Consider the following 126,345-nt stretch of genomic DNA (forward strand, 5'->3'; position numbering starts at 1 on the left):
CTGTGGTTCTATTTCAGAACTGAGTTTTGTTGCTGCCCCTGAGAGGAAGACCCGTTCCCAGCTGGAGGGAGGTCCTCTCGAAGATCCCATCACCAGCAAGTGTGAGAGTCATAGCATCAGCCCCAGCGATGTCCCAAGTACCCCAAAAGAAAATGTTATCAAAGGAAAATGGAAGCCCAGGAAATGCAAACTGGCCTGCAGGTTCCCTGGCCTGGAGATGAAGGGAAAACCACAGCCCACAGAGAGGAAGATTGTGTGCCGATTCCCAGGCCAGGAGATGAAGGGAAAACCACAGACCAACATGTGGGCACTGACCTTCAGATTCCTGGGCCTTCACGCCTAGACAGAGGTAATCCTATGTGTGTGTCTGAGATGTACTTGTTCCTTCTTACACTGGGCACAGATTATAGCTCATTTCTGTTTGTTCAATAGGGTAGAACTGTAACCTCTCTGTTTGGATCAATAATTTGAAATAGAAGATACAGTAAGAAATCCTTGTCATGTAGAAACCTGACCCACAAAATAGGATACCTCCCCTCATAATCAAGTTAAAATGTTTACAGTTGAACTTCTCTCCCTAAAACATGCTGTTCACCATCCACTCACTTGATTGCAAGTCCTCTATTGGGTTGAGAAATATACATGGAACAATCACATTTTATCTGATTTTATTCCCAGGCCAATTTCCAATGCGGATTCCTAGGTCTCATTCTCCAATGTTTGTCCTTCCCTCTGACCGGTATACAAACAGGATATTTTCAAAAAGAAAATTTCTTAGGGGAACTGAAAAAAAAATGGGGAAACTCTAGGATGACTGAAGAGTGCCTGTTTTAAAGTTAATGTTCCCTTCAGAGTTGAGTGAGTAAGCTATTAGGCACACAGCAGAATGGTCCTAGGTGTAACTAGATGTGGAATCATCTTCAGAGAAACTTGGTGTCTGTTCTATTGACATGAGTTGTGCTGTGGTTACACTCCCAGTTCTGTTTGCTTACTGCAGAAAACTAATCCATTTCTAATGCACCAGAGAGCAGGAGGAATTGGGGTGACATCACTCACTCCTGGTTGGGAGAGGTCAAGGGCCCTGGTTCCCCAGCACTGCAGAGCTGGGCTGGAGTTCAGGGCAGGACTCTGCTCATTTGGCTGCCACTTCCCTCTCAGCAGCCCAGGGCTCCCCTTCAGCCAGTCTCCCCACTAGAACTGAGTTTGCCTGGCCTCTGCCCCACTCAGGCCCAGATGCAGGCTCAGCTCTCACCTGGACCTGACCCAGCTCTCCTTTGATTTTTCTTCTCTCCCTCTTTCAGATCCCAAGTACAGTTGGAAGGACAGAACAGTATTGCTGATTGTAACATCCCCACCTCTTCAAAACATCTACCACAAGAGCTCCACTTCAACAGCAACCAGAACACCAAGAACGCAATTTCAACACCATGACCTGCCTTCGGCTGTTTTTATCCACTAGGCTGCTTCCCTGAGAGCTGGCACAGTCTTCCACCTCCAATCTGAGTAAACACCAAAGGAGACCCAGGCCTGACTCCACAGCTGCTCTAGAGAGAACACCACCTGGCTCCTCTCCAACTACCTCCTGTAGAGATCTGAGGTCAGGAGGAGCTGGAAGCAAACAGCACAGGACTCTGGGCACACACTGCCTTTGGATGGGGCGAGCTCGGTGTGGGCAGTGTCAGAGACACAGCGCCCTGTGCACAAGGCTGCATGTGAGCAGAGGAGAGGATCGAACTCTGCAGGACGTGGACCCTGACCCAGACAGCTGGCCCTCTCCTTCACACTGCCAGCATTCCGCATAGAAGACAGCAGGAGGAGGAGACTTTGGGGCTCAAAAGGACAGGAAGGGTCTCTTTCCTCCTTTTGAACCCCAACCATCTCCCCCTTCTGCTGTCTTCCATGATGGGAACGCTGACTGTGTGAAGGCGCAGGCCAGGTGTCTGGCTCGGGGTCTGCATCCTGAGGATCTCTGATGCTTTCCTCAATTTTACACTCAGCCTCACTCTTTGGCCAAGCACCCGATGCAGGGAGTGCTGTGTGCTCCCTCCCACATCCCCCCAGGAGGCAGAAAACATCTTGTGTGCCCATCAGGTCCCCTGACCCTGGCATCGGTCAGTTGGTGAAAGCTGTCTGTTGAGCTGTACATCCTAAAGATACGCTCCTTCCTCTGTATCCTAACAACTGTGGAGAGGGTGACCCCTCAGAGCCTGAGCAAAAAGGGAGTGAGCAGCGGCCCTGGCGGAGGTCCGGTCATCAACCCAGGAGGTGGCCATTGATGGGCGTGATAACAGCAAGTTCATGGTGATGAATGCAGCAGTGTGGCCGGGAGGGGCCAGGTGGGCAAGGTGGACTGAGCCTGCATCAAGGAACCAGACACCTCTCTGAACACTCCTCTCTCCACGTCCAGAGTCAGGCAGCGCAGATGCAGGCAGGACCTCATCACGAGGACGCTCATCTCTTACAGCTGCTGGTCCTGCCAACTCCACTCAGTGTTGCAGGAGAACTGGGGGCTCCTGATGCAGGACATGGGCCAAGGCACCCAGAGCCCCAGCAAACAGCAAGGCCGTGTTCCTGCCGGCCTGAGGCAGCTGCAGGACGAGGAGGGGCCATATGCCTGCCCCCACGCCGACCTGGAAATCTGAGTCCTCGAAGATTCTGGACGCCCGCTGCTTAGTAGGTGCTCCTGGTCAATGAACAAACCAAGCCAATGGCACCGCTGCCCTGTGGTGGACCTGTTTCTCACAGCTACCATTCTTACTTCCACTGTCTGTCATGCCTGTGATGACACAATTGTTTTCCTTTCATGAAAATTGGGATCCTAGGGAGGGAATTATGTTTCCACCTGAGTGTGCCTCCTCTCAGTGTAACAGCTGCCTTAGACACCCTGTCAGCACATCTTGGGCTCCTAAAATCTACAACTTCTCATTAAGATATCGCTGTCCAGGCCCAGAAGTGTCTCCTGTGTCCTGGAGTGTAACTGGAATCTCAAAAATTTTGATTCAGATCCCAATATGTATTCCCTGTTTTAGTTAAGTGTTTTTAAAAAGAAAAATTCCAAAAAAAAATTAAAAATTTAATAAGAAAAAAATTTTTAAAGTAAAAATAGAAAATAAAAATGGTACTGCATTGTTTTTTTAAAAAGGAAAAAGATTTAAAAAATTAAAATTTTGAAAACTGTTAAAAAATTTAAAAAGAAAAAATTAGAAAAAATGTCATTTAAGTGTTTTTGAAAATAAAATACTGAAAAAATTATAATTAAAAACTTTAAAAACAATAAAAAACAAAAAATAGGAAAGTACTAATAGGAAAATTAAAATGCTACTTCATTTTAGTAACTTTTTAAATAGGAAAAATTTAGAAATATATATAAATTAAAAATTTTTTCAAAAATTTAAACTCAGCAAAAAAAGTAAAACTCCATTTCAGTTCAGTGTTTTTGTAAATACAAAAATGCTAAAAAATTTTAAATTTAATAATGATTATACTTTGCAAATGACAAAAGAGAAAATCAATTATTCAGAACAAGTGTAAAATGTCATTCCTATTCACTGTTTCATTTAATGGAGAAAATGCCAATTAATTAAAATTTAACAACTTTGCAAAAATTTAAAACTTAAAACAAAAAAAGCAATACTAAGGAAACAACGTACAACGCCATTTCAGTTAGTTATCTTTCTAAATAAGAAAATGCTAAAAAGAAAGGAAAAAATTTCAAAACAAAAAGAAATTACTAAGAAGGAAAAAAAAATGCCACTTCAGTAAAATGCCACAATGCAACCAAAAAAAATGTAAAAATTCTTTTTGCTTTGTTTGACAACTCGAATTGGTTCTCAACAGCTGACCAGTGATGATGACAAGTTATTCAGAACCTCCAGAACAAACCACCTGGTAATTTATGCCAAGAGACAAATCAGCAGTCCTCTAGGTTTTTCCTTGGATACCACTTTCACCAGCCCTAACTTAGGTGAAACTCTCTGCAGAAATTTTACAAACTCTTTGCTGATTTTGATACCTGCTTTTACTTTTGTTCTGTAAAAATCATACACTTTGGATAATAAAATTTCAGAGTTGAAATAAAACACTTTGGAGAGTGCTGCTTGGAAGATGGACAAATATCCTGTTTGAAAATGGCCTTCCTTTAACAATTTTACCATGCATTAACCATTCATGCCTGTGTCAGTTATTATATTCAAGTCTAATACTAGATTTCTAATAGAATTCTTCCTGAAGACTGGATCCTGGCATTCTGTAGTTCAAAAGCATTCTCACCCCAACGTGGAATGTTATTGCAAATATCCTGTTAGCCCATACCATTGAATTTTTTTCTCTATCTCTTGGATTTTTTAATTGCAGTGTTATAATATATTACATCTCATATTGGGTGTGTCAATTTTTTACCCTTGTATCTCTCTCTCTCTCTCTCTCTCTCTCTCTCTATTTATTTATATATGAAGTAGACTGCTTTTCTCAAGCTATAGCAGAGAGCCAGATCAGAAGAGGAACAGTCGAGTCTTGAACCAGAGTCCAAATGGGATGCAGGCACTGCAGCCGGAGGATTAGCCCACTATACCACAGTGCTACAACCGGGTTTTCCAATATTTAAAGAGATTTATTTATTTTTCTTCAAGGCAAACATAAGAGAGAGGGAGAGCTAGATAGAATGAAACACACACACACACAGAGATGTTCCATCTGATTCACGTCTCAAATGCCTGCGGCAGCCACAGCTAAACTGGGCTGAAATAAGGAATCCAACAACTTAAGCCATCTGCTGCCTCCCATTACTACAGGAAATATGGCTTAGAAGCAGCTGGGTCTTGAACCAGGCACTCTGACATGGAAGCCGCTGTCATACTGATGACTTTACCCAGGGTCCCACGATGTCAGCACCTGCCTTCCTTAAAAAATAAAAAAAGTGTATTGAAAAGCAGCATTACAGTGAAGAGGCAGAGGATGAACAGTGGGAGAAAAGGGAGAGGGAGGTGGTGGTGCTGGGGTGGAGAGAGAGAGAGAAATACCTTCCATCTACTGGTTCACTCCCCAAACGCCTGCAAATTCAGGGAAAACCTCCTGGCTGCCTTGAATGTTTCCATTCCTGCACTTGGGACTCCAGGCCAGAATCCAAGTGTCTCTCCTGGAAGGCCAGCCATCTGCCAGCAGGTCTTAGGACTTCCTAGCCTACATGACCACATGACACAGTGCCTTATCCCATGATGCCCTTGGGATCCAGGGACCACAAGTGCAGGTTCCATTCGCAGTGATTTTGAGAATTGAAAAAGAATGCATCTGTACTGTCCATATACCATCTTTTTCCCCTTGAATTCTTCTACACACACTATACCATTTACATCATAGTCTCTTTAGGTATAATAAGATATTTAGGGACAACTGAAAACATATGGGAGAATATTTGGTCCAATGCAAATGCTACCCATTTATGTACAGGACTTTAGCAATGGTGACTTTAGTGCCTGCAAGTGATCCCAGACCCCATCTGACACAGAGCTTCATGGACAACTGTCCATATTCCATAAGTCCTCGCAGGGTCTCACCAGACACAAATTATCGTCCTGAGACTTGAGGTGCAGGTCTAATGAATCCTGCAAGTACAGAAGTAGCTTTGCCCCTGGGGAACAGGTCCCCACTGGAGGCGTTTTCAGATGCACACTGAGCTATGGATGGGAATGGGGATTCTGGTGAGGTCTGCAGTGGAAATGAGGAATAGATGTGATTGAAGACCAGGAACAAGGTGAACCTTGTTTGTAAGAGGCAGGGAACTTGGTTTCTGGCATTTTTCTAGAAGGTATAACTTGCCAGGAATGAAACTGGACATTAAATGGAGGTAAATTCTCAGTAGTGCATTAAAGGTGAAGTTGGCTTTCTGGCATTTTTTAAAAAGAATTATTTATTTGAATGGCATAGATACAAAATAGGAGAGAGAGACTTTCATTTTGTTACTCCCCAATGGCTAGGGTAGGGTCAGGCCAAAGCCAGGAGCCAGGAGCTTCTTCCAGGTGGGTGCGGATGCCCAAGCATGTGGGCCAACTTCTACTGATTTCCCAAGATGTTAGCAGGGAGATGGATCAGAAGTGGAGCAGCTGGGACCTGAACTGGTGCCCATATGGGATGCCGACTCTGCAGGTGAGGACTTAGGCTTCCACGTTACAGCACCAGCCACTGGCTTTCTGACTATTTATACTAATGTCAAAAAAGAGAAATTAATTTCTGGGAATTCTTAACAAAAAGGAACTAGAATTTGAAGATTTGGAAAACTGCGTCTATCCACATTACAACAGGTGAAATGCGCACCACATGAATGCAAGACACCAATACTGGTGGGAATTTGTTCTGGGGATACAGAGCATGGGGGAACTCTCTCTAAATCCTGCTGCTCAGTTTATCCTCTAATAGATTGCTGTTCTATGAATAAGTGTTACATTTTACAAAGAACGTGACAGGCTCAAATAAATGGTGGCATTCTGTGATGTTGTGGTTAATACAAATTATTGAAGTGACCGACACGAGTCACAACCATTGGTGAACTCTATGCCTGTGCATTCAGAGATCATCTTAGAATCAAGACAGCAGAGCAGTTAGGTCAAGGTCAAGGTCAAGGTCTAGGTCTCTGTCCCTGATGGAAGCTGTGAAAGTTATGTGGCTGTGCCCCTTTGGACCTAGCAGCTCTCCACACCCGCACACTTCAGTCAGCCGAGGGATTTTTTTTTTTTTTTTTTTTTTTTTTGGACAGGCAGAGTGGACAGTGAGAGAGAAAGAGAGAAAGGTCTTCCTTTGCCGTTGGTTCACCCTCCAATGGCCGCCGCGGCTGGCGCGCTGCGGCCGGCGCACTGCGCCGATCCGATGGCAGGAGCCAGGAGCCAGGTGCTTTTCCTGGTCTCCCATGGGGTGCAGGGCCCAAGCACCTGGGCCATCCTCCACTGCACTCCCGGGCCACAGCAGAGAGCTGGCCTGGAAGAGGGGCAACCGGGAGAGAATCCGGCGCCCCAACCGGGACTAGAACCCGGTGTGCCGGCGTCGCTAGGCGGAGGATTAGCCTAGTGAGCCGCGGCGCCGGCCCTTCTTTATGCAGGGCATGAGGAGAAATCAGCACTGAGAGGCAGAGACTCCACCAGATGACCTTGAACACAGGAGTGAGCAGTGTCCCTGGGATGGAGAGCAAGAGCCTGAGGCGCTGAGGCTTTCCAAGCTTCCAGGAAGACAGGAAAGGGCCACTCCTCCTGGGCACTTAGGTCCTGGTGCACCTGAGTCTGAAAGTGATGCTTCCTTGGTTTTCTTTGTTCCTGCGCAGCCAGGAGGCCTGGGTGCCTGCATCCCCCTAGGTGGTATCCCTCCAGTCACCACAAGGAGGGGCTGTGATCCTTCCACATGGCACTGGCTGGCAAAGCCAAGTGTTCCCTTTGGTTTGGCTGTTGCCAGGCATTTTCGTTTCTTTTCTTTCTTTCTTTCTTTCTTTCTTTCTTTCTTTCTTTCTTTTTTTTTTTTTTTTACAGGCAGAGTGGATAGTGAGAGAGAGAGAGACAGAGAGAAAGGTCTTCCTTTTGCCATTGATTCACCCTCCAATGGCCGCCATGGCTGGCGCGCTGCGGCCGGGGCACCACGCTGATCCGAAGGCAGGAGCCAGGTGCTTCTCCTGGTCTCCCGTGGGGTGCAGGGCCCAAGCGCTTGGGCCATCCTCCACTGCCTTCCCTGGCCACAGCAGAGAGCTGGCCTGGAAGAGGGGCAACCGGGAAAGAATCTGGCACCCCGACCGGGACTAGAATCTGGTGTGCCGGCACCGCAAGGTGGAGGATTAGCCTAGTGAGCCCGGGCGCTGGCTTTTTTTTTTTTTTTTTTTTTTTTTTTTTTTTTTTTTTTTGACAGGCAGAGTGGATAGTGAGAGAGAGAGACAGAGAGAAAGCATTTTCACTTTCTGGAACTGGAACTTGCCTATTTTGGTGAGCCCAGGTATGGAGCTGTCTTGGATTAGCCAGTCCAGCCCAGGCCTGAGGTCTGTCTGAGGAACCTCAGCCACTCAGCCTGGAAACCCAGCACCTGTGGATTCTGTCATCTCCCTCAGCCTCCCCAGCAAAGACCCAAGGCACTCCTCCTCTTCCTGTCAGAAGGCAGCAGCCCCTTCCTGTCAAGGGGGTGGGGGTGGGGGGTAGGAGGAGACTGAGGGGAGGGTGGAGGAGCTGCATCCAAGGAGAGACAGGAGGAGGTGGTGGAGGTGACACGCTGGGGAGCTGAGCAGAGTGGAATGAGTGAGGCGAGGGCCCTGTGGTGGCAGAGTGGTTCATGCAGCACCTGGGAGGCAGGCATCCCATATGGGGCCTCATAAGAGCAAGAGTTCAAGTTCAGTTGGGGACACTTCCATTCCAGCTGCCTGGGAAAGCAGTGGAGAGCGACCCAAGGGGTTGGACCCCTGTCACTGACACGGGCCATCTGGGTGGAGCTCCAGGCTCCTGGTCAATCTCTCCCTTTCTCTAACTCTGCCTCTCAAATAGATAAATGTTTTTTCTTTTGTCTTTTTAATGACTGGAGGAAGAAATCCGGGAAGACCTGGGGCATTGAGGGGGGAGGCGTTGGAGGAGGGGGAATTCCTGAATCACAAACGTTTCACAGCTCTCAGAGCCCCCTGGGCAGAGGGAAGGGAGCACTATGCAGGGTGGGGCAGGAACTTTACCTGTGGGTGGGAACCTGGCAACCCAGGCCAGAGACTGAAAGCTCTTCTCTGTCCCTGAGCCCAAGCTCCTTCTCCTGGGCAGAAGACTGAGGGGGCGGAGCAACAGGGACTCCGGGGTGCCTCCTCCGGATATGGATTAAGGGTCCTGGGCGACCTGCCTGTCACTGGAAGGGCCTGATAGGAGTCCCCAGGGAGAGCAGGGCCCACGGAGGCGCGGTGTCCTCTGCTGAGCCGACGTGCCCGAGCTGGTGTCCAGGGGTCCGGGGAGCACCTGCGGCGTGTACGCTCTCAGGAGCCCCAGTCTACGGAGTCTGAACCCAGCCACCTGCAGAGCGGTTCCTCCCGCGGCTGAGCCCTGCGTATTTCCAAGGAGCCCACCGCAGACAGAGGGAACCTCAGGCGTGCCTCTCCTGGAGCACATGGCGCAAGGGACTCGGTGTCCCCTCTCCTGTCCCACATCCCGGTGTAGGGACAGGAAGGCTCTGGGCCCGGAAGGAAGCTCTGCGGGCCACTGCAGTCCCCTTGTCACTCCTGCCCCCGCTGCAGCTGGGACCTCACAGCACTGACCCCTGTCGATTTCCACCACCCCCCGCCCCCATCCAGGAGTCCGGATCCACAAAGCTGGTACTGAGAGCAACAAAATCTCCCTTACATGTAACCTGGTGACAGAGCTGTGGTTCGCGGTCCACTGCGAGTCCTCCTGGCTGGCTCACTGGTGCCCCCAGGTGTCCTCTGAGATCCAGTCCCCACTGCCCGCGGGCCCCGAGACCAACGAGTCCGGGAGTGGGTCCGCAGGATGACCCCCAGGGGGAAGGGCTTCTCTGCTAGAAGAGCCACCGCTTCCAGATCCCAGGTCCCAGCATTCCTCTCCTGGAACCCGTGTCCCCTGGGGATGCCAGGAGCCCATGGACAGCTGCCCGCCCAGGGAGCACCGGGCTGCTCTGCCCCTCCGTTCCCTTCTGTTTCCTGCCCAGTCTCACTGGGGACTGCCCATTCCAGGAATTCCAACGCCCTAAACACAATGGGTTTCACCTGGGGGCGGGGGGGGGGGCTTTGGACATCCCAAGGAAGACAGCTGAGAGCAGAAAGACTGCGGAACAGTGAAGCAGGGCAGAGTAGACACGGAGTAGGGAGGCGGCTGGGAGGGAGGAGGAGCCTGTATCCTGGGGACAGTTCAGTGATTGTTCCTTGTGCACAGTGTCCAAGGAGACTGAAGCTCTCACTGCTGTCCTGAGAGCTTAGTTCTATATGTATAATGATCTGTCCAGATCATAAAAATGGTTTCAGAGAAAAAGGCAAATGAGGTAGCTACAGGTGGTGATGAACCGATGAGAACCAATGTGTATGAGCAGTGAGTGTGCCAGGCACAAAGCTCCCTGCATTTGGGCCGGTGCCGTGGCTCAATAGGCTAATCCTCCACCTTGCGGCGCCGGCACACCGGGTTCTAGTCCCGGTCGGGGCGCCGGATTCAGTCCCGGTTGCCCCTCTTCCAGGCCAGCTCTCTGCTATGGCCAGGGAGTGCAGTGGAGGATGGCCCAGGTGCTTTGGGCCCTGCACCCCATGGGAGACCAGGAAAAGCACCTGGCTCCTGGCTCCTGCCATCGGATCAGCGCGGTGCACCGGCCGCAGTGCGCCAGCCGCGGCGGCCATTGGAGGGTGAACCAACGGCAAAGGAAGACCTTTCTCTCTCTGTCTCTCTCTCTCACTGTCCACTCTGCCTGTCAAAAAAAAAAAAAAAAAAAAAAAAAAAAAAAAAAAAAAAAAAAAAAAAAAAAACTCCCTGCATTTAACACTTCAGACAACCCATGTAGGAGGCCCTCCTGTTTGGCCTCCTTTGTCATGAGCAATGGAGCCACAGAGCATTCAAGCCTCCTGGACAGGGTCACGTCGCTGCCCAATCTTCTTGTTTTTTATTTGAAGGACTTCCCATGAGGAAGAAAAAAAAAAACCCACCCCAGATATTCTAAACTGACTGAACACTCACAGGCAACTTTTCCTTCTCGTGCTGGAAATAAACCTTCTCAGATGCAGAGTGCGAACTTCACACAAAAGGGCTCTGAGTCTGTGATAAGACGAGGTAAAACAAGCCCGACTCATCATGTTGTTTGAACGCCTACAAAAAAATAAAAACAAGCAGCTCATTGTACAACCTTGGTAGATGAATGACTGTCACTTCTTGATCCCAAATCATAGAACTGCCCGTGTTGTCAAAAGCATCCAATAGGTAATAAATACCCCTTCTTTAAGCACTCTCTCTAATCCCCCCAAACAAAGCCCACATGCTCTAACAGATTCTTTGTATCACCCTCACTGAGGGCAAGAGATGCTGCAGTTATCTCTCTCCATGCTAGGAATGAAGAGCCCAGTTGTTACTAAGTGTATTTCTCCTAGCTTTGGCTTAAGGGCATTAACACCAGCTCTCCAGGAATAAGCAGCTGTGTAAACGCAGCCTCAACAGTAAAGGTTTATATTGTCCATGTCAGGCTTAGGCTCTAGATCTCCACAACTTGTTTTAACCCTTGAAAGAAAACAAAAGATTGTTTCTGTCAAACCCTTTAATATTTCAGTAACATGAAATATATTCAGAAAGGATTTTTGCACATGTGAGGTAGGGGGGTTGAGGGTCAGGTTAGAGTAGATAGTTAAGACAGAAGGCACCTCACAAGCTCATCTTCAAAGGCCTGGGAACACTCTTGCTCTCTGCTTTGCTTAAAACTGGTGGCATTTTAGTTACCTGGAATGTGAGTCAAAGAAGCCACTCAAATAGGACAAGCATGGTGGCACTTCCTTCAAGGTGGTACCCTTTCACTCTAGAGGGGATATCCCTACATACCCTACCACTAGAAGTCCTTCCAGAAACCTCTATTGGTCTTCTGGCAGGCGTATGTTTATTTTACTAAGATGTCCTTGGCGATTGCCAATTCCTTCTAAGTACATGCAGTCCACATCATGTTATTCTATATATGGCCAGGTGGTGTCCTTTGGGAAGGCAAGACCTTCAAGACTGCATAATGCAGAGAGCAGGACAATTGACAAACCCTGAAATAGAAAAATGAGGGTGAGTTGGTGACCATGCCAGGTCAAAGTGAATTATTTCTCATGTTGTTCATCAACAACACAGCATTTACTAGATCAGGCAACAGGGTCTATGCTAACTTACTCCACTAAAAATACAACACCTGGGTCCCCAGCAGTAATAATAGAATCTACATTCAGTATCCAAGACCCACTCATTTATCTTTTTGTATCAGCAAAATCAGTGATTTGAATAGTGAATCAACATTTTGCATTTTAATCTCTGCAGCCCCCTGGGATGTGGACAGAGATATGGGGCCAGAGTCACAGACTCTCTGGCCCTTATTTCTCACACTTGTATTTGTCATAGGGCTCAGGGAGCTAATGTAGTTATTCTGCAATGCATTAAAGCATACCAATTCTAACTAGGCATTCAGAAATTGGAGGAATAACCACCATGTGTGTGCTCACTGGACCCCTGAGCTAAGATTTTATCTTGACCTTCATAATCCTTTTCTGACTGGTGGATTGTGGTGGTGAACATCTACATCAATGTAAATAGTTTCTTATTTGAGATGTCCTATCCCCAAACATGAAACAGGGCACTTGAGTACAAGTAATTTACTCAGAAAGCAGGAGCAGGGGAGCAGAGAGTGAGGTTGGAAGGGGGAAAGGGCCAATAAACAGTGCATTATAGGGCTGGTGCTGTGAGATGGCCCAAATCCTTGGGCCTGTTGGTCTCTCCTTTGTGGGAAACCTGGAAGAAGCTCCTAGCTCCTGGCTTCAGATCAGCACAGCTCCAGCCGTTGTGGTTATCTGGGGAGTGAACCAGCAGATGAAGACCTCTCTCTCTCTCTCTCCCCCTCTCTGCCTCTGCCTCTCTGTAACTCTGCCTTCCAAATAAATAAATCTTTAAAAAAATAGTGCATTGTAGAGCTGGCTAACAGTATGAACAAACAGAGCCATATCCACCTAAAAACCCCAACAGAGCATACTGTAAAATTGTCACAATGAAGGACAGCAAACAAAAATATTTGCCCCATGACTCTTACATCCCATTGGGCGATGTTTACCTCCAAGGATGTCAATTTCACCCCAAGTCCCACTTCTTGGCTGGCATCTGCATGCAGGGTATGAAGTCCTGTGAATCTGAAGAAAGCCCAGAGGTAGAGTGGACAGTGTGTCATACTGTTGGATTCATGGAGCTGTCCAGCACAGCGGCAGCTGAAATGCTAACTGAATCCAAGTGTGGCAGTACAGGACAAGTGCTTCTAGACAGCCAGTATATACATGCTTTCCTTGCATGCTTTCCTTGCATTCTCATAAAGAACTCTCTGGGCGCCGGCACTGTGATGTATCAGGTAAAGCCGCCGCCTGCATGCTGGCATCCCATATGGGTGCTGGTTTGAGTCTCTGCTGCTCCACATCCAATCCAGCTCTCTGCTATGGCCTGGGAAAGCTGTAGCAGATGGCCGAAGTCTAGGGCTCCTGGCTTCGGATCGGCAAAGCTCTGGCTGTTGCAGCCAAATGGGGAGTGAACCAGTGGTTGGAGGACCTCTCTCTCCCTCTCTCTGCCTCTCCTTCTCTCTCTGCGTAACTCTAACTTTCAAATAAATAAATACATCTTTAAAAAAAAACTTCCTGATGGGGCCAGCACTATGGCATAGTGGGTTAACACCCTGGCCTGAAGTGCCAGCATCTCATATGGGCACCTGTTCAAGACCCGGCTGCTCCACTTCTGATCCAGCTCTCTGCTGTGGCCTGGGAAAGCAGTAGAAGATGGCCCAGGTCCTTGGGCTCCTGCACCTGAGTGGGAGACCCAGAAGAAGCTCCTAGCTCCTGGCTTTGGGTCAGTGCATCTCCAGCCATGGCAGCCAATTGGGGAGTGAACATTGGATGGAAGACTCTCTCTCTCTCTCTCTCTACCTCTCCTCTCTCTGTGTAACTCTGACTTTCAAATAAATAAATAAATCTTAAAAAAAAAAAAAAACTCTCTGGGACCAGTGCTGTGGCATAGCCAGTAAGGCCACCACTTGCAGTGCCAGCATCCCATATGGCCACTGGTTCAAGCTGGTTCGTGTCCTGGCTGCTCCACATCCAATCCAGCTCTCTGCTATGGCCTGGGAAAGCAGTAGAAGATGGCCCAAGGCTTTGGGCCCCTTGGTCTCCCCTTCGTGGGAGACTGAGAAGAAGCTCCTGACTCCTGACTTTGGATTGGCACAGCTCCAGCCATTGTGGCCAATTGGGGAGTGAACCAGTGGATGGAGGACTGTCTCTCTCTCTCTCTCTCTCTCTCTCTCTCTCTCTGCCTCTCCTCTCTGTGTGTAACTCTGATTTCAAATTAATAAATACATCTTTAAAAAAATGAAAGAAAGAGGCTCAGATAGCTAAAACAATAGATAGAAATCCATTAGGGTATTGTCAACATGTAACCAATCCCTTTATCTGATTACAATTTACTGAAAGTCCCATGTCCATTTCCATTTCCATTTCCAGTCCTCATTCTTAATATGAGCACCATTGCCCCTTCATTATTAAATGCGTGAGTTCTGACTCATAGGCCAAGGAAACATGCTGGGTGATTGTCTTAATGAGCCCCTTATTTTTTCACCTAGAAATGCTCCCTTCTTTTCTAGTTCCATTTTTTAAAATGGCCACAGTGGCTGGGGCTGGGCCAGGATAAAGCCAGGAGTCTGGAACTCCGTGCAGGTCTCCCATGTAAGTAGTAGGGCCATCTTCCACTGCTCTCCCAGGTGCATTAGCAGGGAGCGGGATCAGAAGTGAAAGAGCTGGGATTTGAACCAGTGCTCATATGGCATGAAAATATTGAATAAATAGGGGCTGGCATCGTGGCACAGAGAGGCCGCTGCCTGCAATGCCAGCACTGAGCTCCCTGCTAGTGTGCCAGCCATTGTAGCCGTTTCAGGGGTGAACCAGTGGATGGAGGATCTCTCTCTCTCTCTCTAACTCTTCCTTTCAAATAAATAAAATAAATCTTTTTAAAAAATATGCTGAATAAATAAGTACATTTTAAAAATAAAATATATAATAGCTATTTCTTATATGACATATAGTTTATACATGAAAATATCTCAATGTCATAAATTAAGGAAATGCATTGGGACTTCAAAGAATCCCACTGTTCACCTCCCAGAATGAAATGAAAAACACTGATGATATAATTCTGGTGGCACTGTAAAAATCAAATAATCACTTTGGAAAACTGTTTGGAAGCATCTATCAAACTGAATATATGTGTACCTTACAACCCAGCAATTCCCTTGCCATATAAATTCATATTTCTCCTTGCTCAGTTCATTGGCTGCATAACTTCACAGGACACACATATGGCCCAGTCATTAAGATGCCCAGATCCTGCATGCCTAAGCTTGAGTTGTGGCTTGGCTCTCAGTTCTAACATCCTGCTAACAGGTACCCTGAGAGGTGGTGATGACTCAAGTACTTGAGTCCCTGCCACCCATGTGGGAGACCTGGATTGAATTCAAGCTCCCAATTTCAGCCTGGCCCAGCTCTAGTTGTTGAGGGCATCTGGAGAGTGAATTAGCAAATGGAAAGTCTCTCTCTGTCTCTATATCTCTGTCTCTCTGCCTTTCAAGTAAAAATAAATAAGCATTTAATTAAAAATATAAAATAGGGGCTGGTGCTGTGGTGCAGTGGGTTAACACCCTGGCCTGAAGTGCTGGCATCCCATATGGGCGCCCGTTTGAGACCTGGTTCCTCCACTTCCAATCCAGCTCTCTACTATGGCCTGGGAAAGCAGTAGAAGATGGCCCAAGTCCTTAGGCCCCTGCACCTGAATGGGAGACACGATAGAAGCTCCTGGCTACTGACTTTGGATCAGTGCAGCTCCAGCCATTGCGACCAACTGGGGAGTGAACCAACAAATGGAAGACCTCTCTCTCTCTCTCTCTCTCTCTCTCTGACTCTCCTCTCTCCATGTAACTCTGACTTTCAAATAAATAAATCTTTTAAAAATAAAAATAAAATATAAAATAAATTAATGTTGTTAAATTGTAGTTTTGCTGTTTGACACATTGCAGATTTTTTTTTTCCAGTGTTGCTTGAGGTGGCAAGAAATATTCCTGTTTATGGGCATTCAGGTTATAGTTCAATTAACTATCACAGAGCAATGATATGAAATAAATAAAAGGATTGGCTTAAATTAGATACATCCTTCATGGCTGGCACTGTGGTGCAGTGGGTGAGGTTGCTACCTGCAGTGCCAGCATCCCATGTGGGCGCCAATTCGAGTCCCAGATGCTCCTATTCTGGTCCAGCTCTCTGCTATGGCCAGGTAAAATAGTAGAAGGTGGCCCAAGTCCTTGGGCCCCTGCCCCCTTGTGGGAGATCCAGAAGAAGCTCTTGTCTCCTGGCTTCGGATCGGCCCAGCTCCAGCCATTACAGCCATCTGAGGAGTGGACTGGTAGATGGAAGACCTCTCTCTCTCATTCTCTGCCTCTGCCTCTCTGTAACTCTGCCTTTTAAATAAATAAATAAATCTTTTTAAAAAATGTTAGATACATACATACTATCTTGGTGGTATGTCATAACATTGTAAAAGAGCAAAAACATTTTCTCCTCCACTCATTGTGGCTTCTTGGCTGGAACCCTATAACCTAAGGCAAATTAATGAGAGAAAAGCCAAAGTTTAATAACATGTATCCCTTTTCTATAGATGGAAAAACCCACTGAAATAAGTAAATCTTTAGGGTCTATGCCCAAAAAATGACTTTGATTTTATGCTTAAAGTCAATCATTCTTGGAAACAAAGTAAGAAGGATATGGAAAAAGACCCAGTTAAAATAGGATGGCTAGGAAGCGCAACAGAAAAAGTGTTTTATGTAGATTTCATCTGGTACCTTCTCCATTGATAAAAGTCTCTAGCGATTCTTTTTCTCAGATTTATTTATTCATTGGAAGGCAGAGTTGCAGAGAGAGAGGGAGGTACAAAGTTTTTCCATTTGCTGGTTCATGCTTCAAATGACCGCAATGGTGGGGGCTGGACCAGGCCAAAGCCAAGAGCCTGGAAGCCCATCCCACTGTGCCATATGCCATGGGCGCCTCTAGTGATTCAGAATCATGCCTCTCTGCAGCAGGCAGAGAGGCAGCAGCTTTATGAATGGAGACTTCTTTATAGATGTAAATTTCTCTTATAAAAGAGTAACTTCTCGGCCGGCGCTGCGGCTCACTAGGCTAATCCTCCGCCTAGCGACGCCGGCACACCGGGTTCTAGTCCCGGTTGGGGCGCCGGATTCTGTCCCGGTTGCCCCTCTTCCAGGCCAGCCCTCTGCTGTGGCCAGGGAGTGCAGTGGAGGATGGCCCAGGTGCTTGGGCCCTGCACCCCATGGGAGACCAGGAAAAGCACCTGGCTCCTGGCTCCTGCCATCGGATCGGCGTGGTGCGCCGGCCGCAGCGCGCCAGCCGCGGCGGCCATTGGAGGGTGAACCAACGGCAAAGGAAGACCTTTCTCTCTGTCTCTCTCTCTCACTGTCCACTCTGCCTGTCAAAAAAAAAAAAAAAGAGTAACTTCTATTTTCAAAGCTTTTCTTGGCTGGCATTGTGGCATAGTGGGTAAAGCCACTGCCTTCAACACTGGCATTTCATATGGCCTGGGAAAAGCAGTGGAAGATGACCCGGGTGCTTGGGCCCCTGCCACCCACATGGGAGACCCGGATTAAGCTCCTGGTTCCAGGATTCAGCCTGGCCCAGGACTGGCTGTTGTGGCCAGCTGGGGAGTGAACCAGCAGATAGAAGACCTATGTTTCTTTGTGTGTCTCTCCATCTCTCTCTGTAACTCAAGTAAATAAATCTAAAAAAAAAAAAAAAAAAAAAAAAACTCATTTGTCTATAATTTCCCAAAATAATCAATTCAAAATAATCCTTACACCAGAAAGGTACTTGAGGGATGGCACATTCAAGTCTCTGAGAGTCATATTCTGGGAAGGAGTGTCCTGAACCCCATCATTATATTAAGTGGAAACCAGTTATATAATTACATTTTCAAATAAAGGAGGAGGTGGGCATTTGGCCTAGCAGTCAAGATGCCTGCATCCCATACCAGAGCCCTTGTTCTATACCAGCTCTGCCTCCTAAGTCCAGCTTCCTGTAGCAGTGACAGCTCAAGTGATTGGGCCCCAGCCACCCACATGTTGAGACCTAGACTGAGTTCCAAGCTCTTGGCATTGGCCTTGGCTGGGGGCCATTATGGACATTTAAGCAGTGACTCAGCAGATGGGAGTTTTCTCTTTTTTCTAATAAATGAATAAAAATTAAAAAACAAATAAGGGGGGCAGAAATCTTTTGTATTTATGCTTTGCATGTCTATAAAAGCAGAGAGAATGGTATAGGAGACACAATATTTCTTGCTATTTTTTGCACAAAAATCCATTTCCTCCTCCTAAGAGAAAATCCCGATTACTCGGGAGTGACTGCCCATCTCTACTTTAGGTTTTCGGAGGAGAAGTAAATGGGGATGCCTGTCTGCAGCAGAGATATGAAAGGCTCGGAGCCCTCTCTTACCCCTGCGGTGCAGTGGGAGCACAGGTAGGTGACCTAGGTTTGACCAAATTAGATGTTCTCTCCAGTGACTTTGAATCTTGAGAGAATGGTGTGACCATGGAGGAAACGGTTGTCTTTTATTTAGTTCGGTTGCCTCTGGCACTGCTTGGGTGCTAGCAGGAGCTGTCCCAGGTTAATTTTCCTCACCACCGAGAGCTGGCATTTCCCCTACCCATGTTCACGCTTGCATCGACAGTCTTGCACTTTATGGTTAGATTACACTGCAGCAACAGCTTGAAGTCTCCACGGTTTATCACTGTTTCTGACACCATCCATTCCAATATGAGCTGCTCCTTGCAGTCACCCAGGGATCCATTTCAACCTGCACTTGCATAGCCAATCCCAGCGGCAGGGAAAGAGAATGGCAGCCTATGCACTGGCTCTTAAAGGGGCTCCAGCAAGGACAAAAATGTCAATTTCTCCTCTTTTCCATCTGCCAGAGAAGGTCAGGGAGCTGGATCTACAGTGAATAGGGTGGGAATGTGTAGTCAGTCACTCTACAGGAGAGGACACTGGGTCCAGACTAGAAACACAGCCCATCACAGCAGGCACTCCATTGGGTCTTATGTGAGCTGTATAGTTGTCACCAGCAGTGTCCAGCCTGCCTCCATTCTTTTTTGTGGTTGGAATAATGAATTATAAGGGCTGGTGCTGTGGCGTAGCGGGTAAAGCTGCTGCCTGCAGCACTGGCATCCCCTAAGGGCACTGGTTCGAGCCCCAGCTGTCCATTTCCAATCCAGCTCTCTGCTGTGGCCTGGGAAAGCAGTAGAAGATGGCCCAAGTCCTTGGGCCCCTGACCCACATGGGAGACCTGGAAGAAGCTCCTGGCTCCTGGCTCCGGATCAGCTCAGCTCCGGCTGTTGTGATCATTTGGGGAGTGAACCAGCAGATGGAAGACCTCTCTCTCTCTATCTCTATCTCTATCTCTTTCAAATAAATAAAATTTTAAAAAATTTAATGCGGAAAATGCACCTGACTGACCAGGCAGGCATCTCATCAGAGAACTGAGCACCCAGTCTGCATTCAGACTGACATTTCTGCAGATTCGTTTCTCCTCTCCCGACCCTTCTAAAATACTGCTGGATGGAGGGCTCTCTGGGCTGGGGTTTGTGGAATTCCTCCCAGGACTTTATCAGCACTGTGTTATAGGACCCAACAGTTCCCTGGACCCAGGGCAGGGAGGATTCCCTTAAGCTGCGCTGAGGAGATGGCCGAGACCCACTTAACAAGGTCATGGACCAAGGGCAAGGCTTTGGTGTGCAATACCTTTATTTGGAGGCTCTGTCAAAACATACTGCCTCAGAAGTCCTGTGAGGGAGGGGAGATCCTGGGAGGACGCCCAGGGCCTGCCCTGCACCACGCTGCAGCCGGGCCCTGCTCTGCACTGGCTCGATGCTGTACTTGAAGCTGAACGTGCTGTCACAGGATAGGCGTTTGCCTTTACATCTTGACGATGGGGCCGTTTAGGGACCACAAGGCTAAGTTTCACCGGGCAGGAACATCTAGGTCCTTTACAACTTTGGCAGGTGATGTTCTCCACGCGGCAAGGGTTGGAAGACTTGCGACATGTTCTGCATAACTGAAGTCAACCTTGTGAGTGCCCTGCACACCCCGCAGTAGGCGCTGTCCCAGCGGATGTTACAGTCCTTGCAGCGATAACAGCCGTATTTCTGCTCTAGGAACTGGAGGCGCGGGCGCTCCTTGCCCGGCCCCACGCTCCCCGGCGACGACCCCTCGGGAGCCGTCGTCGTCTGGCCTCGGTCACCGCCGTCCGCCCGGGGCCCTCCCGTCGCCAGCGGCTGCTCGGGGCCGTCGGGGGCTTTCGGGGGCCGCCTCGCCTCCCTGGGCCTCCCGCGGCCACAGCCCCGGCTGGTCGGCGGTCTGCTCCCAGCTCGCCCGCACCGCGGCCTGGGCCTCGTCCCCCTCCTGAGACCCAGGCGGCTGGGACGTCTCCGTGGCCGTCGCTTCTCCGTCCTCGGGACCTTGGGGCCCGGCGGGCAGCGCCCCGGGCCTCTGCCTCGCCGCCGCCGCCACCTCGGTCCCCTCCAGCGAGGCGGCGGGAGACCACCGCCCAGTACATGGCGAAGGCGACGGTGCGCGGGGCTGCGGGGAAGCGGGGGGCTCGGGGCCGCGGCCCCTGCGCGGGACAGCGTGCGCCGCCCCAGCGAGCGCTGCACCGAGGCGTCGCGGCGCGGGTTCACCTGCACGGCCACGTCGCGGCTGCTGGGCTTGCGGGGCCGCGGGCCGAGGCCAGTCCTCACTTGCGACAGCAGGGCCCGAGCTGCGCCCGCTGGGAGCCGTCAGCTGCCCGTAGCCCGGGGCGGAGGACGAGGCGGCGGCGGCGGCGGCGGCAGGGTAGCCCCCGTCTCGGGGCCGCAGCGCCCTTGCCCTTGGGGGCGGCGGGTAGGGGTACGGGCACGAGTAGGGGCGCACAGCGGGTACGGGTAAGCGTCCAGCGCCTCGTCCCCCAGCGCAGCCTCCTTCCACACTAATGTATTCAACTGCAGACTTCCACTTGTGTTCTATAGCACCTCTCGCACAATAGTGTCTACCTGCTACCTGAGTTTCTCCCTTGGGGAAGGTTTGTGGCCTTCTCCAGCCGCTCATGTCTAATTAACAACCACATTTTTTTCCTAGTGAATGGACTTGATTTGAGCTATTTCCGGAGCCAAGGCCCCTCACCTAGGGCTCAGAAGCTACTGACCTTGCCAAGGAGCCCTTAAGCAAAGAGCAATCAGGTACATTTGGCGAGAACTCTGGGACCCTTTCCCTTAACTTTCCCTGAAGGAAAAGGGAAGAACTGACCACAGCTGTGGGATGCTACTGGCAAGCCAATGGAATTCCTGGGGACCTGACGATTCACTATTCGGAGCTGAGGTAAGACGGGGGATCCCGCGGGAAGTGGATTATATATATTATATAAATTAGCTCCAGCAGGACCTCTGGAGTCATCATTGGTTATTCTTCCAATGACCATTGTTGGGGGCAGCTGCAGAATCCCCACAGGGAGAGATAACTGATTACCTGGAGAAAGTCTCTAACATCTAAGAGATAAACACAAACAGGAAAATAAAGGGGCAAACAGAGATAATGGAGGGAAAGGAAAAGTTAACAAAACCCCTTTGGATGTTTTCAAGTAAGAGGAAATTTTTTTTTTTTTTTTTTTTTTTTTTTTTTTTTGATAGGCAGAGTGGACAGTGAGAGAGAGAGACAGAGAGAGAAAGGTCTTCCTTTGCCGTTGGTTCACCCTCCAATGGCCGCCGCTGCAGCCGGCGCACCGCGCTGATCCGATGGCAGGAGCCAGGAGCCAGGTGCTTTTCCTGGTCTCCCATGGGGTGCAGGGCCCAAGCACCTGGGCCATCCTCCACTGCACTCCCTGGCCATAGCAGAGAGCTGGCCTGGAAGAGGGGCAACCGGGACAGAATCCGGCGCCCCGACCGGGACTAGAACCCGGTGTGCCGGCGCCGCAAGGTGGAGGATTAGCCTATTGAGCCACGGCGCCGGCCTTGAGGAAATATTGTATCCATGCAAATAAGAATAGAACGCTATTTATGAAAGAAAAACACACAAGAGAGAAACCCGGAATTCTTTAATTCTTTTTTTTTTTTTTTAATAGTGAGAAGTTAAAGTGTGGTAGAATAGCAATTATTGGGGCAGGTATTTGGTGCAGTGGTTAAGAGGCCACTTGGGGTAGCCTCATCCCATGTCAGAGCTCCTGGGTCCAACTTCCCAGCTCCACGGCTGATGCCAGCCTCCTGCTGCCAACACTCGGAGGCAGCCAGTGACGGCTCAGGTGCTTGTGTGCTTGCATCCACCTGCATCGAGTTCCTGCTTCCCAGCTACAACTTGGCTCAACTTCAGCTGCTGCAGGCGTTTGGGGAGTAAATCAGTGATTAGGAGCTCCTTCTTTGTGTATCTGCCTCCCATATAAATAAATAAATAAATAGATTAACCAGAAGTATGGAGGATATAAGATGTATATATTTTTTAAAAAGTCACAGGAAAGAAACAGAAGGTATGCTTTGATGGAGATATGCCCATCTCAACCAATGACTTAAAATACCCACCCAGCTAGTAATATTCTTACTCAATTTTGTGTTTCTGAATAAATTAACTGAAGAAAATGAAATGTTATACAACAGAAGAGAATTTCTTGTGAACCCTACTGTTGAAATGTAGTACAGTATTAGAACTTCCATGTAGTTGGGTTTTTAATATCTTTAAAAATGTGTCTTGAGTATTAACTGGGAATAAAATGTTCATAAATAAGGAATGACTCATCAACATCGTTTTAAATTCATAGTTCCTAAATTTGGGCTAAGCATAAAGCTCAAATACTTTTGTTCATGTCAAAAGACTAAAAAATAATTCTACTTATTTTATAAATATGTAAATACACATGCATTTCATGAATCACATACCTAGCTTTTTACCCTCTTCTCTGTGTGAATGTTTTCATAAAAACTGTTATCACATGTTGAAATGTCTTATTTTTGATAATGAAAATGACCACAGAAGTCTTTCTCTCTATTTTTATCTTGATGAACACTGAATTAACTGTTTAGAGTGGTTTAGCTGTTGTTTTCTCTATGAGCTTTACTAAACAATAGGCATGCATATTTGATACACTAGGAACAAATATCACTGTGCAAGACTTACTCATTTTCACCTGTGCTGTGCTAATAAATTTCAAATTAAACAGCTCCAGCAAGCCTCAGCAGCTGGCATTGTACCCCACTGAGTATCACAAACTGGAAAATCATTATTTGGGGAACCTTCATAATTATACTAAGATGAAAATCTTGGCAGCCAGGAGATACATATTTTTCGAGATTTGAGAGAAAATTTAATGAAAGTGCCACAAATATATTACTTAGGATGATAGTTTGCACTTAATATGAGGCCCTTTTCTCTATGGATTTCAAAGTCTTGACTAATTAATTAGCCCTAATTCCCATGTTTTCTTGATGGTCAAGCATTCAGACAGACCTCTGGAGACGGCAAAGTTATCACAGTGAAGTAGAAAGCAAGCTGTACTAGCGGTCAGGAGGCGGGATAGTTTGTGAACACCTGTTGGCTGTTTCTCTTCATTTCTTCTGCTTGCTAGTTCATGACCATGAAAGCTACAACCCAGAGTTGGTAAACCAGTGCCCACAGGCTCAGTCTGGCCCGCTGCATGTTTTTGTACATAAAGTTTTATTATAATGCAGCCTTACTCATTTGTACACATAGTATCTATGGCTGTTTTCATATTGCAGTGGAAGATGGCCCCAGTACTTAGGCCCCTACCACCCACATGAGAGACACAGATGGCATTTCCTGGCTCTTGGCTTTGGCCTGGCCCAGCCCCTGCCATTGCAGCCATTTGGGGAGGTAAATCAGCAGATGGAAGATATCTCCTTCTCTGTATTTCTCTCTCTCTCTTTCTGAAACTCTTTCAAATAAAGAAACCTTTAAAAAAAATCTGTATAATGACTTAAAACTAAAGTGAAAAAAATCCCTAACAATGAGGTCAATTCATTCAAAATGCACTATCCATCCCTTAAATATTTATCCATCATCCTCTTCACAAAAAGCATCATCCTAAGCATGTAGGGCAATATGTAGGGGGTAATAAGGCCTACTTGTACTCCTGACTCTGAAACTAAAGCACCATTTATAGAAGCATCATACCAGCTGTCACATTGGTTGACATGAACTCATACTTGGTTGAGTGAATCATCTTTGGTCCATGCCAAAGAGCTTCTAGTTACAGAATTTATTTCTATTTACGAATAACCACAATTAGAAGGGATCAAAGAAATTCTCTGCCAAGACGTGAAAGATGTTTTATGGAATGGGCTGTTTGAGTATTCCACAGGGAGTAGATACGTGTGGCAGATATGTGTAGAGGTCCATTTCCAGTGGAATGAAGCCAAGGCTGCAGAGGGAAGGTTTGGAGTGCGTTTGGAGAAAGTCACATAGCCCAGAGTCTGGTGGGAAGACAGCTTAAACAAGGAGAGCGGCAGGAGGTGAGTCTGGTATGGGAAGGTGATCCAGTAGGAAGGTGGCTGTATGGAGAAAAGCAGGAGATGATGGAGGTCTCTGGCACAGAACTAAAGCTAAGTGGATTGAACTTCACTCTATAAGCAGTGGGAAGCTGTGGGAAGTTAGGGAACCAGAGCAGTGAGTAAGCATAGCATTTGGGCAATACTTCTTTGGCTATCATGGAACTTGTAGTACCATTTGGCCTGACAAAAAATGGAACAGGGGAAGATATTTTCTAAATGGAACCAAACCAAAGACCAGTTTCTATGGTCTCAATTTCAGCTTGTAAGTTTTTTTTTTGCTAAGAGTTTAAAATAGATGCATTCTGATTAGAAATGGACCATTATTGTTTCTTTGGAGCATTTTTTTCTGAAGGTCTTCCATCTACTTCTTTGTGTGTGTCTCTTCCACAACACCCCACATCTTCCTCTAGTCAATTCACACCAAATTCATTCCCTGGTCCAAGCCTCTGCTCAGGCTGCTCCTCCATACAAGATTGGCATCTCTCTCTTTTTCCCTCTTCTTCCTCCTTCTCCTCCTCTTCCTTCTCCTTTTTTCTTTGGAGCTCTCCCGAGACTGACTTCCTCAAAGACAACCTCTCTAAACCTTCCAATCCCTATGGCATCCTCTCACTTTAAAGTCCATTACGCTAAGTCACTCATGTAGGCATTTAAAATTTTTATTTATTTTTTAATTTTACTTGAAAGGTAGACCCACAGCCACACCCACAGAGAGGTTGAGAGAGAAAATTTTCCATCTGAGTGCTCACTCCCCAAATATGGCAAGAATAAGGACTGGGCCAAGCCAAAGTCAGGAGCCTGGAACTCCATTCAAGCCTCCCACATGGGAGGCAGGGAACCAACAACTGGAGCCATCATCTGATGCTTCCCAAGAGTACACATTAGTGGGAAGCATGATCAGAAGCAAAAGAGCCAGCACTCAAGCCCAGGCATCCAGTATTGGATGTGGGTGTCCCAAGCAGAATCTGAACTGCTTTGCCAAACTATACCCCTCACATTGGAATTCAGTATGCTCTTATTGGTTGGAACTGAGTCAGTTCTACAGTTGTATCTTGATTCGTAGGCAGACCCATTTGCAATGTACCTAAGCACTCCATAAATATTTGTTCAGCTGAAATGGATTTCCTTTAATTTACTAAATATGTTGGACTTGTTTAAAGTTGTACCACTGCCCCAGCTTTCCTCATGTAACCTCTTAGTAGACCTAGGTGGTACAGCTATGGACAAGGGGCAACAAAGAGACACAGATAAGTGGGAAACTGCCTGCAGAGGACTGGCTATTCAAAACTATATTCCAAGGCACTTCAAAAGAGGGAAGAGAAAACAAATTTAGTGTTTTTTGTAGATGCAGCTTCATTTTTGTTCTGTAAGAACATATCACTACATTGAAACATAGTTGTACATAAATTATTTGTATTTTTACATTCATAAACTTGAAGTAACAAAGCCAGTTCGATTTCCACAAGCCAAATAGATACTAGGCTTATTATTTTATTAGATCTTCCCCAAATGTCATCCATTCAATCTATTGACAAGTCTAAGAAAGAAACTAAATATTTTGTCATTTATACCAGATTGTAATTGCAGAAACATCCCTCTCTTTTTGTATTATTCAATGCTTTATTATTTGTCTGTAACTAAGATCATAGGTTATGGTTCTTTTTTATAATATGAAATCCTATGTTCTAGGGTATCTTATCCTTAAGTAAAGGATATATTCATTGAGTTCTAATTTGATAGAAATGATTGCATGCATTGTGTTTCAAAACAAGAGGGAACTAACCTTTGCATGTATTTGATATCTCACCTAAAGTCCCTTTGATCTGTGCTGCCACTGATCATAAAACAATAAATGTAAAACTTGGCAGTATTCCCTCTTGTCATAAGCTTTCCAATTATTGAAAATTAAGTAACTCCCTATAGAGAAGAAATCATTAAATATATAGTAAATAATGAGGTTAATTAATTTAACCCCTTCTAATTAGGAAACTAATTAAATCAGAAAATTAAAATTGACATGACATTAAAATTGAGAAGTTCTGAATTTAGACCCAACAATTGTGTCTTCTGCTTCAACCAATTCCAAAAGAGGAATTTATGAGGGTACTTTCAATAGTTCATGGAAAATGGAATTAAAACATTATTTTGGTGCAAAATGTTTGGAATTCATGCATATGAGGGATCTTTAAGAAAGTCATTGAGGGGCTGGCGCTGTGGTGCAGCGGGTTAAAGCCCTGGCCTGAAGTACCGGCATCCCATATAGGCACCAGTTCTAGTCCTGGCTGCTCCTCTTTCAATCCAGCTCTAAAATGTGCAACTTCTTACTCAGCAAAACTGATATTCTGACTAACCTCTCTTGTCTGGGATTTTCTCTCCTCCCTTCAAGAACCATTTCCTTCACATCCACACTCTTCATGAAGCTTCCCCCAGGCGTTGGCACTGTGGCATAGAAGGTGAAGCCTTCAGCTGCAGTGCCCACACCCAATATGGGCACTGGTTCAAGTTCAGGCGGCTCCACTTCCAATCCAGCTCCCTGCTAACGCAACTGGGGAAAGCAGTACAAGATGGCCCAAGTACTTGGGCACCTGCACTCACGTGGGGGCACTTGGAAGAAGCTCCTGGCTCTGGTCTGACTCCAGCCTTGGCCATTATGGCCATTAAGGGAATGAACTAGCGGATGGAAAATCTCTCTTTCTCCTTCCTTCTCTGTACTTCTGCCTTGCAAATAAATACGTAAATAAAAAGACAAAACAAAACAAAACAGAAGTTTCCCCAAGCTATCCTGGTACACAAAGACCTCTTCTCCAAATCTCTGTTCCAATTGTGACTAATTCCACTAGTGTTAGCTTTGCATATAAAGTGTCTGTTAGTGTTTTGAGGGTAGACACAGACGTAAATAAAATGCATTGTCATGGTCAGCTTTTCATGTCCATTATAACAGAGTCACAGCTGGAAGCTTCCATTTGCTGGTTCACTCCAGAGAGTGCTGCAACATCTAGGACTGGGCCAGGGCAAAGGCAGGAGCCAGGAGATTCTTCCCATCTCCCATGTGGGTGGCAGGGGCCCAAACATTTGGGCCATCTTCTCCTGCTTTTTTCTAGGCCATTAGCAGGGAGCTGGATCAGAAAGGGAGCAGCTGGGACACAAACTGGCCCCCATATAGGATGCTGGTGGTGTAGGCAGTGGTTTTTCTTGCTTTGCCACAGTGCTGGCCCCAAGAGTTTGTTTTTTTGTTTGTTTGTTTTTTTTTTTTTTTTTTGACAGGCAGAGTGGACAGTGAGAGAGAGAGAGACAGAGAGAAAGGTCTTCCTTTTGCCGTTGGTTCACCCACCAACAGCTGCTGCAGCCGCTGCACCGCGCTGATCCGAAGCCAGGAGCCACGTGCTTCTCCTGGTCTCCCATGGGGTGCAGGGCCCAAGGACTTTGGGCCATCCTCCACTGCACTCCCGGGCCACAGCAGAGAGCTGGCCTGGAAGAGGGGCAACTGGGACAGAATCCTGTGCTCCGACCGGGACTAGAACCCGGTGTGCCGGCGCCGCAAGGCAGAGGATTATTAGCCTAGTGAGCCATGGCGCAGGCCAAAAACACCATTCTTTTCATATGAAGTTAATAATCCAAAATTCAACAGGTATCTATTGAGTAAAGATTTTTCTGGAATTTTTGTTTGATCCCTCATATGCATGAAAATATCCTGTAAAATTTGTAGAATTTTTTTTTTTTTAGCAACAAATGGCAGAAACTGGCAAAATGCCATCAGTGCCATTTCTTATTCCTGGACAGGTAGGAAGACTACATTACCCAGCCTCCCTTGTGGTTAGTCATGAGACAGGATTCTGGCCAATAGAAGTGGCTGGAAATGGAAACATGCTAGTCTCCAGAGACCTACAGAAGTGAGAATCCCTGACCTAAGTCCTCTTAACTCCTTGTGTGCTAATACAGTGTGCTAAATGAGATATGGGACAGGTTCTAACTTAAAGAATAGGACAGAACAATACATTATATGCAGTTTTAAAACTACCTCTCTTCATTGTAGCATTGTACACAACTGTTAAAACTGGAAACAAATGTGCAACAATACCAAACTAAATTTTGGTACAAAGAATGGGGTACTAAGCATAGAGCCTATTAATTACTGACCCTGAAGAACTAAAATATATGACAATGTCTGGAAGGATTTCAGTAGTGGTTGCTTATGGGTACAGGACTGGGGGGGGAGTAATTTACACTTTCCTTTCTTGTGCTTTCTAGATTTTTTTACATGAAATAGCTAAATCACTACTGGCCAATCCTGCCCACTGACAATGTCCTTTGGGTTCTCAGTTGCTTTTGCCATAGATCTTGAGCCTGCCTGTGCCTCTGACATAAGTATTCTATCCTTTTCATGTGCTTTGAATCTCCTCGGGAGAAGTGTTATATTTGGGGGTGGCACATGCATGAGCTATAGAAAAGAAATGCAAAGCTTCTGTTTAATGAACTGGTATTATTACCCTGATGGGGGTCATCTTGAGTCATAAGAGTACGAATTACCTATTTATCTGTGCAGACATATGGACATTTTATCTTCTGCTAAAAGCTATTTTCACTGTTTACCTTTACAAGTTGGTCACCTTTAAGTCCTCTGGTACACTTTTTTCTCCCCATAACTTCAGAATGTCAACTTTTTAGACTTAATGGGAATATCTATTATCCAAGTGAAAATAACTTTGATTTTTCCATTATTGGCCAAGAAGCCGTAGTTGTTGAGACTCTGAGGAGTGTTCTGTGTGACTCTGCCTCCAAGTCTTGCTGACACTAGTGCTGTAAGACTCACTGTATATACCACACTGACATTGCCCCGCTTATGACATTTAACAAATTCTGACAGGCTGATGGGATTTTTTTTAATATTTAATATTAATATTTATTTGACAGGTAGAGTTATAGACAGTGAGAGAGACAGAAAGGTCTTCCTTCCGTTGGTTCACTCCCCAAATGTCTGCTACGGCCAGACCTACGCCGATCCGAAGCCAGGAGCCAGGTGCTTCTTCCTGGTCTCCCATGCTGGTGCAGGGGCCCAAGCACCTGGGCCATCCTCCACTGCCTTCCCAGGCCACAGCAGAGAGCTGGACTGGAAGAGCAACTGGGATTAGAACCCAGTGCCCATATGGGATGCCGGCGCCGCAGGTGGAGGCTAAACCAAGTGAGCCACAGCACTGACCCCAGGTTGATGGGATTTTAAATAGCAGTAAATCCACAATGTGCCCACTAGCACTCGAAGGTAAAACTGTCATGCTTAATATTACAAACTGCTTTTTTTCTTTTCTATTTTAACTGAAAGGCTGATAGACCTGAGATAGGTATCTTCCATCTCCTGGCACATTTCCCAAATGCCTGCAACAGCCATGGCTGGGCTGAGCTGCAGTCAAGAGCTGGGAACTGGTTCTGGGCCTTTCACGTGGGTGGCAGGGACTTGAGTGGTGTTCAAGCCAGCATGTGCTGACTCCCAGGGTACACACTATCAGGGAGCAGGATTAGAACTGGTGCCAGGAATGGAAGCAGACACGTCAGATTAGGATGCAGGCGTCCCGGGCAAGGTTTTAACCACTGTGCTAAATGCCTGCCCCTACAAACTGCTTTATTAAAAAAAAAATTTTTTTAAACAAATTGCCTTTTTTTTTTTTTTTTGGACAGGCAGAGTGGACAGTAAGAGAGAGACAGAGAGAAAGGTCTTCCTTTGCCGTTGGTTCACCCACCAACGGCTGCCGCGGCCGGCGCACCACGCCTATCCAAAGGCAGGAGCCAGGTGCTTCTCCTGGTCTCCCATGGGGTGCAGGGCCCAAGCAGTTGGGCCATCCTCCACTGCACTCCCGGGCCATAGCAGAGAGCTGGCCTGGAAGAGGGGCAACTGGGACAGAATCCGGCGCCCCGACCGGGACTAGAACCTGGCGCTGCAAGGCGGAGGATTAGCCTAGTGAGCCAAGGCATCGGCCACAAATTGCTTTCTTAACTCACACAATACCTGTGTGAGGTCTGCTTCAAGTGTTTTAACATAAAATGTCATGCTCAGTTTTGTGTTTAACTTGGAAAACCAAAAGGCTGAATGCGTTCTCTTACACGTGCCAATAAAAAGGCATATGTTCTATATTTGGAAGTACAGTTTATTGCACTGACATTTTCTTAACACGGAACATAAAATGGTATAATGGTCAATATCAAGTATACTCTTGGGAATTCAAAGATTTTTCTGATTATAGAGGGATGTCATAAAGATCTTAAAATGCATGATAACTTCTTAGTTAATTCCTGTAGGCCAGCACTCCATGATTTTACTATTTGTAAGGGAAATTTCTTAGCCATAGAGTAGGGCTGTTTCCGACTGTTCGTGAGAGAAATGCAAAGGTTAAAGAAACAGAAAACATTGGGGCCGGCGCTGCGGCATAGAGGGTAAAGCCCTGGCCTGCAGGGCAGGCATCCCATATGGGCGCCTGTTCGAGTCCAGGCTGCTCCACTTCCAATCCAGCTCTCTGCTATGGCCTGGGACAGCAGTAGAGGATGGCCCAAGTCCTTGGGCCCCTGCACCCGTAAGGGAGACCTGAAAGAAGCTCCTGGCTTCGGATCGGCACAGCTCCGGCCGTTGTGGCCAACTGGAGAGTGAACCAGTGGATGGAAGACCTCTCTCTCTCTCTCTCTGTAACTCTTTTGGATAAATAAATAAATCTTCAAAAAAAAAAAAAAAAAGACCAGAAAACATTAGGGATAAAATATTATGTGTATTTTAATGTGTGCTGCTTTCTTTCTGTCTACCCCAAATCATTTATTATACGCAAATGTAAGGAAAACGACAACCGTAATCATCTGATTAACAAAGCCAGTATACACTGCATGCTCATCAATGAACCACACCAACTTTTAGTGGGGGACCTTACGTTTGAAAGACATTTAAAAAAAAACAATTTTCTGGTTTGTTGGGACAGCGGAAAGCCTGCACCCACCATCATGGCCTTTTAGCATAAAGCTGTCTCGGGGAGATGAACACGAAGCCACTCGGTACGGTGCGGTTATGGCTGGGAAAGGAAGGGATTAGCTGTAACACACAGAGGATCACTAAAATCATCACATCCAGTCTTCCCCGTCTCGCGCTGCGCTTTCGGGGGCTCGCGGCCGTCTCCCCCTGGGGTGACTGGCGCCCCACACCCGGGGGTCTGAGTTCTAGAATTTCTCTCCAGCATCGACCGACGCCATCAGCACCGGAGCCTGCGTCGGGGCACAGCGGAGCTGACGGACTGCCAGCGCGCTCTGACAGAGCCCGCGCGAGACGCCACCCGGCCGCCCTCGCCCTGCAGGCCCAAGCCCTCTTTACCCGCAGCTGGGATGCGCCTCCCGGGAGCGCCCGGCCTCCGGAACCCCGTGCCTGAGGGAACTCGGGCCCGCACAGCCTAGCCCTGGCCGCGAGCGGTTGAGGAATCACCCTAGGTCCAGACGAGCTCCCGGCACCACAGGGAACCGGGCAGGCCACAGACCGCCGCGCGACTCCGCTCCTGCCCCCAACCCAGCCACTAGCCCCGTGGCCCCGCCCCTCTGGGTGCACGCATGCGCCGCCCGGAGCGGCCGCGTGTGGTGACGGGAGGGGCCGCCCCATTCCCTTCTTTCCCCGGACTGGCTCACTCCAGCTCATCCCGGGGGGGGGAGGGAAGGCGGGCATCCCCAAGTCCCCGGGACCCCTTATTGGAGAGTGGCGGTCACGGACCTCCCGTCTGTAGAACGGGCTCTAGGATGCCATCACCCCCAGAGCTGCGAACTGCGGCGGAGGCCCTGGGCGGCGCGGCTGCCAGGCAGCTTCTCGCAGCTTCCCCTCGGCGGCCAGGGCGAGGTGGTGCGTCCCGCAGGGCGCGCGCGGCTCCCGCGCTTCGGGCGCTCGGCGCGGGCGGGGGCGCGGAGGGCGGGGGAGCGGGCCCCGATTCGCTGGACCGGGCCGGGGCCGCGCGGGCCGGGCCGTTGGTGGAGCGAGTGGGGGTACCGGCTGCTGCGGGCCGCGCGGGGGCCGGGGGTGGGTGGGTGGGCGGGGCCGGGCGCCGCTGCGGAGCCTTTCCGGGCTGCCGCGATCATGTCGGACCAGGCTCCCAAAGTTCCTGAGGAGATGTTCAGGGAGGTCAAGTATTACGCGGTGGGCGACATCGACCCGCAGGTACCGCGCCCGCGCCGCCGTGGCCTCCTTCTGCGTCCGCGTCCCCGTCCCGTCCCCGCTCCGCCGCGGGCGCGCGCGCCCGGGCGCTGAACGTCGGGCCCGCCGAGGTCCCGCCGAGGGCCGCCGGCCTTGGCTGCGCCGGGGGCAGGGGGCAGCGAGGCGCCGGCTTGGGCCCTGTGCGGCCGAGGGGGAGGGGACGGGGGCCTGCGGCGGGGGTGTGGGGGGAGGGGACGGGGCGACGGAGGGGCTTTGGCCTCGGCCCCTCGTGCGGCCGCCGGCCCCGGCGGGGGTTGCCCCCGCTCCAATCCCAGAACCCCTAGCCCGGGCTTGGCGCCGCGGTGCTGACCGTCCCAGTCTCCCACCTGCCTGGAGCAGTGTCCTTTTGGGGCGGGGGGAGCCCCGTGCTCGGCCGCCGCCTCGGCCCTGGGTGTCCTGTGCCTCTCTGGGGAGCGTAGTCCACTTTGCAGTGCATCCTCACCCTGGCCGCCTCTGTGGTCTTAGCTTGAGGCGAGCTGGTTTGAGGGTGCACTAGGAGACAGGTGAGGACAGGGGCTCCTGGGCGGTGTAGCTTTCTGCCAGGCAGCTCCAGTCCTGTGCGGTGCTGAGAGCGCTCACGGCACGCAGCAGCCTGCGTCCTCACATGTGGGGGCCGGCGTTGCTAGTCCTTGATTTTCCTAATCTGGTGAATTATACCAGAAGTGTGGAAGATACCCTGGTAATGCGATCGCTTTGAGCATTTTCATTTTCTCACACGCCGGAGGGTAGTGTGGGTTCTCCTAAGTAATATTATCTGTTTAATCATCGGGCTGTTGCTCGTCCATGGTAGGAATGGCTCCTAGTTGAGTATTACCTCCAGGTCAGTCTTCAGACCACTTCCTTTCGGAAGTTTCAGGGGGCAGTTATGTTGCTTTGGGTGTCCCATCAGCAGGGCTAACCCTGCAGGGATGCCGAATGATCAGAATTTAGGCATTGGGTGGGGGACACAACTATTGAGCGATAAACTTGGCTCCTACCGGAAGACTTGTGGAAGGCTGATTGGCCTTGGCCTGCTAAAGGCTTATACTGGGCTTCTTAGAAACTAAACTCCCTTGGATGCTTTTTCCTCTGTAACTAGGGTCAAGACACTGATGGCTTCGAATCTGAAGAGTTAGACAAGTGCTGAACCCAGTGTGATCCAAATGAGTACTTGTAAGATAGAAGTGTCTTCCTGTAGTCACTGCCCACCGCTCTCTCCCTTCCCCTTCCTGTTTGATTTTAGGACTTTGGGTCTTTGGGGGTTCTTGAGCCAAATGTTACTTAAAACCTGGAACAAACTGAACCAGAACTCTGGTTTCTCAGATCTAGGGGCTTAAAATTGTCCTTGGCAAACCCCTTTGCCAGAAACAGTATATATGTTTTAAGATTTATTTATTTGAAAGGCAGTTTCCAAGAAAGACAGAGAGATCTTCCCATCCACTGCTTCACTCCTCAAATGGCTGCAACAGCCTTGGGATGGATTGGCTGAAGCTAAGAATCTGGAACTCCATCCGGGTCTCCCATGTGGGTGGCAAGGGCACAAGTTCTGGGACTCAAACCTACTCTCATTTGGGTTGCCAGCATCACAGGCAGTGGCTTGGGCCGCTCTGCCACGATACTGGCTTCTGAAATAGTATATATATATTTTGAAGATTTGTTTATTATTTGAAAGGTAGAGTTACAGGGAGGCAGAGCAGAGAGAGAGAGAGGTCTTCCATCCGATGGTTCGCTCCCCAGATGGCCGCAATGACTGGAGCTGCACCTATGCAAAGGCAGGAGCCTGGAACTTCTTCTGGGTCTCCCACGTGGGTGCAGGGGGCTCAAGGACTTGGGCCATCTTCCACTGCTTTCTCAGGCCATAGCAGAGAGCTGGATCGGAAGAGGAACAGCCAGGACTCGAACTGGCACCCATATGGGATGACAGCACTGCAAGTGGTGGCTTTACCGGCTACGCCACAGTGCTGGCCGACAAATAGTATATTTTTAAAAATTTTTAGAGCCAGAATTTCTGGTTTTCTGAATGTTGTAAACATGGATTTGAAAGTTCACATGTATTAAACATCTAGTACGTGTCAGGCTTTGGACTAGGTACCAGGTGTAATAAAATGACGACATGGTAGCTGTTTTTGAGGACTCCTCATATTGCTGGAGGAGGGAGCACACCTGAGCACATTGGTGGATGCTGCAAGACCAGGTTTCTCTGCTGGGATGTGGATAAGACCACTGAAATGTCATTAGATAGGTGCCATTTCGGTTAGGTCTTAAGGTAAACAGAAGTTAAAAAGTTGAAAGACTTTTCTTTGTATGTGCTGAAGAATGAAAAAAGCAATGTATTTTTAATACATTTTTAGTACAATTTTAATACATCAGGGTGATCACATGAGCCACATGAGATCAATTGGTAATCTAGAGATTCAGTAGTATGGAGGTTGAAAAGAAGCTATTACTTTTGGCATCCTCAAAGTTCATGAAAATTGAGTCAGTTTCTAGTAGTTGGTGGTGCTGATGTTCAGTGTTGAGGGAAGTGGCACAACTGCAGAGAGTTGAAGAGTAATTGGGAAATGAAGGCAAAAAGGTTAGGCTGGTTTCAGGGAATTTGTTGTGAGAAGCGGAGAAGGGAATAGAGGAAGATAAAGGGCCAGGGGAGGATCTGGGTTGCATGCATCTGCAGTAAGGGTGTGGGGCGGCATAGCTGTGGAGGCGGAGAGGGTGGAATCTCAGGACTCATAAAAAGGCAATAGGGTCAGACTGGAAGGTAATAAAAAGAGGGGTAGGTAGGTCTGTCGCATGGACGTGTAAAGCTGACGAGGCTTGGGGGTCAAGGGAAGAAAGAAAAGTGAGGGGGCTAAAACAAAGATCTGGCCTCTCTTGTACGTATCTGCTGATCAATAAGATACTAAAGGTCACTCATTTTAGCTCTCTGGGCACCCTGTCGCATTCATGTTTGTGTACTTTCAGTTGCATATTACTCTGCTGTTGCGCATCCCTCCGCTTCCTTGGCTCTGCTGGCAGGTTGAGTACTCTTCCTGTGCCTGAAGAATTGCTAGTATGTAACCTTCAGTTCACCTGCGCACTACACACCGGGAGGGATCTCATTCCCTCAGAGCCTTGGCTATGTTCTGTTATGCTGAGGATACCCAATCAGGAAAGCACCAATCCTTTGCTACATAAAAGGATGCTTCTTGCCAGATGTTCGGCATGGTGGCAAAGAGCAGTGTAGCCCACACTACAGCTTGTGCTGGCTGTCCCCTCCTTGTACTTTTCCTTTGGCATCCCTCAGTGTGTGGTACCCTAATTCCCAGCATTTCCATCTTGGCCTGTACCCCCTCCAGTCACCACGTCTTGCTAATTTTCTTACATCTTCCTTCTTCCTAGTGACATTGTTTAGTGCAGTTAGTTGCCTCCTTATTGATCTCCTGCCACCCCAGTGCTTTCTTTTGTGGTCGTCCATCTATATAATCTCTCTGTATAATCTTCCTATATAATCTGCCACTTCCGTGCTATCCCCTGGCTCATGTGGATAGCTGGAAATGAACTGCACTTTCTTTTTTTTTTATAACACATAAGAAATATTGATGGTCTGATCGTATGTATCAAAGACTTGTCCCAGAACTTGGATGTTGTTCCCTGCTCACATGAATATATTTTGCTTGACTGACAGTTACTACATTTCTAAGGACTCTACTCAAATATGACTATCTCCTCATCTGGAAAGTTTCCCCAGTTACAGTGAAACTACCCGCCCCCTACCTTTCAGCTGGAGATTCAGGAGTGTCTGTGCAGCTCTGTCTCAAGGATGGGCTTACCTAGCTACTGGCCTGCAAGAGCCTCTACTTGTTGATGAATTAGGATTTGCTGGTTTTGTAGTTGTTGTTGTTGTCGTCCCTAAATTATTCAGAGTAAAATGCTGTTAATTCTATGCAGGGAATATGGTGTATTTTCCAATAATTACTTTTATAAATTAAAGTAGCCTGATATTTTCCATTTTAACTTGGATATTTTTGCTTTTTAGGTTATTCAGCTTCTGAAAGCTGGAAAAGCCAAGGAAGTCTCCTACAATGCATTAGCCTCACACATAATTTCAGAGGATGGGGACAATCCAGAGGTTGGAGAAGCTCGGGAAGTCTTTGACTTACCTGTGGTTAAGGTCAGTAGTAAATTAATTAATTCTGCATTTCTTTATCATGTACATTTTTTTTTTTTTAATAAGATTTTACTGGGCTGGCGCCGCGGCTCACTAGGCTAATCCTCCGCCTTGCGGCGCCGGCACACCGGGTTCTAGTCCCGGTCGGGGCACCGGATTCTGTCCCGGTTGCCCCTCTTCCAGGCCAGCTCTCTGCTGTGGCCCGGGAGTGCAGTGGAGGATGGCCCAGGTCCTTGGGCCCGCACCCGCATGGGAGACCAGGAGAAGCACCTGGCTCCTGGCTTCGGATCAGCGCGATGGGCTGGCCGTAGCGCGCCGGCCACGGTGGCCATCTGTCTCTCTCTCTCACTGTCCACTCTGCCTGTCAAAAAAAAAAAAAAAAAAAAAAAGAATATTTACTGGCCGGCGCTGCTGCTCACTTGGCTAATCCTCCGCCTACGTCGCCAGCACCCCGGGTTCTAGTCCTGGCTGGGGCACTGAATTCTGTCCCGGTTGCTCCTCTTCCAGTCCAGCTCTCTGCTGTGGCCCGGGAGTGCAGTGGAGGATGGCCCAAGTGCTTGGGCCCTGTACCCGCATGGGAGACCAGAAGGAAGCACCTGGCTCCTGGTTTTAGATCGGTGCAGCGCGCCAGAAGTAGCGGACATTTGAGGGGTGAACCAACGGAAAAAGGAAGACCTTTCTCTCTGTCTCTCACTGTCTTACTCTGCCTGTCAAAAAAAAAAAAAAAAAAGATTTACTTATTTTCATTTGGGAAGCAGAGTTACAGACAGAAAGGGAGAGTCAGGGAGAGAGAGACAGACTGAGAGAGATCTTCCATCCACTGGTTCACTCCCCAGATTGCTGCAACAGCCAGAGCTGTGCCAGTCTGAAGCCAGGAACCAGGAGCTTCTTCTGGGTCTCCCACATGGGTGCCGGGGCCCAAGCACTTGGGCCATCATCCAGTGCTTTCCCAGGCCATTAACAGAGAGCTGGATTAGAAGTAGAGCAGCTGAGACTCAAACTGACGCCTTTATGGTATGCCAGTGACGTGGGTGGAGGCTTAACCTGCCATGTACATATCTTGAAAGTAATATATTGGAGTTTCAGTGTAGCTCCTCGCAGAATCTGCAAAAGCTGTGCTTTAGGTGCAAAGTTGCCAGATGAATAAGGTCCCTTGACATTTCAGTTCCTTCCTCTTCCTACAAGCTTTCTTTCAGACCATAGCCTGGAACTATTGTCTCATTAAAGTGACTTTGCATATCCCATGCAGATTTCATAGTGATAGGGTAACTTAATGCATTTTCAGGCTTTGGTCATTATTGCCAGACCACCACAGCAGTGGTCTTAAACCTTTCTGGCTCCAAACCCCCTTTGACAATAAATATTTTGATCACACCATTTGTTTTCTTAAAAGTTATATGCAAGTTAATTTATATGATTTAAAATATATATGTGTGTGTATATGTATATATATATTTGTGTGCATGTATGAGTATATATGTATCTACACACACAAACACACACACACCTGTATATGTAAAAATATATAATATATAAAAATTGGCCAAACTGAAATGTAAAGGAATAATAAAAGGAAATACCAGTAAATATGTGGATACTTTAAAGCATAGAACGAAATTGTCAGGTGTTGCTATATAGAATCACTGAATATGACTGCTACAAATGCAGATTGAGGCTCATATCCCACAAGAGGAGTTGCCAGCTGTGAGGTGACAATTCAGAATGGTGATCAATCCTTGGTAAAGTTCTGAGCTAACCAAAGCAGTCTTCTTTCATTTTACACATTAATTGTATTCCTGGCAAAGTCAGTATATAAAAGGTTGCATAAAAATACCCGTAACTTCTACAGTTATCAGTCTCTATAGTTATCACTACTTTGTCACTCTACTAAATCTCCATCTCATTGTTCTTGCCTTTGGTTATAGTATTTCAAAATGAAGGCCAGACATATTTCATCTGTACCTATTTCAGCATTCCAGCCTGCCTGTAATTTGTGGCAGCACCTGTATTGTCCAGGGACCATCCTGTGACAGTATAGGGTGATGGGATTTTTCAGAGCTGATCCAGCAGTTTGTATTTACTCTTGAGATATGGGCGACCCTAATATCTTAGTCTGAACCTCACAGGCCTGTGTTATTTTGGATACTGCTGCTAGTAGTTGAGTCTGAGTCAAGCTGAAGCATGATTCCCTAGGGGCATATCCCTTGGCCTTTATGTTGATATTAAACTTGACAGTGTATTTTAAAAAGAAGGCATCCTTGTGCACGGTGACAGTTTACCAATCATTTACATATTTGGATATTGTAGATATTTAAATTTGCTTCTTTAGGCACTAAAACTTTCAAAATAATTTTTTTAATGGGAGTATTTTTCTCAGTGGCCTTAGGGCATCATTGGAAATGTTAATTATGCTGACTTGTGGGTTTATTTTTATATATTCTTTGCCTGTGGGAAAAACAAATCCTTATTGCTTGGCTTTTATAGTTCTCTATTTCTACTTCATTAGTGTGTCCTACTTCTTAACTGCATTATTTTACCTAGACTTACTGAATGAGAGCTTTAGGGTGATTCTGCTATGTTTGGACTGGACGTTATGATAGTTACCCTAGCAATCTTTAAACTGAAATCTGCTGCCAAACTCCAGAGGTGTATACCCAGGGTATATACTGCCTGGGTGTTTGTAAGGGGTTGCCTGTCCAGCTCGGTCCTTCCTGACGCTCTGCCTGAGAACCCAGCTGTGGTCGTGAGAGTCCTCTCCCAGTTACATCAGCAGTCGTGCCTTCACTCAGTCTGGTTTCTCTGTGCATTACCCCTGCTCTGGGGCCGTCTTCCTGGACATGGGACAAAAGCACAACTGGAAATCTGCTTCTAGGGAATCCTCCCTAAGTGCTCAGAGAACCTGGGGCTCTGAGGGCTGCTGGGTATCGCTGTAGAGAATAAAACTTGGCCCATATGAAGAAGTTCAGAATTATTAGAGACAAAACTAATGCAGATTACATCCTTTAACCAAGACTATCAAAAAAATGTGTTGATGTACATGACAGAAGCATTAAGTGCTTTCTTGAAGGTTTGGTACACTTTATCCAATAAGTTAGTTAAAACCTTTGGTAAAAATATAAAATCATCATGAAATAATTATCCCAGATAAAGCTACTGTATTTTATCTTATAGTGTTCTTTTGTAGAAAATATGCTTATTTAAACTATGCTGAGATAAACAAATGATAAGGGGAGCACTTGGTTGTCCAGTATGGTATACGTGACAAAATAGTTTGAAACTCATTAGGTTGGACTGTAAGTTGTGTGAGAACAAAAACTGTGTATCTTTTGTTCATTGTTATATCCCCAAACCCTCATACCATCTTGGTGCAAAGTAGATTATTTTTCTTTTAAGGATTTATTTATTTTTTTGAAAGGCAGAGTTACAAAGAGAGAGAGGCAAAGAGAGAGAGAGAGAGAGAGACTCTTCCATCCATTGGTTCACTCCCAAAATGGTGCATTGGCCAGGGCTGGGCCAGGCTGAAACCAGGAGCCATGAGCTTCTTTTGGGTCTCCCATGTGGGTGCAAGGGCCCAAGCACTTGAACCATCTTCCACTGCTTTCGCAGGAGCATTAGCAGGGGGCTGGATGGGAAGTGGAGCAGCCGGGACTCAAACCTGCTCTCATATGGGATGCTGGTGCTGCAGGCAGCAGCTTTACTGACTATGCCACTGTGCTGGCCCCCACAAAAAAGATTCTTAATAGATATTTGATGAATGAGTTGATTTTGAATAATATTTCAGGTAACTAAAATTTCTGGAAGTCAGTGGGCTAAATGGGAGCATTACTGTATTTTTAGAGTCATTTTGTGAACTAGAACTATCAGGATAGAGGTTAGTGTTGTGAAAATAAAGTATGGAAATATAAGATGAGATAATTTTTCAAAAATAAACGTTACCCAGATAGGTAGTAATTAATCAATCTGAGTTTTGGAATTCATAAAAAAGCTACCAGGCCGGCGCTGCGGCTCACTAGGCTAATCCTCCACCTAGCGGCGCCGGCACACCGGGTTCTAGTCCCGGTCGGGGCGCCGGATTCTGTCCCGGTTGCCCCTCTTCCAGGCCGGCTCTCTGCTGTGGCCCGGGAGTGCAGTGGAGGATGGCCCAGGTGCTTGGGCCCTGCACCCCATGGGAGACCAGGAAAAGCACCTGGCTCCTGCCATCGGATCAGCGCGGTGCGCTGGCCGCAGCGCACCGGCCGCGGCAGCCATTGGAGGGTGAACCAACGGCAAAGGAAGACCTTTCTCTCTGTCTCTCTCTCTCACTGTCCACTCTGCCTGTCAAAAAAAAAAAAACAAAAACAAAAAAAAAACTACCAGTTAGAAGTAATTGTTAAGGTTCACAGACATTATTTCTTTATATATATATATATATATATATATATATATATTTGGTTTCACTAAAGAATAAACTCATGAATTTAGACTTGAAGTAGAGTTCAAGAAGAGAACAGGTGAGGGGCTAATTACACTCTGATGGGGTGGTAGTGGGTGGCAGAATGGATATCAGTCCTCTGCCCCTCTAGTTGGGAAGTAACCAGTTATTCAGTGTGTAAACCTGGATTTTAAATGTCTCTATATAATTTTAAAAACATACAGTAGCGGCCGGCACCACGGCTCAATAGACTAATCCTCCGCATGCAGCGCAGGCACCCCGGGTTCTAGTCCCAGTCAGGGTGCCGGATTCTGTCCAGGTTGCTCTTCTTCCATTCCAGCTCTCTGCTATGGCCCAGGAGTGCAGTGGAGGATGGCCCAAGTCCTTGGGCCCTGCACCAGCATGGGAAACCAGGAGAAGCTCCTGGCTCTTTGCTTTGGATCAGCGTGGTGCACCTGCCACAGCGCGCTGACCGCAGCGGACATTGGGGGGTGAACCAATGGAAAAAGGAAGACATTTCTCTCCCTGTCTCTCTCTCTCTCTCACTGTCTACTCTGCCTGTCAAAAAAAAAAAAAAAAAAAATACAGTAGCATTTCATTTGGTTTTTCAGTTTGAACATTAATAACTAAAGTTTGATTATGATATCTTGAATACTCATACTTGTAACCTGATGTTCTGTAATCATTTATAACAGTCTTTTCATTTATGGAAGCAACTCTAGTAAAATAATGTCATTTTGATTATAAATGGATCATGGTTTTTAATTTGAGTTAATCTTTTCTTTTTCAGCCTTCTTGGGTGATTTTGTCCGTTCAGTGTGGAGCTCTTCTGCCGTATCCTTTTGTTGGGGTGGACAGGTGGGGAAGGGTAACTGGGTTTTGGATTAAAATAGTTTTGAGTGAAAAGTGGATTCATTTATTAAAGCAAATTGTTTTGTCTACACTGTCAACCCCTACTACTTTCCATCCTGTTTCAGGTGTTACACAGTGATCCTTGTCATTACCTGTGTGAAAAGGGGGACGAGCTGGAGGCCCGAGTTCTGGTTCTTTTCAGTTTACGTGGTGTGTAGCTAGATGAAGAATATTTCTAAAATTCTGGGTCTGTGTGAACCAGATTGCGAATTATTTGAAGAATAGAAGAGATTATGAGGAGAATGTTTTCATTTTCTAGCATGCATTGTGAATGTTTTTAAATTACACTGGATAGGGAGTTTATTCAGAGCACATTTCAGCACTGGCTGTGGGTTGGGAACTGGAAGTTGAGCAGTGAGGAAGACATTCGGCCCTTAGGAAACTTCCTTGCATGCCTGCATTTGTCATGCAGCATTGCTTGTGTGTGAAGCACTCTGTCAGGTGTCAGAAAAGAGGTGTTGCATCTGGTCCAGGGAGGCTGTTTGCTCTTCCAGCCCTGATGGCGCTGCTTCACCCTTACAGGATGAAATGTCACTGGAGATCGATCCAAGCAACGACCTGCTTGTGTACTTTCAACAGTACCTAATGTCATGCAGTTATAATAAAGTTTGAGGCATCGGCAAGAGATTATGTCATTCACCCCATTTTATTTCATAGTGATGCCAGGCAGTTCCTTTGAATGCACTTCCTATTAAGCCAATACAGATGGAAGGACTCTTGATGTAATGAAGTATTTATAGAGGACTTCACATAAACAGAGAAAGCATCCTTTTCTGCAGGATGTGCAGCACTTTAGCAACTCCCTTAGATGCTCATTCACTGTCTAAAAAAATGAAAGCTATTCCTACTTTTTTTTTTCAATTTGGTTTTGGTTTTCTTTATAAACATATTACTGGAGAGGGGGAGAGGAGATTGGGATTTTTGAAGCTAAGAAGCCCGTTATTCCATCTGGGTTGATTTACTCGTTGCAGACTTCCTTAAGCTGTCATCTCCTTTGAGCTCTTACTTGCCTATCCAAAAAAGCCTAAAGGACCAGAAAAGAGAACCCCAAAACTCTCTGGTAGACAGTACATGCTGAGCTTGGCCTTTGCTAATGTTTCCCCAAGTTTTTGGAAGCAGAAATTCTCTGAGCTAAGGTAGGAAGATGACAACAGATCTTGAGGGCTTCATATTGGGGTCTATAGAGTTTATTACAGCCAAGGAAGGATCCAGTATTTCTGAGTTAAGTCTGTATAGATGTACAGAAGACTTCAGAATTATGATAGTTTCAATCTGGTATGTTTCTTAAAATTCTAAGTAATTATACTATTATCCTATAGGGAAAGAGAATTAATATTTGAACCCATTTTGAAGTCTTGACACTTTCAAATTTTTTTTTTTTTAAGTCCATTGTGGTTGCTTTGGATAGATTATAAAATAAGGACACATCAAAATCATGTCTGCCTCATGATTAGCCACATGCTTGGTGCTGGGCACATAGGAAGTTCTCAGTATTACTTTGAATTTTAGAAATCAGAGCTTTAGAACTAGGAAGGATGATCTTGGAAATCATATATTCTAGCCCTTGTTTTAAAAAAGGAAGCAGGCTCAGAATTATCTTGCCTGAGTTCACAAAGTTAATGGTGATAATAAAACTAGTGTTTCAGCTCTTCTATGAAGAATTTTTAGAAGTTAATTACATTAATTTTCATTCTAAAGCAGACAAGACATTTTAAATTTGATTTTAAAATAATTGCTGTACTCTGTATATATGTGTATATGCATGTATGTGTTTATATAAGTGTATATGATTAACTGGCCATCAGAGGTCAAATATTTTCCCCCATGAGTAATTATTCCCATTTAATGATATAAATGGAGACATTGAATTTTAAATGTACTTTACAAAAAATTACGCAGTTCTTTCTGTATTTTCCATGTCTCTCTAGTCCAGTCTGCCCTGCCCTCTTCTTTGGTCGTCTTAAGTCTGTCTCTCTCCTGAAGGGGTTGGGGTGGTATCTAAGCAGGCAAATAGAGTGTGTCTGTAGTGAAGTACAGGTTGCACTAATCTTATTTCATTGTAATCTTAATAACTATGAAACAGAGTAAATGGTTTTTCTCCAGAGTCATGTCAGATTTTTTTTGGAATCACTGCCTGCCTTTCTCAGGTAAGCATGGTTATAGTTAATCTTGTATTGTTTACATTCAGATTGGATTTATAATGTATTAACCAGTTTTAGAGAAGCTAGTTACTAAAGTGACTATATTCAGTATGACTCATGACACACAATAATTTAAATATCCATGCTTTTAAGATTTACATTTTTTTAAGCATGCCAATGGTCTTTATAAAGAAATTATAGAGATTTAAATGTTGAATATGAAAAAATATTAAAAATGAAATTAAAAGATGACAAGGAAAACTCAGTCAAATTTATATTCAAATAATTTTCTTAATAAATAAAGGGTTCTTACGGAGCAATAAGAAAAAAAGGGAGCTTTAGCAGTAAGGCAGAGAAATGAATTTATGACTTATAAAGAGGATTTATAAATAATAAACACTTGATAAATTTTATAATCAGAGGTATGAATATTTTAATAGCAGTGAGATAGGAGTCTTTGGCTCAGCAGATTTATAACACTGTTTAATGCTGGAGGAGTTCCTGGAGACAAACTTTCATACTCATTTCTTGCAGGTGTGTAAGTCAGTTTAACGGTTTTCTAGAAAAGTTTTGCAGTATCAGGAACCTTAAAATACTCATTCTGTTTTCACTTGCAGTTGTCTTATGTTTGGAAATTTATTCTAAGTTGATAAGGAATAAGGGCATATTGATGCATAAAGGTGTTCTCAGCATTATTGTAAAAGGATAAAATTGGAAACCATGAGATCATCCACTGTTAGGAAATGTTTAAGAAACTTATATACATATACAGTAGTCTAGCTACACAGCCATGTTTTAATTGTTTTATGAAAATATATAAAGACTGGGAAACATTTTTGTAGAAAAAAAGTAGGATATATTTACAGTATTACACAGCCATACATGTTAGGGTATATCTAAAAGGTAGGGCTACAATATTAACAGTGATTAATTTGGGAGAGTGAGCTAAATGAATAGTATTTCTTTGTTGTATTTTAGTCTTGTATCCTCTAGCTAAGAAAAACCCAAAACCATAATAAAAATTCTTAAAAGAAAATAAATTGTTATTACTTAAACGTGTTTTAAAATTACATGGAATAGTTTGTTTAGAATGATTGGTCAGTAGACAGGAAAAGATATAACAGAGGTTGCACGTATTTCATTTGACCTGATCGGCTTAGTCCTACTTGGTCATTTTGGGGCTCTGAGGTAGTGGCACTTTGAGAAAATATTCAGTCTTCCATTGCTACACAAGCCTTTGAGGAGGCATATCCAAGACACAGTGAGGTGGTGAGATGGAAAAAGAGTTTGGTTACTGTCTCGTTTTCTCCTTACACCTTTGGGATAGAGGGTTAGGGAAGTGGTAATATTTGGTTTAACTTTGTTAGACTGTTGGCCAGACTCAACTTTTAGTACACATGATATTGCCAGCCTGAATTTGATCCCTTCTTGTCCAACATTAAGTAAGTAGATTATCTGTGGCTACTGTGTTTCGTTTCTGTGTCTTGTAAATTTTGGAACCTCTTTAAAATTATAAAACCCTAGTTTTTTTTCTTTTTGTTTTTGCTGTCAGTTTGATGGAGACCTTTAATAAAGAAAAATTGGCTATTTTATATTTTAGTAGGAATTTTGTCAGTATTTCTATTTTTCAGTGTTTTTAAAACTCGATTACAAATGTATATGTACGTTATAATCTTTGAAGTTGTTTTAAATGAAAACCTTTCAATGCTGGGTGCAATGATTACTATAATTTTTATTTTCCTTATACTTCTCTGTATGTTCCAAATTTACAGTCAGCATATCAGGAAAGTTTTAAAGCTGAAAACACTTTCTTCGTATTACTGCTTATGCAGAAATAGTACACTTTGGCTACAGTGTAAACTTTTCAATTAATTTTATTTGCATTGATTGGGTTTCTGGGTTTCAGACTCAGCCCACTGTTCATTCAGAAAGGTTCAAATGGAATAAGAAAAGGGAGTGGAAGGTTGTGCTGGTTTGGGATAGGTCAGGGAAGCCCAGTGGCCATTTTCCCAAGATTGAGGTCACAGTGACATGAGGTTTACTGGACTGGACTTGCAGAAATAAGTAAGAAGATCAAACATATGTGAGAGTGTAAGATGATGACAGGCTTTAAATTAGGTAATTAGGTTAACTGTGAGTTTACACTAGAGAATAATTTTAGTCTTGGAAAGAAAAAACTGTTCAATGAAGTTTATAATACATGTACTAGATTGCTGTACATGTAATGAGGCTGTCATGTACATGGCATGTTCCATATGATATGCTGAGTTGGGTGGCACAGGTATGAATGCATGAGTGTAGAAAGGAGGGCATCAGTCTAGGCTACAAGCCGAGGTGGATCTTGAAGGAGGGTATGAGATCTGACCGTGTCTGTAGAAGAACAGGTGGAATTGTAAAAGGGAGGAAGGCAAGGAGGACAAATAAAGCAAGGTTGAGGGAGAAGGTGAGAATACCAAGAGGCCAGTTATGAGGAGATGGTTCTCAGAAATAAGGTTTATGTGCCTGGGTACAAAGGAAAAAATGATTGGGTTGGTAGATGGCTGGAGAAAATAGACAACCTTAAACTCATTAGATAAGTTTGAACTTTGTAATGTAGCAGTAGGATGCTTCTTTCCTTACATGTTTAATTTGGGATTATATAATTAGAAAATTTGGAAAACAAAAAAATTAGACATTTGTAATAGTTTGAAGTAAAGCAGTATCAGATTAGGGTAGGGTAGAGATTGGAATTTTGGCAAGCTGCATAGTTGCCATATTCTAGATTTGAGATGATTTGTATTCAGATTAGCAGATATGACATGGAACTACTCAGCAAGCCTTGGTGACTTGAAGCCAGCACTCCTTGTGCTCCCCTCTGTGACAGGTCCCAGGGTGCATGCCTGCCTCTGGAAATCAGGCCAGAGATCTGTCTGGCTTCTGATTAGGAATGCCAGTAAAGTGGGAGCAACACTGATAGGAGTGGGTTCTGGAGGGGAACCCAATTTGTGAGGGAAGAGGTTATTGGTTATTGGGGTGTTGATAAGGTATTCAAGTGAGGAAACTTGAAGATAATATGGGTTGAAGAAAATTCCTTTAGAGCATTAGTAGAGAGATAGAGATAACCAAGAATAGAGCCTTGGGTGGCATATATAAGTAAGGAGATTTGCAAGCAGGAGGGGCTTGAAAGTAGAGAAAGATGAAACTGGAAGAGTTGGATTTTAATTTCAGAAACCAAGAATGAAGTCAAACCTAATCATTTTTATTTTTAAAAATTTTATTCATTTGAAAGGTAGAGTTACAGAGAGAAGGAGAGAGAGAAAGAGAGAGAGAGAAAAAAATCTTCCATCCACTGGTTCACTACTCCAGATGGCTGCAATGCCAGGGCTGGGCCAGGCCAGAGCTTGGAACCTGAAACAACATCTTGGTCTCCCATGTGGGCACAGGGACCTAAGCACTTGGGCCATCTTCCACTGCTTTCCCAGGCACGTTAGCAGGGGTCTGGATCAGAATGGAGCAGCTGGGACTTGAACCAGTGCTCATGGTATGCCAGCGCTGAAGGCAGGGTCTTCGCCCACTGCAGGTGGTGACTTAACCTGCTATGCCGTGGCACTGGCCCATTATTTTTACTTATATTACTGGGAAATAACATTGTCCCAGGTAAAAGTTTAAAACAGATTTGCAGATAGTTGTGCAGAGTTTCACGTTTCCTTAGTCCTATTCCGTGACCTTGGAGTGGAAGAGAAAAAGGCTGATAGAAAGTGAAATAAGAATATTGACTGAATATCATATAGGCATATTGGCCTAAATAGATCTTGGGTGTATGGTGGACAAAAGGTGAATTTATCAGGATGTTTGGCAGTACTTTACATCCTTGTAGCAAATATGTTAGGTAAGAAAAATCAGAATCTAGAATCAGTATCGTCTTTGTGGATTACTTACTATACTTAGTATCACAGTTCATCACTTACTATGATGAATTGAAATTCCAGTGTGTCATGGGCTAAAATAAAAGGCCCTTCTTTAAGTTCAGAAAGATTACTCAAATATGAATGGGAAGACTATTTGAAAGTAGCTCTTATGAAAAAAACCCTGGAAATTTTAGTTTAAGAAAAGTATATTTTTGTTGCTGAAAAATGTTAATTTTGGTTTTACAATAAATTAAATATGTTGAATGTGCAGCCAAGGGGCTTTGGTTCAACAAATCCTTGATGAGTGCTTCCTTTGGGACAGGAACAATGCAAAGGGGTACAAATTAATTAAGGTACAATTTCTCTCTCAGTAAACATGCAGGTTAGGAGACAGATGTGAATAAATATGGTATGTTGTAATGTGCAAAAAATGAAAGTGGGTACCAGGTACAGAAACAGGAGGGAGCTGTCATGATGGTTAGTCTCTGCACTGATTGGAGACTTGGAGGTATCTGCATCTTTTCTGTACCCTGCAACACCTGTGCACACACACTTGCACACATCAGGCAGGACCCCACCTTACAAAAGGACTGTTTGCTTGGTGGTTCTCAGTGACCTTCTGTCTTTTCCCGTCAGGGTGTTCATACAAGCTGGAGCTCTTTGTTGGAGTCTTCCAGAGCTCTCCCAGGGAGAGGTAGGGAAGGGAGCTTGTGCCAGCAGAAGTTGGGAAGCACAGAGATCATCTGCCTTCTTCTGAGCCGGTATTGATGCAGGCTGAGGCCTCTGTTGTAATGTGCTGGGTAGGTTTCGGGGAATAGGTCAAGAGTCTAATGGAGAGCCTGGCCAGGTCATAATGTAAATCCAGAAGCCTAAAAATAAAAGTCCTTTCCATTCTGTATCTCAATCAACAAATATTTCTTGACTGCCTACCCATGTGCCTTGCACTGTTCTAGGTACTGTGAAAGATACCAAAGAAGTTTAGGATATAATTCTTATGTAAGACTCTAGTCTTTAATAAGTATTGGTATAATTTGTAACCAAGACTGGTCAAGGAGAAAATCCTACAAGCTAGAATCAAGAAAATGTCTTATGGGGATGGTGAGACCATAAGGAGCGGGAGGCTGTTCCTGATTGGTTTAAAGGGAAACATTTATTCCTGGAGGAACAGAAAACAAATTCTGGTCCTCTGGTCTTAGTTACCTGTAGCATGGGGGTTGGGAGGAAGCCCAGCTGGCATGTAGTTCTAGAGTGTGAGAGGTGTTTAGATTTCTGTAGTTTGTTGGGGGCTATAGTGCTAATGATTCCTGAATTGAATCTTGAGGAGGAGTTGCCAAGTGGTGGAGAGGTCTGGGCATGGGGAGAGCTTCGAGGGTTTAAGGAATGAATTTAAATACCGCTAGAGTTCAAGGTGCACATGGGAGTCGCACTAATGAACAGGAGATCAGGAGCCACACAGACCAGGAAGGGCCTTGGCACTGTGTTATGGTTTCTGGAGTTTAGCCTTAGAGCGCTGAGGAGCTGTCAAAGTTTTATTAGCCAACATGATAAGATTCGTACTTTAGAAAGGTGGCTTTAAAAAAAAAAGAAAAGCATGCTCCCCAATTATAAAACTAATGCTTTTGAAAATTTGGAAAATACAGAAAAGTATAAAAATGTCCCCATAATCCTGTTACCATTAGGTAACTATTGTTAACATTTTGGTGTGGAAAGAGCATTCTTAACTATTCTATTGATGCAGATTCATTAAATGAATGGGTATGGAGTTTTGAAGTCATCATATCCAGGCATATATAAATGAAGAATCTGGGTCAGGGAAGTTTTGCAAGTTGAAATAAGCTAGTTATTGGAGACATCTTAGTAATTTCTGGTCTCCTCCGTTCCTCTCAATCTGATGTTCTTTCCACAACAATATATTGTGTACCGTGTTGAGGTGTACACCTATGATGTGGGCCAAATAAGGCATAGGACTAGATGCACTGCAGTCAGTAAAATGAAATAATATTTAACTGATGTATAGCCAAATCTTGGTAATAAAGGCATAGCTACATTATGGCTTTTAATTTCATTTTTAATAAGGATTTATATACTGATTCATTGGATTAATACATATTATCATATAATTAAATCTCAACTTTCCAAATCCTACAGGGTATAAATGTTTTTGTGAAAGCCTTTAATAAAAATAACCTTGTCCAATTTCTGAAATGTGACATTAGCTTACTAAAGATATAAAATAATGATCTTAAAAGTGATTTTAGAAAATTAATTTGTTCTTGTTAGTATTCATGGCATAATATAGAATATAAAATAATTTCTAGAAATATTTGTAAAGGTGAGTGTAGATATAGAATGTTAGATTATTGGCAAGCTGCATGCTAGCGATTAAAAAGTAATTAACATGCTATTTATCGATACTTAAATTATTTTGATATGAAGTTCAGGTTCTTCAGCAGTCATGATCTTCAACTACTAATAAATTTATCCAGCAAAAAAATCACTTGGTTAAGTGATTATCTTAGAATTAATGCTTGTACCTTTATTTTTTTTCAAATGTTTATTTTGCCTTTCAGACTCCAAAATTTTATTTTTTTAGGAGTTATTTTTGACTTTCCCAATAGTAGCTGCCCTTAAAGAAGCAGTATAGGACAGTAGAAAAACAGTTTGGAATTAAACCTGGGTTTTAAAAGCCAGCTTTTCCATTTATTAGGTATAAATTTAGTGTGTTTCCTTATCTTTAAAATGAAGCTAACAATTCCTGTTTCACATGGCAGTTTCAAGGATGAGGAATATGTATAAAGCACTTGGCACAGTTCCTGGCACATAGTAGGCAGGCAATAAATGGTAGCTGCTTGTATTGGTACTGGGAAAGCCTGTTTTACCACATCAGCCATTGTATCTGGGGTCTTCATCACTATGCAAGCATAAGAACTACTCCTTTTATGCTTGCTGTATTTCTTTTTTTGTATGTTAAATAATATTTATGTTTTTCCCCAAGTTTTTATTTTATCCATTGCCTAATTAGTATTTGTTATGCATTAGTGTTAAGGAATTCCTTTAATATGGTTCCTATATTGCTACTATATGTAAATATTTTGGAAAATGACACATATGGAAGCTGGAATGGCATATTAGGTCTTTCTGCTTTTTATTCCCCCCCATTATTTTTGTTATAGATTGAGATAACACTCCAGTCTTTGGAATGTGGATATTAATTTTTTTTCATTCATTTGGTGATAAGGCAAAAAATGATTTATTGCTATATTTTTATAGGAATAGTTTTTATTATCAAATTGCTAAAAGCTTCTTGGTGTATGTGTATGCGTGTGTGCGCGTGTGTGTGTGTGAGTGTGTGTGCTGCTAATAACCTTAGGTTAATTTCATTTACTAAGAGAGAAAAGCAGAAAAGCAAAAGTGTTATGATGTGATAGTATAAATAAAGTTAAAATGTAGACATGCACAGGAGGAAGTATATGGTAAAAGCCTTCTTCCTAACCTTCTGCAGGTGTCTTCTGAGGACAGAAGTGCCCTGTGGGCTTTGGTTACCTTCTATGGGGGAGACTGCCAGCTGAATCTCAATAAGAAATGCACACATTTGATTGTTCCAGAACCAAAGGGGGTAAGCATGTCACATACATTTTCCTTTTTATAGATAATTTAATTATTTCCAGTAATCAGATTTCTTTTTTGAGCTTCATTTACAAAAGCGTTAATATTGGTTTACATTATTTATGTCTAGCTTCATTCCATAAAAAACGTGAGATGATTGCAAATAATATTAATAGAAACTCTAAATACAAAGAAATTTTGCTTTATTTCATAGAATAGTTTTTATAATCTCTAGAATTTCCTTTTTTTTTTAAGATTTTATTTATTTATTTGAGAGGTACAGTTACAAACAGTGAGAGGGAGAGACAGAGAGAAAGGTCTTCTGTCTGTTGGTTCATTCCCCAAATGGCCGCAACGGCCAGAGCTGCGCCAATCCGAAGCCAGGAGCTAGGTTTTTCTTCCCAGTTTCCCATGCGGGTGCAGGGGCCCAAGCACCTGGGCCATCTTCTACTGCTTTCCTAGGCCGCAGCAGAGAGCTGGATTGGAAGAGGGGCAGCCGGGACTAGAACCGGCACCTTTACGAGATGCCAGCACTGCAAGGAGGATTAACCTACAGCAACATGGCACTGGCCCCTAGAATTTCCTTTCAAACCAAGTAAAACTTGTATTTTTAAGAAGTTTATATTGGGAACATTTTATTTATTTTTTTTAATTTGAGAGGCAGAGAGAGACAGAGTGAGTGTCCTCCCAACCCCCAACCCCCCCCTCCCCCGTTCAATCTCCAGATGTATAGAGTGACTCCTCTCTGGGGCTTAGGGAACTGAGAACTCAATCCTGGTCTCCCACAGAGGTGTCAGGAACCCAATCACTTGAGGCATCACTGCTGCCTCCTAGGGTCTGCATTGACAGGAACCTGGAGTCAGGAGCTGGAGCCATTCTAATGTGGGACACAGGTATCTTGACTGCTAGGATTGCTAGGATAAATAAATGCCAGTAGTCCAGATTCATTTTTATTTGTGAAAAAAAAAAAAAAGATTTTTAGTGTTGTTCACTACTTTATTTTTTGAAGATTTGTTTATTCAACAGGCAGAAAGACAGGGAGAGAGAGAGAGAGAAAGAGGTATCTTTCATCTGTTAGTTCACTCTCCAGATGGCAACAACAGCCAGAGTCAGGCTGAAGCCAAGAGCCAGGAACTCTTATTTGGGTCTCCCATTTGAGATTCAGGGACCCAAATGTTGCAGCCATTATCTGCTGCTTTCCCAACTTATTAGCAAGGAGTTGGATCAGAAGCAGCACAGCCAGGACTTGAACTAGCCCTCCAGTATGAGATTGCAGCATCACAAGCACCAGCTTAAGCTGCTGCACCCCAGCTTTGCCTCACTGTTCATCCCTGACTGTATTTCCAGACTGGGAAAGATGTTTATTTATTTATTTATTTAAAGATTTATTTATTCATTTGAAAGGCAGAGTTAAAGAGAGAGATGTCCTGTCCACTAGTTCTCTCCCCTAATGACCACAAAGAGTCCAGAGTTTCTTCCAGGTCTTCACATGGGTACAAAGGCCCAAGGACTTGGGCCATCTTTGACTGCTTTCCCTGGCACATTAGCAAGGAGCTGGAATGGAAGTGGAGCAGCTAGGACCGGAACCAGTGTCGATAGGGGATGCTGGCGTCTCAGGCAATGGCCTTACCTGCTACACCACAACACTGTTCATAACTTTTTAAAAGATCTTGTAGGGGCTGGTGCTGTGTCATAATGGGTAAAGCTGCTACCTGCAGTGCTGTCATCCACTATGGGTGCCGGTCTGAGTCCTGGCTGCTCCACTTCCTACTATGGCCTGGGAAAGCAGTGGAAGATGGCCCAAGTCCCTGGGTGCTTGCACTCAAGTGGGAGACCTGGAAGAAGCTCCAGGCTCCTGGCTTCCCATCAGCCCAGCTCCCTGATGTTGCGGCCATTTGGGGAGTGAACCAGTGGATGGAAAACCTCTATGTTTCTCTCTTTGCTTCTCTGTAACTCTGCCTTTCAAATAAATAAATTAATGAAAAAATAAAAATGACCTTGTAAACATGCATTTGATAAAGTTTTTGATATGTTTCTGTCTTATTAATCTATAACATACGAAAACTACATTTGTCTTGAGAAAGCACGAGGCTCTGACCCCTAAGCACTAGTGTAGCCAGAGGTGAGATCCCCTAGGTCTTGTTGCAAATACAAATTGTCCAGTCTCTTCCCAGATTTACTAAATCAGAAGCTTGGTGGGGGAGGGGAGGCCTCTGGGTGACTGAGGCACAATTAAGTTTGAAAACTGTTCTATGGAAAACAGATCTTTTTTCCTCTAATGAACAATTTTTCCAATAAATGATTTTTAATAACTTTGAGCATCAAGTTTAGTATATTTGTGGTAGAAAGGACTTTAGTTAATTTTTCCAGTAATTCCTTCATATTGTGTTCAGCCTGAGTCAATACTGTCATTTTGTTTGAGAGCACTAACACACAGTGTGGAAGACAGGAGTGTACAGTTGATGTCAGAGGTACTAGAGTAAGGTATAGAGCGGAAAGCTGATGCAAACCTTGCCCTGACAAGAGTATTCCATTTGTAGAATCTTTGAAACTAATCAGAAGTGATCCATAAATGCATGCTGTTCAGCATGCTATTTTCCAGGCAGAATAAATGTTGGGCTGGTAAGTTTACTTATAACTTAGCATTAGCATGCTGCACTGTCCAAGAGGAAAACTTTTCTGTGGAAACTTACAATGTGATTCTTTTTTTTTTTTTTTTTTCCAACAGAATTAGAGAGAAAGGTCTTCCTTCCGTTGATTCACCCCCCAAATGGCCGCTACGGCCCACACTAAGCCCATCTGAAGCCAGGAGCCAGGAGCTTCCTCTAGGTCTCCCACGCGGGTGCAGGCGCCCAAGCACTTGGGCCATCCTCCACTGCTTTGCCGGGCCATAGCAAAGAGCTGGACTGGAAGAGGAGCAACCGGGACTAGAACCCGGTGCTCATATGGGATGCCAGCACCACAGGCAGAGGATTAACAAAATGAGCTATGGCGCCAGCCCCCACAATGTGATTCTTAATTGAAAAATTTGGTGCATAGCAATTGAAGTGATAAATAATATACTTTGGTTAAATAATGTAAAGGTTCTATCTATATCAACATTGAGTTATAGTATAATTAAATAATTTAATTTTATATATACTGATTGAAGAGAGGAAATGAACTTTTATAGCTTTTGTAATTGAGTGTTTCTCAGAAGTCAAAATTATAATGTAAGAGGTGGTACATGAGTAGAGTAGGCTCGTCAAAGCTGTTGTGCATTGTGATTAGACTCCTTAGTTCTGGAGCCTTAATGCAATTTTTTTTTTTCTCCTCTGAGAATATTTTGTTGGCAATTCTTGATAACTCTTTGGATTTCAGTATCAAATATATGTTTAAAGTATACTGACTTGGGGCTGGTGCTGTGGCGCGCAGCGGGTTAATGCCCTGTCCTGAAACACCGGCATTCCATATGGGCGCCGGTTTGAGACACGGCTGCTCTCATTCCCATCCAGCTCTCTGCTGTGGCCTGGGAAAGCAGTGGAGGATGGCCCAGGTCCTTGGGCCCCTGCAACCAGGTAGGGAACCTGGTGGAGGCTCCTGACTCCTGGCTTTGGATCGACGCAGCTCCGGCCCTTGTGGGGCCGACTGGGGAGTGAATCATCAGATGGAAGACCTCTCTCTCTCTCTCTCTCTCTCTCTCTCTCTCTCTGCCTCTGCCTGTCCTCTCTCTGTAACTCTGACTTTCAAATAAATAAATAAATCTTAAAAGAAATAAAGTATACTGACTTAAGATTTTAAGTATATAGCTAAAAATGAAATATTTTAAAAAGTGATTTAGCGAAACCCACATTAAGTCAGTAATTACTTTAATTTGGCTTTATTCCAACAAAAAGGCATTTAAGTAATTTTATTTGGCTAAAATATGCTTGTGAATAACACAACAAATATGTTACATAATTATTTTTAGAAAAATACTTGATGTATTTTAAAAATTAATGTTAAATAAGATGTTGTATATACACTATGTATGTGTATAGTAGTTATTTTTTTTTTAAATTTATTTATTTATTTGAAAGAGTTACACAGAGAGAGGTATTCCATGCACTGGCCAATCGGCCACAATGGCCAGAGCTGTGCCGATCTGGAGCCAGGAGCTTCTTCTGGGTCTCCCACGCAGGTGCAGGAGCTCAAGGAGTTGGGCCATCTTCTACTGCTTTCCCAAGCCAAAGCAGAGAGCTGGATCAGAAGTGGAACTGGGTCCAGCGCTGTGGCGCAGTGGGTTAACGCCCTGGCCTGAAGTGCTGGCATCCCGTATGGGCACCAGTTCAAAACCTGGCTGCTCAACTTCCTGTGCAGCTCTCTGCTATGGCCCAGGAAAGCAGCAGAAGATGGCCCAAATCCTTGGGCCCCTGCACCCATGTGGGAGACCTGGAAGAAGCTCCTGGCTCCTGGCTTCAGACCACACAGCTCTGGCCATTGTGGCCATCTGGGGACTGAACCATTGGATGGAAGACCTCTCTCTCTCTCTCTTTCTCTGCCTCTCTCTCTCTCTCTCTCTCTCTCTGCTTAACTCTGACTTTCAAATAAATAAATCTTAAAAAAAAAAAAAAAAAAAAAAAAGTGGTGCTGCCAGGACTCGAACTGGTGCCCATTTGGGATGCTGACATTGCAGGTTGCGGCCCCACCCATTAACGCCACAGTGTCAGCCCCTAGTAGTTATTTTCCATCTGATAATATAATGTTTTTTTTTAAGATGTTTTTAATATATTTGTAAGGTAGAGTTACAGAGAGAAGGAGAGACAGAAAGAGGTCTTCTGTTCTCTGTTCTACTTCCCAAATGGTCACAATGGCCAGGGGTGGGCCAAGCTAAAGCCAGGAGCCTGGAACTCCATCTGGCTTTCCCATGTGTGTGGCAGGGGCCCAGCTACTTGGGCCACCCACCCTCTGCTGTGATTCCAGGGGCATAACAGGGACCTGAACTGGGGCAGCAGGGACTTGAACCAGTGCTCATATGGGATACTGGCTCATAAGTGAGACTCAACTCCGGCCGTTGTGGCTATTTGAGGAGTGAACCAACGAAAGGAAGACCTTTCTGTCTCTCCCTCTCACTGTCTGTAACTCTACTTCTCAAATAAATAAAATCTTTAAAGAAAAAAAAGCATATTTTGTATTTATTGATAATAAAACTAGCAGTAATAGGCATTATGGTTGAGTACTTGCAAAGTGCCAGTGACTCAGGTCATAGCATGCTATGAAGTAAGTACTTCTGATGCTAGGAAGAAACAGAGACACCTATCACCCCTGTTGGTAATCTGTTGGATAATTTTTTTTAAGATTTATTTGTTTTACATGAATGGCAGAGTTACAGAGAGTTAGAGGCAGAAAGAGAGAGATTTTCTATCTGCTGTTTCATTCTGCAAATGGTAGTGAAAGCAGGAGCTGGGCCAGTCCAAAGCCAGGAGCCAGGAGCTTCTTCCTGGTCTCCCATGTGAGTTCAGGGGCCCAAGGACTTGGGCCATATTTCATTGCTTTCTCAGGCCATAGCAGGCAGCTGGATTGGAAGTGGAGCAGCTAGGATTCAAACAGGTCCCCATATGGGATGCTGGCACTGCAGGTGGTGGCTTAACCCACTACACCATAGCACTGGCCCCCTGTTGGATAATTTTTAAGAAATTGTAATGTCCATGTGTAAAATCAAGAAATAAAAAGAAAGTAATTTTAATGAAAAATACGTAGGGTTTTGAATGTTCAAGCACATCTACTTTAGAAGGCAATGAACTAGTGAGATATTTATGTATGTGCAATATATGTATCAGCATACATGTTTATATGTTAGTGGAATCATCATGAATAAAGTTACTAATGTCTGTGTCTTGTTATTATGACATAAAAGCCATAAGTTATATTGCCCTTAGTGACATGATTTACCAATAAAATTCAGTTTAAAAAATGAGTGGCCAAATTATAGTAGGTTTTTTAGTAAGAAATAATTATCCTTTTTTTTTTGGTAACTGCTTGCCTCAAAAATTACCACATATACCACCATTTCTATGTGAATATTTGATAGTGCATCTTCAGGATTCCTTTTTTGAGTTTGATTCTGCTGTGTAGCATTGTCTTTCAAACACTCACATTCCCCTGGCATCCCTCCTTCCTACCAGCTTTGGTGACAAAGAAACCAAGGGAATGTGTTTTCAAAACTCCAGGCAGTGGTAACAGCTCCTTTTTAGTATCACTGAGTAAAGGAATTTTAGCTAGATTATAGAAACAAAAAGTGATAGACTTGGCTTTTGTGCCTTGTCTGTCTACTGTGTCGAAGGCAACATTGTCATGTTTCTGTTGGATCATGGTAGACTGTGCTCCTCCTGTAGTTAGTTCATGGATTGGCCGTTCCCACTTCAGTTCACCTCTTTCCTATTTCTTCCTATTTTATGCCCTGGAGGTGGAGAAGCTGTAGTCTATTAGATTAACTGGATTATAAAACCAAAATGGTTCTAAGTTAACATAGATTGGGGCCAGTGCTGTGGCACAGAGGGTTAAAGCCCCAGCCTGTATTACCGGCATCCCATATGGGTGCCACTTCAAGTCCTGGCTGCTCCACTTCCGATCCAGCACCCTGCTATGGCCTGGGAAAGCAGTAGAAGATGGCCCAAGTGCTTGGGCCCCTGCACCCACACGGGAGACTCAGAGGACTCTTCTGGCTTCTGGCTTTGGATCAGCTCAGCTCTGGCCACTGCAGTCATTTGGGGAGTCAACCACCAGATGGAAAACCTCTCTCTGGCTCTACCTCTTTTTGTAACTCTGTCTTTCAAAATAAAGTAAAATAAATCTTTAAAATAAAAAAGAGTTAACATAGATTATAATTACCAGTTATGTTCTTGATTCCTGCTTCTATCTGTGGTTTAAATAATTAAATAACTACAATATTTGAAATAATACCTGAAAGACTGAAGATTTTGCATTCCTTCCTATTACTATATTTTATAATCTGTTTAGACATAAATTTTAAAATTTAAGGATGAATTTAAAAGTTCTTGGGCCTGGCATTGTGGTGCGGTGGTTTAAAACTGGCTCCTGTAAGGCTAGCTAACATACCTTGGGTCCACTGTTTCCAGTCATGGCTTCTCCACTTCCGATCCTGCTCCCTGATAATGTACTGGGAAAGCAGCAGAAGATGACCCAGGTACTTGGGTCCCTGCTACCCAGTGGGGAGACAGAATGAAGCTCTTGACTCCTGGCTTCGGTCTGGCCCAGCCCTGGCCATTGTGGCCATTTGAGGAGTGAACCAGCAAGTGGAAGATCTCTTCTCTCCCTTTTCTTTCACTGTAACTCTGCCTTTCATATAGAAAAAAAAGTTTTTAATTTATAGGTTGTGTGATTATTAATAGAGACTAACTACTCACAGATGACATTTCTTTCTAAAGTAAAATAATACTTTTGCTTTTTTTAGTGAATGCATAGAGAAAACTTATAGAAATGACTTTTATATTCTTGAGGTTTAAATGGCTCCGTTACACCTGAAAGGAATGGTGGGGTTTGTAACTGAAAATCACTAGAAATAGGGATATTAGTTACTGTGAGGAAGCTGGTATGTAGCATTTGCAGATTTCTAAGCCACTAACCTGCTGGTGCTAAAGACGAAGGTAGGAGGAGATGCACACACTCAGGTTCCTGCAGCCTTCTGCTCACGCTGGACCCCTCAGACTGCACTGTGAGTCACACGTAGTAAGTTGGCATTTTAAGAAATAAAGATTTTGAATAACTGAGCTGGTAGATGGAGGCAAAGGCATTGACGCATTCTTTGTTCTTAATCTTTTGTTTAAATGGTGGCTTTTTCAGTGAGATTAGCTATTTGTGAAAAGTGAGAGAAAATTTGAGTGAAATGCGATAAGGCAGTTTACTTAAGTGTTTTACTTAATTTGCAAAGGAATTGTTTAGTTATTCCTGAGATGTAAAGCACCAGCATCCTACACTATTAGGAACTCAGGAGACTACTACTGCTTAAGACCCTGGCCTCTTAAGTGTCAGACCTCTTTAATACCCGCAATTTTCAGTGACTCATTGTGGCAGTTATTTTTGGTATTAACAAAATGAAAATTATTTTATTGACTTCTTATTTCAACAAATATGTTCCTAAGAAAAATCTGTAAACTATATTAAATATATTGTTATCTGACCATATGGTATAATTGCATTATACATTTAGTTTCTAAGTAGTATGGTGCATATCTGGACTGTGCTGTATTAATCTTTTTTCATGTCATTTAGTATGAATATTAGATCTCACTACATAGTTAATTTCTCTGTAGAATTAGATTATAAACCTTGTTAGGTCAGAGACTTGTTGCGTCTTATGTGTCTCCAACCCTTACTGTTACTTGTGTAAAAGGAGTTCAGGAAATGCCAGATAGTTAAGTAAACTTTCCTATGGGGTCAGCCACATTTCTGTCACTAGTCAGGACATATTAAAGGTATTCTTTCATGCAGATGCCTTACTTAAAATAGATCCATTGCAGACAAGCAGCTTTGTAAAAATGAGTAATAAATACAAACTCAGATTAGATAACAGTTATTCATTTTATATTTTTCCACAAAATTCCTAGCTCTACTTTATAGGGGTGGGCTTTTGGCCTAGTGGTTAAGACACTAAGATGGATGCTCGCATCTCATATAGTTCGATTCCAAACTTTGGCTCCTGATTCCAGCATTCCTGCTGATGCAGACCATAGGAGGCAGCAGTAGTTGGGTTCCTGCTACCCACTTGGGAGACCCGGATTGTTTCTGATGCCCATGTTGATGTAAACAAAATCTTTCAAGACTACTGTTGCAGGCATGAGGTCTTCCTAAGATCCTTTAAATTTGGTTCCTCTTTACTTTCTGGCTGATGTCCTCTATCTAAAGGAGGTTGGCTTTTCCTGTGTACAAAATGGCAGTAATAGTTGCTGAACATTTCAGCTGCATCCCCTTTCCAAAGTCTTTTTCTTTAAAAGCATAATTTTGGGAAATGTATTAAACTGACATCTTGTTTTGTATGTATGTGTTTGTGCTTTACTTGTAGGAGAAATATGAATATGCTTTAAAGCGAGCGAGTATTAAGATTGTGACTCCTGATTGGGTCCTGGATTGCATATCTGAAAAAACCAAAAAAGATGAAGCATTTTATCATCCTCGTCTGATTATTTATGAAGAAGAGGAAGAGGAGGAAGAGGAGGAGGAAGAGGTTGAAAATGAGGAACAAGATTCGCAAAACGAGGGGAGTACAGATGAGAAGTCAAGCCCTGCCAGTTCTCAGGAGGGGTCTCCTGCGGGTGACCAGCAGTTTTCACCCAAATCGAACACAGAGAAGTCTAAAGGAGAACTGATGTTCGATGACTCTTCAGATTCGTCGCCTGAAAAACAAGAGCGAAATTTAAACTGGACCCCAGCTGAAGTCCCACAGCTAGCAGCGGCCAAGCGCAGGCTGCCTCAGGGAAAGGAGCCTGGGCTGATTAACTTGTGTGCCAATGTCCCGCCTGTCCCAGGTAACATTTTGCCTCCTGATGTCCGGGGTAACTTAATGGCTTCTGGACAAAATCTCCAAAGTTCTGAAAGATCAGAAATGATAGCTACTTGGAGTCCAGCTGTGCGGACATTGAGAAATATTACTAATAATGCTGACATTCAGCAGCTTAACCGACCTTCAAATGTAGCACATGTAAGTCACTATTTAAAGAGTAAAAATTTAAATATTGGGTTGTAGAATTGAATTTCATAGTCTGTTTCAATATAGTTTGTTTCTGCTTCTTCAGGCCACATAACTCACAAGCAGTATTTATTTGTGAGTACTCATTTTATGTACACACTCACACATAACACACATTGAGTATTAAAGTTTTTGCTATAATAGAGGGCATTGACATGCATTTAGATTGAAGGTTTAATGTAACTGAATGGAACCAGTGTCTGTGTGATAGAGAGCTATCTTTTGAAGGATTTCCATGTTTACTTAGTCTAAAAGTAGCAAATGATAGCAGAGAAGAATGAAGGTTCCTTATTTGCTTAAAATGAATTTCATGATAAATAGCATAAGCTCATTCATTTATTGAAGAAGCCTTGATTTCAACTTATAGTTCCTGACATAGAATTTGTTGATGCATAAGAGATTTTTTTTAAAAGATTTGTTTTATTTATTTGAAAGAGTTACAGAGAGAGGTAGAGACAGAGAGAGGTCTTCCATCCGCTGGTTCACTCCCCAGATGACCTCAATGGCCGAAGCTGCGCCAATCCAAAGCCAGGAACCAGGAACTTCCTCCAGGTCCCCCACGCGGGTGCAGGGGCCCAAGGACTTGGGCCATTTTCTACTGCTATCCCATGCCATAGCAGAGAGCTGGATCGGAAGAGGAGCAGCCGGGACTAGAACTGGCACCCATATGGGATGGCAGCATTTCAAGCCAGGGCTTTAACCCACTGTGCCACAGCGCCAGCCCTGATGCATGAGATTTTTAAGTTTTAAGTAGGGATAGGTGCTTGACCTAGTGGTTAAGCCACAGATTAGGACACCTGCATTCTTATTATTGTATCTGGGTTCAATTCTTGGCTCCAGCACCTGATTCCAGCTTCTTGCTAAGGCAGACTGGGAGGCAGTGATGATGGCCCAAATAGTTGAGTTTCTGCCAGCCATGAATGAATTGGATTGAATTCCTAGCTCCTAGTTTGGACCCCAGGCCTGCCTTGGCCATTGTTTGCATTTGGTAATTAAACCAGTGGGTGGGATCTCTTTATCTGTCTGTTTGCCTCTCAGATTAAAAAGAAAAAAGTTTCATGTAGAAGTTTTTTCATTTAAGGTTGATAGCAGGTTGTTAAGATGGTATATTGGCGGCCGGCACCGTGGTTCACTAGGCTAATCCTCCGCCAGCAGCGCTGGCACCCCAGGTTCTAGTCCCAGGGCGCCAGGTACTAGTCCCGGTTGCTCCTCTTCCAGTCCAGCTCTCTGTAGTGGCCCGGGAGGGCAGCAGAGGATGGCCCAAGTACTTGGGTCCCTGCACCCGCATAGGAGACCGGGAGGAAGTACCCGGCTGCTGGCTTCAGATTGGCGCAGCGCCAGTCGGGGCGGCCATTAGGGGAGTGAACCAACAGAAGGAAGACCTTTCTCTCTATCTCTCTCACATTCTATAACTCTCTGTCTCTCTCTCTCACTGTCTAACTCTGCCTGGCAAAAAAAGAAAAAAAAAAAGATGGTATATTGGCTGTTGTTTCCATTTTTCTGGATATTGGAGATAAAATGGTAAAGGTTCAGGAAAGACAAGCCCCTTGTGTTTGTTGTAGGTAAGGCAGACAGTCCACAGACAGATATGTACCGATGGACTTCTAATGATTGTAGTTAGAGATAAATTGAAGAAAATACTAAGGGTTTGGGGCTGGTGTTGTGGCATAGCAGGTTGAGCCTCCACCTGCAATGCCAGCATCCCATGTGGGTGTTGGTTTGAGAGCTGGCTGCTCCACTTCCAATCCATCTCCCTGATAATGCATCTGGGGAAACAGCAGAAAATGGCTAAGTCCTTGGGTCCCTGCAACCATGTGGTCTGAGACCCAGAAGAATCTCTCGTCTCCTGGCTTCAGCCTGGCCCAGTTCTGGCCATTGCAGTCACCTGATAAGTGAACCAGTGGATGGATGATCTCTTTTTGTCTCTCTCTCCCCCCTGCCCCCGTAACTGCATTTCAAATTAATAAAAAATAAATCTTAAAGTAAATAACAAGGGTTCATAAAATAGCAGTTAGTGGGAGAAAAAGGCTCTTCTCCATCAGGTGATCAGGGAGGGCCGTGTGAGGGAGGTGGCTTAAATCAGGGTTGAATGGCAAAGAGACCATAGGAATGATGGAGTTCAGAGTGCTCTAGGTGGAAGGAACAGCAACTGAAAGATGCAAAAGTGAGTTCTGTGTTCTAAGAAAAGAAAGTTACTGAGATTTGAATGTGGTGAGTTGAGTGACTGCCAAGAAAGATTGAAAGGTGAACTTGTCATGTGGGGCCTTGTTGGAGAATGTGAACTTTGTTCAGAGGAAGCCACTGAGGAGCTTTGAGGAGGTGAGATAACATAGGTATTGGGAAGCCAACGTATTGTAGAAGATCAAGAGTGAAAGTAGAGATGCCCTCAAGAGACTTTGAGAGGTAAAGATCAAGAGGAGTACAGGGTTGAACCTAGCCTTTTTTTCTTCTTTTGTAAAAGTAGAGTTACAGAGGAGAGACAGAAGCAGAGGCAGAGAGAGACAGAAGTCTTCCATCTGTTTGTTCACTCTCCAAATGGCCATAATAGCCAGGGCTGGGCCCAACTGAAGCCAGGAGCCAGGAGCTTCATCTGGGTGTCCCACATGTATGCAGGGGCCCAAATCTTGGGCCATCTTCTGCTGCTTTCCCATATGCATTAGCAGGAAGCTGGATGGGAAGTGGAGCAGCCGGGACTCAAACCAGCACGCACATGGGATGCCAGCACTGCAGGTGGTGGCTTAACCTGCTGTGCAACAGTGCTGACACCTGAACCTAGTTTTCTGTCTTGAGCAAGGGAATGAAGACTATGCCATTTCAGAGATAAGCAACATACAAAGAGCTGCAAACTTAAGAATTTAATGTACCTTTTCAGATATGTTGTATTTGAGGTATCAGATGCATCCAAGGGAAGATGTCTGATAAGTAGTGGGAATGTGTTTGGCTAAAGATAGAACCCAGGGGAAATGATGATTGAATCTGTGGGAGTGGATGAGGATGTGTAGGGAGACAGGGTAGAGCAAGAGGAGGGTCTAGGGCCATACACTGAAGAAACCCTGCATTTGAGAGTCAGGTGGATTGATCTGTCTATTAATAAGGGTTGGTCTGGTGACTCACTTTGGCTTGGCACACTTTCACTTCACGTTTTTGTTTTTAGAATAGCCACTAAAAGTTCCAGAACATGACTGTAGAGTATAGGAATGATCTGAAGTGGGACCCAGTATTCCACACACCTACTTGGAGTGGAAGAAGTTGATGCTTATGAAGTGAGGAAATTCCATCCAGTCTGGTCTGGGTATTAGGAAACAGTGTTATCTTTCTTGGGTATGATAATGGCAGTCGTTTAAAAAAGTCTTTGTTGCAAATGCTTAAAAAGTCTTCCCTATATATCCAAAAGCCATGAACTCATTCTATCAAAGAGATGGGTGCTCCACCATGTTTATAGCAGCATTGTTGACAGTTACCACAATATGAAATCAACTGAGGTGTTCATCATCAGATGAATGGATTAAGAAAATGTGGTGTATATATACAGTGGAGCTATTCAGCTATAAAATACTGAAATTCTATCATTTGCAGCAAAATGATTGGAACTGAAAGACATCATGTTGACAGTACTGCATGTTCTCCCTAGTATGTGGGAGCTAAAATTACAAAAGGAAGGAAGGAAAGGAGCGAAGGAAGGAAGAAAGGAAAGGAAAAGAAGGAAGGAAAGTCAGAAAGGGGGAAGGAAAGTTAAGAAAGAAAGGAAGGAAATGAAAAAAATACGGAAAGGAAGGAAGAAAGAAGAGGAGGGAAAGGAAAGGAGAGGAAGAGAGGAAAGAAAGCAAGCAAACCCTCCTCCCTTCTTTGATTAAGCAGCGAATATTGAAAGTAAATGATTCTTGAGATAATGGAGGGATCCAGAGTCTCTCCCCTGGAGCTGTTATGAAATGATAAGACACCAGCATACTTAAGAGTTGTGTGGAGTTTGATATTCAGAGTGAGGTAGAAGAAATAATTCTTTACATAATTGGAAGGGAGAGAGTTAGATGGTATGAGGCAAGGTGGGTAGGGAGGGAAGGTAGTGATCAGGGTTTTAGGGAGAATAGAAGATTTTGAAGTAGCTGATACAAGTTAGGAAGACAGTATTGTTGGGCATAGTTAGGATCCAGTTTAGGTTGGTGACCATAGTTCTAAAAAGAGTGAAGAAAATGGAGTCTACCATGGGGCTGAGAAGTTCCATGAAGATGAAGAGTCTAATTGTAATAGCTGTGCCAGCAGCAGATTTGGTCAGAGTTTGGTGTATTTGAATGATAAGTTTTGGGTTTTTTTTTAAAGATTTGTTTTTTATTTGAAAGTCAGAGTTACACACAGAGAGAAGGAGAGACAGAGAAAGAGAGAGGTCTTCCATCCGCTGGTTTACTCCCCAGCTGGCCACAATGGCCAGAGCTGCGCTGATCTGAAGCCAGGAACTTCTTCCGGGTCTCCCACGTGGGTGCAGGGGCCCAAGAACCTGGGCCCTCCTTCACTGCTTTCTCAGGCCATGGCAGAGAGCTGGATCGGAAGTGAAGGAGCCGAGACTCAAACCAGCGCCCACATGGGATGCCGGCACTGCAGGTGGTGGCTTTACCTGCTATACCACAGCACCGGTTCCCATGATCAGTTTAGATATAGCAACTGTGGATGATGAAGATGAAAGACACATTTTGCCCAGACACATTTAGTTTGGTCAAAATATTTTTTAAAATTTGATTTGCCCAAATCACAAGATTCTTCATACAAACTGGATTTCTGGCTTATCTTGTGATCCAATAAAACTTGAGCTGACATTCCTGAAGTCCTAAATGGCAGCATCTTCTGGGGCTAGGAGGTAGCTGCCCCTTTAAAAACGAGGACTCTTGGTGGCCTTCATATTCCCACCATTCCCTATTTGATTACTGCATTCCCTCGCCCTGTGTTCCCTGCTTGGGTTCTGCAGGTAGGTGAGTGTGTATCTGGCTGTGGCTCTTGAGGGTGATTAGGAATAAGTAGGGCTGAGGGAACAAGGACAGTGAACAGTGAGGTGAGGTGCTTGCAGAACTGCAAGGCCAGGCTTGTCCAGGTAGGTGTCCGTGTGCACACCAGTCCCTGAGTGAAGACAAGACAGTGCAATGCAAGCAAGGAGCAGTTCTAGTGTTTCCCAGGCCTGAGGATGCTGTCTACCTGCTATATGTTCATCAGTGTCCAGGAGAGGAGCAAATGACAAAACAACATGGCCATACGAACAGAACAGAGGCTTTGGAAGAGAGCAGTGGAGTGACGGGTGGACAGCCTGAGGACTTCATGGCAGATAGGAAAGGAAGCATGTGAAGAAGAATGGCAGGATACAGGCATAAGACTCTAAAATGGCATTAGAAGACTATGTATGATCCCATACATACAGATAGGGATGTTAGACGGTAGAGGAGGAGGGACCGTAGTTGTGGCGTAGTGGGTTAAAGTGCCGCCTGGGGTGCTGTTCCACTTTTGATCCAGCTCCCTGCTAGTGTGACGGGGAAATCAGAACAAGATGGCAAGTGCTTGGGCCCCTGTCACCCGCATGGGAGACCCGATGGAGTTCCCAGGCTCCTAGCTTTGGTTTGGCCTGGCTGCTCCCTATTTGGGGAGTTAAACCAGCAGATGCAAGATCAGTCTCTCTCTCCCTTTCTCTGTAACCACCTTTCAAAGAAATAAATAAATCTTAAAAAAAATACGAAAAGCAGTAGAGTAGTCCTGGGCAAGGAGACCTGGGCCTTCAGGTAGACTTCCCCCATGGGCGACTGGAAGACGTGTGAGACGTGGGCTGGAAAGGTCTTATAGGGTAGATGTGAGAATTACACGATGTCATGGATAGACTCTGGCAGCGCAAGAAATGTTATTTTCTTTGTTTATTAGTTGAGACGGATGAAGTTATCCATTTAAAGGAAACATTCTTTGTTCTTCATTTACTTGCACTGTAGAAAACGGTGTTGATCAGTTGCTGCCTATTGCTACTGTGTTCTGTGATCTTCAAATATAAATGAATGGATGTGAGTTTAAATCCAGAGATCCCTTAGTTTTCTTTGGATACAAAGATAAAATGATCCCATTTAAATGGATATGAGTGACTACTCTAGGGACCGTGGACACATCTCTGCTTTTGAAATTGTCTTTGGGAAGCTGGCGCCATGGCTCAGTAGGCTAATCCTCTGCCTGTGGCGCTGGCACCCTGGGTTCTAGTTCCGATTGGGGCACTTGTTCTGTCCTGGTGGCTCCTCTTCCAGTCCAGCTCTCTGCTGTGGCCTGGGAAGGCAGTGGAGGATGGCCCAAGTGCTTGGGCCCTGCACCCCATGGGAGACCAGGAGGAAGCACCTGGCTCCTGGCTTCGGATCATCGCAGCACACCGGCCGTGGCAGCCATTTTGGGGAGTGAACCAAGCAGCCATTTTGGGGGGTGAACCAATGGAAGGAAGACCTTTCTCTCTGTCTGTCTCTCTCTCTAACTCTGCCTGTCAAAAAAAAAAAAAAAAAAAAAAAAAAAAAAAACAAAACAAAAAACAAAAAAACGAGCTGGAGGCTCAACTGCCTGCTCCATAGGTGGAAACTGGGAAGGCCCATCCAGTTCCAGTGAGTGAGTAGATCAGATCACACTGTGGACAATTGCAGAGACTTTTTACAGGTTTTTCAGCAATGTGAGAAAGAATATAAAGGTATTTTACTGCTAGAAGGGAAGTAAATGAATGTTTGAAATGTTAGAAATATGAAATATTTAGTTTAACATTTGGTGGGGAGAACATAGCTAACCATCAAAATCCTGCTTAAATTGCAAATTGATGGTGACTAGGAACTATGTGGTGTGTATCATAATGTTTTACAAATCTTGACACTCAGTAACTCAGTATTATGTAGGGTTGCACAGTTGTAATGGAGCAGTTTATACCTGACACTCAAAGTTGTTGGTTGCTCTATGGTACAGCAGTTGTGGCCAAGCACTTAAGATTCTTAGATTGCTCTGTGGTACAAGTATGTGTCCAAACAATTAAAATTCTAAGCTTTTCTTATATTTATCAGAATTAATGTTATGTGTTTGACAGGAGGCAGATAAGAGGGTTGAAAAAAAATGATCTGATGAAGGCAGCAAGTGTTCTAATAGGCATATTTCCTTCCTTCCTTCCTTCCTTCCTTCGTTCCTTCGTTCCTTCATTCCTTTGTTCCTTCGTTCCTTCGTTCCTGAGGCAGAGTTACAGACAGAGAGAGGGAGAGACAAAGAGAGACAAAGAGAAATGTCTACCATCTGCTGGTTCACTCCCCAAATGGCCTCAACGGCCGGAGCTGGGCCAATCCAAAGCCAGGAGCCTGGAGCTTCTTTCAGGTCTCCCATGTGGGTGCAGGGGCCCAAGGACTTGGGCCATCTTCCACTGCTTTCCCAGGCCATAGCAGAGAGCTGGATCAGAAGAGGAGCAACAAGACATGAACCAGTGCTCTGCAGGCAGAGGCTTAGCCTACTATGCTGTGGCACCAGCCTCTCTAATACGCATCTTGATGGCTAGCTTTCCAGGTGCCCTTATCTCCCAGCTGTAGCTGTACCTATCACCCTGACCCATGGTCTAATAGGTACAGAGTATGCCAGGCCACTGACCATTTTAATTCCTGGCTGGGGCTGTTGACCTGAATCTCCATCTGTTCTGCTGTAATGGGCTCAGTCAGCTGTGGCAGGGACTCTAACTTTTTTCTAGAGCTCATAGCAGGAAACACTTCCTAGTTGTCTTCAGTCATACGTTGGCATTCTCAGATGTGATATCCCCACACAGCAAACTAGCCGAGTCTTTGTGGCCACTTTGCAAGACATGAAGAGTACTACTGATTGGGACAATTAGAGGTCTCCAGGTGTTCCTTTTCTGGCATTGCTTCCTTGTTTGTGCAGAGTTGTCCTTTCCTGAGCCCCTTTTGGTCTAGGGTTGGCAGTGCAGAGAGGGAACAGCACATGGCAAACGGTTGGCTCAGCCTTTGCTCTTTGTAGCAGATGGACAGTTATTTCCTTAGGACCCATCAAATTTCTGTGATTTTTTTTTTCTTTTTATCTATTTGAGAGGCAGAGAGAGAAAGACCTAGAAAGACAAAGAGAGCATCTTATCTGCTGATTGACTCCCCAAATGCCACAGCAGCCAGGGAGTCAATCCAGGACTCCCATGTGGAGGCAGGGACCCAATTACTAGAGCTGTTACCTGCTGCCTCCCAGGGTGCACATTAACAGAAAGCTGGAATTGGGACCAGAGTTAGAACTTTGATCCCATTTGGGATTCTGCCATCTCAAGCAGTATCTTAACTGCTACACAAGATGGTTGCTCCTGTGATGTTTACTTTTGAGGGTAAAAAATTAATATATGTACAACATAAAAATAATCAGATGATACCAAAGGATACAGAGTAAAATTAAACTTCCTCCCACCCCTGGCTCCCATTTTCCTCTTTAAGAGGCAGCCCCTACTCGTGTCTTGTGCAGCCAGGTGTCCCCCTGCGCCCCTCCCCCATACTTTTCTATAAATTTGGACATACTAAATGTTGCTTGGCACTCGGGGTGGTATACGGCGGTGCTAATTTCTCCAGCACTTTATTGAGCTTTTAAAATACTTATAAGTATGGAAAAGAAATCGTTATTATGTTATCAAGTTGTTTAAAAAGCATTTTTCTGTTTAGAACGCAACTGACACATTTCCAAAGTATCAGCTATCTTTATAGCAATGTATTATCCACAAGGTGATTTCAAAGACAGGTGTGTCCATGCTCCGGAGTTTGACTGATGTCATTTTTAAACTCGATTATTTCATTATTATATCCAAAGCCTGTTACTTTTTAGATTATATAACCTTTGTACTTCGGAGTGTATTTAAATGAAAAGTATATAGTTAGAGTTTTGTATAGCTCTGTGTATGTATGTTAAACTTGAATTTCTAGAGAGTTATTTAACTATGCTTTAATAGGGTTAAATTGTATTGATTGATTTTTAGTGAAATCTATTTGTGCTGGTTTCCATGGTCATAAGAAATTGATTTCAAATTTTTGTCATTTGAACATGTTGAACAAAATTGATTGTGTAGCCTGAATAGTTTGTTTTATTCTGTGCTGTGTAGGATATAATAAAAATAACTTGCAACTTGATACTCAGTTCGATGGGCATCTCCTGTTCTGTGGTTCTGTGGGTGGCCCCTTGCACCCACAGAACTGTCAGCCTGCTCCTTGTCTTGGTGAAGCCAAATGAACTTGAAGGGAAATAGTCTGGCTTGAATGATTTTCTTTGGTGTGAAATATTTTTGTCCCATCTGAAGAACTCGAAGTCATTTTTATAGAAAGATAATTTCCCAGCTGTAATAATGATTTCTTAGTTGCCTTTTAAGCAAACCTCTTGAAGTCTTGTCTGTCCATTTATGTAGCATGCCCACTACAGAGAGCAGGGTTACCTGGGGGTAGCGGGGGCCAGGCAGGGAGGGGTGGCCTTACCGGTCTTAGCTGATATCTGAGCTGCTCATGGTATTACTGCATGGGTCTCTCTCCTTTCATTTGGACTCTGGGCCGTGAGGTAGGAGGAGGTGGAATGGTAGATGTGGCTACCACTTGTCATTCCCCTCAGCACAAAGTCTGTGGAGCTGGAGAAAGGGAGATGGGTGATGGGAGATGCTGCACACTACAGCATATCACAGGGAGCACCAGGGCTTGGGCTCCCAAGGCCCTAGAAGGAAATGTTTATGACTGCTCTTCAAAACTCCGCAGGTGTGAGTTTTTATGTTTGTCATCTTTAATTCATTAGCTTACTCGGTTTTACATACATGTTTTAAATTTTGGTGATCTCAAAATATGAATTTATTTGCTTGTCTTACTAAAGTTGGTGATACAAGGTATATAAGAAAAATGTGGTCATTATGAAGTTTCTAATCCTTTGGTGCTTCTGTTATGTTGAATATTAGCACCGGAGGGAAACTGTTAGTACATGTACCTATTGATAATGACTTCACCTACCTTTTGTTTTCTAGATCTTACAGTCCCTCTCAGCGCCCACAAAACACTTAGAGCAGCAGGTGAATCACAGCCAGCAGGGCCATGCCAATGCCAGTGCCATGTTGTTCAGCCAGGTGAAAGGCACTCCAGAGACACACATGCTTCAGCAGCACCATCAGCCCCAGCCGCAGCAGCAGCAGCCGCCGATTTTACACCTGCAGCCCCAGCAAATGATGCAGCTGCAGCAGCAGCAGCAGCAGCAGCAGATTTCCCAGCAACCCTACGCCCAGCAGCAGTCCCACCAGTTCTCGCAGCAGCCACAGCCGCAGCAAGTCCATCAGCATCAGTTTCCACAGCAACAGCTACAGTTTCCACAGCAACAGTTGCATCCTCCACAGCAACTGCATCGCCCTCAGCAGCAGCTACAGCCGTTTCAGCAGCCGCATGCCCTGCAGCTGCAGCAGCTGCAGCAGCACCAGCTGGCACAGCTGCAGCAGCAGCAGCATAGCCTGCTGCAGCAGCAGCAGCTACAGCGCCTGCACCAGCAGCACCAGCAGCAGCACATGCAGAATCAGACAGCACAACACTTGAGTCAGACGTCCCAGGCGCTGCCGCATCAGCTGCCACCTCAACAGCCCCAGCCCCAGCCCCAGCCCCAGCCCCAGCCGCAGCCGCAGCCGCCACAGCATCATCAGCTGTTTGGACACGATCCAGCAGTGGAGAGTTAGTAACCGGGATTGTTTTTTCTTTCTCCTTTAAGTCTTATGCTTATATAAATGCACTAAGAGTGTGTGAGGGTGTGGGGTAAGGATCCATATCAAATGGTTCTTACGAAATGGAGACTGTGACTCTCATATCTAACAAAGAAGTCATTATAATGAGATAATTGTACTTTCTTTTGAGGCACTATATACTGAAATGGATAGTTTTGTTCCATAGAGCACCCAGGCTGCCACTCGGACTAATTCAATAGTTGTCTGGCATAAATTAAGTTGGTTTTTCTTTTAAGTGATTCCTTAATATAGATAATCAGACTAGTATGTTTGTATGAATATTCCAAAATGTACTCAGATTACTGGCAGAAACATCATTGTCAAGACCAATTAAGTTGGTAAATTCAAGTTTAATTCTGTCAAATGCCATTTAAAAATGGGAGGTGCATGCATATTCATAGGATTTTAATTTTCTTTTTCTTGTATGATTCTATTGGTTCTGTTGTAGTTCCGGAAGAAGGCTTCTTACTGGGATGTGTGTTTGCAATTGCGGATTATCCAGAGCAGATGTCTGACAAACAGCTGCTGGCCACCTGGAAAAGGGTAAGGCTTTGCCTACAAGAAGTAGAACTTTTTAAGTGAAGATATTCCTTCATGATTGTAGACTTAGCCATGTTCATTTGACTGTATTCACTGACACATCTGCATGTGTTCTCAACGTGCTGTGGGCATTTTTATTACTAGCTTTCTCTTTGACCCTGGGCAAATCACTTTTCTAGACTTCAGTTTTCTCAGCTGAAATAGGTGAAAGATAGACTATTAAGATTTTTTTCAGCTCGAAAATTCTAAGGGACATTGGTTGTTTATATACGGTTGGGGGTGTGGGAATCAGATAAGGTTTTCACTGATGTAAGGAAAGGACTACAAACCTGTGTGTGTCTTAATCATTTCTCTTTCTCCAAAGTGTTAGAAAACCTAGGATCTTTTAAGTTAAAAAGGACCTCAAATCTTCTATTCCTGTTGTGCTGTAGTGCATTTATTTATTTGAAAGGCAGAGTTACAGAGAGGCAGAGGCAGAGAGACAGACAAGAGAGATCTTCCATCTGCTAATTCACTCCCCAAATGGCTGCAACAGCTGGGGCTGGGCCAATCTGTAACCAGGAGCCATGAGCAGGGGCCCAAGCGTTTGGGCCATCTTCTGCTGCATAGTCCGTTTATTTATTATTTTACATGGTGGCTTCTAAAGAAAAATAAAATGAACATTTTCTTGCTGTGTCACAAATCAAAGCTGAGTGTTTTTTTTTTTTTTTAATTGAACAAAAACTGACTTTAAGTATGTTTCAAGTGCATCTCAGGTGTACTTCACCATGAGCATTTCTGGTGTGCACCAAGCCTACTACAGGATGCAGGGAATGTATACTGAATAAACAGACTAACTACACTGACCAGTAGGGGAAGCAGAGGCATGCATAATAAGTAAGAACCAGTCTGGTAGATGCTGGGTAGAGGTGGCACAGGGTGCTATGAGAGCCTGTTCGGTGTGGATGTGTTGAAAAAAAGTCTTTCGGAAGAGATGGTTCTTGAACTGAGTCTTAAAGGATGAGTAGGAGCAAGACTTAGGGAGATTTTTCAGACAGAGCAAACAGCACAGGCAAAGGCCCACAGTGTGGCTTGCAGAGATGAGGGGGAGATCCCAGTAGGGCCCATGAAAGTCCATGGAACAGGGAGGACAAGAGATCTTCTCTATGCTATGTTATGAGATTTGGAAGTAGAGCAGCTGGGACTCGAACTGGTACCCATGTGGGATATTGGCATCACAGGCAGTGGCTTAACCCCTTATGCCACAACACCAGCCTGAGAGCAGTGTTAAAGTGATGTAATCACTCTACTAAATTCTGAAGTTCTCAGGCATCTCAAATGCAGGATATTGGAACCAAAAGACAATTTAAAGATAATTCTTTAAAACTTTCAACCTAGAATATTAATCAAATGAGACTATGGATAACAATATTTTCAGACTTCTGTGGTGAAAAGTTTGTCCTTTCTTAGGAAGCCACTGTAGCAGCAAAGAGGTTGACACGGTAGTCAGAAAGTAGGGGTTCTGACACCGAGATGGAAAGAGAATTTCAAGAATGAAAGTGAAGGGGGGCCGGCGCCGCGGCTCACTAGGCTAATCCTCCGCCTAGCGGCGCCGGCACACCGGGTTCTAGTCCCGGTCGGGGCGCCGGATTCTGTCCCGGTTGCCCCTCTTCCAGGCCAGCCCTCTGCTGTGGCCAGGGAGTGCAGTGGAGGATGGCCCAGGTGCTTGGGCCCTGCACCCCATGGGAGACCAGGAAAAGCACCTGGCTCCTGGCTCCTGCCATCGGATCAGCGCGGTGCGCCGGCCGCAGCGCGCCAGCCGCGGCGGCCATTGGAGGGTGAACCAACGGCAAAGGAAGACCTTTCTCTCTGTCTCTCTCTCTCGCTGTCCACTCTGCCTGTCAAAAAAAAAAAAAAAAAAAAAAAAAAAAAAAAAAGAAAGTGAAGGGGAATCCGAAAGGGATGTGAAAATAGGACCAGATAGTAACCAAGCTTGGGACCAGCAGACAGCATTCCAGAGGGGACAGGTAACAAAAATGATACAGATTAAGGAGAGATATGTGCATATGCCACATTAGTTTTTGGTTTTGCTTTTAATTATTTATTTGAAAGAGACAATGTGCTGTCTGCTGGTTCACTCTCTACATGCCTGCAGTAGCTAGGGCTGTGTGCCAGGCTAAAGCCAGCAGCCAGGAACTCAGTCTGGATCTACCATGTGGGAAGCAGGGACCCAAGTACTTGAGGCATTATCTGCTGCCTCCCAGAGTGCTCGTTAGCCGGAAGCTGGAATCAGGAGCAAAACTAGGACTCGAACCCAGGCACTCAGAATGGGATGTGGGTGTCCCAAGTGGTGTCAACGCTGTGCCAAATGCCTACCCTGTTATGTTAAGTTTTCTATTGCTGGGAAACATTACCCCAAAGTTAGTGGCTCTAAACAACAAGCATTTATTATTTCACAGTTTCTTCTTAAGTCAGAAATACTGAAGTCATTTAGGGGAGGGTGGTGACTTAGGCTGGCATAGGTGATTGCAGTTAGGATTTGACTCAGGTTGCAAGAATCACTTCAGGGTGACCCTTCATCTGGCTGTGGCCTAGCCACACAGGGCTATCCCCAGGGCTGCCCAAGTGGCTCAAAGACACAACAACTGGCTTCCTCTCCAGAATGAGTGACCCAAGACTGAGAGCAGGGAGGAAGCCTTATCTTTCCCAAGTCATGGGAATCTCATGCTATCAGTTGCAGTATATTCTCTTGTTAGAAGTGAGTCACTTAGCCGGCGCCGTGGCTCACTAGGCTAAATCCTCCGCCTTGCGGCGCCGGCACACTGGGTTCTAGTCCCGGTCAGGGCGCCGGATTCTTTCCCGGTTGCCCCTCTACCAGGCCAGCTCTCTGCTGTGGCCAGGGAGTGCAGTGGAGGATGGCCCACGTGCTTGGGCCCTGCACCCCATGGGAGACCAGGAGAAGTACCTGGCTCCTGCCATCGGATCAGCACGGTGCGCCGGCTGCAGCGGCCATTGGAGGGTGAACCAACGGCAAAGGAAGACCTTTCTCTCTGTCTCTCTCTCTCACTGTCCACTCTGCCTGTCAAAAAGAAGAAGAAGAAGAAGAAGTGAGTCACTTAGTCCTTATTGAAGACTCTTGGAAGGAAGTACCAACTCTAAGAAGGAAGAGTGCCAGACAATTTGTGGACCTAATTTGAACCTACCACATGCACATTTCTCATGGGAATGAGGTCCTGAAAGATGTGTAGGAAACTAAGGAAAAGGAAGAATGCAGGAGAGAAGCAAGATGAGGTATTCATTGACACTGGGGAAAACTAAAGTTTTTTTTTTGTTTTTTTGTTTTTTTGTTTTTTTTTTTTGGACAGGCAGAGTGGATAGTGAGAGAGACAGAGAGAAAGGTCTTCCTTTTGCCATTGGTTCACCCTCCAATGGCCACCATGGCTGGCGCACTACGGCCGGCACACCGCGCTGATCCGAAGGCAGGAGCCAGGTGCTTCTCCTGGTCTCCCATGGGGTGGAGGGCCCAAGCACTTGGGCCATCCTCCATTGCCTTCCCAGGCCACAGCAGAGAGCTGGCCTGGAAGAGGGGCAACCGGGAAAGAATCCGGTGCCCCGACCGGGACTAGAACCCAGTGTGCCGGCGCCGCTAGGTAGAGGATTAGCCTATTGAGCCGCGGCACTGGCCCGAAAACTGAAGTTTATAAAAGAAACCCTAATCTTAGGGTGCTATAATATACCATGTGACTGACCTAAGCAAGCATTGTGATATAACCAGTTAGGAAGGCCCACCTGTGAGGGTACCTCAAAAAGTTCTTGGTGAGGCCTGACATTTAGTCTAGTGACTAAGATGCTCGCCTCCCAAATTGGAGTTCCTGGCTTTGACTCCTGGCTTTAGCTGGGGCTGGACTGGACCAGAGCCAGGAGTTGGGCACACACTGTAGATCTTCCATGTGTGAGGCAGGAACCCAATTACCTGTGCCATAAATGCTGCCTCCCAGGGTCTGCATTGGCAGGAAGCTGGGATGAGAATGGGAGCCCCAGGACTCTTATCTGAGACACACTGATCTGCATCAGTGCTGTCCCAAGCCACGTCTTAACTACTAGGCCAAATACCTGCTCATGGAGAAGTTGTAATAGTCACAACTAGGGATGAATACTGTTGGCATGTACTGTGCTGTGTGGAGGTCAGGGGTCCTGCTAGATACAGAACAGCCTCCCACAACACAAGATTTGCTGGCCCCAAATGTCGCTAGTGCTGAGGAAGAGAATCCCTGTTTAATGAAGAGAATATTGGATTTTTTCTGGAGTTCATTTTCATTTTATAGTGCTGAGTAGAGAAGTTTGTAAATACAGTAGTTATATATCTGTCATACCTTGGGAAGAAAAAAATCATAAAAATGTATGATGGATTCTTTTGATAGCTGTCTTATTTGAAATAATAATTCAGTTCTATTCTTCTGAGTCATAAAAATTGATGACAACTTTGGTTGATTGTTTTGTGTAGATCATCCAGGCCCATGGTGGCGCTGTGGACCCCACCTTCACGAGCCGATGCACACACCTCCTCTGTGAAAGCCAAGTCAGTAGTATGTATGCACAGGTAAGGAGAATGGCTTCAGCTATGGCTGAGCACAAAGCCTGTTGCTTTTTCAAAGAAAATTTGTTTATTTGAAAGAGTTACAGAGAGAAGGGGACAGAGAGAGAGAGAGAGAGATCTTCATCTATTGGTTCACTCCCCAGATAGCTGTGTTGACTGGGAGCTGGGCCAGGTGGAATCCAGGAGCCGGGAGCTTCTGGGTTTCCCATGTGGGCGGTAGGGGCTCAAGTACTTGGGCTGTCTTTTGGTGCATTGGAAGTGGAGCAGCTAAGACTTGAACCAACACCCGTATAGGATGCTGGCATCACAGTGGCAGCTTTACTCACTATGCCAAAATGCCTGCCTCACAGCCCATCATTTTTAATATGTAATCTTAAGATTTTGTTGATCTTTACTTTCAGAAAGGATTTTTTTCTACCTCCAAAAAATAAGAAAGTTGATTCCATTGACGCTTTTTTGTGATAAATACCTTTATGGACACTTGCTTTTGAGCAATATAGAAAGAAGGAAATCCCTAATAGTGTTATGAAAAGGGTACACACCCCTTCCAGTCACTTATCAAAACAGTACTGAATGCATGGTGGGTTGAGGAAAGGTCTTGTTTTGCACAGAAGGGCCTAAAGGGGTGGCAAGTTCTATGCTGGCCTTCTCCAGAACTGTCAGGCTTTCTCAACATTACCTTCCACTACTCCTTGGGGTTTCATTTCGTCTCTTATAAAAATTTTCTTACGTATAGACAGTTTGGTGTTAATGTGTGTGTAACAAATGACCTTCAAGAAACCCTTCTTAGAGAGGCTATCCATTTACTAGATCTACTTTTCAGCTAAAAATGGAGAAGTGCTTATGAGAGTGCTTATCCTGTGGTTCATTGTAGGTGAATGGTGATGTTTTTTATACCTTACTTTATGTGGAGCCTTCTTTGTTTTTATGGTTAATTTTATGTTTTTGAAGATTTGTTTTTTTATGTATTTGAAAGGCAGTACAGGCCGTCGCCGTGGCTTAATAGGCTAATCCTCCACCTTGTGGCGCCGGCACACCAGGTTCTAGTCCCGGTCGGCGCGCCGGATTCTGTCCCAGTTGCCCCTCTTCCAGTCCAGCTCTCTGCTATGGCCCGGGAGTGTAGTGGAGGATGGCCCAAGTGCTTGGGCCCTGCACCCCATGGGAGACCAGGAGAAGCACCTGGCTCCTGGCTTTGGATCAGCACTGTGCACCGGCGTGGCCATTGGAGGGTGAACCAATGGCAAAAGGAAGACCTTTCTCTCTGTTTCTCTCTCTCACTGTCCACTCTGCCTGTCAAAAAAAAAAAAAAAAAGAAGAAAGAAAGAAAGAAAAGAAAGAAAGAAAGGCAGTACAATAGAGAGGGGGGAAGACACATGGAGCGACATTTTCCATTTGCTAGTTCACGCCATAAGTGGCTGCAAAAGTCAGGTCTGGGCCAGACCAAAGCCAGGAGCCAGGATCTCCTTCCTGGTTTCCAACATGGGCAGCAGGATCCAAGTATTTGAGCAGCAGGAGGGTAGACTGGAAGCATGGTAGCTTCCAGGCCATTAGCAGAGAACAGCTGGTCTAGAACTGGTGCTCTGATATGGGATGCTGGTATTGCAGGCACCAACTTAACCCACTGCACCACAGTGCTGGCCCTTTAGAAGAAATTTTAATTCTGATGGTGATTGGTGACTGAAGTTATTTTTTAAGTTGCTGTAAGTTGTTTTTATTCTTGATGCAGGCTTTTGTTCATCAATAGATGTGACATTTTCAGGTTATGTTAAAAGTAACCAACTTCATGGATAATGTAGTTGGTTACTTTAATAAATCAAATACTAAATGTCATGAAATTCTTTCATTTTATGGGGCTTCCAAAATGGTGGCATTGTAGTTATACAACTTTATAATTTTGTATTAATACTGTAGCAAAACCCCAAGCAAAACAAAATGATAAACTGTAATTTTATGTTTGGTAGGCAATAAGAGAAAGAAAAAGATGTGTTACTGCACATTGGTTAAACACCGTCTTAAAGAAGAAGAAAATGGTGCCCCCTCATCGAGCCCTTCATTTCCCCGTGGCGTTCCCACCAGGAGGAAAACCGTGTTCGCAGCACGTAGGCAGAATCCCCTTGCTTTGTTTTATTTTGGTTTTAATGCTTCTTTTCAAATGATTGTGGCCTTGCTTACCACCTTCTGCCTTGCGTCCGCATTTCTGTGTGCTTTCACCCTGTGTGTAAGTGCATAAGCATGAGAATTTGCGACTTCCTTCCTCCTACTCCCTTCTCAAAGTCAGTTTTCTGCACTTAATTGATAATTAATGGTGTCTCCAAAATCTTTGAAACTGTTTGAAATCAAAAAACAAATCAGATGTCTTGCAACAAAGGCAGCCACTATTGGGCAGAACTTATCAATAGTTGTGGGTTCTCCCATTCAGATGCCTCAAAATTGGAGATTAGTGAGGAGAAATAATAACTCATTCATATTTATTTGCTCAGTGAAATAACTGGAAGTTATCTGAGCAATGTCATTTGAGCACAGTAAAAATATTGCTATATTTGGTATCCTGTTCTTTTTCTTCCTGTGTATGAGATCTATGTATATAACATTTTCACAATTAATTAAATTCTGATCTCGACCTTCTTAGGAATGATATGTGTCCTATAATGTCCCAAGAAATAAAGGAAATGTGTATGTATAAAACAACTAAAAAGCAGGAAAAAATTATACTTGGGTTCAATTTTTTTTTTACCTTATTCTCTTTTTCCCCTTAGATTATTTCTGTGACTGGATTTGTTGATAATGACAGAGATGACCTAAAGCTAATGGCGTACTTGGCAGGTGCCAAATATACAGGTTATCTGTGTCGCAGCAACACAGTCCTCATCTGTAAAGAGTAAGCAGATTTTTAATTTACGTAGAACTTGGTGGCAATATTAATAGTTCTGTGTTTCTTACTGTGTCATAGTTTTGAAGTAGAAGGTTTTAAGTAAATGCCAGTGATATTCATGGTAAGGTTCGAAATACCTGGAATATGTGAATTAGATAAGTTAATGAAATTTGAATTAAGGGAATTAAGTAACAGAACAAGGTAAAAGTGGGACTAGTAGGTGGTCTCATGACCCAGACCGACCCTTGCCGTGTATATTTAATTACCAGTATTACCAGCAACTTAATAAAGGTATAAAGATATAAATAAAGTTATAAAGATACGCCTGCCATTTTTATTATGAGAAAACATTTTCATTGGCTTTTGTTGAAAGTTAATGTAAATTTGGACAGGAGGCAAATCTAACATTTAATAATTGTGTTTTCTCCTCAACATCGACAAAAATAGACCAACAGGTTTAAAGTATGAAAAAGCCAAAGAATGGAGGATCCCTTGTGTAAATGCCCAGTGGCTTGGTGACATTCTCCTGGGAAACTTTGAGGCCCTGAGGCAGATTCAGTATAGTCGATACACAGCATTTAATCTACAGGATCCATTTGCCCCAACTCCGCATTTAGTGTTAAATCTTCTAGGTAAGTGACACTTCTTCTTAGAAATTTTCTACCACCTTTTTATTTCTACTCAAGCTTGGCTTAGCTTCCTAATCAGTTTTCTATTCACTTCCTGTTTCCTTTCCACACTCTTTCTTCCTTCTCCCCATTCTGCCCTGAATTTTTATTGGTTTGGTATTCTTATTTGCTTTTACTGTTAACCATAGCACAGGAAGAAGGAGCTCCTGAAAACCTCAGTTACCTTTTGCCATGACGCCCCTACCCTGTGGAACATTCCCTGCTTTCCTAGAACCGGTGTCTAGTCCTTGTCACTCTTGTGCTTTAACTGACTTGCTGTTGCATTCTGGTTGTCATCTTGCCTAAGGATAGGCATCTTGTTAGGAATAGGCAGGAGATTTGTGCCTGCTATTCTGTCCTTCAGTTATATACACCTCCTTGTAGATATCCCCATTGTAGATACTGCAGCGGTGAAATTTAGTTCTGCGTTTATGGATTTGACATATTCCCAAAAAGATCATTAAACTCTGCCGTACCATTTTCTCTTAGGGAAGCACATTCTGGTTTTAGATGGCCTTCATCACAAGAAAGCCTTTGTTTTGAGCCATAGTCTGCATCCTTTTAATGTACCTGTTGGTATGACTTGTACTCTGAGCCATTCTAGAAACAACAGGTCCTTCTTACATGGACATCTCCAAGTATTTAAGAGTGGGCTTACTTCCCCTCTACTCCACTGTGTAAAGATGCCAGTCTCTTTGGTCAGTCTTTTCCTAATTGGTGTGGTCCTTCCTGTTGGCTGCCTGTCATCATAATTGATATGTTAGGGGAGAAACTATCTTCTAGCAAGAACTGGACAGAGTCTTCTAGAAATGTCTAACCAAACAATTCACAGTGGGATAGTGAAGGCCATTGACGTGGAATAATATGTGCTATGTTGTTGCTGCAGATTTTCTGAGTGCTGCTTTGTACAAATGACGCGCTGTACACTAAGTATTCACAGACCAGCATGCTGTTCCTCTCACCCTGTATTGGAAAACTTTATTTTTAAAATTTTTAAAAGATTTATTTATTCATTTGAAAGGCAGAGTTACAGAGAAAGAAATGGCCACAATGGCTGGACCTGGCCTGATCTGAAGCCAGGAACCAGGAGTTTCTTCCAGGTCTCCCACATGGGTGCAGGGGTCCAAGTATTTGGGCCATGCTTTCCTGGATGCATTAGCCAGGGAGCTGGGTAGAAGTGGAGCAGCTGGGACTCAAACAAGCACCCAAATGGGATGCCAATTCTGCAGGCACCGGCTTTACCCCCTGTGCCGCAGCGTCTGCCCTGAAAACTTTATTCTGAACGCAAATATATCTGTATTAAATGTTTCCAGCTAAGGCACCTATGTGTCTAGGATAACCAGCTCTCAAAAAGGCAAAAGACTTTTCTATTTAAGCAGCATCATATTGTAAAAATAATGTATTTCTCTTTTTAGATGCTTGGAGAGTGCCATTGAAGGTGTCAGCAGACTTGTTGATGGTATGTCAAGTTAATAACCTTATTTTGTATATTACTATATTAATAGTGCAGTAGGGCTATATTTCTGTTTGTAAATTACAAATTCACTCAGCAATTTTCCAACATATCAAAGTCTGTATGTTCTCACTCATCTTAAAGTGTTTAATATTTAATATATTATGTGCCTGTTTTTTCTTTAATTGTTGATTGTATGATTGTCATTCATACATGTAAGTGTGACAAGCATTACTTGCTTCAAAGAATTTTGTGATTACCTAATGAATTGGAGAACAGAATTAAATCCTAAAACTACTTCTTGTTTTTTATAGGGTTAAGAAACAAAAAGTTTGAGGTCACTAGAAACACTAGATGTATAACCCATTCCAGGCCACAGATTAGAACAAGACAAGTCCCAGTTCTTGCAGTGAGGGCAAATGTTTTCCTAGAGGTCGACATTGGGTTTACTGTAAGCCATTCAGGAAGTTTGCATACTGTTGGTTCTTGTTTTGAGTTAGCTATAGGTTGTCCTCTAAGCAAAGTGCCATCCACATTCTCATCTACGAAGTATAATGACTAGGATATTGTTTTTTCTTTTCACATTAGTATTTAGCTACTTTTTTTTTATTTATTTGACAGATAGAGTTAGTGAGAGAGAGAGAGAGAGAGAAAGGTCTTCCTTCCATTGGTTTACTTCCCAAATGGCCGCTACGGCTAGAACTACGCCGATCTGAAGCCAGGAGCCAGGTGCTTCCTCCTGGTCTCCCATGGGGTGCAGGAGCCCAAGCACTTGGGCCATCCTCCACTGCACTCCTGGGCCACAGCAGAGAGCTGGACTGGAAGAGGAGCAACCGGGATTAGAACCCAGCGCCCATATGGGATGCCGGCGCCGCAGGTGGAGGATTAACTAAGTGAGCCATGGTGCCAGCTCCCAGACAGAACCATTTCAATAATTGTCCACTTGAAAATGTCTCATTGCATGTCAGCACTGCAAGAATACAGTGTTTTTGGTTGGTTAGTAATAGCGTAATTTAAAGGTTTAGGATTATGTACATGGTACTAAATATGTGTATTCTTATATATTTTTAAAACAACGAATGTCTATTTATCATGTACAGAGGTGATTGAGGGTCTGTGTGATTGAGCAACTAAGTGAGCAGAATAATCTTCAGAAAATTACCAGCTAACACCTACTGACTGACTTGCTTTCCAAGTCTTTCAGGAAGTCTGTCTGCTGGCTCACTCCCCAAATGGCCACAATGGCCAGAGCTGGGCTGATCTGATGCCAGAAGCTTCTTCCAGGTCTCCCATGTTGATGCAGGGGCCCAAGCACCTGTGCCATTTTCCACTGCTTGCCCAGCCATCAGCCAGGACTAGAACCTGGTGTACCGGCGCCACAGGCGGAGGATTAGCCTATTGAGCCACGGCGCGGGCCTCCATGAATTTTTTTTTAAAGATCATTTTATTTATTTAGTTGAAAGGCAGAGATAGAGAATGAGAGACAGAGTGAGAGAGAGAGATCTTCTCTCCACTGGTTTATTCCCAAATTGCTGCAGTGGCTGAGGCTGGTGCTGCCTGAAGCCAGGAGCCTGAAATTCCATCTGGGTCTCCAATGTGGGTGCAGGAGCCCAAGCACTTGGGCCATCTTCCAGTGCTTTCCCAGGTGCATTAGCCAGGGAGCTGGGTGGAAGTGGAGCAGCTGGGATTCGAACTTGTACTCATATGGAATGTGGGTGTCTTAGTCGGTGGCTTAACCTGCTGTACTACAATACCATTTCTTCCATGAATGTTTTCAAGTACCCTCATATATTTCTTTTCCTAGCTTAAGCTAGTAGTTAAGATTTTGATAGAACATGACCCACTGTGACACCTCTGCAAAAGCAAATATTCTCACAGTATTTAGATGGAGAAAATTATATGTTGACTTTTAAGATCAAGCTGGGAAAGTGATTATCGGTTAGCCCTCTTCCCCATAAAAGGCTTATATTGTACAATTGTTAAGCTCCAAATATTCATTTCCATTGTGGTTTTGTATTAAAAGCTAAAAATTAGAGACTTGGAGTACAATTTATCTTTTTTTACTTAAGAAACCAATTGTTTCTGTCCTTGCTACCAAGAGTAATTTGGAGACGTAAGGGTGATTTTTGGAAATAGAAGTGTGAAGGTTTGTTTTCTTGTGAAGGTGGTAATAAAAGGAATAATAAACCTTCCTGCAAATTATTGTATAGTTTTCCATGTGTGCAAAGGCTAGTGGATTTCACATGCTTATGTTTATTTTGGTTATCTAGATATGGGTTGTAGTTAATAAAATCAAGAGGTGATTATTTCAGATAATAAAATATGAACAAATAAATGTCTTTTTGAAAAAACCTCTGAATTTAAAATGTGGAGGAGTGAGTTTCAAATGGGAGCAGAATTGAGACTGTAGTTGGTACCCTACAGGGACACCCATGGTTTTCTTGGCATGGCTTCTGCTCCAAGGAACTAAAGCTGGCCTAGTGGATGTGCACATGTTCGTGAGACAATGTGTATTTTAGCACCTTGTCCTGCTTTTAATAGCACTGTTGATCTGATTGTCACATAATATCTTTTGTGAAACTTCATAGGTGACATAGTCTTTTTAGGCTAATCCTCTGCCTGCGGCGCCAGCACACCAGGTTCTAGTCCCGGTCGGGGCACCGGATTCTGTCCCAGTTGCCCCTCTTCCAGTCCAGCTCTTTGCTGTGACCCGGGAGTGCAGTGGAGGATGGCCCAAGTCCTTGGGCCCTGCACCCGCATGGGAGACCAGGAGAAGAACCTGGCTCCTGGCTTTGGATCAGCACGGTGCGCCGGCTGCAGAGGCCATTGGAGGGTGAACCAACAATAAAGGAAGACCTTTCTCTCTGTCTCTCTCTCTCCCACTGTCCACTCTGCCTGTCAAAAATAAAAAAAGATTTAATTTATTTGACAGGTACAGTTACAGAGAGAGGTAGAGACAGAGAGAGAGGTCTTCCATCTGATGATTCACTCCCCAGATGGCCGCAATGGCCAGAGCTACGCCAATCCGAAGCCAGGAGCCAGGAGCTTCTTCCAGGTCTCTCACGTTGGTGCAGGGGCCCAAGCACTTGGGCCATCTTCTACTGCTTCCCCAGGCCATAGAAGAGAGCTGGATCAGAAGAGGAGCAGCTGGGACTAGAACTGGTGCCCATATGGGATGCCGGTGCTTTCGGCCAGGGCTTTAACCTGCTTTACCACAGTGCCGGCCCTGACATAGTCTTTTTATAGGGAGGTGGAATTACAATGATTGTGTTTTCCACATTCTAAATTAAGACATGGGACAAAATACATGAAGTCAAAATGATTTTGAGAAATTCAAGGTTGAGGTCTGCATATGTCACTTGAGATGAGGAAAGAAAAAGATGAAGACATTTAAAACTAGGACCTGAGAGTATTTAGTAAATAAAGAGGGAAAGTGAAAAAAAAAGGAAAAGAAAAAGAAAAAAAAAGCAATGCAGAAGTGTTTTTCTCTGGACTATTAATGTCTGTTCTCAGCTTGCATTATTGTAGTTGTCCTAGGTGAATACTAGTTCTGATGTGCTGAAGAGCATGACTCTTGTACATGGTTAGGTATTTTGATTGTTTGAAGTTTGATTTTGGAAGTTCCTGTATTACTTGGGAGATTGATTTGCTTAAATTAGAAAATATTCTGATTTCAGGGTTTACGATTACCTCCCAAACTGAAGCAGAATGAAGTGACTAATATCCAGCCTTCTTCCAAAAGAGCCAGGTATGCATATTAATCTTGCTTTTTTTAAATTTTTGGTTGTATTTTGTAGATCTGTTTTGGAAAATTGTTGCCAATTGGGGAAAGTTTATAAAAACTTAGGAAACAGGATTGAAAAGGATTTGCTCTTTGTTTCATAGAGTTGCTGTGATACATCTCATTTTTTTGCTGGAGACAGTGAATAATGACATAGGCCAGTATATGTTTTCCTTTTTTAATTAAAATAAAATATTGAATATTTTTCTTTAAGTAAAACTTTCCAAGACCCCCAACCCCAGTTAACTAGTATGTAAAACAGAAGCTTCAGTGGTAGAAGTGGGAGAAAAGGTCTAGAAGTCAGCGCAGAGGTGCCTCAGAGTCCAGGCTCCCGGCACTGCTAGCGAGCCCTGTGCTATGGGCACCTGGAGAGCTCTGAAGTGTGCTCCTTAGATCTGCCAGTTCTTGATGAGGACGACGTAATATTTAGCCGTGCTGACAAAGGACATCAGAGAGCACTTTGGAGTGATGTATGCACTGTATATTGCATGTTGAATTTTAGGTTGGAGTGTACAGATTTATATACATATCTTTTTTTTTTAATTATTTCCATCTCTTTATCAAGTCTCTCTTCTTTTTTTTTTAAAGATTTATTTTATTTATTTGAAAGACAGTTACAGAGAGAGGGAGAGACAGAGAAGTCCTCCATCTGCTGGTTCACTCCTGAATTGGCCACAACGGCTGGAGCTGAGCTGATCTGAAGCCAGGAGCCAGGAGCTTCCTCCAGGTCTCCCACTCCGGTGCAGGGGCCCAAGGACTTGGGCCATCCTCCACTGCATTCCCAGGCCATAGCAGAGAGCTGGATCGGAAGTGGAGCAGCCAGGTTTCAAACCAGTGCCCATATGGGATGCCGGCACTTCAGGCCAGGACCCTAACCCGCTGCACCTATATATACATATAGCGCTGGCCCCTATATACATATCTTCTTAATCTTATCTGATAAAGACATGGTTGACCAGTACTAGTCATTAATGAAGTCCTGGAAATCACTTAATTGCTAAGGCATAGCAAATGCAGACACAAACCCAGGAAGCTTTGTTCTCTACTCTTAATTCTAGAAAGCTCCTTTTATTTCAGTTTTTATTTACTTATTATTTATTTGAAAGGCAGAGAAAGAGAGGTAGATAGACAGATCTTTACACTGGCTCATTCACCAAATGCCTATGACTGAACCTGGTGGAAATCAATTTGAGTCTTCTACATGGATGGCAGAGAACCAAATGCTTGAGCCATCATCTGCTGCCCACCTAGAGTGCACATTAGTGGGAATCTGAGTTAGAGTAGGGTAGCGGGGACTGAAACCCAGGCACACTCCAATTTGGCATGTGAGCATTCCAAGGAGTGACTTAACCACTAAGCCAATGCCCACCCCTGATTACTTCCAAACTGCTAGGTAAAGCGTAACTGCTTGATTGTCTTTTGCAGTTACCGTTTAAGGAAAATTTAAGCTGTGAGCTTCAGTAAAACAGCTTGTTCTCTACGTTCTGGTAGAAGACACAGGGTTAGAATTAAAAGACCCCAGAAGCTCTTGACTGTTGAAAAGGAGAGCAAGCAATGGCCTAAGTCAGACAAGGTTATTTTAAAAACTTGGTATTAAAAAAAATGAAGAATGGCCATTTTAATGGTCCAGCTAGCAGAGTCAGTAAAATATAAAAATCAACTTTATTATTTGCTTTTCTTTTTGAAACCAATTTTTAAAAAATTGGGAAGGGATTGGGGAGGAAGAGAATACATACATATTAGTCTTTACCAAAAGCTAATTGGATTGTTCTCTTGGAGACTTCAGATGTAGTAGTGTTTATAGTACATATAAAGTACTTACAGTTTTTGTAATAACTAGTTACCAAATTGTTAATGAGGCAAGTGTTTGGTGTAGTGGTTAACAGACACTTCTTAGGATGCCCTTGTCCCATATTGGAGTTCTTGAGTTCAACTTCTGGCTTTGCTTTCTATCCCAGCTTCCAGCTAATGGGCACCCTGGGAGGCAGCAGGTGATGGCTCAAGTATTGGGTTCTTGACACCCACGTGGTAGAACTGGGTCAGTTCCTTGTTCCTGGGTTTGGCCTGGGGAAGTGAACCAGTAGATGGAACATCTCTGTCACTCTCTCTCTCTGTCTCTGACTTTCAAATAAATGAAAAAACAATTTTTTTTCAACAAGAATAAAAACCACTTATACTTAAAGCTATTGAACTTTGTCCAACCATTGAAATCCCTTTTACACCAAAGAACATTTTGTTTTAAGTTTTGCTTATTTATTTGAAAGGCCAGGTAACAGAGAGAGAAGGAGAAACACATCTTAGCCAGGAGCTCCATCTGGGTCTCCCATGTGGGTGGCAGGAACTAAAGCACTTGGGCCATGACCTGCTGCCTTCCAGGCTGCATACTGACAGGAAATTGGATTGGAAATGGAGGCAGGGCTTGATCCCAGGCATGCCAAACAGCAGCTTCACTGAACACAGTGCCTCCCCCATAGGAACATTTCTGTTTAAGTAAATAATAAGGTCATCACTGTTTTGTTTATTTATTTTATAGAATTGAAGATATACCACCTCCCACTAAAAAGTTAACGCCAGAATTGACCCCTTTTGTGCTGTTCACGGGATTTGAGCCTGTCCAAGTTCAACAATATATTAAGGTGAAATTTCATTCTGCTTTGTATAAGGATTTTTAGCAGTATCCCCTTCTGTGTATATTACTTCAAGCTAGAAGTTTATTGAGTAACATTTAATCAGGAATATCATAACAGTTTGTATAGTATATATAAAGTACTTACAGTTTTTGTAATAACTAGTTACCAAATTGTTAATGATTTCCTGCCACGTTCTGTGTTATCACTTCATATTTAGATACTTGCTTTTTTATTACTACAGAAGTGTGGTTCAAATGCATAGGCCAAGACCATTTTTATAGTCAAGTGAACATTTGCAAGACTACTCTAATGTCATTTTCTTTTTATTTTTTTATTTTTTTAATTTTAATTTTATTTTTTGGCAGAGTTAGTGAGAGAGAGAGAGAGACAGAGAGAGAGTTGTAGACAGTGAGAGAGAGACAGAGAGAAAGGTCTTCCCTCCGTTGGTTCACTCCCCTAATGGCCGCCACGACCGGTGCTGCACCGGTCCGAAGCCAGGAGCCAGGTGCTTCCTCTCAGTCTCCCATGCGGGTACAGGGCCCAAGCACTTGGGCCATCCTCCACTGCCCTCCCGGGCCACAGCAGAGAGCTGGACTGGAAGAGGAGCAACCAGGACTAGAACCCAGGGTGCCAGCGCTTCAGGCGGAGGATTAGCCAAGTGAGCCACGGCACCGGCCTCTAATGTCATTTTCATAAAGACAAGATTTTATTTATTTGAAAGGCAGAACAACAGAGAGAAAGAGATTTTTCCATCCACTGGTTCACTCCCCAAATCGTTGCAATGGCTAGGGCTAGGCCAGGCTAAAGCCAGGAGTCTGGAACTCCATCCAGGTCTCCCACATGGGTGGCAAGGGTCCAAGTACTTGGGCCATCTTTACCTGCTTTCCTAGGTGCATTAGCAGGTAGCTGGATCCTAGAAGTGGAGCAGTTAGGATCGAACTGACACTCATCTAGGATGCTGGTGCCACAAGTAGCAGCTTACCTCCCTGCGCCATAATGTCAGCCCCCAGAATTTTACATTTACTTCTTGAAATAACATCCTAGGGCCCGGACTGTGGTGTAGTGGGTAGAGCTGCCACCTGCAGTGCCTGGCTGCCCCACTTCCGATCCAGCTCTCTGCTACGGCCTGGGATAGCAGTAGAAGATGGCCCAAGTCCTTGGGCTCCTGCACCCATGTGGGAGACCTGGAAGAAGCTCCTGGCTCCTGCCTTCTCTGGTCATTGTGGCCCTCTGCGGTGTGAACCAGGAGATGGAAGACCTCTCTCCTTCTCTCTCTGTTTAACTCTGCTTTTCAAAATAATAAATAAATCTTTAGAAAAAAAAGAAAATAAATAATATCCCAAGGGATGATGGGATTTTGTTTGCTTACTTTGTATGCTTTTTTTTTGGCTCAGGAAAGATGGTTAAGAGTGTTAAGTTGACCTGCATATTTTTACTCCAAACATTTCTTTTTTTGTTTTTAAGGCTTATTTATTTGAAAGATTGAGTTATAGGGGGAAGAGGGGAAGAGAGATAGAGAGATTGATCTTCCATTTGCTGACTCACTCCCCAAATGGTTGTAATGGCTGGTCATGGGCCAGGCCAAAGTCAACAGCCTGGAACTCTATCTTCTATGTCTTCTACATTGGTACAACAGCTCCAAGAAATTGTGCCATCTCCCAGTGCTTTCCCAGGCACATTACCAGGGAGCTGGATTGGAAGTGGAACAACCAGTACTTAAACTGGCACCAGTATGGAATGCTGACATTGCAGATGGTGACTGAGCCCACTGCCCCACAATGCTGGCCCCACTCCTAACTTTTTTATTTAAGGAAAAGAAACCATTATAAATATTACTGTTCTAAATTTAGTACAATTTAAGTTTTATATCTTTAAAATATAAGTATAATTATTAAGAGGTCATTTTTTTGCCATTATTCTTTAAAAACAGGAATAGTGTGGTAATGTGCCTGGTGAGAGCAGTATCAGCTTAGAAATTCTGGGTGTATGTACTCTTGTGAAATGAGTGGTGTTATTCTAGGGCTATCTTATTTATTCATGGAGATGTGTTACCTGTGTTGAATGGATAGTCCATTTTTTTTTAAAGATTTATTTATTTATTTGAAAGTCAGAGGTACAGAGAGAGAAGGAAAGGCAGAGAGTGAAAGAGAGAGAGATTCTCCATCCGCTGGTTCACTCCCTAATTGTCCACAACGGCTGGAGCTGAGCCGATCCGAAGCCAGGAGCCAGGAGCTTCTTCCGGGTCTCCCACAGGGTTTAGGGGCTTGAGCCATCTTCTACTGCTATACCAGGCCATAGCAGAGAGCTGGATGGGAAGTGGAGCATCTGGGTCTGAAACCAGCGCCCATATGGGATACTGGCACTGCAGGTGGCGGCTTTACCCACTTTGCCACAGTGCTGGCCCTGAGAAGTCAGTATTTTAACCTTAATTTTCCTGGAGTTGATAACAGAAGCATAGATTGTAATTCTGCTGTTTCCTTTCCTCCTGCATTTTTATTTTTATTTTACATGTCATGCTGTTTTCTGTGCCTGAAAAGTGCACTCATAAATCTTGTCTTCGGATAGGTCTTTGCCTGCATTTTACTCTGCTGATGGGACTCTGTAGATTTTTAGGCTTTTCATTAGCTCCTCTGTGTTTGTGACTTTAGAAGCTCTACATACTTGGTGGTGAGGTCGTCGAGTCTGCACAGACATGCACGCATCTTATTGCCAGCAAAGTGACACGCACCGTGAAGTTCCTGACGGCCATCTCTGTAGTGAAGCACATCGTGACACCGGAGTGGCTGGAAGAGTGCTTCAAGTGCCAGAAATTCATTGGTAAGGAGCAGCGCCAGCACCTGGGTTTTTCTTTTGTTTTGTTGCATTTGTTTGAAGATTTTATTTATTTGAGAGGCAGAGTTACAGCGAGAGGGAGAGAGAGAGAAAAAGAGAGATCAAAAAAGAAAGAGAGAAAGGTCTTGCATCCCCTGGTTCACTCCACAGATGGCCACAACAGAGTTGGGCTGAAACGAAGCCAGGAGCTAGGAGCTTTCTCTGGGTCTCCCATGTGGGTGCAGGGGCCCAAGCACTTGGGCCATCTTCCACTGCTTTCCCAGGTGCATCAGCAGGGAGCTGGATCAGAAGTGGAGCAGCCGGGACTCGAACTGGAATGCTGGTGTTGCAAGTGGCATCTTAACCCACTGCATCACAAAGTGCCAGTCCCTGGCCAGGAAGTTCTAAACTTCCAAAGCGCATTTTCAATCCTCAAATAGGCACACCCGGGAGCAGAGGCACCTGGCCTCAGGATGAGCATCCTTAGTTTCACTGTGTTCTCAGTTTTACTTTGCATTTGGTCTTCATGCCTCAACCATACTGGCCCTTGCTACCTCTGTCATGTAGCAGTGCTGCGGTTCCCAGCACCTCACTCAGAGTGCACACATCTCGGGTTTTGCTGCCAGTGGTTGCCCTGGATTGCTGTGCTCTACACACCTTGCTCCCTGACCCGCAGCAGAATGATGCAGCTGCTTGAGAACAAGAGCAAGGCGTGAGGACTTGGGGCGAGTCAGGCCAGCAGAGGCACTGCTGGTCCCAACCAGCCCTGCACTCCTCTCACTGGCGAAACTACCCGCATTTCTCACTAGGCAGGTTCAGGTCGCCATCAAGTCAGTCTTGGTAAATTAAAACATTTCAGATCCATGTTGTTTTCTTGACCTCTGGTACTGAAGCATAATTCAGTTTTTAGTATGAATACCTAAGTACAAAGTATATTTTAAAGTTCATATAGTATATAGTCTGTTTTTATAGATGGGAAGTTAGGATCCAGAAGAATAAAGACAGTTAAAATTGCTGCTTATAGTAAGTAGCCTGCACTGTGGTGTAGCGAGTAAAGCCACCACCTGCAGTGCCATCATCCCATGTGGGCACCAGTTCGAGTCCTGGCTGCTCCTCTCCCAATCCAGCTCTCCACTATGGCCTGGGAAAGCAGTAGAAGATAGCCCAACTCCTAGAAGCTCCTGGCATCTGGTATTGGATTGACTCAGCTCCGGCCATTGTGACCATTTAGGGAGTAAACCAGCGGATGGAAGACATCTCTCCCTCTCCATCTCTGCTTCTGCCTCTCTGTAACTCTGCCTTTCAAAAAAAAAAAATATATATATATATATATATATATATTGCTGCTTATAGCAAAATTAGACGCAAACTTAAAATTCAATGTTTCTGTATCTAAGGCAATAAAACAGAGGAAAGAATAAATCCTAAATGTAAAGAAAAGTAATTGAACCCTCAATTGCAGTATTTGGTTACTTCTTGCTGTTCACAGTAGTTGTGTCCTGTAAGCTACTGCCAGCGCTGAATTAGTGAATACCAGATAGACTGTGGTTGCAGGAGAAGGTACAGTGCTGGGGTTCTCAGAGCCTCGGATTATTTTCATCAGTCAGTCAATATGTAACCTTTTATGTGTTTTGCTTTTTAAAGATACCTTTTGAAATATACGCTGTTAATTTATTGACACTAGACTCCAGGCTAACAGCACCATCCCTGGAAGAAGTTAATCCCACACACATATTCTCTCCATAGTCCCATCATGGCCTTTGTACACTTGGGGCATTTTAATCGGCAAAATCACCTACAAAAAATACACGAATTAAATGCACCATGAAGAGGGCACTTATTTGCAGTGAGAGCTAAAAGAAGGCAGGGTACTGTCTTGGTTGACCTCAGCTGGGTGGCTCAAGGTGTTTCTCCACTCTGTATGTCTGAATGACCACAGAAGTGCCACAAATACTGATTTTGGATTTACAAATAAATTTTAGAAGAGTAGGTAAATTCACAAATACAGAATTGAAGAGTGAGGCTCAAGTAGTAACTTTTTGTTCGTTGAAATATTAACAATTTTTGTTTTTAAATAAAAGACATTAATGAAGTATAAGAGTTAACCATGAAGATGGAAGAAAAATTATAATTACTACAAATACATTTAGCTCCCAACTTTATATAATGCGAGATTTATAAAATTTAGAATGAGGTACTCTGTTCTTTAATTGAAAGTAGAGTGTAATAGTTTATGTTCTACGTGGGAGTAAAACATCAGGGCGTGGGCACTGGGAGAGATGGGCCTGCAGTGTTCACTGCTGTTGGTTCTGTTGCCTTTGGGGGCACCAACTGTGGATCTTTAGTTTTTTTGACTATGCCTCTTTTTCCTTTGCTGACAAGAAGCATGCCAATTTATTAACAACCAGTTTGCCTAAAGTCTAATTTAGTGAATAAGCATTTTACTTAATACTCCAGGGTTATAAGCTTGTGAAAAATCTGATTCTTTTATGTGTTCATAAAGTTTACGGTACATATTTTATGGGAAATTTTGGTTGACTGGCTTTCATTTTTTATAGCATTGCTAATAAATGTTTGCTGTGTTGATCTCTGAGGGTATAAAGTGGTTTAGTTATAAATATTTAATATTCAGAAAACACATTTCATAGTTTATCCTACAAGTTTCAGGATTTTCTAAGAGAATTTTCTTTGATTGATTGATTTATTTAAGATTTATTACATTACTTGAAAGGCAGAGAAACATAGAGAAAGAGTGAGATAGAGAGAAAGAGATCTTCTTTCTGTTGGCTCACTCCCTAAATGGGCACGACAGTCAACAGCGGGCCAGGTGGAAGCCAGGAGTCAGGAACTCCATCTGGGTCTCCCACACGGGTCACAGGGGTCCACATACTTGAGCCATCTTCCGCTGCCTTCTCTGGCACATTAGCAGGGAGCTGGATTGGATGTGAAGCAGCTGGGGCTTGAACTGTGGCTCTGGAATGGGATGCTGGTGTCACAGCATAACCCATTGTTCCACATCACCAGCACTGAAATCAACTTTTCTTTTAATTCCATTTCCCATGAACTTTTAAAGTACTGTCATATAGTATGTATGCATTTAAAACTCAATGTCGGGGCCAGTGTTGTGGTGCTGTGGGTTAAAGCCCCGGCCTACAGTGCCAGCATCTCATGTGGGCACCAGTTTGAGTTCTGGCTATCCACTTTCGATCTAGCTCTCTGCTGTGGCCTAGGAAAGCAGTAGAAGATGGCCCGGCCGGCGCCGCGGCTCACTAGGCTAATCCTCCACCTTGCGGTGCCGGCACACCGGGTTCTAGTCCCGGTTGGGGCGCTGGATTCTGTCCCGGTTGCCCCTCTTCCAGGCCAGCTCTCTGCTGTGGCCAGGGAGTGCATTGGAGGATGGCCCAAGTCCTTGGGCCCTGCACCCCATGGGAGACCAGGATAAGTACCTGGCTCCTGCCATCAAATCAGCGCGGTGTGCCGGCCGCAAAGCGCCGGCCGCGGCGGCCATTGGAGGGTGAACCAACGGCAAAGGAAGCCCTTTCTCTCTGTCTCTCTCACTGTCCACTCTGCCTGTCAAAAAGAAAAAAAATTAAAAAAAATTTAAAAAAAAAAATAGAAGAAGATGGCCCAAGTCTTGGGCTCCTGCACGCTTGCACCTGCATGAAGAAGAAACCCAGACGAAGCTCCTGGCTCCTGGCTTCGGATCAGCTGAGCTGATCTGAAGTAATGTGGGAGTGAACCAGTGGAGGGAACACTTCTCTCTCTCTCTCTCTGGCTCTACCTCTCTCTGTAACTCTGCCTTTCAAATAAATAATTTTTTTTTTTTTAAAAAAAGACTCTATGTCTTCATGACTTGATAACTCAGTTCTTTATAGCAATAAGTAGTGTTCATTTTTCTGAACATATCATGGTCTATTTAGCTATTCACCTACTGAAGGGCATCTGAGTTGTTTTCTTCACAGAAGTATCATAAACATCCGCATATAGGTGTTTTGTGAACTTAAGTTTTCAACTGCAGGAGCATGTGTGCTGGATTGTATGGTAAGAGTATGTTTGGTTTTCTAAGGAACTGTCAAACTGTCTCCCGAAGTAGGTATACCATTTTACATTTCCTCCAGCAAACAAATGAGAGTTTGCTCTACATCCTCATGGGCATTTGGTGTTCTGGACTTTGGCCATTCTAATAGGTGTGCAGTGGTATCTCAGTTTTTTCTTTCTTCCTTTCTTCCTTTCTTCCTTTCTTCCTTTCTTTCTTTCTTTCTTTCTTTTTAAGATTTATTCATTTATTTGAGAGGTAGAGTTACAGGCAGTGAGAGGGAGAGACAAAGGTCCTCCATCCACTGGTTTACTCCCCAAATGGCCAAAATGCTGGAACTGCACAAATCTGAAACAAGGAGCCAGGAGTTTATTCTGGGTCTCCCATGTGGGTACAGGGGCCCAAGGACTTGAGCCATCTTCTCCTGCTTTCCCAGGCGATAGCAAAGAGCTATATTGGAAGAAGAGCAGCTGGGACTAGAACCAGCACCCATATGGGATGCTGGCATTGCAGGCAGAGGCTTGGCCCACCACGCCATAGCACCGGCCCCTCATTGTTGTTTTTATTTGCATTTCCCTGATGATATTTGATGTTTAGCATCTGTCTATCTGTTGTTGAGGCATCCAGATCTTTTGCTATTTTCGAATCAGTTTTCTTTCTTGTTTTAGAGTTCTTTGTGTATTTTTGATACAAGTACTTCATTAGATGTGTCTTTTGTAAATATTTTGTCTCATTCTGGCTTGTCTTCTCTTTTTTTTATTTTAATTATGTTTGAACAGCTTCAACATAGTTTGTAGATACAGTTCTCTTTTTTAAAAGATTTATTTATGTATTTGAGAGGCAGAATTACAGACAGAGATCTTCCATCCACTGGTTCATTCCCCCAAATGGCCGCATCAGCTGGAGCTGGGCTGATCTGAAGCCAGGAACCAGGAACTTCTGGGTCTCCCATGCGAGTACAGGAGCCCAAGCACTTGGGCCATATTCCGCTGGTTTCCCAGGCCATCAATGGGGAACTGGATAGGAAGTGCAGCAGCAGGGATTTGAACCGGCACTCATGGGATGCCAGCACTGCAGGCAGAGGCTTAACCTATTATGCCAAAGTGCTGGCCCCCATAGCTACAGTTCTAAGAATAGAATGATTTTCCCTTGTTCACTCCCAGTCTCCTTCCTTCTCCCTTTCTTTCTTTTTTAAAAGTTTTTGAGATAGCACGTTTTAAATTTACATTATAGTAAAAAGGCTTAATGGTTCACCAAATAAGATGTTTTACAAGCAAGAAGACCCTAGTTTAGTGAGATTATAGACAATGTATTTAAACAATAATTGAATGGAAAAATGACCATTTCACCCATGTACAGTAAATTTTAAAATAATCAGATCATTAAAACTACAGTAGTATGACATTCTCTTTTAAATATTTATTTTTTAAGATTTATTTATTTGAAAGAGTTACAGAGGAGGGAGACAGAGAGATATCTTCCATCCAGTGGTTCACTCCCCAAATGGCCACAGTGGCTGGAACTGAGCTGATCTGAAACCGGGAGCCAGGAGCTTCTTCCAGGTCCCCCACATGGGTGCAGGGTTCTATCCTCTGCCGCTTTCCCAGGCATATTAACAGAGAACTGAATTGGAAGTAGGGCAGCCAGGACTGCTGGGCTTTACTGCTGCGCCACTGCGCTGGGCCCCTAGTATAACTTTTTTTTTTTTTTTTTAAGATTTATTTATTTGTTTATTTGAAGCAGAGTTAGAGAGAGTCAGAGGCAATGGGAGAGGGAAGTCTTCCATTTGCTGGTTCACTCCCCAAATGGCCTCAACATCTGGGGCTGCTGCTGCTGGAGCCAGGAGTTTCTGCCAGGTCTCCCATGTGGGTGCAGGGGCCCAAGGACTTGGGCCATCTACTGCTTTCCCAGGCCATAGCAGAGAGCTGGATTGGAAGTGGAGCTGCTGGAACTTGAACTGGTGCCCATATGGGATGCTGGCACTGCAGCAGTGGCTTTACCTACTACACCAAAGTGCTGGCCCCAAATCAGACATTTCTTAAAACATTGCTAAGAAAATTGAAGACCAGTCAGTTAAAAATTCTGAGAAACTGCTATACACTTTTTGTGTTATTTCAAAGAATGTACTTTTGACACATAAATTTCGATAGATTCACTTAATTGATTATCAGCTAATTGACTCTGATATCCCTCAAGTCACTGAGGAGTTGGTTGTTATATGGGGGGAGGTCTTCAAAAAGTTCATGGAAATGCATGTTATGAAAAAACTGTGCACAGGTTTAAATTTGCTTGTTTTCATTTCATTTTGCTGCTTTTTTAAGTCCCTGCCTATGTGCACTTGGATGTGATGCTAATTCAAAGCTTGTCATTGCAGACCTAGCATTGATCACCTGGGCGCTGTGAGTGAGGAGAGTTTGTAAATTCCCTGACACAGTGAGATGATAGTTGGTAGGTGGAGAAGGGTGGTGCAGCTCTGGAGAAGGACCCAGCTTTCAGTAAATTTTTTTCAAAAAAGTTTATGACTCCCACAAAGTTAAATACGTAACACTGTTTTAGGAGAAAGAATATTTTTCTGTTTTGTTTTGGTCTGGCCGTTTTCACAGAGAAGTAAATGAGGCATAGTGGTGAAGTGTAAATACCTCAAGGTTTTACAGGTAGATAGCCACAGATAACATGGACCACCTGGACAAGGGGGAGCGTTCTGCGCGAGTGCTGCACCTGCCGTGCTGTGTGTGTCAGCATCTTTCAGAGGATGCGCTTCTGTTTTCCAGATGAGCAGAACTACATTCTCCGGGATGCCGAGGCTGAAGTGCTTTTCTCTTTCAGTTTGGAAGAATCCTTAAAACGAGCACATGTTTCTCCACTCTTTAAGGTATATGTACAGTTTTATTTTCACTTATTCAGGAGATGGAGAGAGACAAACAGAGATGTTCTGACCACTAGTTTGAGCCCCAAATGCCTGCAGTAACCAGGTCTGAGCCAGGCTGCAGCCAGCCAGGATCTCAGGGGTGGCAGAGACCCACCCACTTGAGCCCATCACTTACTGCCTCCTAGGGTATGCATTAGAAGGAGAGCAGAATGAAGCTGAGGCTGAACCCAGGCACTGTGGATATAGGACGTGAATGTCCTAGAGGCCACCTACGTGCTGCAGCGGATGCCTCTGAAGACTAAAGAAAAGAGAAATCAGTTTAGGTAGATGTGACGGATGGTGACTCGCAGGTGGCAGGTCACTGGGTGGAAAGGGCACCTCCAGAAGAGCTGGGCCCACCAGGGATTCCCATCTCACGGTTTGTCCTCCTTGCCCCTACGGGGGAGCACGGCATACCTCCAGAGAGCTTTTCTTTACTGTAATTTAAAAAATTGTCATGAAAATTAAATAAGTAGTTCTCTTAGAGGTAAGGCATTCAAAGAGTATCTTTGATAAGAGATTTTAAGTTAGTTTTCTGCTTTTAACAACTCTTTGGAGTAATTGATTATTTAGTACAATTCTGAATATATTTGTATTCAGTTGGAAAGGTATTTGGAAACATATTAATTGGATGTGTGCATAAATAATCCAGAACTAAAGATTTTTACAATATTTGTTAGGTGTTAGATAAGATACTTGGAACAGCTGGGAATTTTTTTTTTTACATCAAAAACTAAGTATATCAATAAAGATAGTAAAGATTATCTGTTCCTTTAGCTTCTTAAAGAGCTAATTTGGAATAGAAGTGATTAGCAATACTGAGTTAAGGTGCATTTTCTTTTTTCCTATCAATAGTTTAAAACAAAATAATGTTTTGTGGCTTACTCGAGAGCTAGCTTGTTAGATAAATCTTTAGCATCAGTATTACTTCCCAGTCTGTTTTGAATCCAAATAACATAGAGAAAATTGTAAAAAAGGAGCACAGGCCAGGAACCAGGCTGCATCCGTGTGCTCCCTGTCAGATGAGCATGGTGAAATGTAATGCTGAGTTAGGATCTTACAGATGTAGTGGGAAATGTGTGTTAATACAGTCTTGCTTATGCACAAAGCACTCCATTTCTTTTAGGTTACTTTTAATCATCGTAGGTCATACATAACATGTGAAAGTGCTTAAACCACTTCCAAATTTACATCCATTTGAGATTGAGTGCTAGTGGGATGGAGGCAATATTATCTTGATAAATTTCATGAAATCAGACATTTTGTCAGAAATCTCAGGGTAGAATCTATGAACAATTTTGTGGTTTAAAAATTAAAAGCATTTTAAAAATATGGTACATGTATTTTCAACTTATTAGGCAAAATATTTTTACATCACACCTGGAATCTGCCCAAGTCTTTCCACTATGAAAGCAATTGTGGAATGTGCAGGAGGAAAAGTGTTGTCTAAACAGCCATCTTTCCGGAAGCTCATGGAACATAAGCAGAATAAGGTGGGTAGAGTAAAATCAGCTCTGGGATCCAGCATCACCCTATATGTGATTCATTATTCAGTGGCTGATAAATTCATTTTTTCCCTTAGAGCTTGTCAGAAATAATTTTGATATCCTGTGAAAATGACCTTCATTTATGTCGAGAATATTTTGCCAGAGGAATAGGTATGATTTGTTACTTTTGCTATATGTTAGAATATATGTATACCCTCACGGCAGTGCGTTGACTTATTTTAAATGTCTTGTCTCCCTTCCATTCAGATGTTCATAATGCAGAGTTTGTTTTAACTGGAGTGCTCACACAAACGCTGGACTATGAATCATATCCTTTTTGAAAGGGAATAAAATATGGATGGGTTGAAAATGGATTTGCAATATTGATAGCAACATATTTACTGTGTTTTATAAGCCATTTTTCCTTTTTTTGCTATTATGATTTATGTGGTTAATACTTCTTTCTTTTCAATATATCTTATTTAATTTCAAGTAAGACATTCTCTTAACTGAGTTCACTTCTGGTAGGTGACATTAGAAAAGATATGTTCTAACTAGTGTAGGTATTTTAAGTATTCAACAGAAATAATTGCAATAATAAGTATGTTTCTTATCAGCTCATTTTTTAAAACATTTAACTGAATTGTGAAGTGCTATAGCTGGTTTTTTTTTTCTTTTTTGTTTTTTTTTTTAAGGTCTATTTATTTATTTGCAAGAGTCACAGAGAAAGAGGAACAGATTTTCCAACTGCTGGTTCACTCCCTAAATGGCCACAGTGGCTGGAGCTGGGCCTAGCCAAAGCCAGCAGCTTCTTCCAGGTCTCCACATGGGTGGCAGTGGCCCAACCACTTGATTCGCCATCTGCTCCTTTTCCTGAGCCGTTAGCAGGGAGTTGGATCTGCAGTGGAACAGCCAGGACACAAACTGGCTCCCATGCAGAATGCCTGTATTGCAGGTGGTGGCTTAACCTGTTACGCCACAACATATAACAGATAATTAGGTTTATCAGTCCCTCTCTCTTTTATTCATCTAGATTTTTAGAAAAGTATTTATTTTACTGACAGAGTGAACTTTAATCCACTGGTTCATTTGCCAAATGCCTACAAGCTGGGAGAGAGCACAATCCAGGTTTCTCATGTAGGTGGCAGGAACCCAAGTACTTGCACTGTTACTGCTGCCTCCCAGGGTCTGCATTATCGGGAAGCTGGCATCAGGAGTGATGTCCCGCCTACTCCGATAGGGGACACAGGCCCCTCAACTGTTAGTCTACCTGCTAGTCCCGCATCAGCTCATTTTCTAATTTGCAGTTTTCAAAGTAGAATTTTGATTGATACAGGCTCTACATTCAGGTACTTTGATATGGTAAATGAAAGCACAGTATATTGGAAGTATCAAAATGAGTAATTTGTGTTGTTAGTAGGTAAAATGCCAAGGTAAATCTTTAGAGCAGTAAATTTTGACGAAATTGGGCTTTCTTTAAGAAAATCAGGAGAAAAATAAAGCTTGTAATCCCTTATTTGTAGTCCTTATTAGAATTCTCTGAAATACTATTTTAATGTTTGAACAGCTCACCAGTGAAGGACAATGTGCCTTAAAAATCTTGGTGAAAAATTGAGTTTCATCCTGTTTCTCACTAATAGGACCTGCTCTCAGGGGATGTTTCTTAGGCGTTCTCCCTTGGACTGGTATCATGAGGCTGAAGGACGGGCCTTCCCACCAGCAGCAGTCTGTTCAGCCCGAGTGCAGCGGCATCTGCACCCTCTGACATCCTTAGTGGGACCCTTCTGTACAGGAGGGAATTTTGTGTTTTGGGTGAGAGTGCACACAAGTGAATAGTCAGGGTTCTTTCTTATCTGCCTAACCCATCCAGATAATTAGATTTATCAGACATTTTCTCCTAACCACAAAAAGCCCATGATTATATTAGACAAAAGACCTAGAGAAAGTCACTCCTTAGAAGCAAATATCATGTTTAGCAATAAATAGCTTACTTAGTTGGAATGATGGATGGTGCAGAAATCCCTTTATCAGTGATACTAGAGCTTGGTTTATTCTCTGTCTCCATCTGTTAGGAAATTAGTACAGAAATTACTGATAAAAATGATAAAAGACCCGCTAGCTGGTTCCAGATAAATTTGTTTTTTTATACAATATGCACTCTTCACATCTTTTCCAGATTTTTTTCTGTCATTCATGTTTATATTTGTGAAAGTCTATTCTACATGTTATTTGCTCTCAGAAGGGAGAATTGATTTAAATGTTACATGGGTGATTTATGAGTCCAATCTCGGGCCTTTTTTCACATATGTAGACTGAATTTTGCCCAAAGTGAATGGCTTAGAATTTCTGGAGTTGGCAGGTGTTCTTGAAGGTCCAGGTAGGAAGCAGTCATTTGTGATGAGGACCTTGGGGATGTCACTGTGTCAGGGTGGTACCTTCTGCATGTTAGTTGAATGCAGTCTCCAGCTACTGTAGGGCTTGTTAGCCTTGGCCACCATGACATTGCCTGGGTAATTTGAACCGGCATGAATGCCCAGTACTACCCGCACACTGACATGCTTAGGCTGAGTGAACCTTTGTGTCAGGATTAAGAGTCCTCTGAGATTTGGATGTGTAGCAAGACTGGTGTAAGAGGGGAGGGAAAAAAAAGCTATAGCATTCTTTTAAATAGTATCTGAGACTGGTTACTGTTTATTTAACTTCACTTTTTTGCCTTGTGCTTACAAGTCATTTTCCTCAACAAGCCCACATATAAATTTAACTGATAGCTTCAGCTGCTGTGAGCGTGGAGTTTGGAGCACAGGGCCGGCTGCAGCCTGGGCCCAGCGCCAGGGCTTCCTTCAGACACTCTTGTTTTCCAGCTGCTTTCTTAGGGAACACAATTTTAAAGCAGGAAAACAAATATAATAAATATACTGCATCTTATTAAGATGTGCAATTTTATTCTGAGGAAACATAAATTATGTTTTGTATTATATGACTTTGAGAGCCCACACTAGGTTTTACGATTCATTTGCCAGGTTTTTAAATGTTTTCACAAAACTGTGCGGAACTTCAACTACAAATAAAATGGTGTAAATAAAGACCTTGCTATCTCTAAATTATGGATGTTAAAGATCTGAAATGTTTTGTACTTTGATTATTTTTATTTCTTATACTCTTTTCTTTTATACTGATATCTTGCCCACCTTTTAAATAAATGTACTTTTGAACTTTACTTAGAATTGAGTGATCCTTTGTTATTCCATATTTTTTGCACAACTAATATTTGTATCAAAACGGATCACATTTTAAGTAACTTCAAGGCACAATATTTTCTAGCAAGTTTTCTGCTCAAGAAATAATTTGTTAGGAGGCAGCCATTTTCCAGCAATATGATAGTAAATACCCAGGCTGAGGTACATTCAAAATATTTAGCAGTCACCAATGCACACCACCAGTCAGAACTGGAGATGCCACAAACATCCGTGTCCATTTGCTTCTGTTCCTCTGTTCCAGATGTTACTGCAGTATACTGCCTGTTGGCTTGTGGGTATAATGAAATCGCTGGAGATTCTACTGAGTACTATTGGAGCAGTAGCTATTACTATAGTCAAGATCCTGCTGCCGGATCCTGCCATTGCTACACAGTTTCTCAGTTATGTTCCTGAAACACTCAAGTAGCTTCCACAACAATTCCGAAAATATCTTCCTCAAAATACTCTTTTGTTCAGTTGAAAATCCATTCTTTAGTTGCACAATAGTCTCTATGATTCAAGTTTGAACATAGTTTAGATGGAGCATTTGTATTAAAAAATGTTAACAGAATAAATTCCATTTATAAGAATTCTTAGTATTTCTTCGGGACTTTAATCTTAGTTATCCATTCCAGACATCATTCCTTTAGATATTTCTCCCAACTCTGACAGGACAGGACCCTGTGGAGTTACTTCTACAAATGGAAAGGTAATTCAATTTCCTATTATTAAAGTAATGATCAATATCATCAGCATTATCATTTCCTGTCTAAGCTTTGACCTTCTGAGGTGATTTCAGTGAACTGATTACCATGTGGGGTATCTTTAGGTCTTATCAAACACGACTGGTTTATGTGTTTATTGTTTCCCAGAAATAACGATCTGTTGGTCTGTGTGTCCTAACAGCAGTTGTTTCAAACGTACCACATGCTAGCACTTGCTGGTATTTTTTAACAAATTTTGTGCCTCAAAATATGTCTACTTTAAAGTATATATTTTTGTACCTAAGAAGGCTTACAGATACTTATCTACACACATGAACATTTTCCTTGATGTATCTAGATTTACTGTTGCTGTGAGATATTTTAGATTCTGTAGAATCCTGGAAGTGCAGAAGTTTCGTAAATTGACATGCAGTTTTGATTTGCAAAGTATTCAAGATACTGTCCTACTCTTAGAACCTTGAAGAAAAGTGAAGATAATTACAGAATAAATGAGCCTTCTGGGTAGAGTGTAATGCATCTGTTTAATCTTTAGTGAAGACAGGGTGTTTATCTAACCAAAATACAACTATGACTGATTTGATTAACCTTTCAATTAGTGTTTTTTTTTTTTTCAAAAGCTGCCAAGAAATAATCTTTAAAAACTCCAGGAGCTGTCTAAAGCCAACTGGCTTGCACAGCTGTTAGGCACTGATTTGGGGGCTAAGAGGGAGTTACATATGAACATACAAGAACACAAAAACTTCAAGTGAATACTCAGAAAATGATTTCTCATAAGACAGCCTCATTTATTCCTACAGAATCCATATAGAGACACAATGCAGGCTACATACACAATTTAAAAAGTAACCACAATAAAAGTATTTTTAAAAGTTGTTGTAATTTACAGTTATTTTTATCTAATATAGCCAATGTATTGTGTCTACTGAAGTAATGAATAGTTAATAAAGTTATTGAGAAACCATTAGTCTTTTTTTGGGTGACAAGTCTTCAATCCAGTGTATATTTTATATTTAAATCTCTATTCTGATTGACTAATTGCAGATATTTGATCTGTATTTAGATTTCATGCCATTTAGAGTTGAAAAAGTAAATTTACATACCCAAGTAATTCAAAACATAGCTAAGTGTTTTACAATAACTGAACTCGGGCCAGTTTTTTAATTAAAATTAGTGTTAGTTAAAATTAAAAACTCAGTTTCTTGCTTGTGGTAGGCATATTTGTAGCATTCCATGACCAGGTGTAGCTGATGATGTTTGAAGAAAATAAACAGCCATCTAACCATGCCATCTCGTTTATTTGCCCCAAATTGTGTAACACTTGGGCAATTAAGGATGGCAGGAAATGTGAATGCTAATGATGAAGATGTAAATATTCCAGCCAGGTCATTCCAAGATTGTTTATTTGTGTGGCATAATTAAAATTTCCTCCAACTGATAGATCACAAAATGTATATTTTTAATGTGCATAAATGCTTGTTATCTAGAGGAAACGTGGGAGAACTAATGAGTATCCTAGCTCTAGGAATTTGCAATCTCATTAGGAACAGTTAAACAACATATGTCTTAATCCTGCAAATATTTAATGGTCATTGAAGAAAAAAATGTTTCAATAGTAGTAGCTGCCCACACACTTTATTTTGTTTAAATATTTTGTAAGTTAAATGGGAGGTAATCGTATCCTCAGCTTTTTAAACCCAGGGTGCTACTCAGTTCGCCGTAAAGCTCTCCCAAATTATTTTTGTTAAACTGAACGATGAATGATTAAGTTCTAAATCTGTAGGAAGTCTGGCTCTCTCCTAAAATGGATCTCAGTTCAAAGAGTGCCTTTCTCCTCCACCATTCACTCACTCATTCTTCAGACTCTGTACAGTCCCGGCCGTGAATCATCTGCTTAGGGGCTGTGGGAGACACAGCCTTCGGCTCTGCAGTTTCCTTTGTCCCTGCCCCCGCTCAGTTATCCTGCTACAGACCTACTGACGGCTGTCCACCCCCACTGTCATGTTCATTTCCCCTCGCCAACTTCCGCAAGGGCTCTATTGCATCTCCTTGCCTCTCATCTCCCTTTTCAGGTTGCCCTGGAGTAAGACTGCTTGTCACATTCCTGCTCAACGGAATATGAGAACCCCAGTTGTGGTGTTCCAAATCTTTCCTAATCTCTCGTGACATCCGCATCCCACCACCCTCATTGCCATTAGTCACGCAGAATTACTCGCTGCAGTCTAAACTTGCCAAACCCTTCGCAGCCTTCTCAGTGCATGTGCTAGTGCCTTGCATCGGCACAACCCCCGTTTCCTGCTTGGCCAGCTGTGCTGCCCATTTAGTCCTTGCACCGGGTTTCCTGTCTTCCCAAGCAATCTTGTGTCCTCTTCACGCCCCTAGCATTCTCAGATACACCGTCATGTGCCCCCTCCCCCTGCATTGGTGAAGCCTCAGACAGACCTTCTTCACCTCTATCTGTGGTGAGCAGACCCCACCCTCCCAGATTTCCAGCTCCTACTCCCTAGAACCTGTGACTCCTGTGTTACCTTAGTGGCAAAGGAAACTTTGCAGACCTGATTAAGGACCTTGAAGTGAGTAGATAAGCACAGGCCAATCATGTGAGCCCTTGAAAGTGGAAGAGGAGGGCAGAACGTGCCCTGCTGACTTTGAAGATGGGGAAGGAGGAAAGAAGCCAAGGAGAGCCTCAGCATTTCTCCCATCCAAGTACTAACCAGGCCCGACCCTGCTTAGCTTCCGAGATCAGACGAGATCGGGCGCGTTCAGGGTGGTATGGCCGTAGACAAGCCTCAGCATTTCTAAGAACAGAGGGCAGCCCTCAGGTCCAGCCAGCAGGAAAATGGGGCACTTAGTCCAACAAATAAGGAATGAATTCCGGCAGCAGCAGGAGTGAGCAGGGAAAGGATTCTCTGCAGGGTCTGCGCGAGAGAAGGTGCGCCTGACACCTTGATGTCAGTCTGATGAGAACTTAGCAGACTTCTGACCTACGGAACTGTGAAACTGGATTTTACCTGTTTTAACTTAAGCCTCGAAATTGATGGTAATTTGTTACAGTGGCAATATAAAACTGGTAAAATACCCCAGATTCTAGTAGGATTAGTGATGGGTGACGTTTGCTCAAAATATGTTGACTAAAATGATAGGCAAAAGAAGTCTGGAGAGGGAGTGTGATTAAAGCTATTCCATAAAGGTGTTAAGAAGACAGGACCACAGATAATAAGTGACATGTTAGAACCCCCTAGGAACTGGAGGCAGAACATCACTATGGTTTAACTGAGAAGGATACATTTGGGGAACAGAGAATAGTGATACTGATGTGAACAAGGCGTTTGGTGAAAGTGCCCTGAGAGAAATTGAAGGTGAAATCAAGGCTGGAGTTTGGGTAAGACATGTAAACTGACTGCAGCTATCAGGGAGCTGGTGCAGCGGCAGTCCACCCTGCAGTCACGTGGTGTAAGGCCAAGGACAGGCTTGAGGGCTGCTTTTCAGGGCAGTGAAAGGTACCAAAGGAATGGCTGGAGAGGAGAGACAAGAGACCTTGACGTTACAAGACTTCAAGGTCCCACGGTGACCCTCCCGAGAGCAGAAACTGCTGAAAATGGCTAAGTGGATACAAAGTAACAAACCCATGAGCTGACAAGACAGGAACAGGCCAAGAATAGTGTGGGTAGGAACTCAGGGACCAGCTGAATACTGAGGCCAGTACCTTGAGAGTATTTTTCTACACAGCTAAACTTGGGTTTGTTTTCACAGCCTTACCATGAAGAGGGGAAAAGCTCACGGCTCATCTAAAGTGAAGAACTTAGTAGGAGACCCTCCTTCTCTAATACTGAAACCTCAAAGGGCTATAATACCCTCAGTACAAGTATGACAAAGAAACCTCAAAATGCTACTGACAGTTCTGGGCATCGCACCCAGGCTCCAGCCTTAGTGCTGTGGCACCAGCCCACCATACCTGGACGGTCTTGAAAAACAGTTGAACCATGCGGCCAGTGCTGTGGCGCAGCGGGTTAACACCCTGGCCTGAAGCGTTGGCATCCCATATGGGCGCCGGTTCAAGACCTGGCTGCTCCACTTCCAGTCCAGCTCTCTGCTATGGCCTGGGAAAGCAGCAGAAGATGGCCCAAGTCCTTGGACCCCTGCAGCCGCGTGGGAGACTCGGAGGAAGCTCCTGGCTCCTGGCTTCAGATTGGCACAGCTCTGCCCCATTGCGGCCAACTGGGTAGTGAACCATCAGATGGAAGACCTCTCTCTCTCTCTGTCTCTCTCTCTCTCTGCCTCTCTTTGTAACTCTGACTTTCAAATAAATAAATCTTAAAAAAAAAAAAAAAAAAAAAAAAAAAAAAAACAAGAAAAAGCAAATCAGTTAGACCAAGAGTGCTCTCAGGTGCCTGGCAAAGACGATTGCAAATCCTCTTCAAAGGACTCATTCTGTCCCCCAGAGAAGGTGGTGAGGAAGGCAGTAAGGCATTGTGATCAGGAAGGGCCCTCACACATTGAATTAGTGACAGATCATAAAAACGGGAATATTTTCTGAGACCGGAAAATATGAACAAAAAGAAGTTATTCAGATTGGAAAGTGTGTCAAAAAGAACTTCTAGAAATGTAATGATTGAAATACAAAACAGTGGATAGTTTGCAGGCTATATGATTTTATATGTAGAGAGCCTCCAAAGGTGCCATAAACTAAACTGTTAGGACGAAAAAAATGAATTTAGCAAAGGTGTAGGGTATAAAATCAACAGAAATCAGTTGTGTTTCTATACACATGTTGTTGTGTCCATACAACAAATGGACAGTCTGAAAAGGCAACTAAATTCCACTTACAATAGCATCGAAAGGAATAAAATACTTAGGAATAAACTTTAAAAAGTGAAAAACTTACACACTGAAAACTATAAACTATTGATGGATATTTTTAAAAGACCAAAAAGTAAAATGACTTCCATGTTCATGGGTCAATGCACTATGAAAAGTCCCAATGACATGTTTTATGTTTTTTCAGAAATAGTAAAAAAAAAATCCATCTTGAACATCACATGAAATCTCAAAGGACACCAAATAGCCAAAATAATCTTGAAAAATAGCAGAGTTGGAGGACTCCTGCTTCCTGATTTCAGAACTTACTACAAAGCTTCAGCAATCAAGAGTGTGATACTGGCATAAAGACATGCTTATTGACCACTAGGATGGAATATAGAGCATGGACTTAAACCCTTGCACACAGAGCCCAGTGAGTTTTGAAAAGGGTGCCAAGACCTTCAGTGGGGGAAAGGACAGTCTTTCCAACAAACGGTGCTGGGGAAACAGTATACACGTGATAATGCATGTGGCCAGACTATTTTCTCACACAGTATACAAAAATGAGCTCACAAATGAAGCAAAGACCTAAAAGTAAGAGCTAAAACTGTAAAACTCTTAGGAGAAAGCATAAGAGGAAAATTTTATGACACTAGGTTTGGCAACAGCAAAAAACACAGGCAACAAAAATTTAGATAAGCCGGCGCCACGGCTCACTTGGCTAATCCTCCACCTGGGGCGCCGGCACCCCGGGTTCTAGTCCCGGTTGCTCCTCTTCCAGTCCAGCTCTCTGCTGTGGCCCGGGAGTGCAGTGGAGGATGGCCCAGGTGCTCGGGCCCTGCACCTGCATGGGAGACCAGGAGGAAGCACCTGGCTCCTGGCTTCAGATCAGTGCAGTGCGCTGGCCATAGCGACCACTTGGGGGGTGAATCAAAGGAAAAGGAAGACCTTTCTCTCTCTCTCTCTCTCTCTCTCTCTCTCTCTCTAACTCTGCCTGTCAAAAAAAAAAAAATTAGATAAATTAGACTACCGTAAAGTGTTTGCACACAAAAGACACAACAAAATGAAAAGACCACCCATAGCATTGGAGAAAATATTACAAATCATTTGGATATCTGGAATGTATAAAGAACTATACAGCTCAACCACAAAGAATCAACCTATGTGATAAATGGGCACAGGGCAGGTGTTTAGCAGTCAGAAGCCCGAGTTGAGACACCTGCATCCCATATTGTAGTGCCCGGGTTCAAGTCCTGGCTCAGCTTCGGGCTCCAGCTTCCTGCTCAGGCATTCCTCAGGAGGCATCAGTGATGGCTCAAGTAGCTGGGTCCTTGCCACCCAGATGCGATATTAGGGTTGCGTTCCTAGTTCCTGATTTCAGCCTAGCCTAGATGGCCATTGTAGGCATTTGGGAGAATGAATCAGTGGATGGGCGCTCACTCTCTTTCTCCCATCCTCTCTATTTCTCTCTCCCTGTCTCTTTCTCTCCTCTCTCTGTCTTTTTCTCTGTATCCCTGCCTCTCAAATAGTAATTTTAATGGGCAAAAGGCTTTTCAAGGTAGATAAAGAAAATGCTAATCACTAGATAAATACAAGTCTATGTCACAAAGAATTATTCTTCCTCCCATTGGTTTGCCTACAATGATCACAAAACCACACCAAAACCAAACACAAACAAACCAGAAAACAAATATTGGCAAGGATGTAGAGAAATTGGGCTCCAGTGCCCCACTAATAGAAATATAAAATGGTTCAGAAAGAGTGGGAAACAGAATGATGGTTCCTCCAAAAATTAAAAATAGAATTACTATATAATTCAGCAAGTCCATTTCTGTAATTGAAGATTCCCCCCAAAGAATTGAAAGCAAAATCTCCACAAGATATTTTACACCAGCATTCATGGCAACCACATTCATAATAGCCAAAAACTGAGAGCAAACTGTCCATCAGTGGATGAACGAATAAATAAAATGAGGTGTATCTATATAAGTTTTATATATATATATATATATATATATATATATATATATATATATTCAGTCTTACAAACGAAGGGAATTTTGGCAAATGCCATACCATGGATGAACCTCAAAAACATCATGCTAAGGGAAAGAAGCCAATCACAAGATAGATACTGAATGATTCCACTAATTTCATGTACCTAAAATAGTCAAAGAGGCAGAAAGTAGAGTGGTGGTTCCCCATGGCTAGGCAAAGGGGGAGCCGGGGAGCTATTATTTAGTGGGGGCAGCTTCAGTTTTAAGATGAAGACAGTTCTGGAGACGATGGTTGGTCACACAACAATGTGAACTGAAATACTCACTTAAAACAATTTTAAGATTTATTTATTTGAAAGGCAGAGTTACAGAGACAGGAGGCATACATCTTTCATCTGCTGGTTCACCCTCCAGATGGCTCCAATGATTGGGATAGGACCAGACCTGAAACAAGGAGCCAGGAGCTTCTTCTGGGTCTCCCTGTGGGTGACAGAAGCCCAAGGACTTGGGACATCTTCCTCTGCTTTCCCAGGCACATTAGCAGTGGGCTGGATTGGAAGTGCAGCAGCTGGGACTTTTTCTTTTTTTAAGATTGATTTATTTGAAAGTCAGAGTTACACAGAGAGAAGGAAAGGCAGAGAGAGAGAGAGAGAGAGAGAGAGAGAGAGAGAGAGAGGTCTTCCATCTGTTGGTTCACTCCCCAAATGGCCACAATGGCTGGAGCTGCACCAATTCTAAGCCAGGAGCTTCTTCCAGGTCTCCCACGCAGGTGCAGGGGCCCAAGTGCTTGGGCCATCTACTAATGCTTTCCCAGGCCAGAGCAGAGAGCTGGGTCAGAAGTCAAGCAGCCAGGACTCGAACGGGTGCCCATATGGCATGCTGGCACTGCAGGTGGTGGCTTTACTTGCTACGCCACAGCACCCACAATTTTTTTTTAAACATGAAATAAAGAACACTAATTAAGCCAGTGAGGTTGGCTAAGAGATTCAGTTGTAAACTCATTCTTTGTTCTTCCATATGACTTTCACTGTATTCCTCTTAATCAAGCGTCCGCACATAGCATTAAATTGGAAGCAAGTGTACCGTGGGTATTGTGGTGCAGTGGGTTAAGCTGTGCTTGGGACACTGGCATCCTGTATTGTAGTACCTGGTTCAAGTCCTGGCTACTCTGTGCTTCTGATCTAGATTCCTGCTAATGTGTCTGGGAAGCACTAGATGATGGCCCAAGTCTTTGGGTCCTTGCCACCCACCTGGGAGACCCAGAAGGAGTTCCTAGCTCTTGGCTTTGGCCTGGCCTAGCCCCTGCTGTTGTAGGCATTGGAGGAGTGAACTAACAGATGGAAGATCTCTCTCTGTGTGTGTCTCTCCTTCTCACTCTACTTTTCAAACAAATAAATACATGTTTTAAAAATTTTAAGCAAGGCTGGCGCTGCAGCTCACTAGGCTAATCCTCTGCCTGCGGCGCCGGCACACCAGGTTCTAGTCTCGGTCGGGGCGCTGGATTCTGTCCCGGTTGCCCCTCTTCCAGTCCAGCTCTCTGCTGTGGCCCGGGAAGGCAGAGGAGGATGGCCCAAGTGCTTGGGCCCTGCACCCGCATGGGAGACCAGGATAAGTACCTGGCTCCTGGCTTCAGATCAGCGCGGTGTGCCGGCCGCGGTGGCCATTGGGGGGTGAACCAACGGAAAAGGAAGACCTTTCTCTCTCTCTCTCTCTCACTGTCACACTACCTGTCAAAAAAAATTTTTTTAAGCAAATGTAATATTGTGTGTGCAATTTTCAGTGGATTTCATCATACCTGAAAATGTTTTACACCCAGAAAATTTTAAATCCACAGTGATGTCAACACACAAAACCCACCACCACCCAACAACAACCCACTACCCACAGTAGCTGGAGAAGTACTTGTGGGACAACGGGATGAGGACCCCTGGAGGGTGCAAGTTGTCAGAAATCGACTTGTTCTGAACTGTGGAAGTTAATCAAAGCTTACAGAAATCTGCAGAGTACTTGCTTAAGAACAATGGCTGAGGCCGATGCCGCAGCTCACTAGGCTAATCCTCCACCTTGCAGCGCCGGCACACCGGGTTCTAGTCCCGGTTGGGGTGCCGGATTCTGTTCCGGTTGCCCCTCTTCCAGGCCAGCTCTCTGCTGTGGCCAGGGAGTGCAGTGGAGGATGGCCCAAGTACTTGGGACCTGCACCCCATGGGAGACCAGGAGAAGTACCTGGCTTCTGCCATCGGATCAGCATAGTGCGCCAGCCGCAGTGCGCCAGCTGCAGCGGCCATTGGAGGGTGAACCAACGGCAAAGGAAGACCCTTCTCTCTGTCTCTCTCTCTCTCACTGTCCACTCTGCCTGTCAAAAAAAAAAAAAAAAAGAAAGAAAGAAAGAAAGAACGAACGAACAATGGCGGAAACTCCATAAAAAGCAGATTTGTGGGATTCTAAGTTTCCCTCCCTCGCCTCCTCTCCCAGCCTGTCAGCTCTGCAGCAGCCTGATACGTGCTAGAGTGGATGGGACAGGTGGAAAAGCCCTGAAAGCTGTCGCTCCCTGCCCCGGCCTGTAGTTCCCTGTTCCACATCATTCACAGGGATCTTCTGACTTAGATCTTGCAGCAGGGAACGTTCTGTCCCTGAAGTGTTTCTGGAAAACAATCCGTGGTAACTGCTTAGCCACACAGCTGCCCAAGGAGCTGATCCCATGTATGGCAGATAAGAAAATGGGCGAAAAACTTGAGAGGAGGGGCCCGCATTGTGACACAGCAGGCTAAGCTGCCACCTGCAATGCCTGGCATCCCATCAATATGTGCTTTGAGCCAGTGGCTGCTCCACTCCTGATCTAGCTCCCTGCAAAGGCACCTGGGAAGGCAGCAAGCACTCGAGCCCCTGCTACCCACACAACAGACTCAGATGGACCTCTGGGCTCCTGGCTTCAGCCTGGACCAACCCCAGCTGTTCCAGCCATTTGGGGAGTAGATGGAGTGTCTCTCTCTTTCTGTCTCCCCTCTCTATCACTCTGCTTTCCAAATAAATAAACCTTAAAAAAAGAAAAGAAGGGAAAACTGAACATTAATCAATTTGAAGATTTTCTATCAAGACTCTCAGTGAGAACCAATTTCAGAATTATTTCATGTGTTTGGTGAGAGAGAGGGAGAGAGAGAGAGAGAAGTAAAGGTAGGTTTTTGCTTTTCCAAATTGGAAATATTCTGCTCTCTCCCTCTATGTATCCGCTGGAGCCTGGGAATGTGTTTTAATGCTGTCACCGCAGGAGTCTAAATGGCTCATAAAGCCAGGAACACCTTGGAGGTTTCAGCCATTCTGCTCACTGGGCCGGTGGACTTCATGGGATTTTGGCTGTAGACTTCAGAGCTTCTGGAGTTTCTGTCTGTATCAGTTTTGCCCAAGTGGCACATTAGGTGTTCATTGCTCACTGGGGACTGCTGGGGGACAGGCGCGCTATTTCCTGCTCTGTTGTCTGCCCCAGTCCACTGGGTTTGGAAGTGAGGAGGAAGACTTACCTGGAAGAAGCAGGAGCAGGCGCCCAGAGGAAGAGGGAGAGGATACCCAAGCTGTGCTAATGAAATCTTGTCTTACCAGGAGATGCGGGAGGAGGCGACCTGTGGGATGCAAAGCGCCGTTGTGGGAACATGGGCTGCTCTCTGCTTTGCACTCTGCGGTGGTGAGCTCCAGGAGTTTGGAGCTGGTTGGTTGGTCCCTGGAAGGAGAGAAAGGATGACTTTCTTAGGAAATAGGTTTCAGAAATTCAAAGCCAGGCGGTGATATTTTCTCAGCCAAGTGAAACAGCACAAATATTTTTCTTTCTTTCTTTCTTTCTTTCTTTCTTTCTTTCTTTCTTTCTTTCTTTCTTTCTTTCTTTCTTTCTTTCTTTCTTTCTTTCTTTCTTTCTTTCTTTTTCTTTTCCTTCCTTCCTTCCTTCCTTCCTTCCTTCCTTCCTTCCTTCCTTCCTTCCTTCCTTCCTTCCTTCCCTTCATTTCCTTCCTTCCTTCCTTCCTTCCTTCCTTCCTTCCTTCCTTCCTTCCTTTATTTGCAGGGCCAGTGCTGTGGTATAGCAGGTAAAGCCACTGCATGCAGTGCCAGCATCCCATATGGGCGGCAGGTTCGAATCCTGGTGGCTCCACTTCCAATCCAGCTCCCTGTTAATGCTCCTGGAAAGGCAGTGGAGGATGCCCAAGTGCTTGGACCCCTGCACCCATGTGGGAGACACGGAAGAAGCTCTTGGCCCCTGGCTTTGGCCTGGCCCAGCCCAGCCATTGTAGCCATTTGTGGAGTGAACCAGCAGTTGCAAGATCTCTCTCTCTCTCTCTCTCTCTCTAACTCTGCCTTTCAAATAAATAAATAAATCTTAAAAAAAAAAAGATTCATCTATTTGACAGGCAGAGAGATACTGAAAGGGAGAGGCAGAGGCAGGAGAGGGAGAGAGAGAAAGAGAGAGAGAAAGAGAGAAAGAGAGAGAGATATCTTCCATTCATATGTTCACCAAATGGACTCTGAGTCAGGCCAAGGCCAGGAGTCAGTATTTCCACCCTGGTCTCCCACGTGGGTGGCGGGAGCCCAGGAACTTGGGCCATCATGTGCTGCTTTCTCAGGTGCGTTAACAGGGAGCTGGATAGGAAGAGGAGCAGCTATGAGTCAAATTGGTATTCTGGTATTTGATACTAGCATTGCAAGTGGTAGCTTAACCTGCTGTGCCATAACACCACTCTTAAACTGCCTGGCCACCGTACTTGGACTCTCATCTACTACAGAAAATGACTCCCCTTCTTGGTCCTGGACAAAGAGAGAAGAGACAGTCACATGGTCACCTGAGCATGTGAAGAACCTTCTGGGAAGCAGAAAACTGGCCGCAAAGAGGCTGTTTTCTGCTTCTGGTGGTTGGAAGACCACGTAGCACATCCCCTAGGAGGTTATGTGTTGTACTCAGTAATTCTCTTTAATTAAAGGCATAGTACTCCTAATTATGTTGCATGTCATGCAGTGTTAATATGATAATAAGAATATTAATTTGGATGTAAATAAAACTGTAACTGGAAATGTGCTCATCGCTCACAACCAGCAGGGGTCCTCATTGCCACAAAGCAGAAGGGGCTTCCGCCTGTGTACTGCTCACTCAGCCTGGTGCCTCCCAAGCTGCATGTGTTTGGGAGCTCTGTCCCCACTTGCTCCATTTGAGGATCTGTTGCTGGTCTCGCTCCTCCTCCGTTGTCCTGCTAATCTGAGACAGATCAGGCAGCAGCCTTGAGTGAGATTAAAATTGCAGCAGGTCCAGTCCTAAAAGGTGAGAGGAAGGGAGTTGGAGCCGACAGAAAAGAGGCAAGTTTGGAGCAAGAGTCTTGGTGAATTCTGAGCATTCTGACATTGGGAAATGTGTGATTTTAAGAGGAAGTGAATGCAGGTTCCCTCTGACAAATCCCTCTTAACAACAACACCACCACATCTTTTTTTTTTTTTTTTTTTTTTTTTTTTGACAGGCAGAGTGGACAGTGAGAGAGAGAGACAGAGAGAAAGGTCTTCCTTTGCCGTTGGTTCACCCTCCAATGGCTGCTGCAGCCAGCACACTGCGGCCGGCGCACCGCGCTGATCCGATGGCAGGAGCCAGGTGCTTCTCCTGGTCTCCCATGCAGGTGCAGGGCCCAAGCACTTGGGCCATCCTCCACTGCACTCCCGGGCCACAGCAGAGAGCTGGCCTGGAAGAGGGGCAACCGGGACAGAATCCGGCGCCCCAACCGGGACTAGAACCCGGTGTGCCAGCGCTGCAAGGTGGAGGATTAGCCTAGTGAGCCGCGGTGCCGGCCAACACCACATCTTTTGGCCACAGCACAACTCCAGAGAGGGCAGGTGTGCTCACTGGGTTACATCCTGGACGTGGCCTGCCAGGAGTTTGGATCTAAGCTCCAAAGCTGAGCTTTGCCTCATTTTAGCCCATCCTCCTGTTCCTTTAAATCTGGGCCAGAGTCCACCTTTCACTCTGCTCTGTGGTACAGAGCACACCCCTTGTCTCAGCCACCAGAGGGGGACAGGGCAACGCACTGAAGAAGGAATTTGTTTCCTAGCCACTGTTGTCAGGTTCACGGGGTGCTGTGAGATACGGAGGGGTGCATTTTATATCAACAAAGATTTTTGAACTGCTACAATATTATCGGGATACTATACCCTTCCTGGATTCTGTGAACTTCCTGAATGTAGATAGACATGTATGTGCGTGTGTGCGAGTGTGTATGGGATTTCACTGTGGCACCTGACACCAGGGACTCTCATGGCTACGGCATTGCACCTTCCCTTGAACTTTCTTTGTAATCATTTCAGTTGTTCTGAATATTTTTCAGTTGAGATGTGTCTATTGTTGGTGAACTTTATTTTGTATGTGCATGTAAAATATTTTTGCTTGTATTTCAATTTACTCCTATGTTTAGATATTTCCTAGTGCAGATATTATTCACGATTGTTGTCAGTGTCATCATGTCTGTCACGTGGCATTATCAGGTGGTATAATGAAAACAATCTCAGCTTCAGAATCGTGTTTAGCAATACTTCTCTTCTTTAGTCCAATGGCTTTAGGTATGAAAAATATCTAGAGGATGAATGATGATATATTAATTATCTTACACACACACACACAAACTTTTCCTCAGAAATGATAACAGGAAACAAAGTTACTTTTTGGGTTACAACATTATCAGATCGTAATTGGTTACAAATTGTTCAGTTCATAGAAAACCGCAAATGCTTTATATAGTTGCAAAATATCTCATCTTTTTAAAAGACTTATTTATTTATTTGAAAGGCAGAGTTATAGAGAGAGAGAAAGAGAGGAAGAGACAGAGAGAGACACACACACAGAGAAACAGAGAGAGAGAGAGAGAGAGAGAGATCTTCCCTCCCCTAGTTCACTCCCCAACTGGCTGCAATGGCCAGGGCTTGGCCAAGACAAAGCTAGGAGCTTCTTCCAGGTCTCCCACATGGGTGCAGGGGCCCAAGCACTTGGACCACCTTCTGCTGCTTTCCCAGGTGCATTAGCAGGGATCTGGATCGGAAGTGGAGCAGCCAGCTTGGTGTCCATATGGGATGCCAGCATCACAGTATGGGACTTCACCTGCTATGCCACAAAGCTGGCCCCAAACGTCCTCATTTTGATAGCCCAGGGAAACTATCAACACTGTTGTGTTTGGGACCAGTGAAAGAAAAGAGCTAATGGCAGCCACTCTGGGGTGATGCCTTCAGATGGTGGATGAGGAGATGCCAGGTGGCGTACCTGCCAATCACCCAGACATCACTTCATGGTTTCCTGGCAGGCTGAGGAGTTTATGGAGGCTGGGAAGTATGCTGTTAGCAGCCTGGTTAGAATCCTGGAAGAAAAGCACTTGTTCTGGAAAGAAGCACAGGAACAGCAGAGCGAATGAGAGCATCAAAGGAGTCCAGGAAGTAAGTGCGAACCATTCAGGCCTCCTGGAAGCTGCAGCCACTGGGAGGGGCCGTAAGCTCTGTGTGAATGCCCTGTGTGAATGTCTGAGATTCGGGCAATGCAGTGTTTTATCCACAGAAAAACCTTGCAATGAAGGAAGCTCGCATGAAGCCCGCATTACCCGGAGTTTCCAACATGGCCACCTCCGCCTGTGTGTGCCTCCAGCTGTCTGTGAGCAAAACAGCACCGCAAGGTAACAGCCTGCTTTCCTTTGGACGCACAACTGCTGTCACTGCTCCATCCCGGCTGCTGCTGCAACCCGGAGGGGCTTGGGCTGCATGGCAGTGACCCTGACCGAGTTGGGGGTGACCTTGGCACTCACCTTTTCTAAAGCTGCTGCTCATACAAGATGAGCGTGGAGCACCTGTAGTCCCAGAAAGTGAGGAAACAGGATGGGGGATGTCAAAGGGACACGGGAGCCAAACTGGGCAAGTTTCAAGGTCAAAGTCAGGTAGTGCTGGGTTGTAGTCTACCAGGTAAAATACATATCCCTCAGTTCCACTGATGTACATGAGGGGTTGAGAAAGTGAGAGAGACAAGAGAAACCTCCCTGGCAGAGGATTCCAAATAATTCATGCAATTCCCCGCCCCAGGAGGAGGAGTAAGTGCCTCCCCGCTCCAGGCGGACTGGGCTTAGTGGCCAGGTTCCGAGAGGAGAGACTGGATGGGAGGGAAGAGCCCGCACTGCCTGAGCCAGGGATGAAGCCAGCAACAGCCATTCCTGGCTTCTGATGCTCAACTCAAGATTTTTTTTTTTTTTTTTTTTTTTTACTTTACAAAAGTGATACACATGGAGCAGAAATCATACTTTGAATTTTGAATTTGGATTTTATTCCGGGGAAGTGGTATGTACAGGTCGCCTCTGCAGCAGTACCTGTGACTCCATCGGCCCTGTGATCCCCAGGGGAAGCCACCGGCACACAGCGCCGTGCGGCATTGCTAAGCCGGGAAGTCCAGCAGGTGAGGTGCCGTTAGCGCATTGCCGATTCACAGTCTTTTCCACTTACAGTGGGGTTATTGGCACAGGACCTGGCTGTAGATGCTCCCCACAGTCTCAGACCCCTTCCACGCATGCATAGGAGTCATGTGTGACACACGGGCCACGATGTGCAAATGCCCCGACCTGAGTTATTTTCACCATCGGTGAGGTGGGTTTGGCTCCCAGCTGTGCTGAGACAGAGGTCCCTGTTCCTCAGGGAGGCACTGGAGGGGGTGGGAAGAGATCCTAAAGCAATGAGGGAAAGAGGAATCAGGTGTGGGGAGGTACACAGCAAAGCCAGAGCCCGAGGATGGGCCTCTGGTACAACAGTGAAGACACCGCTCGGGATGCATCTCATATCAGAGGGCCTGAGTTTGTGTCTCAGCTCTGCTTCTGACCCCAGCGTCCTGCTAAAGCAGACCCTGGGAGGCAGCAGGTGTTGGCTCAAGTATTTGTGTCTCTGCCACCATATGAGAGAGCTGAATTGAGTTGTGGGCTCTCGGCTGTGTCCTGACATAGTCCCAGCAAGGAGCAGAGCTTATGCAAAGGCTGTGTGTCTGTTCCAGGGTGTTGGCAACCAGGATCTCCATAACTACCTGCGAAGGCAGGGTCTAGAGGCCTGTCTTGTATGAATGGAAGGCATGAACTGAGGCACAGATGTCCCCAGAGCTTGCAAGCCCCAGCCTCCGTACGGAAGCACTGGGAGAAAAGCTCTCTGTTGCACACACAGCACATTTGCTCGGAGGAGGCAGACAGGATGGCTTGTGTTGTCACCACTTGGATGGTGAGGGGCGGGGCTTGTGGAGTGGCAGTGACTAGTGGTACCTGGAGATCCTCAACACAGACTGCCAGCCCCCTGCCTGCTGCCTGAGAGGTTCCAGGGTCTACTTCCGAGGTCTCAGATGCTGGTCACACCACGCACTGCCCATCGCTTAAATTCCTGCTGCATTGTCTGCTATCACAGATGCTACCGACATCGCCATTACGATTAAACCAGATGAAGAATTTAGTCATGCCTCAGACCCACCAGCCGGCTATGAGTCTCCGTAATGTCCAACCCTGGTGACCTGGGCCTCTTCTGGGGGTCAGAGGGGCTTTGGGCTTGAGTGGGACACTGAGGTGACAAAGGCCAGCCCAGCTCAACGAGAGGAGACTACCTGGGCATGGCACTGAAGGCATGTGCCTTGGGGGCCCATCTTGGAGAGCAGCTACTGGTCACCTGGACATCGGTTAATATACAGATGCTCCATCCGGGGCTGGAGTCTCAGAAGCACCCATGCATGATTAGACACAGAGGCCAGAGCTAACACGCTACCCATTCGTTCATTCCTCCTCATTCCAGTTTCAGCCTCATGGCCTTGTTCACCGGGGAGATAAACAAGCACTTAATTGTGCCTGCTTATGCTGGGTCCTGGGTTACGCCCCTTGAGCTTGCGCCCTCCCTTCTCTGCCAGAGACAGGTACAGCCATTATATCATCTTGTACAGACGAGGCAATCGGAGCACAGAGATTTAAGTAGCACGATCAGGGGCTGCACCAGGCACCAGGCTCCAGATTCAAGCCCTGAGCTGCTGTGCTCCATGGCAGGTAGGCAGGCCTGTGGAACGGGACCCAGTGGGGTCCACTCAGTCCTCTCTGCCCATGGCACACAATGCCCCGGGCCAGGACCCTCCTGGGATGCCCAGAACAGCTTTATGCTTACATAACAGCCTCAACAGCCTTGCTGGCCTGCCCTGCCAGGCCCATCTGCTGCAGGCCCTATGCCAGCCCGCAGCCCGTGCTGCCTGGCACACACAGAGGAGGGGGAGATAGCAGTGGCAAAGACAAAGCGCCTTGCTATGGGGTTACCTACTGAGCCGAGAGCCCTGAGCACTCACCGCACTAAGTTCTCGGGAACAATGGGGGCTGTGTTGAACTGGGGAGGTTAATGATGAAGCGAAGGCAGAGAGAAGATTCTGTCTGTGGGGAATGTGTGCTCTTCCTTGGTACACAGGCAGTGTTCAGAGGACAAGGAGGCTGGGGTGCCACCTGTGACTTCGCATTCTTGCTGTGACCCCAGGCAGGCACCGGGCCTCTTGTCTACACTTTGTAATTTGGGGAGGCAGAGGTCGGAGGCTCCTCTGTGACTGGTGTGTTATTGCACCAAGAAACTACAGGTTTCGCCTAAGCAATACTGAGATTCAGGCGCTCTCACTTGTATGCCCCTGTTTGTTGTAAAATTGCTGAAATCCTTCCACACAACTTTGTGGTAGTTGCTGCTTCTCTGGCCTCTCAAACTGCTTGTCTCAGGGCAACCCCCTTCTGCCCTCCCCTAAAAAGCTGTCTCCATAATCCAGAAACGTAAGGGTTAGCTCTGGCTACATCTTTGGACCTGGCGGGCCTCTGGGTGTTTTCCTGTTCTGAGGTTTCAGGTGTCCTGTGCCAGTGTCTGCACCCTGAGCTGCAGGTGCTCTGCGTGGAGGTTTGTGGGGCTTCAGGTGCTCCACGTGGAGGTTTGTGGGTAGCAGGGTTCCGGGCTGAGCTGTGTGGATGGAAATCTGCTTTCAATCAATGTCCAATTGAGCATTTTCCTTAATTCTCTGGAGCTGTGTTTCCTTTTTTTTTTTTTTTTTTTTTTTTGACAGGCAGAGTGGACAGTGAGAGACAGAGAGAAAGGTCTTACTTTTTGCAATTGGTTCACCCCCCAATGGCCGCTGTGGACGGCGCATCACACTGATCCAAAGGCAGGAGCCAGGTGCTTCTCCTTGTCTCCCATGGGGTGCAGAGCCCAAGCTCTTGGGCCATCCTCCACTGCACTCCCTGGCCACAGCAGAGAGCTGGCCTGGAAGAAGGGCAACCAGGACAGAATCCGGCGCCCCAACCAGGACTAGAACCTGATGTGCCGGTGCCTGAGGCGGAAGATTAGCCTAGTGTGCTGTGGCTCCCGCTGAGCTGTGTTTCCTTACTCCTTAAGGGGCCTCTATAAGGTCTGGATGAAATCCCAAAGCCTGACCCCCAACTCCTCCTCCAGGTCGAGAGGGGCTTGAGGGCTGGCCTGGTGAAATGAGGTTGCTAGACACCCCCAGACCTGCTAAGGCAGGCCCCTGCAGGACTGGGGGCCCAGCCAGGTGAGCGCCACATTCTCCAACCCCAGCACGTGTGTTGTCTCCAGGCCACCTGTCCCTGGAGCCCTGTGTTCCCCCTGCCTGATAAGTACAGAGCTGACTGATCACCTTGCACATCTCAGCCTCAGCCAGCATGTCCTGAGCAAATCCTGAGGGACCACTGTGTGACCGCACCGGGAGACAGGGCCATACAGATGGAATGAGGGTAAAATGAAGACACGTGGGTCGCCAGCATCCAATCTGGCGCCTTAGGAGATGAGGACAGAGACATGCACCCAGAGTGACCACGTGGAGACAAAGGGAGAAGACGTCATCTACACGGACTTGTAGACTTGATCTTGGACTTCTGGCCTTTAGCAGAGCGAGGAATACATTTCTGCTGCGTGAGCCATCCTGTCTGTGGAGCAGACTAGCCTGGTGAGCGTGGCTAGGCCCTCCCTGACCTTGCTGAGCTGCCTTCCGGGCCCCTTGTCCACCATGCTCTTGTGGTCCCTGTGGTCAGGGGAGCCTCCGTGAGCCTCCACTGTTGGGTTTCTTACCCTAGCCTCAGCGCCAGGTGCTGAGATTGGCCGGCAGGGTTCAGGGCTGGGCTTGAGTCTGTTGCCATGGGTAGGAGCCAACTCGCCTTTCACCTGAGCACGCTGCACAGATGCCACCCCTCAGGTGAGTCCCCGTGGGTCCTTGTGCAGTTCTGGAGCGCCACTTCTGTGTCTGGGAACGGCTCCGTGACCCAGAGAGACAGAAGTTGCTGCCCTCTTGGATTGCACTGGCATGAGATGAGGTAGCTACGATGCACAGGCCTTCAGGCTGGCACCCCAATTCCCCAGCACTGCACTCACCTCTGACTCAGTGCCTCTGCCTTTGAGGGCCACTCTGGACTCGGCTCACAGACATCAGACTTCCTGTCCCCGGGAGCCTGGGACCCCTTCCATCTCCTGCTCCTGTGGGCTGGCTCCTGGCCCCTCTGCACCATGCGTGGGCGTGTCTTCCCCTTCTGGGGGCTCCTCCCAGTGCATCTGCATCACGCCATCACACTTAGGCGCGCGCCCTTCCCCCACAGCCTAGATCCACTGGGCTCAGAGCCTGGTGAATGCATGCAGACCCTAGGCTGGAGCACGGTCTTTGCTGCCATCTGCTGTCAGCTCTTTTGCTTGCTTGCTTTCTAGCTTTTATTGAATGAACACAAGTTTCATAGGTACAGCTTTAGGAATATAAAGGTTCTCCCCCCCATACCCACCCTCCCGCCCCCACTGCCGTCCCACCGCCTACTCCCTCTCCCATCCATTCTTCATTAAGATTTGTTTTTCATTAACTATCTACAGAAGACCAACTCTATACTAAGTAAAGATTTCAACAGTTTGCACCCACACAGACACACAGTATAAAGTGCTATTTCAAAACAATTTTTATAGTTAATTTTCCCAGTGCAACTCATGAAGGACAGAGATCCTACATGGGGAGCAAGTGCACAGTGACTTCTGTTGTTAATTTAACAATTAACACTCTTATTTATGAGTTCAGTGATCACCCGAGGCTCTTGTCATGAGCTTTTAGGAAGGAGAGTGGGGTTGCAGAGAGCTGGTGGGTGGCGGCCACAGAAGGGGGCAGCCGATCATCTGGGGTGGCTGAAACCGTCGGGTATGAAACCCCAGCCTGAGAGACGAGACGTGGGGATGTCTCCATTCTTAGAGGTGCGTCTGGCCTGAGCTGGCCCCAGAGTTCCAAGGCACCCTGGGGTGCTGCCCCACCAAGAGCCGGGGTGGTAACAGCACTAGCCAGACCTGAGGACTGATCCAGAGCAGTCATGCTGGGGCACCCACGTCAGGGCAGAGGTGAGGGAGGCAGCAGGAGCCCAGTAGTGCTGCAGGGTCTGTGATGTGAGTGAAAAGTGGAGAGATGTTCACCAGGCTGCAATCCAGAAGGAGCGGGCCCGATTTCTCGCTCTCCACCAGACTAGAAAGAAACCAGTATTCCTGGACAGTGCTTGCTGCCTCCCCCGCTCAACGCTGTCCCTCAGTGCTTCTCCTGCAGGGATAGCCCCAAGAGGGACCGGCAGAGAGCAGGGCCCAGGTCTCACCACAGGCATGCTTTGGGTACAACCAAGGGGAGGCAAAGATGCTGGAGAGGAAGAGGCAGGGAGGAGGGCCAGGTGCAGACGCACAGATGGGGCCAGAGAGGCAAGCTTGCCTTCAAAGATACCAGAAACATCGGGGTGGCTGGCAGGTGGTGTGGCTGGTGCTGGGGGGATGGGCTCTCTTGTTTATGAGGCTGTGGTGGGTTCAAAGGGAGGGTGTAGGGAAGTGGGGGTGGGACTTGCTGGTCAGACCCGCCTGCGGAGAGGCGCTCTGAATGACTGTGGACGAGAATACAGGTGCCTACAGGCTGCAGACTTCAGCTCCAGGCTGAACGTGTGGGGTTGGCCTCAGTGCTTTGATGTGTCCTTTTGAAGCCAATAGCAGCGTGTTGATGGCCCCTTGCACCTCCAGTAGGCTCCATCCAAGTGGATGTTGGGTGTATCTGGGATGTCTGAGACGCGAAAACAAAGAGCTGGCATTGGTGGCTTGTGTGATTCTGTGAGCCTGGGGCAGGGTGGCAGGTCGGCTGCCCCAGACGCCAGGGAGGAGCCGGGAATGGCACAGAGGGGCAGAACCAGAGGGCTTTGGAGGCCATGGCTGGCTTGGCCCCAGCCTGGGGAAGCCAGGGGCACAGGAAGTGTCACAGTCATCCAAATTTCTTTTCCTTTGGGAGCTGTGAGCCTTTGGTCTTGAGAGCTGTTTAACTGTGACGCCTTGTGACACATTGGCTTTATCCGTTTCTGCTCTTTTATTCTGCCCTAGTTCTTGCAGGCTGTCGGGTAGCTAATGATCTGACAGGGATCACTTAGGAGCTGGGGGAAGTTGTTGATGGGCTCTTCCACCTGTCTGGGTGAGTCTTTTCCACTAGAGTGTGTGTCTGTTGTCTGGGAAGCCTTCAGTCCTCAAAATACAGAAGATGGACAGCAGGTGGCGATGTTCTGCCCTGTAGCCATTTCTCACCAACTGGGTCAGACACCAGCCTCCTGCCTGGGAAATCTGCATGGACTCTGCTTTCTGCCCCACAGTCACTTCACTGTGGTGCCTGTGGTGGCCAGGTCACCCCTCCCGCCAGTGGCCTGACGTGAGGGTATATGGGCAGTGTGGGGTTGAGTTGGCTGTCTCCAGCTCTCACGGGCACTCCCAGGCCATCTTGGCTTTGCAGAACGCTGGTGCTCACATGTAAAATGGTGATAGAAAGGAAACTGTGAGGATTGAGGAGCTCAGGCCCGTGTAGAACAAGGGACATGCCACATATTCATCCTGGAATGTTGTAGACTGTTCTAGAATGTTCTTTCCATCAGCTCAGCAGCTGGGGCCTGTCTGGGTTAGGTAGCCATGGAGGCCCATGTCTGAAGCTCTGTGCTGTCTGGGAAGAGGAGTAATTACAGTAAGCAGGATAACCTTGACACAAGAAACAGTCCATGCACCAAAGTCCAACCTGACTGCAAGCAATTCCTGCCCTGATTTCAGAGACAACTCACCTTCTCTCTTCTTGGGGCTGTGTTGAAAGGAGAGTGACAGCGATGCCTATAAAACTGGGAGGGTATGTACAATTAGCTAGGAGGGCACGACCCAAGTCCATCCGTGGAGTTTCCTATCTCTTACCTGCTACAGTCTGATTGGCTACAGGTTGGGTCAGGACTGGCTTAAACCGTGGCCCCAGGGTAAGCATCTGGCCTCCTGCTTAGGACTTGACTCCTGGCTCAGGCTCTGACTCCAGCTTCTTTCTCAGGTAGACTAGGAGGCAGCTGTGATGACTCAAGGAGTTAGACCCCTGCCCCCACCTGGGAGACCTGGGTTGTGTTCCCAGCTGCAGCCACTGTGAGCATTTGTGGAGTGACCCACTGGGTGGAAGAGTCTCTCTCTCTCTCTGGCTTTCAAAGCAATTAACTAATTAATTGTTAAAGAATGTTATGATCCCCCACCACATTTCCCTGGGAAGGCTCTTGTCTTCATGGGAATCACCGAGTGATTTCTCCCTCCTCTCTCACACCCAGATTTAATTCCTGGTAGGAACTTCTGATGCTGTGGTTAAGCTGTGTCCCCTCAGGAAGAAGGAAGATTTGTTGAAGTTCCTAGGCCACAGGCAGTCCAAATTCGACCTTATTTGAAAGTGGGATCCATAGA

General features: G+C 44.9%; 1 protein-coding gene and 1 pseudogene across 3 annotated transcripts; one reads left to right on the forward strand and one right to left on the reverse strand.

Annotated features, from left to right (window-relative positions):
- Positions 1-19,410: 19,410 nt before the first annotated feature.
- On the reverse strand, positions 19,411-21,002 carry LOC100345510 (zygote arrest protein 1-like; annotated as a pseudogene).
- Positions 21,003-32,223: 11,221 nt separating this feature from the next.
- On the forward strand, positions 32,224-102,753 carry PAXIP1 (PAX interacting protein 1). 3 transcript variants are annotated; one of them, XM_070077269.1, is made up of 22 exons: positions 32,391-32,485; positions 36,513-36,647; positions 41,846-41,889; positions 44,051-44,114; positions 48,632-48,795; positions 51,498-51,611; positions 60,642-61,277; positions 71,329-72,016; positions 72,515-72,609; positions 77,090-77,185; positions 79,144-79,281; positions 79,939-80,060; positions 80,502-80,686; positions 82,138-82,181; positions 85,853-85,923; positions 88,490-88,592; positions 91,235-91,403; positions 98,205-98,305; positions 99,700-99,834; positions 99,924-99,999; positions 100,096-100,155; positions 102,577-102,753. In XM_070077269.1, exons 5-22 carry the CDS (start codon positions 48,763-48,765, stop codon positions 102,591-102,593), a joined length of 2,883 nt encoding a protein of 960 aa, XP_069933370.1. In that variant the 5' UTR covers positions 32,391-32,485; positions 36,513-36,647; positions 41,846-41,889; positions 44,051-44,114; positions 48,632-48,762; the 3' UTR covers positions 102,594-102,753. The 3 variants fall into 3 exon arrangements, with proteins under 3 accessions (XP_069933369.1, XP_069933368.1, XP_069933370.1); XM_070077268.1 differs by lacking the exon at positions 48,632-48,795 and having other exon boundaries at positions 32,224-32,485; XM_070077267.1 differs by lacking the exons at positions 44,051-44,114; positions 48,632-48,795 and adding an exon at positions 42,033-42,117 and having other exon boundaries at positions 32,332-32,485; positions 41,846-41,913.
- Positions 102,754-126,345: the final 23,592 nt, after the last annotated feature.

Source organism: Oryctolagus cuniculus, chromosome 7 (assembly GCF_964237555.1).
Source record: "Oryctolagus cuniculus chromosome 7, mOryCun1.1, whole genome shotgun sequence".
NCBI classification, from domain to species: Eukaryota; Metazoa; Chordata; class Mammalia; order Lagomorpha; family Leporidae; genus Oryctolagus; species Oryctolagus cuniculus.

Coding starts and splice junctions, on each gene's coding strand:
- PAXIP1 (XM_070077267.1), top strand. CDS start 32,405: ATGTCGGACCAGGCTCCCAAAGTTCCTGAGGAGATGTTCAGGGAGGTC. Junction 80,687..82,137: donor TTTAGTGTTAAATCTTCTAG/GTAAGTGACACT, acceptor TTCTCTTTTTAG/ATGCTTGGAGAGTGCCATTG. Junction 91,404..98,204: donor CAAGTGCCAGAAATTCATTG/GTAAGGAGCAGC, acceptor TCTGTTTTCCAG/ATGAGCAGAACTACATTCTC.